Here is a 109,202-nt window from a genome sequence, read left to right as displayed (position 1 = left end):
CATCCTTCCTATAGCGGAGTAACCAGACCTGCTCACAACACTCCAGTTGTGGACTAGCTAATGCTTTATAAACTTGTTATATGACAATCTGGCGCAGATAGACTGGAAGCTGGTTTGTTGGGAACAGAGGTGAGTGTTGGGCTGATTTTGCTCACTCTTACACAAATATTTACTCCTTTCTCTGTGGCACTGAGGCCATGAACTGATCTGGCTGCTGTGCATTTCTGCCCTGCTGGTGTAATGAACTGGGGACCCAGCCTTGGGCCTACTCCAGCTGCCTGGGAGTAGGTCAAACACTCGGTTGGTTTGGAATGCTGTTGACTTGCTTCTATTGTTTGCATGATGTGTTTCTTTTTCTCTCTTTACGCAGTGGTTTTTGAATTTGATTTGAATTTATGTAAATCTTACATCTGACCCACAACATGAGAGAATAAAAGTCTTTTGTGTCATGACTCTGTCGCAATGTACAGACATGTGAATTTATAAGTCTGATGGCTTGTAGAAAGAAGCTGTTCCGTAGCTTGTTGGTCCTGGCTTTAATGTTGTGGTACTGTTTGCCAGACAGAAGCAGCTGAAACAGTTTAAGATTGGGGTGACTGATGTCCCTGATGTCCTTCCAGCCCTTCTTTATGCACCCGTTGCTATAAATGCCCTCAGTGGAAGGAAGTTCACATCCACAGATGTGCTGGGCTGTCCGTACCACTCTCTGCAGTGCCCACCGATCAAGGTTGGTGTAGTTCCCGTACCATGTAGCGATACAGCCAATCAGGATGCTCTCAATGGTGCCCCGGTACAAGGTCTTGAGGATTTGCAGGCTCATGCTGAACTTCTTCAGTCACCTGAGGTGGAAGAGATGCTGTTGTGCTCTTTTTTGCCACAAAGCTGATGTGTACAGTCCGGTGAGATCTTTGGTGATATGTATACTGAGGAACTTGAATCTACTCAGCCTCTCAACTGCAGTCCCATTGATGTTGAACGGGCCGAGCCTCTCTCCATTCCTCCTGTAACCCACAGTCAGCTCTTTTGTTTTTTTTTGGACATTAAGAGAGAGGTTGTTATCCTGGCACCACTGTGTCAGGGTGTCAACCTCTCCTCTGTAGGCTGTCACATCACTACTAGAAATAAGGCCGATCAAAGTTGTGTCATCTGTGAATTTGATCAGCAGATTGGAGCCGTGTGTGGCAGTAAAGTCGTGGGTGTAAAGGGGGTAGAGAAGGGGACTCAGAACACAACCTTAAGGGTACCTATGTTGAGGGGCAGAGGTGAGGGAGTCCATCCTTACCACCTGTTGGCGATCCGATAGGAAGTCCAGGATCTAGCTGCACAGGGCGGGGTGCAGGCCAAGATCTCTGAGCTTCCTGTCAAGTCCGAAGGGAATCATGGTATTGAATCCTGCCCTGTAATCCAGGAACATTCTTCTCCAGGTGAATGAGGACAGTGTGTAGTGCTGTGGCTTTGGCGTCACTAGTAGTCTAGTTCCTTTGGTAGGTGAATTGTAGGAGGTCCAGTGTGGGTGGTAGCATGCAGCAGGTGTCGTCCTTGACCAGCCTCTCAAAGTATTTACTTATAGTTGAGGTGTGTGTGACAGGGCAGCAATCGTTTAGGCATGCTAACTGGTCTTTTGGTCTTTTTTAAATTTGGTTATTTGGCTTTCTTGCTTTGTGGCTTCCCATAAGCAGACAAATTTCAAGGAATATAATTTATACATTCTTTGATAATAAGTGTGCTTTAAATCTTTGAATCCTGCACCTAAGTTTTATTCCATTACTGAGCAATGCAAGCATACCACATGTGACCTTCACCATTCTATTGCAGACTGAGTTGAAGACAGTTCCTTGTGGACTTTATGTGCCTGGTTTAAAAAGAGTATGAGGCCTTTTGGAAACTTTCAGTGGGCTGCAATCATAACAATCTCTCAGGCACTTGGCAGAGGCCAATAAAAAGAAGCAGGGTGTAAGAGGAGCAGCCATTGTTGGGGTGGATGGTGTTAGAGTGTCAGACTTTGTCTCAATAGGCTTAGGTGAGAACAGGCAGAGGCTAGAACTTAAGCTTGAGAAATTAGAAGTATAACAAGTGTAGGCAGGATGGTGGTTCAGGCAGTGGAATGCTTCTTCCGTGAGATGTGGGATTTCAGGGTACCTAGCAATCTCCCTGATGACTACATCCGCAGGCAGTGCATCCAACTACAGCTCCTGACTAACCAGGTCAAGGAACTGGAGCTGGAGCTGGATGCACTGGGGACCATCCTGGGGGCTGAAAACCTCATCGATGAGACAGGCAATTGGGACTGGCACTGAGGTGGTCGCACCTGGAGTGGAGGCTTCAGGTGACTACCAGGAGAAATCAAGGGAGTAAGCAGCCAGTGCAGGGTCCCCCTGTGGCCGTTCCCCTTAGCAACAAGTATGCCCCTTTGGATACTGCTGGGGATGGACGCAGCACCAGAGGCCAGGCCAGTAGCACTGTGGCCGACCCTGAGGCTCAGCAGGGAAGGGAAAACTCAAGCGGAGGAATAGCGGTAGGACACTCGATAGGAGATCCTGCATCTACAAAAGAGAAGACACAATAGTGTGTTGCCTTCCACGTGCTGGGGTCCAGGATGTCTCGGAGTGGCTTCAGAAGATTCTCAAGAGGGAGGGTTATTTTCACGTAAATGTCTGCAAGAAAATGAATCTCAAGTTAGTTTATGGTGACATTTCCTTTCTTGGATAATAAACTTTCTTTGAACTTGTACTTCAAACCTGTGCTATAACTTTTAAGGAACTGTGGAATTCTATCTCAAGGTTCCTCTATTCATCAATACTCCCCCAATGCCCTTCCCTTGGCTGTAGTTTTATATAAAGGAGAGCAATATTAGAAATTGACCCTTTCTGGAATTAGAACAAGTAGCAGCTAGCCAATAAGATGGAGTTTATTTGAAGAAGAACCCAATGCACTGGGTATGACAAATCATGGAGGATGAGAGGTCACTTGGTGTGGAGATTTGAGGGAAGCAGTGATATACTTACACTGTTAGGTGCGCAATGTAAAGTAAATAGGATTTAAATGACATCGAGTAAGTTAAACTCACATAAGGACAAAGTGTCTGGAATGCCTGACAGTTTGAGGTATGATTTGGTGAAAAGAATCTCAGCTAAAGTATGACTGAGTAGCAAAGACAGTTAGGGATATCCATCATCACCCCTCAGTCAAACCTCTGCTGTGGCTGTGCAATCGTTTCATAAGCTAATGAACAGCAAATGACTGAAGAGATATAGTCGTACAGTCAGAGAACACTGCAGCACAGAAACAGGCCCTTAGTCCAATCAAACTATGATTCTGCTTAGTCCCATCAATCTGTACCCAGACTGTCGCCCTCTGTGCTCTCCCCATCCATGTACTCATCCAAATTTACCTTAAATGTTGAAATTGAACCAGCATCCACCACTTCCACTGGCAGCTTATTTCACACTCTCACCACCCTCTGAGGGAAGAAATTTCCCCTCATGTTCATCTGAAACATTTCTCCTTTCACCCTTAAACCATGACTTCTATTTGTAGTCTTGGGCAACCTCCAGAATGGAAACAGCCTGCTACATTTACCCCATCTATACCCCTCATAATTTTGTGTACTTTTATGAAATCTCCCCTCATTCTTTTGCACTTTAGGGAATGAAGTCCTAACCTACTCAGCCTTTCCCTATAACTCAGGTCCTATAGTCCTGCCAACATTTTTGTAAATTTTCTCTGCACTTTTTCAGTCCGATTGATTAGGTGATTAAAACTGCACACAGTACTCCAAATTAGGCTATAACATTGTCTTATACATCTTAAATGTAGCATCCTCTCTCCTGTATTCAATACTTTGACTTATGAAGGCCAATGCGGCAAAATCTTTCTTTATCACCTTAACTTCCTTTGATACCACTTTCGAGGACAGATACTTGCACACCCCCACTGTATCGCGGAGTGCATTGACAGACAACTGGACTCGGGGTGCAGAGGAACGACCAACACCCATGTTACGACAGAAAGAAGAGTTTATGCGTCGGAACTCCAGCCAAACTTCAGGGGCTTCACCGAGTGACACCACCAGACAAATCATTCTTGAAACACGCACAAGAGTCCGCTTTAAATAATCACTGTAGGCCGAAAACCCATGCCAGTCAAATATACCTGACAAGATTCAAGCCAGATGCGTTTTCAGTGGCTCAACCAAGCGACACTGTAAGATGAATCATTCTCAAAACACACACAAGGACTCGGTGATCAGTGCTAATTGAGAGTTTGCTTTAAATAATCACAGTAGGCTGAAAACCCATGCCAGTCAAATAAACCTGACAAGGTTAAGCAGAAATCACACATGATTAATGATTCTAGACAAGACGATAACAGGTGCAAGGCTGGCAGGGCTCGTGGCAGTACTGTATCAGGGCAGCATGGGACAATGATGGTAACCCAAAAAGGTGAACTTTGTCAACAAGCAGCCTCAGATCTATGGCCTTATATTGCTGAACAATACAGCAAGGATTCTCAACAGCAAGAATATGTACTTAAAAAAACAAGCAGGAATATTTTATATACTTCAGATAACTTAGTACCTGGACCATGGAATGATTGCTCTTTATATGATCCCCCAGTAAAGAGAATTTTCTAACTTGAAGCACCAGGTTTATTTTTAGCAACACAGGCAGCATCTATGGAAGTGAATAAATAATCAACACTTCGGTCTGAGACCCTTCTTCAGCATTGAGGAGGAAGGGGGGGGGAGATGTCAAAACCAAAAGTTGGGGAAGGAGGCTAGCCGGAAGGTGATAGGTGAAGCCTGGTCGGTAGGAAAAACAAAGAGCAGGAGAAGGAACCCGTTAAGAGAGGTGAGTGGACCAGAGAAGAAAGGGAAGGAAGAGGTGACCCAGGGTTTATACTTAAAAGTGCAGGCTACTTGAGATAAAAGTACACATTGTCTTCCAGTCTCTTAATCATTAAATGCTTTAGCTGGCTTTGTGCTAATTAATTTAATAGGCCCCACAAACAATAGCGAGTTCATCCTCTTATCTGTTATACATTACAGCATGTTCCCCTTAGGAATGTGCCTACAAATAATTTATGATACTCGTGTCTGTTAAGTGAATGGCATTTCCACATTGGATACTCAGGTCTTCAAGAAACCAGTTTTATGCATTATCTCTTGACCTAAGAACAACAAAGTTCAGAGGTCAAAGTACATGTATTATCAAAGTAAGTATACCGTATATCATAAGCTTCATGTCCTTACAGGCAGCCATAAAACAAAGAAAACCATTAGAACCCGTTAAAAAGAAGACAGTCAAACATCTGATGTTCAGTTAAAAAAACAAATCATGCAAAAACGGATGCTGTTTTCTGGCAACCATGCTCCATGTAGATGTGCTCAATAGTGGAGAGGGCGTTACGCATGATGGACTGCACCATAACCATTACTTTTTGTAGTTTTTCCCATTCAAGGGTGTTGGTTTCCATACCAGGCCATGAAGCAGCCAATCGATATACTCTCCACAGTGCATCTGTAGACGTTTGTCGAAGTTTTAGCTGACGTGCCAAATCCACACAAGCTTCTAAGAAAGTAGGAGTGCTGCTGTTCTTCTTTGCAATGACAGCTACATGCTGGAGCCAGGACAGATCATCTGAAATTATAATGCCAAGGAATTTGAAGTCATTGACTCTCTCCACCTCTGATCCCCTGATGAGGATTGGCTTATGGACCTTCAGTTCCTCCTCCTGTAATCAATAATCAGCCCTTTGGTTTCGCCGACATTGAGTGAAAGGTTGTCGTTGCACTATTCAGCCAGATTCTCGATGTCCCTTTTATACGCTGATTCATCGCCAACTCTGTCTTGGCCCATAACAATGGTGTGATCAGCAAACTTCAATATGGCATCGGAGCTGTGCTTAGCCTCATGGTCATAAGTATAAAACCAGTAGAGCAGGGGGGCTAAACACACAGCCTCGTACACTGGTGCTGATGGAGATTGTGGAGGATAAGTTGTTGCCAATCTGAAATGATAATGTTCTAACATGGCAATCATCTGATAGGTTATTTATCACTGCACGCATAAAGGAGGAACCCAGAACAACACTAATTGCATGGGATTTGTATTAGAGTTAGAAATTAGTTTGGAATAATCCTGGGACGATAGCAGATGCATGAATACAATAATGATTTTAGTGATCAGCATCTCACCTCAACAAAGCTTGAGAGGTCACTAAATCTTCTGCAGCAAAGTTCCATGGTCCTGGAATTCTCAGGCCTGCAAGAGAGAACTCTTAACTACCGACTTCTGAAGGTAGTCTCGGTCGCCCTCCCACCCACCTCCTTCTCCTAATGCACACCATCACCCTTTTGGCATTTATCTCCTTGACCACTATATCTATATCCTTCTCAGGATTTCTGGGATCTGTTTATCTCCCTTGTCATCTCTCTCCTTCATGGCAGCTATACCGTTCACTGCTGACATCTCAGAGAGTTCTCCATGAACAATTGCTCCACTGAGTTGCCTGCAACATTCACCACACTGATCTGCTCCTGGGGGAAAACACATAGGTCCCATTTTACTGTATGATATTTTTGTTTAAAGCAGGATGTGACTTTTGAGGTAGGAAACATCATCTTGCCAACATTGAATGCATCAGTGTTTTAGCATATCAAAGACAGGTAAAATCCACTTTCAAGGCAAAAATGCTTCAGTAAACCCTGTCCTCAGTGTGAACACTGGAAAAATGGTCCAGAGGGTTGGTCGAAGTTACCTTTGAGCAAGAGATGAAGACTTGAGAAGAGCCATTAAACAGAACAAAATGTAGATTTTGGTAAACTGCAATAAAACCAGAAAGTGCTCGGGATCATGAACAAGAGAAAATCTGCAGATGCTGGGAATTCGAACAACACACACAAAATGCTGGTGGAACACAGCAGGCCAGGTAGCATCTATAGGGAGAAGCGCTGTCAACATTTCGGGCCAAGACCCTTCATCAGGACTAACTGAAAGGAAAGATACTAAGAGATTTGAAAGTAGGAGGGGGAGGGGGAAATGCGAAATGATAGGAGAAGACCAGAGGGGGTGGGATGAAGCTAAGAGCTGGAAAGGTGATTGGCGAAAGTGATACAGAGCTGGAGAAGGGAAAGGATCATGGGACGGGAGGCCTAGGGAGAAAGAAAGGGGGAGGGGAGCACCAGAGGGAGATGGAGAACAGGCAGAGTGATGGGCAGAGAGAGAGAGAAAAAAACAAACAACTAAATAAGTCAGGGATGGGGTAAGAAGGGGAGGAGGGGTATTAACGTATGTTAGAGAAGTCAATGTTCATGCCATCAGGTTGGAGGCTACCCAGCCGGTATATAAGGTGTTGTTCCTCCAACCTGAGTGTGGCTTCATCTTGACAGTAGAGGAGGCCATGGATAGACATATCAGAATGGGAATGGGACGTGGAATTAAAATGTGTGGCCACTGGGAGATCCTGCTTTCTCTGGCGGACAGAGCGTAGGTGTTCAGCAAAACAGTCTCCCAGTCTGCGTTGGGTCTCATCAATATATAAAAGGCCACACCGGGAACACCAGACGCAGTATACCACACCAGCCCACTCACAGGTGAAGTGTCGCCTCACCTGGAAGGACTGTCTGGGGCCCTGAATGGTGGTGAGGGAGGAAGTGTAAGGGCAGGTGTAGCACTTGTTCCGCTTACTAGGATAAGTGCCAGGAGGGAGATCGGTGGGAAGGGATGGGGGGGACGAGTGGACAAGGGAGTCATGTAGGGAGTGAACCCTGCAGAAAGCAGAAAGTGGGGGGAGGGAAAGATGTGCTTGGTAGTGGGATCCCGTTGGAGGTGGCGGAAGTTACGGAGAATTATATGTTGGATCCGGAAGCTGGTGGGGTGGTAAGGTGAGGACAAGGGGAACCCTATCCCGAGTGGGGTGGCAGGCGGATGGGGTGAGGGCAGATGTGCAGGAAATGGGAGAGATGCGTTTGAGAGCAGAGTTGATGGTGGAAGAAGGGAAGCCCCTTTGTTTAAAAAAGGAAGACACCTCCTTCGTCCTGGAATGAAAAGCCTCATCCTGAGAACAGATGTGGCGGAGACGGAGGAATTGTGAGAAGGGGATAGCCTTTTTGCAAGAGACAGGGTGGGAAGAGGAATAGTCCTGGTAGCTGTGAGAGTCTGTAGGCTTATAGTAGATATCAGTAGATAAGCCGTCTCCAGAGATGGAGACAGAAAGATCAAGAAAGGGGAGGGACGTGTCGGAAATGGACCAGGTAAGTTTGAGGGCAGGGTGAAAGTTGGAGGCAAAGTTAATGAAGTCAACGAGCTCAGCATGTGTGCAGGAGGCAGTGCCAATGCAGTCATTGATGTAGCAAAGGAAAAGAGGGGGACGGATACCCGTATAGGCTTGGAACATGAACTGTTCCACAAAGCTAACAAAAAGGCAGGCATAACTGGGACCCATGCGGGTGCCCATGGCTACACCCTTGGTTTGGAGGAAGAGGGAGGAGCCAAAGGAGAAATTATTGAGAGTAAGAACTAATTCCGCTAGATGGAGGAGAGTGGTGGTAGAGGGGAATTGGTTAGGTCTGGAATCCAAAAAGAAGCGGAGAGCTTTGAGACATTCCTGGTGGGGGATGGAGGTATATAGGGACTGTACGTCCATGGTGAAAATAAGGCGGTGGGGGCCAGGGAACTTAAAATCATTGAAAAAATTCAAAGCGTGAGAAGTGTCACGAACATTGGTGGGAAGGGATTGAACAAGGGGGGATAAAACAGTGTCAAGGTATGCAGAAATGAGTTCAGTGGGGCAGGAGCAAGCTGAGACAATGGGTCTACCATAAACACAGAATGCTGGAGGAACTCAGCAGGCCAGGCAGCATCTATGGAAAAGAGTACAGTTGACATTTCGGGCTGAGACGTCGACTGTACTCTTTTCCAGAGATGCTGCCTGGCCCGCTGAGTTCCTCCAGCAGTTTGTGTGAAGTGCTCGGGATACTCAGCAATCAGGCAATGTTTGGAGAGAATTAATTGTTTATGACAATGATTGTTAGACACTCATATTACACATCCCTATCTGGCTGTTTCTATTAATAGTGAGCCCTCAGCAGGCCATTTTCAACTGCGAGCCAGAAAGTAAAGAAGACATTAACTGAATTTGATCACAGAATGAAAATCTGTTACATAGTAAATTAAATCCTTCATCATGCGAAATGACCAGTTTAAAATATGAATCAAATCTGTGAGAATATTTAAAATCAGAAGCAAAGGTACATCAGAATCAGAAATTGGAAAAGAGAGCTTAATATTCAAGTGGGAAATAATGGATTGGGAAAATTCAAATTTCTCCCCTAATCACAGAGGAGATTTATTCTACATTTTGTTTTATATTTTTGCTCAAGTTTTCATTAAACCAAGTAGTGTATAGAAGTAATAAATATGAGAGATTCTGCATTTGCTGAAAATCTGAGGTAGCACACACAAAATACTGGAGGAAATCAGACGGTGAGGCAGCATCTATCGAAACGATAAACAGTTGGGCTGAGGTTCTTCTTCAGGGCCAGAAAAGGAAGTGAGAAGATGTCAGAATATAAAGGTGGGGGGAGGAGAGCAAGGGTAGCTAACATGTGATAGGTGAACCCAGGTGGGCGGGAAAGGGAAGGAGCTGGACAGAAAGGAATCTGATAGGAGAGGAGAGTGGATCATAGAAGAAAGGGAAGGGGGAGGAGACTCAGGAGGAGGTGATAGGCAGGAGAGAAGAGGTAAGAGGCCAGAGCGGAAATAGAAGAATGGGGGAGGGGAGGGAAGGAGAAATTGATAGTCGTGCCATCAGGTTGGAGGCACAAGATTGCAAGAGGTTGCTGAGGGACATAGACTCATCTAGAGTCAGAGAGTCAGAGGACACTACATCACAGAAACAGGCCATTCGGCCTATCTAGCCTGTGCTGAACTATTATGCCGCCTACTCCAATCGACCTGCACTTGGACCTTAGCCCTCTATACCCCCACCCCATCTATGTACCTATCCAAATTTCTCTTAAGTGTTAAAATCAAACCTGCAGCCTCCACTTCCGCTGGTTGTTCAGTCCATACAATCACCACTCTCTGATTGAAGATGTACCCCCTACTGTTCCCCTTAAGCATTTCACCCTTCACCCTTAACCTCTAGTTCTAGTTTCACCTAACCTCCTCAATGGAAAAAGCCTGCTTGCATTTACCCTATCTATACCCCTCATAATTCTGTATACCTCTATCAAATCTCCCCTCATTCTCCTATACTTCATGGAATAAAGTCCTAACCTATTCAACCTTTCCCTCCAACGCAAGTCCTCAAGTCCCCACAATACCCTTGTAAAATTTCTCTGCATTCTTTCAATCTTACTGCGTACAATACTGTAAATTTGTCCTCACCAACATCTCCTATATTCAGTACTTTAATTAATGAAGGCCAACATGCCATAAGCTCTCTTTATGCCCCTTTCAAGGAATGATGGGTCTGTATTCCCAGATCCCTTTGTTCTAAAATACTTCTCAGTGCCCTAGCAGACACTGTGTAAGTCCTACCATGATTTGTCCTCCCAAAGTGCACTCCGCTGATCACAGGCCTCCATCAGGAGAAGCAACCATTCATTATCTCCCTCTGGCTTCACCCTCAAAGCCAATTTCTAAACCAATTTACTACCTCATCCCGAATGCCAAGTGACTTAACCTTTTTGACCAATCTCCCGTGCAGGACCTTGTCAAAGGCTTTGCCAATGTCCATGTAGATAACATCCACTGCCTTTCCTTCATTAACCTTCCTGATAATTTCCTTGAAAAACTCTATAAGATTAGTTAGACATAACTTTGTGCATGGTAGGTTATGTCTAACTAATCTTATAGAGTTGTCCATGTATATATCCAGTCCCTCATAATACTTTCCAATAACTTACCCACTACTGATGTCAGATTCCCAGGCCTATAGTTTCTGGCTTATTTTTAAAGCCTTTCTTAAAGAGTGGAGCAACATTAGCTATCCTCTAATCCTCCAGTCCCTCACCCGTTGCCAAGGACATTTTAAATACTTCTGCTCGGGCCCTTGCAATTTCTTCACAAGCCTCCTATAAGGTAAGGAACACATTGTCAGGTCCTGGGAATTTTTGCACTCTAATTTCTCCATTGTAATCATACTATTTAACTAGTTCCATCACAGACACAAACACTCCCACCATTAAGGACCCTCACCATCCAGGACATGCCCTCTTCTCATTACTACCATCGGTGAAGTAGTACAGGAGATTGAACACCTACACTCAACATTTTAAGTATAACTTCTTCCGCTCTGCCATTAGATTTCTGAATGGTCCATGAACCCATGAACACCACCTCATTATTTCTGTAACTTAGACTAATTTTTATATCTTACCCTCCACTGCTGCTGCAAAACAAAAAACTTCACCACATTCGTCAGTGATAATAAACCTGATTTTGACTGTTTTTCATCTTATTATTTCTCCCTGATAAGCACTTGTATTCATTAGTATTCCCTTTCAGGATGACAGTACTAGATTTGTGTGGGTGTCCTGTAAATCTCTGATGATTTGCCACCCTCAACACAGCAGTGCAGAATTGGCAAACTGTGTACACTATTCAATATTAATCCTAATAGACAATACATCTTTATTTCACATGTTTTAAAGATGTTACAAGTAGCATAAAAATAAATATTATACATTTGTATTTTAAGAATTTTGGTGAACCAAATGTATTTAATGGGAGGATGGGAATCAGAACAGTGCATTTAAAGGAAGACCAAGGAAACTGAGCCTTGACAAACGCAATACCAAACCACAGGGAATTCTGAACAATGGGTAGCAGATTATTAGAGAGTGTTACAATAGGGCTCGGCTAGGAATACTTGGCTGCTGAACATATAAATGTTGGTGAAGCTGTGTAAATCCTCTCAGTTTTTGAACAAGGTTGACACGATAGAAGCTTTTTTTAAAACAGTATTCTAATAGTGTTATTTATCCGATAATGTCTGTGTGATCACTGAGTAGTTTGGTGTTTTGAGTAAGGGACATCCTGAGGATTCAACTTTTAAACAAATTCAGACTGTAGCACTGCTTAACTGAAAGGTTGGACTCTACAGACTTTGACCATAGACTCTATCTTTGGAAATAGTAGCTTCTTGCTGCTGGTGTGATAAAGCATGTCTTTAAGTGGAGCTAATAAAATTAGGTCATTAAATTGTGTAAAGAAGTTGAACTTCTTGTGTGAGACAACATGCATACTTCTCATAAGAGGCCATGAGATTAACTTCAAGAAATTCAGTTGGTATAGCACAATCACAGCAAACCATACACAGAGAGTACAATTATTTGGCAGTAACTGAGATAATCCCAGTTACGGAACACTGGAAAATGTATTGGAGCAATGTACCTCCAAAATTCCCATTGATGGTGAATCACTAGGTGAATTGCCAATGCAGCAAAGTGCACTCTGGGGTGGATATATGTTTGATAACTAATTGAGAAGCACTATTCCGAAAATAAGTTTTGAAGGTGTTCTTTTATGTTGCTACTGGATTTTAAAATCCTAAAGCAGCATGCAATGTCCTTGTACTTCTATTGGTGAAAAATCTTGTCCTGGGGATTCACAATTCATGGCAACACGAGAAGTGAAAATAAACAGTCAATGTTTTTCATTTCTTATGGACACATGTTAACAGGCACAAAAGATTTGATAGGTGACCATGTCCCCACTTTCAGAGAAGGTATCAACATATATTATTGAGATTTAATTGTGATAACTTTCCTGTACTATATGAAAAAAATACATAAGCTATCAAATAGAAATTGAGGCAGATAAGCTAAACATTTACAAAAACATTATTCAAAGGCAGAAAAAAATTAAAATTAATACTCTCATTTATGGTGCACTATGAAATAATTTGTTTTTCATTTACCAGTCAACAAAATTGCCATTCTCACAATTGCAGATTTAGAGCTAGACTAAGCCTTTGTACATTCTTTAACTTGTTCACAAACATTTCTCATTCCTATCAGTAAAACGCCAAAACTGCAAAGCACCAGATTAAAGATATCCAAAAGATAAGCAAATGAAACAAAGACAAAGTAGGAAGGGTTTCTCCACCCAGCTGGTTAATAGGTAAAGCACAAACTGGGAGGAGCTTTAAACTCAAAGAATTCTGGGACAACTACTATGGGTTTCTGAATAGCAGCTTCACAGGAAATGTTTTGTATTCAGATTTTGATAGAGTTTAACAAAGTGCATCTTTCACTCTAAGACAGAATGGTAAGTTTTTTTTGGGTATTCTTTTGCCTAGAAATCCCTCATTGTCTCATAGATCTAAGTAGAATGTTATAACCTTTTGAGTTTCTTAGTTGCTTTACCTGCTTGTGCAGGTGGAAAAAATAAGTTCACGCCCAGTTTACAGTGGGGGGAGAGAGCTCACATTTTAAGTCACTGTTTCTGTATCAATTGTTAATATATTGTAATTAAATTAGTTAGAATTAATAGCAGAACTAACATTAATGATTCCCAGGTAAATATACTAAAATCAATTGTACAGGCAGTACTCTAGTATCTTCACCTGATACCTAACTGATCAGGTTTGGTGACATTGTTGAGATTAAAGGAACATGCATTCCTGAATTTATTTCAACAGGTATCGTTACTTGTAAATATAAGAGTACATATAGGCTTTACAATATGTATGAATTTATTCAAAAGTGCTATTGGAGAAAATAGTTCAAAGCTGAGTTTGCATTTTGTTTTTATGTTAGATAATCGCGTGACTCAGCTGCTTTTGCCTTTTAAATACAGAGCACAACCAAAACTGGAAATCTGAAACACAAGCAGAAAATGTGCAGCAGATCCCCTCGCAGCTTTTATTTAGATTTAAAAATTGAAGGGAAAAATCCAGAAACAAAGAAGCCAACAGCAAATATAAGAGTTGGTTCTGCATTAGTTATAGAGTAATTCAGAATGTAATTAATTTCAAACTGATCTAACAACAGTTAAAATTGTTAACCCTTTGAGCACTGGTCATCCATAAAATTTGAGTCGGTATTTTTATATTTACTATTAATTTAGTAGCAACTATACAAACACTATCTCATTGACGTCATGGGCTCAAAACTGAGGCAGACTTCAGATATGTGGCTTTGTGGGCTCATGGGTTGAATGTTCAGCACACTTTTACTTTTACCAAGGAGGTGATTTAATTTGTTTTTAGGGATAGCATGCTTGCTTTTGAATCACAAGGGTGGCATGCTCGCTCGTCTGCAGAATGAGAACTGCTATCGAAGTTGATTCTCAAGTTCAGTACGAAAGGCAGGATGCCATTGTCAGAGCAGTTGTCTTTTAGCTGAGATATTCTTCTGGTTTTTACTCAGTGAATTTCATTTTTAATCTGGAAAGATAATTTTGTTGAGAACGCTCCAGGAACAGCAGCAATGCTGCCAACAAAACTCTTCCTGAAGAAAACTGATAATGGCAAAACCAGCTTAGATGCTAAAGTTTTGATTGTTCTTTGATGCCTTTGCCAGAAACATTTTACAACTATTATAATTAAAACTATTACATATCAAGCAATAAATAAAAGCATTAAAATATGCAATCTTTAGAATCAGATTTATATCACTGACATGTGATTTGAAATTTGTAGTTTTGAGGCAGCAATACAGTACAAAACTTGAAAATCTATAGATTACAAAAATTTTAAGAAGCACAAAAAAAGAGTTAATTTTCATGAGCCATTTAGAAATCTGATGACAAAGGGGAAGAAGTTGTTTCTAAATAGTTGAGTATGAATCTTCAGGCTCCTGTACCACCACCTTGATGGTAGTGATGAGAAGAGAGCATGTCTTGGGTGGTGAAGGTCCTTAATGATGGACGTTACCTACTTGAGGCACCACCTTTGAAAAATGACCTTAATGATGGAGATGGTTGTGCCCATGATGGAGCTGGGTGACTCTATAACCCTCTACAGCCTCTTGTGATTCTGTGTAGTGGAGGCTCTATACTAGGCTGTGATGCAACCAATCAGAATGTTCTCCACCAAATATCCAGCATAGAAATTAGTAAGACATAGCAAAGCTCCTCAAACTCCAATGCAATTATGGAGAAGGCATGCCATTGGCTTGACTTGATTTGATGCGTTGGGCCCACGATAGGCTCTCTGAGAGGTCGATGCCCAGGAGCTTGAAGCTACTTTTCTTTTGCTGACTCCTCAGCGAGGATTGTTGTGTGTTACCCAACTTCCCCTTCATGAAGTCCATAATCAGTCTCTTGATGTTGAGGACAAGGTTGTCACTGCAACACCTGTCAACCAGTCTATCTCATTCCTGTAAGCCTCTCTTTGCCATCTGAGATTCTACCAATAAGTATAGATGGTGTTTGATCTGTGCTTAGCCATACAGATGTGAGTGTTGAGGGAGGAGTAGTATGTTAAGCTTGCATCCTTGAGGCCACTGCCTTACTTTCTTTACACTCATGGCTGTATGGCTAAGCACTGAAAGTTCTGAATGCATTACAGTAAATGTATAACTTGTCTTTTTTATCATTCCATATTGCCCGTAGAAATCTGCATCCAAGCGAGTGGGATTGTGGATCTCACGTGCTTCAAGGATCAGAGCAAATTCTGTGTGTGGAGACCAAAGGTTCAGTGCAGCCAGAAGTTCAGTGGTGGAGCTTAGCCAGTAAGCTCAGGGCCTCTATTAACAAAGGAATGCTAAACTCGCTGGCACAAATGAAATAGATCATCAGCAAAACTCCCAGCTAGCTCCAGCCAATTTCCTCATGTGGAAGTAACAGGACATGGCAAATGTTGCTCCCTCAACTAGTATCACTTCCACAGGTTATATCGCATTAATGTTTGTAGAACATTCATTTTGGGGATCTTGAAATTACAAATAAAACTAGGAAATTCTGGAATACTCAGGGATTGGTGGTGATACAGCATTAACTCTGTTCTAATACTGTCACACCACCAATTCAGTCTTTTTTGCTGCCCACCAGTGGTGGCGGACAGCAGACGTATGAGATTCTGGCTTTCATTAGATGGGGCGTGGAACAAAAGAATACAGCGATTACGGTATAACTTTACAGTAACTGTTTAAACTACAACTGGAATTTTGTTTGCACTTCAGTCACTGCCGAATAAGAAGAACTTAATTGTACTGGAGCGGTTACAGAGGAGATTTATCAGGATTTGCCTGGGTTGGAATTTTTTAGGAGAGACCAAGTTTGTTTACTCTGGATTGGAGGCGACTATGATGGGACCAGAGAGTGGTATATAAAACTATGACATAAATGGGGTGGATACTGAGAAGCCTTTCCCCATAACAGAAATGCCTAAAATCTGGGGGCATACATTTAAGGAAAGGATTTAGAGGGTTAAAAGAGATCTGAGGAAAATTGTCTTTACCCAAACATTCTTGATGCATATGAAGGTGGTGGGGCAGACACTTCTTCAGTATTTAGAAAGTATCTGGATACAACTTGAATTGCAAGGCATAGACTAAGGTTGGTTAAAGGGATTAGGATAAAATGAGTAGTGGTGATCTGCATCGATGCTATGGGCCTAAGGGCCTGTTGCGCTGTATGACTCCAACTCGATGACAATTCTTTAGTTTCCTTCCCTCCAACTGCCAATCTCCACTCTTTTCTGCAACTTAAAATTCATTTGTTTTCCAACTTTTTCAATCTAATGAAAATTCATTAACCTGAAATATTAACTCCACATCTCTCTCCACAGATTATGCTAGGCCTGCTGAGTAATTCTGGCATTTTCTGTTTTTATGCCAGATGTCCAATGTCACAGTTCTCCTTTCTCTGCCTTTTAAAATCCTGAACTTGTGAAACATGCATATAAATAGAAGTCTTTTGATCATGATTAATTAGTCATCCTTTTCCACTACCTTTGAAATATCATCAGGTTTGTAAAAAAAAAAGAAAATTCTCTGTGTGTTACATATTCCAATATGTGAAAAGTATATTTCATTAATTGGAACAACTCCTCACCAATATATTGGAATTGTCCTATTCATGTACACAAAATAAGCCCTTTGATTTTTAACATTCTCCAAAAGAAACATTTAATTTGACTTTTAAAATTTAAATCTGGTATGAAATATCACAGCAGATGGGCCAGAAATGGCTGAAGAAATGTGAGCAAGAGCACTGGCCTAAAATTATTATATTGAAAGCACAGTTGAGTGGAGTAACAGTGATTTATTTTCCCAACGTGTAGTTGTACAATACTGTGCAAAAGTCTTAGATTTGTGTATGTATGTGTGTAATTTTTTTAAAGTTAGGATGCCTAAGACTTTTGAACAGTATTGTAGTAATTTTATGCATTGCATTGCCCCGCACCGTGCTGCTGCAAAAAAATAAACTTTATAATGTATGTGAGTGATGATAAACCTGATTCTGATATGGGTCTCTATTATGGACTGAGAGTGGGAAGAGGGGAGGGAGTGGGAAGCACCAGAGGGACATTCTGTAATGATTAGTAATCCAAATGATCTGGCCTGGTGTCTGAATGAGTCTACAGCTGCACTACACCCTGCCCCTGGCACTCCTTCCCTGCCAGCCCTCTGCGGTGCTCTACCCTTGCCGTTCCCAACATTCTTTGTTATTGCCAGATTTATAAGCTCACTCTCCACTCTATGTTGACAAATACAGTACCTTGCTGAAGTCCTAGGTGCCCTTGCTGTATACATGTGCTTAAAGACTTTTGCACAGTACTGTGTGCTGTGATGTTAGGTGCATTATTGTTTAGCTGTTCAGTCCATATGTTAGTCCTGTTTGATTCATTTGTCCCAAACTTTTTTTTTGGGGGGGGGGGAAAGAGAGAAACTATTTAAAACTAGATGTGAGTCTTAAAATACAAGCTGATTCTGAATATCTCACAAAATGACATCAATTCATGGAAATGACACCAAAAACTCTAGCATTTAATTCACAAACTTCAAGACATTTATGCAATCATCTCTGAAAGTTACAAACATTGTAACCTTTACAAATGTGCATGGAGTCACTGGAGAGGATGTTTTCCCATTTTGTATAAAACTAAAGCATAACCTTTTCTCCCCCTTCACTTATTCAAGGAATTAGAATTTAGAATTTAGAATTTAGAATTTATTTAAATCATACATCATTCCCGCTACACGAGGGAGTAAAAATCTGTGTTATGACTCTACTGCAATGTTCAAACGTGTGAATTTAAAAGTCTAATGGCTTGTAGAAAGAAGCTGTCCCATAGCTATTGGTTCTGGCTTTAACGCTGTGGTTCCATTTGCCAGACCGAAGCAGATGAAGCAGTTTATGGTTGGGGTGACTGTTGTCCCTGACGATCTTCCAGGCCTTTCTGCACCTGTTGCTATAAATGTCCTCAGTGGAGGGAAGTTCACATCCGCAGATGCGCTGGGCTGTCCGTGCCACTCTCTGCAGTGCCCAGCGATCAAAGTTGCTGCAGTTCCTGTACCAGGCGGTGATACAACCAGTCAGAATGTTCTCAGTGGTGCCTCTTTAGAAGGTCTTGAGGATTTGGGGGTCCACGCCAAACTTCTTCAGTCGCCTGAGGTGGAAGAGATGCTGTTGTGCTTTTTTTTGCCACAAAGCTGGTGTGTACAGTCCGGTGAGATTAATGGTGTTGTGTATAACGAGGAACTTGAAACTACTCACCGTCTCAACTGCAGACCCATCCATGTTGATCGGGGTGAGCCTATCTCCATTCCTCCTGTAACCCACAATCAGCTCTTTTGCTTTTTGGACATTGAGGGAGAGGTTGTTATCCTGGCACCCCTGTGTGAGGTAGGGTGTTTCATCACCGCTAGAAAAAAGGCCGATCAAAGTTGTGTCATCTGAAAATTGAACAGTAGATTGGAGCTGTGTGCGGTAGTACAGTTGTGGGGATAAAGGGAGCAGAGGAAGGGCCTCAGAACATTACCCTGGGGGGGGGGGGGGCAGAGGAGAGGGAGCCCATGCTAACCACCTGTCAGCAATCCGATAGAGCTGTACGAGGTGGGGTGCAGGCAGAGTTAACAGTACAAATCCAAGAAGATCCAATGTGATCTTTAATCCTGCACATTTCCAAAATACTAATAAAGGTCTTTTATTCAAGCAATAGTCCTGTTACCATACCAGCATACCAGCTGTTACCTGCATACCAGCTGTATGTTACAGAGCACATTCTAACAGCAGGGCTGTTGATGAATGCCCGTAAGTTGCTTTTTTTTGAACTTTTGGTTTGTTAAGATGTTTGATTGTTATAGGTTGACAGAATTGTGCGTTCTTAGTTTATATAAAACTGACAAGATTAGGAAAATGTCTCAAGTTTTAAATTCTTTAATAAATTGTAGCTAGTGTTGGAATGATAATAGTTGTATATTTGCATCTTCTGCCATCCACACTTTTACTATTCCAAGGTTTTTGCTGATCCTCACTGATTAACAACTTGTGATTAGTCAGAAGTTCATGTTCAATTTTGAAGAATGCGTGTCTCGTGCCAATAACGCAAATTGTTTTATAAAGTGTGGCAAACGCAGTTTAGATCAGGGGTTTCCAACCTGGGATCCACAGACCCCTTGCTTAATGGTATTGAAACACCTGGTTTAGAATATAGAAATATTTTTCTAAGCAAGACTTTGTTTTCCGATTATCTATTAAAAGCAAAATGATCAAATCTTATAAATGTTCCATCAATGAAGTTACATGGTGTAATCAACTCCTGTATATGGTCTCAATGCCCTTGTATTTTAACCTATGTTGTTTAATTGTACAGGAGGAACCCCTTTGATCTGTGCTGACCAGCATACATTTGAAAATACTTTTGTATCCAATTGGTTACATATGGTAACCTGAGATCAAAGCTAAAGTTTAACATTCCAAGCAAGCTCTACTTGCTACATTCCAGCAGTAACAATCTCACTGGGTTTGAAACACTTTGAAACAATCAGAGGCCTCAGCATCCTTTGTTTTAGTATTCACTTTGCATCTCTCCTGGAAAAGATGGGTGGGAGAAGTAGTAAATATTAAATTGTCTCTTGTTTGTCCAGTTCTTTCAGAAGACTTTTAAAAAGACTACTTCTTAAAGAAGTTAATCTGGTGAACTTTTGTCCTCCAGGTTTTGGCAAATCCCATTGTTTTGCCTTGCAGATCTCTGCTCAACATAACACTGCTCCGTGTCCTGTTTTAACTGTGTACATTAATTCTGTTTTGTGGAGGCAAATAACCACTGTGCCAGGCATTTTCCCAGATAGTGAATCATTGACTGGACAGTCGAACAACTACCCGTCTCCTCCTGTAAACGTCATTGTGCACAGCGCATGTAAAAGAAAACTAGTTTTAGGTTATTAATGTCACATGTTAAGAGGACTGGAATATAAAAGCAAGGATGTAATGTTGAGACTTTATAAAGCACTGGTGAGGCCTCATTTGGAGTGCTGTGAGCAGTTTTGGGCCCCTTGTTTTAGAGAGGATGTACTGAAACTGGACAGAGTTCAAAAGAGGTTCACGAAAATGATTCCAGGATTGATTGGCTTGTCATACGAAGAGCATTTGATGGCTCTGGGCCTGTATTCACTGGAACTCCTAGAGAGGAGGCTGGTTCCTGTGATGTACTGGCCGGTGTCCCCAATTCTCTAATGTTTCTTGCGGTCAGAGGAATTGCCATAGCAAGCCAATATGCATCCAGACAGAATGCTTTCAATGGTGCATTAATAAAAATTGATAAAGTCAATGGAGAACATGCTAAGTTTCTTTAACCTCCTGAGGAAGTAGGGGTGTTGGTGAGCTTTCTTAGCTATTACATCAACACAGTTGCACAAGCACAGGCTATTGGTACTTTTCACACCTCGGATATTGACACTCAGGAACTTGAAGATGCTCACTCTTTCCACTTCTAATCCCTCTGTGAGGACTGGTGTGTGTTCCCTTATTCTTACCCTTTCTTACCCTACAATCAGTTCTTTGGTCTTACTGACATTGAATGCAAGATTGTTGCTATGACACTACTCAACAAGCTGTAAATCTCGCTCCTATATGCCCTCTCATCACCATCTGAAATACTGCCAACAATAGTTGCTAGCAAACGTAGATAGCATTTGAGCTGTGCCTAGCCACACAGTCATGGGTGTGGAGAGAGTAGAGCAATGGGCTAAGCACGTATCCTTGAGGTGTGCCGGTGTAGATTGTCAGCGAGCTGGAGATGTTATTTTCTAACCTCACCGATTGTGGTCTTCTGGTTAGGAAGTCAGGAACCCAATTGCAGAGAGAGGTACAGAGGTCCAGGTTCTAGAGCTTTTCAATCAGAAATGTAGGAATGATGGTGTTGAATGCTGAGTGGTAGTCACTAAACAGTAAACTGACATACTGTAGGTACTTGTATTGTCCAGGTGATCGAAGGCCAAGTGAAGAGCCAATGAGATCACATCCATAGTAGACTGATTGTGGCAATAGGCAAATTACAGTGGGTCCAGGTCTTTGCTGAGACAGGAGTTAATTCTAGCCATATCCAAACTCACAATGCGCTTCATCACTGCAGATGGTGAATGCTACTGAATGTTAGTTATCAATAGCTGCACACAAGTTCTTAATATTATTTTGCTTCAAGGAAAAAAAATATATTGTGCAGGCACAATTTTCAATAGCCTGCACATCATTTCATGAATATCTATTGGTCTTCCAGTTTCCTGCATGATAATTAAATACTCGGCACTCTGTTTAAGGTTGAACAATAAAGTAATAGAATCTGAAAGGATCTCAGGATGTGGCCAGGGACACCATCTGGGCCTTAAGTTTTCTGTAGGTTCACCCTCTGGTAGACTAATCTTGCATCTGCGATGGTAACTGTAAATTCAGGTGCACTAGAAACTTTCGGGTGGCACAGAGTGCTTTAATGCTGCTCGATTTTGACCCCTTCACCTTTAACTTTGCCCAAGAACACCATATGGTCCATTGGGTGAATTAAGGAGCCCCCTCAGGTTGAATGTTGGGTGAGTCAGGCACAAGTCACATTTCAGTGAGACAAAACACATGGCATCTCTCTCAGTTCTCTTTGGTAGGTTAGTCTTGTCCTTAGTTCATTAACTAATTCTCAATAAAAATGATTTATTTCATCTCCTTGAACAGTCTGGTTTATGAAAATTTATAAGTTAATGATTTTTAAATATATTTTGTATATGGCTTTGTTTTAAATAAAAATATTTCAAACATAATTACAAGATCTATCTGTGGAGAAAAAACATAAAATACAACAAGACGAAGTGGTGTTAGAAATATAAACTGTATTGTATTACATTTTGTGCATTGTCAACTGTACACTGTATAGTCATTGAATTAGAAGTGTCCTTCAGCAACAAATATCCACTCCATTATTGCATGACCTTAAACTTGGTGCTGAGTATTTAATTATCATGCAGTAAATTAGAAGTCCAACAGATATTCGTGAAATGATGTGCGGGCTATTGCAATATGTGCCTGCGCCACATGTTTTCCGTGATGCAACATAATAACATAATGCAGTAGTAACTTGTGTGTCGCTAATCAGAATCTGAAAGCACTTAATCTGAGTCCAGGCAAAGTCATGTGTGTTGTTGAATAGAAGAGTCTTGCACCATCTAGTGAGCTAGCTGGTGAAAACATTCTTCATAAATTTGGCTGTGGTTTGGAAGAAATTTGGTTCTTTTTCTTTTTGTTGGTCTATGAGATTAAATTGGACAGGCTCTGAAGTTGGCCATAGATTATTGCAGGACAGCACTGGCTCACAGCACCACAGATGTAGATTCAATCCTGATCTCGGGTGTTGTCTTTTTGGACTTTGCACATTTTGCTTTTGATTGTGTGGGCTTCCCCTGGGTGCTGCAGTTTCTTCTGCGTGCCAAAGATGAGTGGCTTGTTATGATAATTATAAAATATAATTTTTTTCCCACAGCATGAAATGAAGATACATTGTCCAAATTTAACTAGGTTAAAAGCTTGTGTGTGTTTTAAATTACCCAATACACCTGTAACCTCATCTCTCCTGCCATCAGATCTCTACATCTTGGATAAAATGACAAGCTGCTGAAAGTTTCCCTGTGTCTGGTTGTTGTCCTTTACTTTCTGGATAATGAAATCTGACTTATTGTCACTACAGGTATTGAGGTATTTGCCAAGCCTAAAATTATTCTTGAATGTATCTTGGATGTGTCATAGTAATACTTGCCGACTCCTATCTCAATTTGCATAAGCCCCCACCAGCAGTGTTGGAACCTAACTCATGATGATGTTAACTATTGAAGCTTGTCTAATCTAATTTTTCTATTGGAAGGCATGTTTTGCTTTGCAATGTGTGATGATATGCTGACTGCCAGAAAACTCCCACCTACCTGATGTTCAACATCCTTAGTAGCATAATATGGAGGATTATGGATTAGTAGTTAAAGATGGATTCCGAGCTTTTATGGTTTCTGATACTTATTCTAGAATTCAACATTTTCCAACATTCTTAATGGAAACTAATTGTACTTGTATCAATGTATTAATTGAAACTAATTTCATGTCAAACTAATATAAAATTCTCTGAAAATGACGAGAAATAATTTTACTAATAACTATATTAAAAAGAAACAATTCTTTCCTTAGGGCAAAAAAATTGTAAGAAGTGGTCCTTGCAAGCTGATTTATCTGGTTCAATCATCCTGATAATCCCTTAATGATTTCCAAAGAAACACTACAGAATTTTCATAGTGCTATTTTTGCCACATAATAATCTGTAATAGGCCAGCTTCCTGAATTTCATTCTTCTAGTAACATTTTCATAAAACCTTAGAAATTAGGTGAATTTTAAAGTAACTGCAGATGCTAGAAATCTGAAATTAAAATTGAAAATGCTAAGAATGTTCAGTAGTTCAGGCAACATCTGTAGAGAGAGAAACTTGTCGAAGACTTTTCATCGGAAGTGTTGAACTATTGCAAAGTCATCAGTCTTGAACGTTAGCTGTGTTTCTGCCTCAAAATATGTTGATTGACCTGCTGAGTATTTCCAGAAATTAATTAAAGATCCCCATTGCAATATTTTTGTGATTTAAAACTTGATTTTATAGTGCTTAGTTCATCAATTGTAGTCTGATCCCCTCAATTGTCATTTCACTTTGTGAGAATCATTGAACTCTGCTTGGTTTGCCAGAATCTTTCTAAATAATAAATTAGCATCTGTAAGGGATATGAATTAATTAACTGATCTCAGAATCAAGCTGGTAGAAAGGTGCATTTCACCTCAGCTGGGAACATTAAGAAATTGAGCAGAGATGTATCAGGTGTGAGGTCTAGTAACTAGACTTGAGATAACAGATTGCAAGACACAGTCCTAGATGTGCAACGGTCTTTTGACAGCCCATGCTCTCATGTCCATATAACTGTCTCAAAATATCTCTCAGCGAGACGTCTTAAAAACAGAAATGAAATGGATGTAAAATATATATTTAAGAATAGATTTAAATAATGCAAGTTTACTAAATGCATCAATATAAATTAGAAACATAGAAAACCTACAGTACAACACAGGCACTTCGGTCCATGATGCTGTGCTGAACATGTACTTGCATGTTGTAAATTAATATAATAAAAATACAAATTTTCTCATTTGATGATGTTGCCTCATTCAAATGAATAGGGTCGCTGTACATCAACATATGGGGGGTAGAGTAGAAAAATAGAGCTGAGGTTGAAGATCAGCCTTAGTCTTGATGAATGTCAGAGTGGACTCAAAGGAACAGATGGCCTGCTTCTCTGAATTCTCATTCTTGTCTTGAGGCTAAAAAATGTGAACAAGTTTATACGGAGAAAATTAACATTTTCTAGAACCCCTTTCTGTGTAAGACAGCAAGTAACAAAAGTTGATGTGAAAACATTTGTCAAAAATAATTGCTTGTGTAGAAAAGTTTGTCACCACATTAATCACATCTAAGTTTGGCGAAGCACTAGAACACATTACACTAAAACTAACAGTAAGCTTGCCTATTATGTAGCTTGAAGTGACCAATTGAGAGTGGCTTAAAATGAGATTCACTTGAGGACCATGAGAAATTTCTCAACATTGTGGGAGTGTGATATTCACTGGTTTGCAGTTTTAGCTCCTCAATGCGTTCCGTACCCGCTGTGTGCCAAAATGACCAACCATATTGCAATGTGTATCACTCTCAGCTGAGTAAACCACATTGATTACTAGCCCCCAGTGATGTTGAACAACAGGTCAAGTTCTCAGCTTCAGAAGAAAGTCTATTTTGTGCTGAGGTCAGCTGCTGATCTCAGGTGCTGTGAGGTGCTGCTCATCAGGAGATGTATATATGTTGAAGCAGAGTGTTCAAGTGACTAGATGAAGGATTCATTGATAGAATTAATACTGAGAGATCTACAAAGCAAATGTGAATGGATGTTAAGTATGTTTTAAATATTTTTCTAGCTGATCATCACGTACCATGATTGTAGTAACAGGAGTTTGCAATGGGGATGATGATTTTGTAGACTCTTTAGAAGTAAGGCTAGTGGTGCTGGTCAGGGATATCAACCTTCTGCTCATTTTGTTCATGCTGGTCTTTAGAGTCTGGCTTCATGGTCTCTTGAGCTCCAGAACGCTCCATAACTCCTAGGAAACAGGCTGTTCACCTTGTTTTGCATGGCATGCAGCATGCAGTTCACATCAACGATTGAACTGCATCTCAAGTGATTTTTAGTTGATTAAGCTACACAAGTAAAGACACCCCTTCTTCCTCAGATACACCTCTCAGTGCTGACAGCTATAAGTATCCTGCAGTTTGGGCTCTGGCAACTTGAAGCATTTGTGGGAGCTGCCAGAAAGGAAAGGAAGTCTCTTTGTGACCTACAATGTGCTGGATATATGGAGGACTGAAATTCTTCAAGGATTTATGTTATTCAAGGGTGCTTTTAGGGGTACAATCTCGGGAAACCGGGAACAGTGGCAAATTGCAATGCTTGATATGCCACTTTCTCTTTACTGAAATTGAAAATGGATAACATCTTCCCTCTTGAGTCAAGAGCCTCGGTTAACCTCTCAGATATACCAAGGCCAACAGGAATGATTCAAAGACCAACATCAACAGAAGAAGTGGTCTAGGCTAAAACCTGTTCTCTGTGATTACAGAATTTGAAAACAGAAAGCTGTGAGTGCAATCCACCCCAGGTAGGTTCAGGTGTTTCAGAAGACCCTCTAGGAATGGGTTCCATGCAGCTGATCATGGTTGCTTCTGCTACAAGATCCCTAAGTCTTTCTTAGTGGCCAGGCTTGCCTACCCCTAAGCCTCCCGTTGTGGAGTGCTGCTGGTGGCATCAGTGCCTATGAAAGAATTCAGCAGTTAAATGCTGAACAGAAGTGCACAATTTGGGAAGCATGCCTCATAGTCAGTTTTCTGGTCAGGTCTTTTGTCAACAGCAGAACTCGCCTCTTAAATGTGTAAAATAAGAACATGGCATGCAGTGGTTCTCCTGAAGCTGTTGCATGCTGGTCATTAGCTGGAATATTGAACATGAGTTAATGTCAGCACAGGTAAAAACGTGTGCATGATAACTGATGCTATGAAGTGCGTGCCTGGTGCTTGAGAAATTTTAGATGTATTAAAATGAATTATCCAACCCTGATTTCACCCTGACATGTTTTACTCTGGGCAACCTCTACCTTAATGCATGTGATCTAATTCCTCAGCAAATGCTGCTTCTGGATTTCTCTATAGCCTTTGGCAGAGCTGATCACGTCATCTCCAAAGCGCCTCTGTCTTTATTCAGCTGTGTGGGATTTGTTAAACCGCACTACCTCTTATTCCTCTCCATCCATCCACAAATTCATTATCCCCGGCCATATTCTCGGTCCCCTAGTCACTAGGTCTTATCACTTACACTAGCATCTGTTTCTGATGTACATGGATGCTTGGTTTAAAAACTTTACTCACTCTACATTTCAAATTCCTCCATGGGTTCTCCTCAGGTTCTGTAATCTCATCTAGTTTTATTGTGCTGCATGAGCTGTAGCTTCTTAATAGTTCCCCATTGCAATTGCTCCACCATTGGCAGTAGATCCTTCAGCTGTCAATGTCCTGGAGTTGGGAATTTGTGAATGCCTTTCCTGTTATTTTCTTCTTAAAATACACTACAAAGGCAAGGCCTGGATAAGTTGAACCTTGGCTGCACTCCCTCACTGGAAAGAAAAACAAAGCAAAGGATATACTTGCAATTAGGGTATGCAGTGAAATTTCACCTGACTGATTACCAAGTTTGTCATGTGAGAATAAATTAAGTAAACGAGTCTAGTCAAATGAGATAATGGTAGATATAGAGTTAAGGTTTCCCTGATTTATATGTTTTGAACCAGTGGTCACTGTCTCAAAACAAAGAGTAGGTAATTTGGGGCCCAAATGAGAAAAGAAAATTCTCCCCCACTTCACATAAAGTGGTTAATCTTTCCAAAGCATTACCACAGAACATGGACCAAATGGATCAATAGATTTTTTTTTAGATATTAATAGAATCAGGAGGTTTGTTGTTACCAGGACACTCATCTTTTGGTTAGAGCTCCAATCACTGCAGTACTGGGCTCTGAATTATATCAGTGAAAATTCTCATCTTCAGCAGATAGATAAAAGAAGAACTTTATTCAATGACAACTTTCGAGTAATTCAATGAAAGTTGTTCTGAAATGTGCATGTTGTTCTAATTTAGAGATATTAAAGACTGGGACAAAATGAAAATTCCTTGTGTATAAATGAAAATTATTGATCTTGGAATTACTGCAAAATATTGTGCATTCAAAAAGCTTTCTTGCAATTTATATTCTCCTTGGGTTTTGGTATTCTGATGGGTTTGCTGGTGAGCTGAATTGAAGGGACTTGGACTGTAAAATTTAGTTATTTGTGTTTTTATGAAACTCTTGGGTAATGAGAAAGAATTTCTGCAAAATTATTTCTAATTCAATCATAACTATAACCTGCATTGTTATTGAGTGAGCTGTAATCAGTCATTATTCTCAATGGAGTTAATTATTTCACTCCAGACGCTGTAATTGTCACCAACACCCACAAAATAAATTGTGCTTCATAAAGAAAGCAAAAGAAGGGAAAGGAATGGAATAAGAGAAGAGTAAATATGGAAGTAAATAGAATATATTTTTAAAATCCTCAGTACCAGAAATCAAATGACATAACTTGTGCTTCATTTCTGAAGGTGGGAGGAGCTTTTACCGTGAAGATTTACGGGAAAGCAGACACTGTCTCCTGAAATGCAAAGCTGTGGTTATCTCTAATCTACAATAAGAATGGTAGATGTACAGCAATTTCATGTTGATTTTAGACACATCTCTTTTATAAAAAAAAACTAATTTAGTCTGAACTTATTTACCACACCTGGAGGGGTGACTTCAATCATAATTGGTCTTTTCAGCTTTCTCTCTTGCCCCCCCCCCCATTTTACTTGTTGACCCTTTTCTTTCTCCCCTTCTGTGTCTGAGCTATAGATGTGTGTATTTCCAAATACTTGGTAAGCAAATTTTATGATCCCATATTGCACAGTTTTCTAAAGCAGTTAATATAGAGCAGCACCTGGAAAGAGACTGAACATTTTAGCAATAGGTATAAGATACTTAAATATTGATGAAATTAATAAATATGTGCATTTGCAGAACTAAATTGCTCAAACGTAGTAAGTATCCAATACAATGCAGTGGAGAAATTTAGTGCAAAATCCCAACTTGTAAAAAATTTCAGTAGCCCGAACTGATATTCTGTACTTCAAATGATCTTTACTATGTAAAAATACTTATTATATCCAGAAACTAGTAGTACTTATATTTGTAAAGTATTTACAAGATCAGTGGTGTTCATTCAGGTCGTCTTGTCTGTGCTGGCCCAAAAAAGAACTATGCAGTCTAATTTAGCTTTCTAGCTCTTGGTGCAGGGTGTGGTGACGAAAGGCAATTTAAATGCATAGCCAAGTAATTTCTAAACATACAGAGTATTTCTGAATGATATGTCAGAGAAAATAAGAGCTTAATAATGCTCCAAGAGATAAACAAACTGCCTCATTCCTCCCCCCCCAATCTTCCCATAAATTATCTCCCATGATATTTGCCATTCATTTAAGGGATTTGTTCATTTTATCTATTATATCAGTGCTCCCCATATTGCTCAAGAATTAAATTATTTTTGAAATTAAGTGCTTTGTTGTACTTATTCTACTAAACACTGTTAGTTCTTATCATTAGCAGAATGATGCTGGTTTTTGTCCCAAGGTAAATTACCAACCGAAGAGTTTTGTTCTCTAATTTGAATAGATTCAGTTTCTGATTTATTAAAGGCTAACATGCATCCAAGCCCATAACCTTCACCATTACTCCTGAATTAAAAGATGTCTTGATGTTAGGGTATCTGTTCTTCCCTATCTCTTCATCAAATTAACTGGGCGATCTTTTGTACACACCTGTGAAAATAACTACCTGAGGTGTGGCATTTCTGCTGAAAGACTGCACCTTGAATAGTGTGAACCTTGTTGTTCAGGTCTTCAAACTGAAGAGTTGAACTAACAACTTTCTGATTTTGAGGTGAGTATGACGCCAGGTTTTGGCTAATTCCTAATTTAAGCAATGCATGTTTCAGAGGCTTCATTTCAAGCTTGATGCCAGTGTAGATTTTATCTAAACATCCAGATTCTATTCTTAAATCTCTTGAGGTCAATTAACACATCAGATCATAGGACCAGTTCTAATTTCAATGGCTTTGTGTTCTATTGTTTTCTGCTTTTGTTTTCCAATATTTGCAAAGTATCATTTTTGCTTATTTATTTTAGTATGTACCCAGTAATAATTTCTTATGTCATACTGGGCTACTCAGCATGAGCTTTCGTACCACATTAATTGTCAGGTGATCTAGAAAGGGTAGGGAAGCACACAGAAGCTGCACTGAATTCTTAAAGATGACTGTTTCTCTTCACAGATGCGTTTTATGCTGCTTTTTAGCCGTCAAGGCAAATTGAGACTCCAGAAGTGGTACACTGTAATGGTTGATAAGGAGAAGAAAAAGATTACAAGGGAACTTGTTCAAATTGTGCTAAGTCGACAAGGCAAAATGTGTAGCTTTGTGGAATGGCGGGATCTCAAAATTATTTATAAAAGGTTTGAATTATATTCTTTATTAATGCATACTTTCTGCAACATTTTTACTTCTAAATGGAATGTAAATTACTGATTGAACTTTTATTGCAGGTTTAGATTCTGGAGTATTATAGTCAGCAACAGCCTAACACTTTAAAAGCAGATGCTTGCTCAGTTGCTGACATCTGCTGTCTCTGTCCCCTGAAACTTACAGTGGTTGATTTTTTTTTAGTATATAAGAAGAATACTTGCATTTTAATTTACTAGCAGTCATTTTTAGTTCAGAACCTCCATTCCACATCAGTTTATAGTTTGACTATTGATTTCAATTTTCATACAATGCACGTAACTCTTATTCAATGTTACTCTATTGCTCTGTGTTACTAGGATTTATGGTTTAATATCACTCTTTCATCTTATTCAGTTAATCCAGAATTAATTGAACCATAGCTTACTCCAGTTGACTGTTACTTTAATTCCTCATCCCACTTCCTGTTCTACCTATTAAATGGTCCCAGAGGTGTGCTTATCAAAAAGCTTCTGGTAACCATGTTCAGCTCTTAGTCTTCACATGTGGCTAAGCTACTAAGACCAGTGGAACCGTTTCAACTGACAGTAGAAGGGGCAAAGGTGGGTTACTGACTCCCGAAAACCAGTTGCTTTGGGCAGATGTGGCTCATCGGCTGTGGTTGGCAGCTCATCTAGGAAAAGGAAATCTCTGATCTCAAACGTCTGCTACCTTGCGGCTATACCCGCTGACGGGGAGGTCTTTGGGTCATTGAGCCAATGCTGATTGGCAATTCCTGGGATGCCACTGGTGCCAAGATGTATTGGTCTCTACCATTCTTTTGGATTCATCAGCTGCATGGAGAGTGTGAACTTGCTGCACGGGCAGCAGCTTGCTTATCATGTTGTATTGCCCTGGCTTGCGTATCACATATGCAGCTGGGACGAAACGTCCATGGTTGACCCCAGCCAACGGAGGGATTCAACTCCTCCTCTGACCTCTTGTGGCCATTTAACCATTTCAGTGAAATCCTCCATTAAGCTCAAAGAACAGCTTCTTCTTGTTTCTGTCTAGCCACTTTACACCCTTGGCATTCCATCAGAATTCTAGTTCTGATGTATGTAACCATCCTGTAAAAATTAACTTGGCTTTTCTGTCTCCACAAATGCTGCCTGACCAGTTGAAATTTTACAGCCAACTTTGTTTTATTATAAAAATCTACCCTATCTTCTACAAATGCTGAGTTACACCGAATGAATTTCCAACATAAAGAGCAGCTGTTCAGTCCAACCAGGCTATGTTAGCACCATAGGTCTGTCTCCAGATCTTATGTCTAGAATTCGTTTGTGCTTCTCTGGTAAATCACCAATATAATTCACATTAGAACTGACAGGAAGTGACTTGGCTGAGCTTTATACAGTCCCCTCCTACTTTAGCATTGTTTCTAATCTCTTAGGAAGTGGATCTGGTCTACCTGCTCTCTGCCTTTAAAAAGTTCAATTAATACTATTAGAGTTGTGAGAGTCATACCCCTTCTGTCCTTGGATATCAACTGCCACACAATATTTATAAACTCAAAGGAAATGAGGATTAGCAGAAGTAGAAAATGACCTGTTGATTGCACAAAATCTCATTGCCATGTTCAAACATTGCCTTTTGCTATATGCTGTTTGCCGTGTCACCTTTGTCTCTGATGGTTCTCACTGCTTGTATTTCCAAAAAAGTGTTGCATGAATTTTTACCTGATAATATTTGAGTAATTTATCTGTCAATACCTTGTTAGAAAAATTCTCCTCTTCAAGTCAAGTTTAATTGTTATTCAACCATACAAGAACACCCATGGATTCTGAGACCAAGGTGCAAAGCCCAGAACCAGCAATCACACACAGCACAAGGTACATATAAACTAGCAAGCACATATTAGATATCAGTAAAATACAGTCGCACAAAAAACATATAATCCAAGATCCCGAGTACATGGATATTGTTGGAGTCTGCAGTCCAACACAATACAGCTTGTGGTTTGCTGAGTGAACACTAGATGGCAGCACTGACTCCAGCTTGGTTGCCATTCCACACTGCCTGCAGTGGAGCACAATGACTCCAACGCCTCTCTTCTGGCTGGCTGTGAACAGGCGACGCTGCGGCTTGAAGCCTAATCCCTGCTGCAACTGAGGTCATGTAGCTCCCCTGCTGGTCCGCCAATAAATCAGTGACTTGGACTTGCAGCATTCCACATTAACAATATCCAACAGAGCCTTGCGATCACAAGAAAAGCAACTAAGATGATCACTTGCTGGTAGACTGCATGCGTCCTTCACGTCCTGAATCCTCTCTGATGTAAGCGGCAGCGTGATTCACACCAACTCCAGCTCCTTCACTTTCTCCACCAATCAGCAACCTGCTGATGGGGTAGACCTGCAGTACTTTAAGTAGGGTCTTGTGATCATAAAAATAGGTTTAAAAAGGACAATAACATCTTTTGTTGGCCCCACAGAAGCCGCTGTGATCTACCAGAAGTTGTATTACATAGAATATACATCAGAGAGGTAGGATTGCGAAGTCTGTAGTCGTGTCACAATGAAATTCGACATTTATTATTGAAAATTATTATTGGTTTTAGATGGAGCATTTTCTGCCTGGAGGTCAGTGATCAGTACTGTTCCACAGCTATCTGTTCTGAAACCCTGCTCTTTGTGATTTTTGTAAATGACTCGGATAAGGAAGTGGAAGGCTGCATTACTATGTTTACAGTTGACACATAGGATGGTGACGTTACTGTGTTGTTGTAGTTGCAACAACATGCTGACAATATGCAGAGCTGCACTGAGAAGTGGCAGATAGAGTCCCACCTAGAAAAGTGTGAAATGATTCATTTTGGAAGGCAAGATACAGGGTTAATAGCAGGATATTTGGAAGTGTGGAGGGACAGAGGAATATTGGGATCCAAATCTAGATCCCTCAAAGTTGCTGCTGGCATTCTTAGAAAGGCATATGGTGTGTTGGTCTTGAAATATTGTGTTTAGTTCTGGTCAACTCATTATCAGAAGAATATGGAAGCTTTAGAGAGGGTGCCCAGGACATTTGCGAGGATGCTGCCTGGATTAGAGAGCATGTCTCATGAGGATAGGTTGAGTGAGCTAGTTTTTTCTCTTTGGAGTGAAGGAGGATATGAGGTAACTTGATAAAGGTGTACAACATCATAAGAAGCATAGATGGAGTAGCCAGCTAGAAACTTTTTCCAAGGGCAAAAATGGCTAATACCAGGGAGAATAATTTGAAGGTGATTTCAGGAAAATGCAGGGACGATATCAAAGGTAGGTTTATTTACATAATGTGATGGATGTGTGGAATACCCTGTCAGTAGTGGTGGTGTGGTCAGATACATTAAGGACATTTTTAGGAGACTCTTAGATGGGCATGTGGATGATAGAAAAATGGAAGGCTATGTAGGAGGAAAGGGTTAGATTAATTTTGACTGATCAAATGTATTATAGAATATCGTGGGCTAAAGACCTGTACTGGGCTGTATGTTTGATGAAACACCAGCATTATTGAAAGGTCTAGAATATATTTCAGTTCTATGTTGCTATATCTTTTGTACATTACTTGTATTTCATTATGTAAATGCTTAATCGTTTTTTCAGATTTCATTAAATTTCCTTAATGTTTGAGAAGTATTTTCCATTTATATTTATTTTTAATTGCATTCAGTGTATAGTTTATTAAACGCTTCAGCCATATGGTATCAGAACAGATTTCAATGGCCTGGTAAAAATAATGTGCTGCGACTTGAGTCTAATGGAACACTGTCAGATATCATCTGAGAATACCATAACCAGAAGGGAAGGTTTTGATTGCATATTGGAAGCGCTGTTGTTACGTATCCCGTAACTGGATCACTTACCAGCAAAGATAGAGAGGTCCGCTGAAGTCTGATGGTACCATTTTCAAATGTTTTTATTTATAAAGGGGCACAAAAGTAAGGTTAATACAAACATTCAGATAACATACGTCGTCAATATTCAATCTAAAGCGCAGGTATAGTAATAATCAATCAGAAATAAGCTCTATCGTTGTCTAGGGGATAATATATTGTCCATTTGGAAATGTAAAAGTCATTCAGAAGTCTGCAGGCTTCAGCCTTTTGGGAACCGCTGTGTTTCCCTTGTTGGAGAGAGAGAGAGAGATTGGTGAGAAAAGGAACACTTGCCCGGGTCCTTACGAAGCAAAGCCGTGGAATCAGGGGAGCAGGCTTTCCTGTTGTTAGTTAAAAGCGGTTTTCCGTGATTCCAGCCACAGACTCCAGATTCGGAATCTAACGCACGTGGCTTCCTTCAGAATGGCTTCCCGCTACGACGGGATCGCTATCGTGTCTCCTTGGTGCGTCTGAAGGGGTCGTCCCCCCCAGACCCTCCTTTATACTTCCTCACGGGATCGCAGGTGTCAATCAGGTTGCAGGTGTCAATCTCTCTCTCAACCAGCCCACTTTGCCCGAGGGCTTTACACGTGGTCTTCATGAGACAATAGTCAAGGTCGCCTTATTCTGCATCCCGGTGGAATGCGGTATTCAGCACGTCTCTCTCTCTCTCCCATTTCCGGTGTCTATTCAGCACGTCTCTCTCTCTCCCATTTCCGGTGTCTATTCAGCACGTCTCTCTCTCTCCCATTTCCTGTGTCTATTCAGCACGTCTCTCTCTCTCCCATTTCCTGTGTCTATTCAGCACGTCTCTCTTCTCTTGGGTCATTGACCCCCCTCCTTCACCAGGGCTCTTGCGATTCTCACAAAGGAGGGGGCTGGTATCATAACACCTCCCTTTCTTAAACGTTTTTTTACCAGCGGTTAAAAACAATGGTACAGAGTCTTACAGGATTTTTTTGAATCTACCACAATACACAAGCTTTTCTTTTCACAGAGTACTACTGTTATACATTCAAGTCAGTAGCTAAACAGTTAATGATCACAGTGTCCCTTTCTTTAATATCTTAACATCGCTACCGTACTAAAATCTTGTAGCATCAGACTTCAATTCAATAACCACCAATTTATTTTTTTTCTTCAGCAACAAAACTAAGGAGGTGTGATCTTAGCTTAGGTGCATCTACAAAAGTTTATGCAAATACTAATCGTTTCGGTCGTTTCACTTCACCGGCAGGTCTCCAAAGGGGCTGACTTTATTATTCACAGGCTTTGGCGCAACCCCGTACAACCTGCTTTGCTGTTTAAAAATGGCATCCCCATTAACCGTCGCCTCTTTTTCGGTGAGTCCCCCCGTGGGGAACTTGAGTAATTTGGCGTGGTGAACTCCCGCCCGTCCCGTTCATCGGGGTCATTTTATCAACACCCCTTGATCATTTCCACCCAATTCTTTAATTTTACCCAGGTGGCTATCCCTTTTGTCAGGACCCTTCAGGCTATTGGTTTTTATTTCGAACTCTTCGTTCAAGTAGCATTTCAAATGCGGCCTCTTCACACCCCACCCTGGCATAACAATAGTGTGGGGGGCCCCGCTATCTTCCGGCTCATTCTGTGAGCGATCTGCCAGGTTTAAGATTTCTTCCTTCGATTTGGGAACTACAGACTTTCCGTTTCCTTCAATAACAATCCTTATCCCCCCATGGTTGAGTTCCACTTTAAGGTTCACCACCCCTTCGTGTACAAACACCTGGGAACCCTCCCTTCCCCCAATTACCAGGGTTAACCCTGTCTTCACTGAGCCCAGTCCATCTAACCCACAGGGACTGCATTCCTTTTCAACTGAATCAAATACCTCAGACTTTTCCTGAGCTCCATTACTAGGTTCAGTACCACGTGCATCCACATCTTGGACACACTCAAACGGGACATCTGCCTCTTCCAGGCTTTCAATACCCGTACCCTTTTCAAATTCTAAATTCCCCTGATCCTCCCAGTTCCTCTCTGGGCAACTCCCTTCCGGAGTAAACTCAACCCCATGGGCTGAAATAACCTCGTCTGCCAACCCAGCAGACCTCTCCAAGGTAATGGCATCCTTTTCATCTAGGACTGCCTTCATCTCATTATCGGGAACACCTTGACAACTCTCAACTTCTTCAAACAGGGCTGCCACCCCGACAGATCATCCATGTCCAACTCTGGACCTTTTAACAGCTTTTTCCGTTTCTCATCTTTATTTCCTACCTCTAGGACCTTTCTCTTCGCTAAGGGAAGATCAAGCTCCTCTTCCTTAACCCCTTTCACTTTACTACTCTTCGGTTTACCACCCTCAGAACCCTCATGGTACAGGGTCGGTAGGACCGTCTCGGCCAAATCAATACTGGCCAGATTTAAACTGCTCGCTTTCTCAGCTGCCTTTCTCGACAGGCTGCGAATGCTGTGGTACAGACTGGAGATGCGAGGGGCGGGGCTGCAATCCTCACAGGCTGTTTGAGCTGTGTCACCCTTGTCCAAACCTGCCCCCCGGCTAAATCATTTCCGAGGAGGACGTCCGCGTCAGTTCTCGGGAATTCTGATGGCACCCCTATTTCGACTGGTCCAGATACCAGCTCACAATCCATAATTACCTGATGTAGGGGCACCATTTCTATTCTTGTACCTATCCCCTTCACGGCGACCATTCCCCTTCTCTGACCGAAATCTAGTATCTCATGGCGGATCAACGACAGCTCCGCCCCGGTGTCTCGCCAGATTCGGACGGGAATGGGTGGGTCTCCCCCCTTCACGGACACGGTTCCGGGTGACAGCCAAGTCTCTGACCCTTCTCGTACTCTGTCTACCCGGGGCTCTCTCGTCGATTTACTGATTACCACGGCACACCCGGTAGGGACCGCTGCTTTCCCTTTTTCTGGCTCCTTTCTCAGAGCAAAGCACCTAGAGGCAATATGTCCTCCCTTCCCACAATTAAAACAGGTCAAGCCCGGAAATCTCGGGCCGCCTGGCCTTTCCCCCTCAACCTTACCACTAGCTCCCGGCGGGACCTCTGCCTCAGCCGGCGGACTTTCCCTACCGTTCTGACGGTCTCTCGGGTAACCTTTTGGCGAGGAAAACTTTATCCTGTGGGCTAGGGCATATTCATCTGCGAACCTAGCAATTTCTGAGATGGACTTATTCGCCTTCTCATTCAAATACATCCGGATCTCTTCCGGAACACACCCTTTTAATTTCTCAATCAGAAATAACTCCCTGATACGCCCATAATCCCCGTCCACCTGTTCCACGGTGCACCAATGGTCCAAGAGCACACCCTTTTCATAGGCTAGCTCGGTATACGTTTGATTCCACCCTTTCCGTAAATTTCTGAACCTTTGTCTATACGCTTCAGGTACTAGCTCGTAACTCCGGAGAATGGCCTCCTTTACTTTGGCATAATTCTCCGCTTCCCCTTCCTCGACGGCCAAGGCCGCATATGCTCGTTGTGCCTTCCCCTTTAACACACTTTGTAACAACGCCACCCACTGCTCTTTGGGCCACTTTTGATTTACTGCCACCTTTTCAAAAAGCAAGAACTAACTATCAACATCCGACTCTTCGAATGGAGGTACTACCTTCAACTCCCGACTAACATTAAACCTCTCGTCTTGATCTAACCCTAGATCTCTTCGCTCTTTCTTTAACTTCTCCATCTCCAAGTCATGTTCCCTCTGTTCTCGTCTCTCCTCATACTCTCTTTGCTTTTCGGCTCGTTCCCTCTCGTTCTCGGCTCGTTCCCTCTCGTTCTCGGCTACTTCTAGCTCTTTTAGCTGAATTTCATGCTGTCTTTGCTTTTCAGCTTGGTCCTGCTCTTTTTCCACCTCTAACCCCTTTAGTTGGAGCTCCTGCTCCCTTTCTTTCTCTCTCTCAGCCCGTTCTTTCTCTCTCTCAGCCGCTTCCAGCTGCTTTATTTTAAATTCATGTTCCAACTTTAATTTCTCCAACTCTAGCTGATCCATCCCACTCGCTGGTACTTTTTCAGGGATATTTTCCAAGACCTCAGCTTCGAACACTTTCTTCCCAATGTAATACCGAGTTATGGCCCCTCGCACCTCCCGCTTTTTCATGGACGACCTCACTTCTGCGAGATCCAATCCCTTCGCCAAATTTAGCAAGTCTGATTTGGTGGCCACCTCTAGCGCCTCCACAGTTGGGTTTTTCATAAATTCATCCACGTCCATCTTTGCTGGTTTCCCGTCTGGCTACCTGCGTACCAGATCCAATTTTTTTTTTTTTTTTTTTTTTAACTTACAAACCCAATTCACTGCCCTCCCAATTTGGTTTCAAATCTTGAGACGAGGCCCCACGTTGTTACGTATCCTGTAACTGGATCACTTACCAGCAAAGATAGAGAGGTCCGCTGAAGTCTGAGGGTACCATTTTCAAACGTTTTTATTTATAAAGGGGCACAAAAGTAAGGTTAATACAAACATTCAGATAACATACGTCGTCAATATTCAATCTAAAGCGCAGGTATAGTAATAATCAATCAGAAATAAGCTCTATCGTTGTCTAGGGGATAATATATTGTCCATTTGGAAATATAAAAGTCATTCAGAAGTCTGCAGGCTTCAGCCTTTTGGGAACCGCTGGGTTTCCCTTGTTGGAGAGAGAGAGAGAGAGAGATTGGTGAGAAAAGGAACACTTGCCCGGGTCCTTACGAAGCAAAGCCGTGGAATCAGGGGAGCAGGCTTCCCTGTTGTTAGTTAAAAGCGGTTTTCCGTGATTCCAGCCACAGACTCCAGATTCAGAATCTAACGCACGTGGCTTCCTTCAGAATGGCTTCCCGCTACTACGGGATCGCTATCGTGTCTCCTTGGTGCGTCTGAAGGGGTTGTCCCCCCCAGACCCTCCTTTATACTTCCTCACGGGATCGCAGGTGTCAATCAGGTTGCAGGTGTCAATCTCTCTCTCAACCAGCCCACTTTGCCCGAGGGCTTTACACGTGGTCTTCATGAGACAATAGTCAAGGTCGCCTTATTCTGCATCCCGGTGGAACGCGGTATTCAGCACGTCTCTCTCTCTCCCATTTCCGGTGTCTATTCAGCACGTCTCTTTCTCTCCCATTTCCGGTGTCTATTCAGCACGTCTCTCTCTCTCCCATTTCCTGTGTCTATTCAGCACGTCTCTCTCTCTCCCATTTCCTGTGTCTATTCAGCACGTCTCTCTCTCTCGTGGGTCATTGACCCCCCCCCCTCACTAGGGCTCTTGCGATTCTCACAAAGGAGGGGGCTGGTATCATAACACTGTGATTTGAAGAATAAGACTTTTGTCTTGAGTGGAAATATGGAAAGTCCTCTTGTTGATGATTTCTTGACCAAGGACTTTCTCAGAAGAAAGATAACTGATATCAAACCAGTTTACAGACTTGTTGGACTGCATTTGTGACCTTCTTTTCAATGAGAGTGGTTATTCTTTGGGAAATTTTAGTGTTAACTTCCTGCTAGGACTTTAATTTGCTGAAGGCCTGTAAAGGGAAGCCAGTTTATAATCTGCAGAGTGGAGCCTGATGCTGGTCATGATGTAACACAGGTTAATCATAGTGCAGGATCCCAACACAGTTCTGACATGGGGCACGCACTGCAAATGTTCCCAGTTTCTGAGTGATCAGATTTTTGCTCAGATATCTCACTATTTTTCTCTCTTTGCACTATACTGCTGCCACAAAACAACAAATTTTACAATATATGCAACACACCAGAACTATTTTCACATTTTACCATCTCATTTTCTAAATTTAAAATATTGAGCTAGGATTTTTTTGAGCGAATTGACAAAACATTGTTCATCGTGTCAAATCAAAATGAAATTCCAAAACCTGTTAAATTTACTAAAATTCAAAAAACCAGAATTGAGGCTGAAAAATGTAGTCATCCCCTTTGTAATTACTGGGTTAACCTCCCTCTTACCTTATCGCCTCATCTAATCTGTTGATATAGAAAATTGGAGGATCATCTTTTTTCAATGAATTCTTAAAAATAAATGCCGCCTCTTTCTGTAAGGTCCAACAGTATGGTAGATTTTCAACAGATCGGACCAAAATGAAGACAGAAGAGCATTCAAGACAAGTCAGGGAAATGATAATGGAGAAGCACGAATCTGGGGAAGGGTACATGACCATCTCAAAGGTACTGAACATACCTCGGAGCTGAGTGCAGTGCATCTAGGAAAAGGTGGAAAGGTATGAAACCACAGCCACATTGCCTTAGTCAGGCCACCCCTCTAAACTTTAGTTGCCAGAGAAGTACGGCACTTGTGAGAGCTGCTGTGATGCCAACAGTCACTCTGGGGGAGCTGCAGAAGTCAATGGCTGCAACTGGAGATGAAGCTCATGGCTCCACAATCTCTAAGGCCTTGCACTGAAAGGGAGATTATGGAGGAGTGGCAAGGAAGAAGCCCAGGCTTAAAAAAAGCACATCCTTGCCTGTAAGGACTTTACAAAGCAACACTTAGAAGATGCTGTAAACATGTGGAAGAAGGTTTGGTGGTTGGATGAGACTAAAGTGGAACCTTTTGGCCTCAAGTGGAATGTGTGGTGTAAATCTAATGTTGCGCATCAGCCAGGTAACACTATTGCTGCTGTGAAGTATGGTGGAGGTAGCATCATGGTATGGGGATGCTTTTCAACAGCAGGGACTGGAAATCTCAGGATTTATGGGAAGATGAAGGCTGTTAGATAACAGAGAGATCCTGGATAAAAACCTGCTAGCCTCTACCAGAAAGCTTACGTTGGAGAGGAAGTTCATCTTTCAGCAGGACAATGACCTCAACACACTGCCAATAGCTTCAAATGAAGAAAATTGATGCCCTTGAGTGGCAGAGTCCTGAACCCAACACAATCGAACATCTCTGACGTGACCTCATGATTGCTGTCCACCTCTGCTCCCCACAAACCTGGCACAGCTTGAACAATTTTGCAAGGAGGAATGGACAAATCTTGTTTCATCATGTTGTGCAAAGCTAATAAAGACTTTTCCAAAAAGACTTCTGACTGTAATAGCTGAGAGAGGTGGTTCAAAATCAGAATAAGGTTTATTATCACCAGCATGTGTTGTGAAATTTGTTAACCTAGCAGCAGCAGTTCAATGCCATACATAAGATAGTAGAAAAAAATAAAATAATAATAATAAGTAAATCAATTACAGTATACATATAGAGAACAAATTAAAAATCATGGAAAAAAAAGAAATAATATATATTTTAAAAAGTGAGGTAGTGTTCACGGTTTCAATGACCATTTAGGAATTGGATGGTAAAGGGGAAGAAGCTGTTCCTGAATCGATGAGTGTGTGACTTCAGGCTTCTGTACCTCCTATCTGATGGTAACAGTGAGAAAAGGGCATGCCCTGGGTGCTGAGGGTCCTTAATAATGGACGCTGTCTTTCTGAGACAGTGCTCCCTAAAGATGTCCTGGGTACTTTGTAGGCTAGTACCCAAGATGGAGCTGACTAGATTTACAACCCTCTGCAGCTTCTTTCAGTCCTGTGCAGTAGCCCTCCCATACCAGACAGTGATGCAGCCTGTCAGAATGCTCTCCACGGTACATATATAGATGTTTTTGAGTATTTTTGTTGACATACCAAATCTCTTCAAACTCCTAATGAAGTGTAGTTGCTGTCTTGCGTTCTTTATAGCTGCATCAATATGTTGGGACCAGGTTAGGTCTTCAGTGATCTTGCCACCCAGGAACTTGAAACTGCTCACACTCACCACTTCTGATCCCTCTATGAGGATTGGTGTGCGTTCCTTCATCTTACCCTTCCTGAGGTCTACAATCGGCTCTTTCATCTTACTGATGTTGAGTGCAATATTGTTACTGCGACGCCACTCCACTAGTTGACATATCTCACTCCTGTACGCCCTTTCATCTCCATCTGAGATTCTACCAACGATGGTTGTACCATCAGCAAATTTATAGATGGTATTTGAGCTATCCCTAGCCCCACAATCATGTGTATGTAGAGAGTAGAGCAGTGGGCTAAGCACACACCCCCAAGGTGCACCAGTGTTGATCATCAGCGAGGAGGAGATCTTATCACCAATCCCCACAGATTGTGGTCTTCCAGTTAGAAAGTTGACGATCCATTTAAAGAGGGCGGTACAGAAGCCCAGGTTCTGCAACTTCTCAATCAGGATTGTGGGAATGATGGTATTAAATGCTGAGCTATAATCGATGAACAGCATCCTGACATAGGTGTTTGGGTTGTCCAGGTGGTTTAAAGCCCTGTGAAGAGCCATTGAGATTGCATCTGTTGTTGACCTATTGTGGCAATAGGCAAATTGCAATGGGTCCAGGTCCTTGCTGAGGCAGGAGTTCAGTCTAGTCATGATCAATCTCTCAAAGCATTTCATCACTGTAGATGTGAGTGCTACCAGGTGATAATCATTAAGCCAACTCACATTATTCTTCTTAGGCACTGGCATGATTATTGCCTTTTTGAAGCAAGTGGGAGGGAACGTCCGCCCGTAGCAGTGAGAGGTTGTTAATCATAAGGTGGAACAATTTGATTCATACTGGGGAAAAATGGATTAACTACCTAACACCTCATAGGCCTGATTTTATTCTCACAAGTCAATGAATACGTTGTAAAAAAAAGATCACTCCCTACTTTGTACATAGTCTTCTTATTTCAATTGTTCTTTCTCTCCTCTACTTTCTATAAGTGTATACCTCAGATAATTATTATGTGGAGATTTGTGATGAATATGATTATATGATATATATGTACAGTATCTGAAATGCATCTTATGGAAATGTTTGATGATAAACTTCAATTAAAAAATAAATTACAAAAAAGAAAATGTCTTTGAATACTCCTGGGAGTTGGTTGGCATCAGCCTTTGAGTCAGAGATCACAGGGTCATCAGGTGCAGCAGGGATCTTCACAGCTGTAGTTGTGTTCTCCCTTTCAAAGCATGCACAGAAGGTGTTGAGTTCATCTGGTAGTGAAGCATCGCTGCCTTTCATGCTATTGGGTTTCGCTTTGTAGGAAGTAATGTCTTGCAGACCCTACCAGAGTTGTTGTGCATCCGATGTCGCTTCCAACCTCGTTCAAAATTGTCTCTTTGCCCTTGAAATAGCCCTCTGCTAATCATGCCTGGTTTTCTGGTACAGGCCTGGGTCACCAGACTTGAATGCCACAGATCTAGCCTTCAGCAGACAATGTAAAGGTTGGGAATCCCTGGTTTACAGGGATATTGTCCAAACACAGGCTAATGGGACTAACTGAGACGGGTATCTTGGTCCTTGGGGATCAGTTGGGCCAAAGAGCTTGTTTCCATGTTGTTCAATTTTATGAATCTTGGGCATCAACTAAAGGTAGTTTTGGTTGTGAGATCAGGCACCCTTGCTCCAGAAACATCACTACAGGAATTCCTCCGGGAATGTCCAACTATCTTGAGCTGCTTCATCAAAGACCTTCCTTCCACCAGAAGTTGAGAAGCAGTGATGTTTGTTGACAATTGCACAACATACAGTGCTGTTCATAACTCTTGAGAAACTTAGTTTCTCAGTTGAAGTTAAACAGAACTATCATATATTTGTTTTGCATAAATGATTCATTAATCTGCCAGAGTTGTAAATCCCATGTCACCTGCAACCTCATTTGAAATTGTCTCTTTATCCTTGGATTAGCCCTGGTTCATCCACGGCTTTTGGTTTGGGAAAGTACAGTAAGTCTTTGTAGGCACACACTCATCCACAAAGGTTTTAATGAAGTCGGTAACAACTGCAGCATACTCATTCAGGTTCGAATATGAATCCCTGAATACAGTCCAGCCCACCGAGTCAAAGCAGTCCTGTAGGCGCTCCTCTGCTTCCCTTGTCCATACCCTCTTGGTCCTCACTACTGGTGCTGCAGTCTTCAGTCTCTGCCTATACTCAGAGAGTAGAAGTGCAACCAGGTGATCAGACTTCCCGAAGTGAGGTCGTGGAATAGCATGGTAGGCATTCTTGATGGTGGTGTAATAGTGGTCCAATGTGTTGTTTCCTCTGGTACTGCAAGTGATTTGTTGATGGTAATTGCTTAGTGATTTTTTTTTTCCAGTCTGGCCTGGTTAAAATCCCCCAAATCGATGGTGAAGGCGTTAGGGTCCGCTGTTTGGTGCATGTTAATCCCATTGCTCAGATCATCTAAAGCCTGATTGCCATTGGTCTGAGGTGTAATGTATAACGCTACCAAAATGATTCTGGAAAACTCCCATGGTAGGTAAAGAGGATGGCACTTAACTGCTAGAGATTCCAGGTCTGGTGAGCAGAATTGGGACAGCACTGATGTATTTGTGCACCAATAAGAGTTGATCATGAGGCATACTCTTCCACCTAAGTACTGAGCAAAGGGGGATGGATCCTTTTGAAATGTTGACATTTTGAATTTTTTGTTTTTTCATGGTTCACAATTTTCCCTGTTTCGGGGCTCTGGGGTTGGGGGGAGAAAAAGAAGCATGTGATTCACAAATGAAAATTCTCAGTTAAATTGATCAAAATTCATGATTTTAATACTCAATTATGTTTTTAAAAAAAGGATTGGCAGCTGATTACATTTACAAGACGCTATATCAGTAATGATAAACCTGGTTATGAAGCAAGGGCAGAAATACTCAGGAACAAGAGAATTGCTGGTAACTCTCACAGCCAGTATGTCAGCATTGTGACAGTGAACGGAATGACATGGAGACACTGAAGCTGGTCATGTAGAAGTCTTTATTTCAGACAAGCAGGCATCATACCAGAGAAACTCTTGGAAGAAGAGGTCTCCTGACCTAATAATACATCACACTAAGGCAGGACCATAGAGCTGATTGTGGACTATAGAATGAGTAAGACGGTATCTGTAAAAATGTGTTTTTGGCAGTGCAAATTTATTTGACAATTGGTCAAATGAAGCAAGAGATCCTGAGATAAACAGGTCCCAAAAACACTTAATACCTAGTTCATCCCAATCTTTAAAGACTTTATCAGTCATGGAAGGGATAAAAAAAAATTAAGGAGAATGGGAGATGATAATAAAAAATTCGCTAAACCAAAAAATTTTCTAAATTGAGACCAGATCCTTAAAGTTTGCTTAACAATTATGTTATCTGTTGTTTTATTTGCTGAAAATGAAGCGTATGATCCAAGAAGAGAGACAATAGAGGAATTTTTTACAGAATTAACTTCTAAGGAGACGCATGATGGGCAATCTTTACGATAAATATAATAGGACCAGAAAGTAATATTCCTTATATTGGCAGCCCAATAGTAAAACCTAAAATTGGGTAGGGCTAATCCACCCATCTCTTTATTTCTTTGTAAGTAAACTTTACTTAAATGAGCTTGTTTATTATTCCAAATATAAGGGGTTAAAATTGAATCTAAAGAATCAAAGTACGTCTTAGGAATAAAAATAGGTAAGGCCTGAAAAAGATATAAAAAATTTAGGAAGAATCTTCATTTTAATCAAATTAATTCGGCCAATTAGGATTAAAGAAAGAGGGGACCATTTAGAAAGCGTCTTTTTCACATAATTCAATAAGGGGTTTAAGTTTTCTTTAAATAAATTCTTGAAGTTTTTAGTAATTGTTACACCTAGATATGTAAATTGACTTGTAACAACTTTGAACGGAAATTTGGCATTTTTACAGATACCTTCAAATTAGAGATTTTCTACATTTCCAATTAGCTACTTTTCCTATAGGTCCTGATAAAAATTTACTGGACGATCTTTTAAATTTAAAACCTTTTGTTAATGGTTCTATTACTGGTATCTATAACTTGTTGATTGATTCTAGACAAGATTTTATAGATAAAATAAAAAAAGCTTGGGAGGATGACCTAAATTGTCAGATTTCTGATGATAGATGGAATAAAATTCTTAAACGGGTTAATAAATCATCTTTCTGTGCTCCTCATTCTCTTCTACAATTTAAAGTGTTTCATAGAGCTTACATTTCTAAACAGAAGCTCTCCAGTTTTTACCCAAATGTTTCTCCACTTTGTAATAAATGCAACTCTGCTGATGCCTCTTTAATTCATATATTTTGGTTTTGCCCTACAATTGAAAAGTTTTGGCGGGAAGTATTTCATACCTTCTCTCAACTTTTTAGGGTCCAATTTGACCCAAATCCCCTTACTGCCTTGTTTAGTATTATTGAAAATGAAGATATAACTTTAAATACTCCTAATCTACAGGTTTTAGTTTTTACCTCTCTTTTAGCAAGAAGAGCAATCTTGCTTAAATGGAAGGAGTCTACCCCTCCTACACATCTTCAATGGCTACGTGATATTATGTCTTATTTAAATTTAGAAAAGATCCGCTGCTCAGTCTTAAATTCGAAACAACCTTTTGATGATATTTGGGGACCTTTCCTAAATTACTTTTCCAATTTATAAAGTTTAACAGTGCACAGACTTTTATGTATATTTTTATCTTCTCTTCTTAAGTGAATATGTTTTTTTTTCTAATTATCCATTGTCATCCATCAGCTTTTTTCTTTGGTAGTTGGTAGGGGGTTGACTTTTTTTTATATAAAAAATTTCTTTTATGATGTATGACCTATCTTTAAATTTTTGATTACAGAGTGGTATACCTTTATGTGTTATGCTATAACATTTTGATCAATTTTATCACAATATATGAATGTACACAAGTTATGTTGAGATGTATCTATGTGTTGCACTCTGTAAATCTTGTTTTTTTTCTTCTGAATAAAAATATTGTAAAAAGGAAGAAAGAATGAGTAAGACAAAAGCACACAAATCAGTCCTCCAGGGGATCAGAAATGAAGAGAGTGAGCAATTTCAAGTTTCTGGGAGTCAATATCTCTGAAGACCTAACTTGGACTCAATGTATTGATGCAGCTGTAAAGAAGGCAATCTAGTGGTTATATTTCATTAGGGGTTTGTCACCTAAAACACTCAAACTTCTATAAATGTATCATGGAGAGCATTCTGTCTTAGAAACACTGTCTGGTATGGGGTGGGGGGGGGGGGGTGGTAGGCTACTGCACAAGATTGAAGTATGTTGCAGAAACTTGTAAAATTAATCAGCTCCATCATGGATGGGTCTTATCCTCCATAGTTTCCAAGACATTTTCAAGGTGCGGTGGTATAGGAAGACAGTGTCTGTCATCAAGGATCCCCACCACCCAGGACATATCTTCTTATTGTTTCTGTCAGGAAGGAGGTATAGAAGCCTGAAGGCACACATCTAGTGATTCAGGAACAGCTTCTTCCCCTCTGCCATCCAGTTTCCAAATGGGCATTGAACCCATGAACAGTACCTCATAAAAACACAAAATGCTGGCAGAACTCAGCAGGCCAGACAGCATCTATGGGAGGAGGTAGTGACAACGTTTCGGGCCGAAACCCTTCATCAACAGTACCTCATTACATTGTCTCTTTTTTTGCACTACGTACTTTAACATAACTATTTCTCTGTCTTCTTAGTGGCATTCATGCATATGCAGACATCACAGATGAATGGGTGTTTCCTAGTTTGCAAGCAATCCCAGTCTGCAGTTCCAGGAATACCAATGTTCTGAGCTGCATTTTAAACACTATCTATGGTCCACATTCAGATCTGAAGACTGATTGCTATTGAAGTTAATATTTCCTATATTGCATAACTCAAGAATATGCCCTAATCTACTCTCCCCATAAATATTCCTTATACATTAACCCTCTGCAACCCCCCCATACCACAATTTTGCTAGTTAGATATCTGTGATGATTTCCTGACTTTGTTTTGATGCTAAACTCAGATTCTAGTGGTCAAATGCCTGCACCCGGCAACAGGTAACTTTAGGAATTTGCCTACTGAACCTGTGCAGGTTAGACCTGATGCAGATTCATCCTCAAGGTAAATGGTTAGGAGGTACAGGGATAAGTTTCACGTAAGTTATATTTTAATTGATGTAGTATATGTTTCTAGTGTTGAAAATGGAATTGCAATCAATGTATAAGTTGCTGAAATGTCTAAGGAATTGTTAAATTGTTTAGCAGCTTCACAGGAACCATGATCTGCCCTTGTAAAACTATTTCTTTGGGTAGGGCTTCTTTGATTTCACCACCTGGGGCTGTGTATGAGCAAAGGGAATGAAACATAGAAAACCTACAGCACAATACAGGCCCTTCAGCCCACAAAGTTGTGCCGAATATGTCCCTGCCTTAGAAATTACTAGGCTTACCTATAGCCCTCTATTTTACTAACCTCCATGTACCTATCTAAAAGCCTCTTAAAAGACCCTATCGTATCTGCCTCCACCACCATTGCCGGCAGCCCATTCCATGCACTCACCACTCTGAGTAAAAAAAAACTTACCCCTGACAACTCCTCTGTACCTGCTCCGCAGCACATTAAACCTGTGTCCTCTTGTGACAACCATTTCAGCCCTGGGGAAAAAGCCTCTGACTATCCACACGATCAATGCCTCTCATCATCTTGTACACCTCTATCAGGTCACCCCTCATCCTCCGACGCTCCAAGGAGAAAAGGCCGAGTTCACTCAACCTATTCTCATAAGGCATGCTCCCCATTCCAGGCAACATCCTTGTAAATCTCCTCTGCACCCTTTCTATGGTTTCCACATCCTTCCTCTAGTGAGGCAACCAGAACTGAGCACAGTACTCCAAGTGGGGTCTAACTAGGGTCCTATATAGTTGCAGTATTACTTCTCGGCTCCTAAATTCAATTCCATGATTGATGAAGGCCAATACACCATACGGCTTCTTAAACACAGAGTCAACCTGCACAGCTGCTTTGAGCGTCCTATGGACTTGGACCCCAAGATCCCTCTGATCCTCCACACTGCCAAAAGTCTTACCATTAATACTATATTCTACCATCATATCTGACCTATCAAAATGAACCACTTCACACTTATCTGGGTTGAACTCCATCTGCCACTTCTCAGCCCAGTTTTGCATCTGATCAATGTCCTGCTGTAACCTCTGACAGCCCTCCACACTATCCACAACACCTCCAACCTTTGTGTCATCGGCAAACTTACTAACCCATCCCTCCACTTCCTCATACAGGTCATTTATAAAAATCACGAAGAGTAGGGGTCCCAGAATAGATCCCTGAGGCACACCACTGGTCACTGACCTCCAAGCAGAATATGACCCGTCTACAACCACTCTTTGCCTACTGTGGGCAAGCCAGTTCTAGATCCACAAAGCAATGTCCCCTTGGATCCCATGCCTCCTTACTTTCTCAATAAGCCTTGCATGAGGTACCTTATCAAATGACTTGCTGAAATCCATATACACTACATCTACTGCTCTTCCTTCATCAATGTGTTTAATTAGATCCTCAAAAAATTCAATCAGGCTTGTAAGGCACAACCTGCCCTTTACAAAGTCATGCTGACTACTCCTAATCATATTATACCTCTCCAAATGTTCATAAATCCTGCCTTCTCCATCAACTTACCAACCACTGAGGTAAGACTCACTGGTCTATAATTTCTTGGGCTATCTCTACTCGCTTTCTTGAATAAAGGAACAACATCCGCAACCCTCCAATCCTTGGGAACCTCTCCTGTCCCCGTTGATGATGCAAAGATCATTGCCAGAGGGCCAGCAATCTCTTATCTCACTTCCCACAGTAGCCTGGGGTACATTTCGTCTGGTCCCGGCGACTTATCCAACTTGATGCTTTCCAAAAGCTCCAGCACATCCTCTTTCTTAGTATCTACATGCTCAAGCTTTTCAGTCTGCTGCAAATCATCACTACAATCACCAAGATCCTTTTCCATAGTGAATACTGAAGTAAAGTATTCATTAAGTACTTCTGCTATTTCCTCTGGTTCCATACGCACTATCCCACTCTCACATTTGATAAAGTCCTATTCTTTCATGTCTTATCCTCTTGCTCTTCACATACTTGTAGAATGCCTTGGGGTTTTCCTTAATCCTGCCCACCAAGGCCTTCTCATGGCCCCTTCTGGTTCTCCTAATTTCCTCCTTAAGCTCCTTCCTAGTAGCCTTATAATCTTCTAGATCTCTAACATTACCTAGCTCTCTGAACCTTTTGTAAGCTTTTCTTTTCTTGACTAGATTTACTACTGCCTTTGTACACCACGTTAGCTGTACCCTACCATAACTTCCCTGTTTCATTGAAAAGTACCTATACAGAACTCTACACAAATATCCCCTGAATATTTGCTACATTTTTTCCGTACTTTTCCCTGAGAACATCTGTTTCCAATTTAGGCCTCCAGTTTCCTGCCTGATAGCCTCATAATTCCCCTTACTCCAATTAAACGCTTTTCTAACTTGTCTGTTCCTATCTCTCTCCAATGCTATTGTAAAGGAGATATAATTATGATCACTATCTCCAAAATGCTCTCCCACTGAGAGATCTGACACCGACCAGGTTCATTTCCCAATACCAAATCAAGTACAGCCTCTCTTCTTGTACTGTGTCAAGAAGCCTTCCTGAACACACCTAACAAACTCCACCCCATCTAAACTCTTCGCTCTAGGGAGATGCCAATCGATATTTGGGAAATTAAAATCTCCCATCATGACAACTCTGTTATTATTACACCTTTGCAGGATCTGTTTCCCTATCTGCTCCTCAATATCCCTGTTACTATTGGGCAGCCTATAAAAAACACCCAGTAAAGTTATTGACCCCTTCCTGTTGCTAACCTCCACCACCCACAGAGACTCCGTAGACAATCCCTTCATGGTGTCCACCGTTTCTGCAGCTGTGACACTCTCTGATCAACAGTGCCACACCCCCACCTCTTTTACCTCCCTTTCTGTCATTTGTGAAACATCTAAAACCTGGCACTTGAAGTAGCCATTCCTGTCCCTGAGCCATCCAAGCCTCTGTAATGGCCATCACATCATATCTCCAAGTACTGATCCATGCTCTAAGCTCATCCACTTTGTTCACAACACTCCTCGCATTAAAATAGACACTTCTCAAGCCTTCAATCTGAGCGTGTCCCTTCTCTATCTCCTGCCTATCCTCCCTCTTGCACTGTCTACAAGCTTTCTCTATTTGTGAACTAACTTCTACTTCCTAGTCTCTTTAGTTTGGTTCCCACCCCCCCAACAATTCTAGTTTAAACTCTTCCCAGTAGCCTTAGCAAACCTTCCCACTAGGATATTGGTCCCCCTGGGATTCAAGTGCAACCTGTCCTTTTTGTACAGGTCACACCTGCCCCAAAAGAAGTCACAATGATCCAGAAATCAGAATCCTTTCCCCCTGCTCCAATCCCTCAGCCACGCATTTATCCTCCACCTCATCCTATTCCTATTCTCACTGTCACGGGGCACAGGCAGTAATCCCAGGATTTCTACCTTTGCCGTCCTGTTTTTTAACTTCCTTTCTAACTCCCTGTAGTCTTTTTTCAGGACCTCTTCCCTTTCCCTACCTATATCCCTACCTATATGTACCACGACCTCTGGCTGTTCTCCCTCCCACTGCAGGAATGAGCTGAACAATCTCTCATTGACCGCCTTTGTAAGCAGCTGGCTCTGTCTAACAGCAGATTCCAGGGCATTTTGGCACATCAAATTCTAATCATAGCTTCTTCAGTTCTTTAGACACAATGATTACTATCTTTTAAAACAGAGTTTAAATAACTTCCTGATATGTAATGGGTATTATTTTTATAGGCAAATTTTGTAACTCAGTTAAATAAAGTTGTGCTGGATGGGTTTTTCTCATTTGTGGTAGGGTATTTCAGAGGACTATTCTGAATTGTGGGATAATGCTGCTATTTTTCTTTATGAATGTAAGGACTCTAATTCACTGATAATAATGTTCCCAAATAGGAAAATCAACTACTCATTCCAAGATCTCTAAAATGATGTGACTTGCACAACTGAAGCATAATGGTAGTGTACCAATCGTTTTACGGTGCCAGTGATCACCGATTTATAGTTCAGTTCCTGCTGCTGCCTGTAGCTATTTTTACGTTCTCCCCACGATGAATGGGTTTCCTCCTGTTGCTCCGGTTTCTGTCCACGTTCCAAAGGCGTACAGTTAGGGTAACTGAGTGGCAACATTAGAGGGCTGTCCAGTACAATCCTTGCTGATTTTTGATTTTACTCAAATAATATAGTTCACTCTCTGTTAATGTTTAGGTGTACACGTGCAAATAAAATTAACTTGCTTTTTTGTGAACATTGCCAAGCTAATGTGTCTAAACTGATGATCACTTTGATGCTGAATATGAATCCATATTTTCTTTCTGTACCCTAGGTTTGCCAGCTTGTATTTTTGTTGTGCAGTAGAGGAACAAGATAATGAACTTCTGACTCTGGAAATCATCCATCGTTATGTGGAATTGCTGGATAAGTATTTTGGCAATGTGCGTTTTCTGTGGTAAATGCATTTAGACTTCCAGTAATTGAGTTTTCCCAGCATTCTCTTTTATTTCAAATTTATTTATTTAGAGATGTAGCACAGAACAGGCCCTCTGGCCCAATAGGCTGCACCTACCAGCAACCCACCTATATAACACTAGGCTAATCACAGGACATGTTGGCACATGGCCATGTGGTTAAGGTGTTTGTCCAGTGATCTGAAGGTCACTAGTTTGAGCACTGGTGCCAAGCTGTATGGGTCCTAATGCCCCTCCCTTGGACAACATCGGTGGCGTGGAGAGGGGAGACTTGCAGCTTAGACAACTGTCGGTCTTCCATAAAAGAAAACCTTGCCCAGGCTTGTGCCCTGGAAACTTTCAAAGGCACAAATCCATCGTCTAGTGAGACTAACGGAGGCCTACCTACTACTGCAATCACAGGACAATTTAAAACAACCTATTAACCAGTACATCTTTGGACTGTCAGAGGAAACTGGAGCACCAGCAAATTTCGAAAACTGCTCTGTGCTATATTTGACATTTCCAGTATTTTCCCCACTCCTGTCTAGAATCATTTCCCCGTCTTCACACCTCCACTAAACACTATCAGCTGCAATTTACAAGACTTCGCTTTTCCCCTCATCTATGTAGTTCATATGCTCTGGTTTCCACACTATCACAAACATTTCTATTGTCCTCTTCCTTCACTCCATCTATAAATATGCTTATTTCCCTAACTGCCTCACTTCTGATGAAAGATCATTGACTTGATTTGTTGCACTCTACACAGATGCTGCTGACTGATTGCTGAGTACTTTCAGCATTTTCTGTTTTTAATTTAGATTTTCAGAAATAAGTTAGTTGTTTAATTTACTACTTTACAATATCGAGGCTTTCTTCCCCTGTGTATTTTGAATGTGATTTCTGCTTAAGTGAAGGGCATGCATGCTGTGGAGTAGAAAACTTCACTTTTAGTTCTCTAAAGCTCATTTTGTTCTGTTTGTAGAAACTATTATAGCATGAGCTTCAAAGATCACACGGTCTGACCAGTGTGATAGTTTCACAGCAGCTAGGAAGAGCTGTACAACATTGAAACAAATGTATATCGATGATGGAAATTGAAAATATTAGTAGAGCTCAGCAGGTCAGGGAGTGTTTATGGAGAAGGAACTAGAACTGACACATTGGGTCAGTTGCCTTTCTACAGCCTTGGAAGCTTTAGGGAAGGTGCAGAGGAGATTTATCAGGATGCTCCCCGGATTAGAGAAAATGTCTTATGAGAAAAGGTTGAGTGAGCTTTGGCCTTTCTCCCTGGGGTGAGAGAAGATGACAGGTGACATGATGGTGGTCTATAAGGTTACGAAAGGTATACATAGAGTGTATAGCCATCACCTTTTTCCCAGGTGGCATGCATTTAAGGTGAATGGTGAAATGTTTAGGGGAGATGTCTGATGTAACAATTTTTTTTTACAGAAATGCACTGCAGAGGGTGGTGGTGGAGACTGATACGTTAGGGACATTTACAGATTCTTAGGCACATGGAAGTAAGAAAAATGCAGTGTTATGTACTAGGTAGGAGGGTACAACATTATGGGATGAACTGTGTTGCACTGTTCTATGAAACTGGAAAAATTCTGTATCTTTTAATCTGCAAATAAGAGAGGAGGTGGAGAAAGGTTCTCTGAAGGGATAAAGGGATTTCAGAAGAAAGACATGTTGTTGCTATCTAAAGAAGGGGTAGTGAATGGCTATTGCTGATAACAGAATGTATGGAGAAGTTCAGTCTTCAGGGACTTGAATGAGCAGAGTTGAGGTTAAAAAGCAAACAAGCAGTGTTAGCACTTTGAGATGTGGAACACAGCAGCAATTCAAAATTTGAAATAAAAGATTGCTGGAAATACTCAACTATGGAGAGAGAAAATCTGAGTTATTGTTACAGGTTGACTACTTTGGATCAGAAATGGCCATTTCTGACACAGACAGGAATATACAGTTATCTGAAATTATTAAAATTAACATCAAATTTTAAAGACTGCTCAGACTGAAGATAAAGAGGTGTCTTCTGTCTGCAAGAGTGACTTGGAGCTTCCATTTGGCTCTCACTTTGATTGTCCAACACACTCCCACTCTGACCTTTGCCCTTGACCGCCTACACTGTTCCAACAAAGCCCAATATAAGCTCAAGAAACAATGCTCTGACATCCAGCCAAGAACGATGTAACCCCTTAATACTGAATTCCAGATAATTAATCATTCCTCTGTGTCAAAACTACCCATTTCTGAAGTAATGTTGCAGAGATTGAAAAACCAAGTGCAGGTAGGTAGTTTGGTTTATTGCTCTTCACCTGATGTTTTCAAACATAACTTTCTAAAATCTATTTTGCCTGCTTTTTTTTTTAACTGAATCTGAATATCAGATACATTTATAAGCAGTTTAAAAGATCCTTAGATAGCAATTAATTGTCAAGTGGCCAAGTGCAAGTGGGCAGCTTAGGAATAGGATGCCCATTTGTCACTTGTGTAATAGTCAGTCATACAATATCAAGGCCTGGAGGGCATTTGGATCTATGGGGGTACAAAGAAGTAAATTTTCAGTGGGGTTAGTATAGGGCCAGAACACAAGGAATAGGCAGGACTGAGCATGAACCAGACTGCTGTTTATAATATGTTATATGTTAGTTGTGTCCATTCTCACCCAAGTTCTAGAGGGGAAACTTCAGAATCAAATTCATTAACTTATCACATGTACGTAGAAACAGACAGTGAAATGCATCATTTTCTTTAACAACCAACACAAATATAGGATGTGGGGGCAGCCTGCAAGTATCCCGGCACACTCTGGTACCAACATAGCATGCCCACTCACGAACACAACCAGCAACAACATCTGCAAAACAAGCCCCTTTCTTCCCTCCCACTCGTCCATATAGACACACAATCTCCCAACCCCAGGGCAGGCCTCCGGGCCTCCAGTCTCCAGGCTTTGGCCATTGGGCTTCAACTCATAATCAGTGTTCAGGCTTCGGTCTTCAGTATCAACCCACAGACTAGCCAATGATGGGACCCCAAACTCCAATCCCGGACTCCAGGATTGCCGACTCACCAGCCTCCTCACGTGGACATCTGATCCCGTGACCCACCAACCTGAGACAGCCAGATATCCATGAATATCCTTTGACATGCATCCGCATTGCTGACCATTGAGCACAGAGCAGAGGCGTGGACTCTGGATGTCCTTTGTCGCCTGTCCACGTCGTTTATCTTCAAATGCAGAGCAGAGGCCTACACTCTGACCTGACCTCTAACTCCTCCACCTGCTTGTCCCTAATCTCTACTCTGACCTCAACTCCCCACATTCTTGCCTCTAAACCACAATCTCTGACCTCTAACTCTCCTTTCATCCATGGGGAGATGTGTTTGATGTTCTTGTTGCTTTTTGTGCAGGGGAGGTGGGGGTCATAGTTTTCTTTGAATGGCTTCCATGGCTTTCTTTGTTTTGTGGCTGTCTGCAGATGATGAATCTCAGAGTTACACATTGCATACATACTGTACTTTGATAATGTACATTGACTTTTGATAACATCTCTACAAACTTCAGAAATAACTATGAGCATTTTAACTTAACGTTTATCGTACAGAAACACTGGAAGCCACTGTTTAAAAATAGAAAAAAATCACGGTAATCAGGCAAAATCAACATGGTGTTTTCAAAAGGAAATGAGGCATTGGTGAGCCCAGATCTGGATTTCTGTGTACAGTATTGATATCTATATTTAAGGGTTATTAATATTTTGGAAATAATTTGGAAAGTTATTGGACTAATACTTGGAATAGGTGGTTTGTGAGGTAATATTGGACAGGTTAAACTTGTATTTATTGTAGACATTAGAGACTGCGGATGCTGGAATCTGAAGCAACAACCTGCTTGAATAACTCCGCCTTCAAGCAGTATCTGTTGGGGCGGAGGGTGAGGAGCAGAAGGAATTGTTGACATTTCAGATCAAAATCCTACATCTGGAGGGGAGAACCTGACTGAAACATAAGATCTAGAGATGCCTTGACAAGGTTGATGTGAAGAGGCTGGTGCCCTCTTGTGGGGGAATCGAGAACAGGTTTGCCCATCTGAGCCAGAGGTGAGGCAAAATTTCTTTTTGGGTTTTTGGGACTCTCTTTCTCAAAGGGCAATGGACTCAGTCTTTGAGTAATTTTAAGACAGAGGAAAACATCTGATAAGCAAGTGAGTGAAAAGTTACTATAGGAAGATGGGAATACAGAAGTGAGATCACAGCCATGGTGGGGCAGGTTCAGAAAGGGCAAGAAGCCTACTCCATGCTCCCAGTTTGTACAGTTGTCAGAAGCTTTAGGGTTCAATTCCCCCTTCAGCGTCTTGGGCACAAAACCTTTAATGGCCTGAGCTCTGATGCAGCTCTTAATCTGGTAATCAATGAAAGTCTTATCTGCCCTTCCAAGTAGGCAAAAATTTTTTGAATTTCTGATTATTTTTAAGAAGAGATGTTTTCATTGACTTGGCCAATACATGCCTCAATGAAGATCTTCTAAATCAAATTTTGTAGAAAATGTCACCTTGATCTTCAAGATTTTGACTTGTACATGTTGGATATTGCACTTCCTGAATTAACACACAAGCCACACATCAATAAGTAATTAATTAAGTAAATGGGCGTTTCAGGTGTTTCAAAAGGTATTGTGTGAATACAACTCTTTCATCTCAAAATGAACTTAAACATAAGATAAATGTTTAATTTGTCCTAGTCATTCAAAGATTTGAGGATATGGTACACAGCATTAACACTAATTCCATAGATCTGTAGTATCTAGAGAGATTCTCACTTAAATACACAATTCATAATTTGAATAAAGATATAGTTGTAATACTGATCAGGTCAGATATTATCTGAATTTAGGTCTAGCACATTTTCACAATTATGAGTATTATGAGTATTTTTAGGATCCTCTGTTTCTGTTTTAAATTTCCAGTATTTGCACTTGTGTGTTTTTCAATATAATTTGATTAATTTTATGGATCATATGTCAATGTCATAATTTCTGTACAACTGATTGAAGTAGTTCCTGTGGATTTTGGAAATCTGGTTGGATTTTTCCAGGTTTGTGAACTAGACATCATCTTTAATTTTGAGAAGGCCCTCTTCATACTGGATGAATTTCTAATCGGAGGGGAGTTGCAGGACACCTCAAAGCACAGTATACCCAAAGCAGTGGAGGAGGCGGATATGTTGCAAGAGGTAAGGCAAAAAAAAAACAACAACTGAGTATTTGCTGTCATAAAGGCAACAATTAATATACCATAAGGTTTGGATTTGAGGTTTTGTGGAAGTTGCAGCAAGGCAAGGCTTAGCAATAATGTCCAGGCAAGGATACATTGCAGATAGAGTTCAGACAGCCCAGGCAAGGAAGGTATTTAAAGAGCATAGCTTCCTTTTGCACAGCAGGTAACCAGGGCTATTCAGTCTTACTGAGACAAGATAAGAACGTAACGGAAGGAAGCAAAGGTCACACATGCCAACTAAGGGAGAATTACTTTACTAACTCAAAAATATCATCAGTGAGTTTGCAGTTTTCATTGGCTTTTAGCACCTGTATTGCCAATGGTGGATGATCTTGCAAGTAAGGCAGTCAAACATACACAATCTTTACCAATTGGTCAATACCTGTAACTACTGGTTAATTCTGCACAAAAACAGCATTTCGTTGAATTCAGAACAGTGTGGTGAGAGGGGCTATGCTGTTCTTCTTGTGCACAAGTAAAGGATGATTAAGGAATGAGTGTGAGTTTTCAGAGCCCAGTTCATTGGCAACAACAGTTTGAATTCTGAATATTCGTCGTTAAGGTGCAAGAAAGCGGTTTCTTCATTAGAACGTTCATGAAATGGGTAACTTGTGCCATTTTGTATTCTAATATATCCAACCTTCTGGTTTTGTGCATCTTCTGTAAACTTTATAGGAAACTGGGTCCCAAGTTAGACTCGTTGATGGAAGTCCCGCATAATTTCTGCAGCAGTTATATATTAAATGACAGCACAATTCCTTTACAACATTCCTTTGGTTTTCATAGAACAGCAGCAAGTGGAACCTCATTTATGTCAGTCTCTCAAATATGTTCTATCCTCAGAAAACCCAACCTTCCACTTCAATCACCAACCCTCCTGCCCCACCCGTCATTGTACTTGCTATGTTTTGTAACTCCAGAAACTAATTGAAAGGAAAAAATGTGAGCTGGGATAATGGTCTACTTAGTATTTCTTTTTTTTGGGGGGGAGGCACTTGCACATGGCGTGGTGGCGTAATGATGTATTGTACACCATTCACATACTTCTTACATATAACTTATAATGAATTATAGAAGGGGATCTGACAGCTCTGGATACTTGACTCTGTTCTCCTCAACTGATCAACGTGTTGTCTCCAGAAGACATCTGATGCAATCTCCACTGTGTAGGAGAGTGGTCCAGTACTGTCCTTAATCTTTCCAATACCCAATTTTGACCATCTCTGTAGTTCATTGCAAGGACTGCTTGTCCAGGAGAGAAACTTTGGACCTCCTTGTTTGAGGAGCTCTCAATGTGCCTCCGTGTTTGTCCTACCTACTCCTGCTGAGACTGGGTTGAGGAGATCCAAGCATGAGCGCAAAGGGCAACCCAGGAACAGCATAGTCGGTGATTGTTGGTTGTGGAGTGTGCTGCAGTTGCAATATGCAAGGAAGAAATTGGTAGTTTCTGATTCTGTGTAGTGTGTTCTGCTGACATTACTCACAGTGTGTTCTTTAGATTCTGGATAAATATTTCAACAAAGCCATTTGTAACTGGGTGGGATGGTGTAGATGTAATATGTCTTATTCCATTCATTTCCAGGAATGACTAAAACTGTTCTGTAACAAACTCTGATCCATTGTCACTGGCTAAGTGTTCTGGAACACCAGTCCTTGAGAAGAAGCTTCTTGACACATCAACAGCGTGTAGGGCTGTAGTGGAGGCTATTGGAAACACTTCTGGCCACTTTGTAGCTGCATCCACTATTACTAAGAAATTTGTGCCCATGAATGGTCCAGCAAAATCCACATGAATCCTCTGTGCAATGCAGGCCATCCCCAGGATGGAGGGGTTCTGCTCTCGGCATCTTCTGGAGCTTGAAGCCAATGCTTTCATTTTGACCATGACTAGATGATCTGCATATAGCTCTTCCAACACTTCAGCACGCAGCTTGGATGTTGCAACAACTCTCAATACCCACATAAGGCAACCCCCACCAAGGATAAGTTCGCCCTAATGCTGGTAAAAGTGGGGGTGTGGAAAGTTCTTCTGCATATTCCAGCCAATAAGAGTTGACAGGAAGACCTGAGATAGTGTGTGTGGTCTTTCCTGGTTTCCCATTGGATCACCTCTGCCTTAATAAGGACATTTTTGATTTGCATTAGGGAGAATAATCAAGAGGAGTGTTCTCTTTTGTTAATTTTTAGGTATTTCATTTTCTAAGGGTAAACTGAACAAATCAGCATTTCCATGATTAGTTTCTCTATTGACTTTGATCTTGTACTTGTGTCCTCCAAGAAATAGAGCCCATCTCTGCATTTGTGCTGATGCTGTTAGTGGAATATGCTTCAGAGGATGGAAAATGGACACCAGTAGTTGGTGATCAGTAATGAGGTTAAACTCTCTCCCATACTGGGACTGGTTAAAACATTTTACAACCCCAAATCAGACTCAACGCCTCTCTATCAATCTGTGTGTAATTTTTCTCTTCAGTGGTAAGGGAACATGATGCAAAGGCTATGGGTGTTCCCTTCCATCATTTGTGACATAACTGCACCTGTACCATAAGGCAAAGTGTCACAAGCAAGCCTCTGGACGATGTGGATCATAATGTGTGAGTACAGTGTCTGATGTCATCATTTACTTTTCCTTTTGGAAAACCACCTCACAATGCTTTGTCCGTTTCTTTCTGATCATATTAGTAAGTTCAAGGGGTGGACTACAATAGCCAGGTTTGGCAGGAAACTGACAAATCCTAAACAAGGACTACAACTGTGACACATCCTTTGGCTTTGGAGTTTCCACCACTTTTTGAATTTTCTCAGCACACTTGTATAAATCATGTGCATCAGTGGTGTGACCACAATAAGTGATGCTTAGATTTTAAAAATCACACTTGTTGCATTGTGCTCTGAGCCCAGAATCTTATCTTTTTAACACAGTCTTGCGGTTTTGGAGATGTTCCTTGTCAAGCTCCCTGGTAACAATGATGTTATCCAGATAACACTGAGTGCCTGGGCTGCCTTGCAGTACCTGATCCATAGCTTTCTGCCCGAATGCAGGTGCAGATGCTACTCCAAAAAAAATAAGCCTATCTTAGCAATAATGCACCTTTTGGGTGTTAGTAGTGAGAAACACTTGAGACTCCTCTTCCATCTCCATCTATAGTTAGGCCTCGGCTGCCCAGTTTACCTCTAGAAAGGGTTGCAAAAATGTCCTCTATCCAGGGCAGAGGGCATTGATGGATCTATCCTTCTTGGCAACTGGGACCATTGGCATTACACATTGGCTCCACTCAACCTTGGAAAGAATTCCTTCAGCTTCCATGCGACCTAGCTCGCTGGCTGCTTTATTAGGGATTGTATATGGATCTAGACAGGCTTTGTATAACTTGGGTGTGGCATTTTCATTAACACTATCTTACCCTTATGTTTGAGATTTCCAATGTCATCCTTGAACACTGCTGTGGCATCATCCAGTACCTTTCTTGTTTGGCTTTCAGTTGACACCTTTCCAGGGGATGTGGCATGGAAATGGTGGATGGATCTTCAATCAAGTTATATTTGCCTCAGCCAATACAAAGCTGGCCCTCCTGTTTTCACCACATACAAGCCCAATGTGGCTTGTTGGTTGTTGTATTTCACTGTTATGAATGTCATTCCCACAGGAGTTATCTTTTCTCTGATGTAAGTTGTTAGTTTGTATATCTGTAAGCTTCAGTTTCAGTATCTTTGAAATGTCATCCAAACTCATTTTGTGCAACGACTGAAACAACTGGACTGGTGTTCCATTCCATTTTAATTAATTTGCTGTTTACTTTTGTCATAAGCCATATTGCTTGTTTCCTGTTAGTTCTCACATTGTAATTCTCATATCTAGTCAGTCCAGTGTCATACTCATCATTATCAGCTTTTTTCATCAACAGTATGCAGATTATTTCTCTTTTTGAAATTGCAACTTGACTTCATCTTTTTCTCTTCCCTGTGCAGTTCATTTATTTTTCTCTGGCTAACACACTCTTTGTATGCATCCTACTTTGCTGCATTTTCTGCAAGTTTTGCCTTTAAACCTGTATTGAGCCCCTGCCACAATGGTAACTCAATCAGGCAGGTTTTGGATTAAACATTGCAAATTTGTTCATGCACACATTCACTCCTGACTGCAACTCAGTTGCATCTCTGGCTGCTGTTTCCATCGATACAGTTCTTTCAACTGCTACTTTAAATGAGTGGTGTGCTTTAGTCGGGTGCCATTTTTTTGAATTATTTTTGTCAGATTTCACTAACTAAATGATCGGTCAGTGCATCATTAAATCCATCACTGAACTGACAAGGTTCAGACAATTTCTTCAATTCAGCCATGTGGGCTGAAATGGACTCCCCTTCCTTTTGATTCTGCTAATGAAACCTAAAGTGTTTTGCATTCAACAGTGGTTTCAGCTCTGAATTACGTTTACAATATCAGCGACACTCATTTCAGCTGGTTTAGTTGGAGCAGTTAAACTTCTAAGCAAGCTGTTTGCTTTTTCCACCCATTGCACTCAGAAACACTGGCACTCATTTTCCATTGGCTATTTCATTTGCATCAAAGTACTGCTCAATTCATTCAGTATATGTCATCCAGTTATCTGTTGTGCAATCCAACATGTCCATATTTTTGATATAGCCAGTCATTTCTACTTTTTTTTAAATTTAGTATAATCACCTGGTACTCCCTGCTTGGGAATCTATGGCCAAACTTGTTGCTTGTTAATTTTGTCCATTTTCTGCCTTTTTAAAAACTCGTATGTCTTTCTCCCCTTCCAAAGAAAAACATGCTGCACTTTAAAAAAAACTCTAATATCTCTCTTTCCCCTTCTGACAAAATGTGTGCTGTGCTTCAACAGGTAGGCAGTAGTCTTGGGTTTGTTTTAAGACTTTCTCTTCACCACTGTTATATTTTGTAACTCCAGAAACTAATCAAAAGAAAAACACAGGAATATGGATAATATTCTACTTAGATTTACCTTTCCTTTTTGTTCATGAGGCACTCACATTTGATGTTGTGGCCTAAAGAAAATATCATTCACAAACTTGTACATATAACCCATAGTAAATTATGAAAACAAAGAATAATTAATCAAACTGTGTTTATAATATTACTCAAATATTACTTAAATATTAAAGGCACTACAGTAATCACCATGTTAATCATTCTCAGGATCCAATTTTCTGACTCTGTAGAACCTGCAGTCTATCAGACCCAAAATTCTAACCCAGAAGCTTTTAGTTGGCCATCCAGAATACTGTGCTGATCGCCGATATGACCCATCCTCAACCCTGAGCCAGAATGTCAATCATATTATTCTCGGCTGTATACAGTCCTGGCATTCTCATCTCCAAATACAGACAAGGGATTTAGGATATTATAATTGCAGTTAATTGATCTAATTGCTGGGTAAAGTTGCTGAGTCTTTGATATTTAAAGAATCAGAATCTGGTTTAATATCACTGGGACATATCGTGAAATGTGTTGTTTTGCACAACAACTATAAATTACAATAAGAAAATATTTAAAAAATCTATCAAATAAGTAGTGCAAAATGAGAGGGGGGAAAATACTGGAATAGCATTTATAGGTTTATTATCCATTCACAAATCTGATGGTAGAGGGGAAGAAGCTGTTCCTGAAATGTTGAGTGTCTGTCTTTAGGCTCCTGTATCTCCTCCTTGATGGTAGCAATGAAAAGGCGACATGTCCTGGGTGATGGGGTCTTTAAAGATGGATGCTGCCTTTTTTTTTGAGGCATTACCCTTTAATGGTGTCCTGGATGCTGGGGAGGCTAGTGCCCATGATGGAGCTGGCTGAGCATGCAACTTTCTGCAGCTTTTACAGATCCTGTGCAGTGGCCCCTCCATTCCAGATGGTGATGTAACCAGTTAGATTCGTACATCTGTAGAAATTTACAAGTGTCTTCTGTGACGTACAAGTTCTCCTCAAACTCGTAATGAAATATAGTTGTTTCTATGCCACCTTTGTAGTTGTGTCAATATGTTGGGCTCAGGGTAGATCCTCAGTGATGCTGTCACCCAGGAATGTGAAACTGCTCACCCTTTCCTCTTCTGATCCCTTGATGAGGACCGGGGAGTGTTCCCTTGACTTGCCCTTCCTGAAGTCCACAATCAATTCCTTGGCCTTTCTGACATTTGAGTGTACAGCTGTTGTTGTGACACCACTTAACCAGCTGATCTATCTCACTCCTGTACACCACCTTATTGCCACCTGAAATAGTTGTGTCATTGGCAAATTTATACGTAGATGGTGTTTGGATTGTGCCTAGCCACACAAATGAGAGCATGGAGAGAATAGAGCACTGGGCTAAGCATGCATTTTTGTCCTCAGGTGTTGATTGTCAGTGAGGATGAAAGTGGGTTAAGATAAAAGTAAACATATAATGTGATTTAAAAAAAAATATATCAATTCAGCTTGCCGTATATTTAATTAAATATTAGACATGTAAATATTAAGAGCTTGGCACTAAAGGAACTAGCATCATAAAGAAAGGTACAAGATAAAATAATTGAAGTGACATTGGTGGAAACTGAGCAACTGGTGAGAATCTAAATTTTTAAATGCAGATCAAGTCCAAGAAGTGTTGTTTCCGAGTCTAAGTAGCAGCACAAATAATATTATTTATGGCCAGACACTACAGTCCCAATTATCCACAGTCTATATCATGCTTCACATAATGTAGATACCTACATTTGCAAGAATTCCATCAGCTAGGGGAACTTGTGCTTTGACTTTTCAATCTTGAACAGCAACTGTTCACACAGCCGGGCATCCAAGAAGCAGGCTTCTCTGGTCCTCTGGGTAGCATGGACACAGTGGGTGTCTCAACTGTACAATGGTAGAGGAAGAATGCAAAAGAGATGGTGGGTTAACTAATTAGTAGTTAGATATGTAACTAAGGATTTCAGTGTTATTTGCTTTGTTATAGTCCTGGTGCCAGGACAGAGTCAGTCACTGAGTGCCACATAGTTTCTGTGTGGGTTAGGAACAGTGATCATGACCAATATTTGTACCTATGATTGTCAATAGTAAGGGTGTCAGACCATCAAAATAAGTAAAGTTTCTAGGCACTAAAGATGCTGATGATTCCAAGTGTATGTTCCTAAGAAAAAATCCTAATCAACTGTAAAAAAAAGTTGTTATTTTTATTGAAAGTATTTAATTGTGAAACATTATTGAGCTTTGCTTAGCTAAATGTACTGATTTTAATTATACACTTTGCTGCAGAATCACTTGATTTAAGGATAATTGATTAAATTCCAGACTTTAATTTGTAAGTCATGTTGTATCACTTTCAGATGAATAAAGCAAGATCTTGGAGTGCGGTGTTACCCATGAGTTTGAGATTACAATTTTCATGAGAAACATCAGCATTGAGTTGTGTGAACTAATACTGTAGTATGTTTGTTACAGACTATGGAAGAATATTTGGCAAAACCAACATTTTGACTTGGAATTTAGAAGGCCTGAAAGATGGACTCCTAATTTATGAAATGTATACATGGATTATTGTGCATTTACAATGGTCTAAAATTTAGAAGAATATATTTTGCTATTGCTTCACTTTATGGAAAAAATGTACAATGTCAACAAAAAAGAAGTTAGCAAGTTGGCACTATGCAATGTTCAGGCATATTTCTTTTTTTAAAAATTCATTGTTATTTGTGTGCTTCTTGTTTCAAGTTTTCCATTATTAATGAGCAGGAGGTATGTTGCTTCATTGCATTTAAAACAAAATTCATTCCTACAAATCTTCAACTAGTATAGATGGATGCTACCAAATTATTTTTAATTATAATTAAAATAAAAATGATCAACCCTGTAATTTAACAAATTTTGGTATAATATTTTAATCTAATGGCTTGTTGAAAATTATTACCTCCAAGTCAATTTTTATCCTGTGAGACTATCCTGCAAAATGAGAGACCTGTTGTTTTAATATGTTATAGCTTGCCTGAAACCAGCTAACTGTACTTCAAAATAACCGATTTTAAAAGATGCAGGTTATTTGAGCTGATGAAAGTACCCAAATTTGAGTGAGACATAAATATATTTGTAGTGACCTACTACACATTATACATTCTAGATCATATATGGGAAAGGTTTCAATGTAGCACTCCTGTCAACAAATCTGGTCAAACCCCACTCCAGCATTAACACAAAATGATACCTCCATAAAACACAGATATAAAAACTGCCTAAGTCAGAGATGCCCCTTCAAACTATGGATCCATCTGTTGCAAACTAACAAAAAAACTACAACACTGTCAAAAAGCTTTTTTCTTAGCAAATTTGTAATTAAATATAACCAGAACTGTCTGAGATGCTAATCCCTTCTAAACTCATTGGAGATTCATTGGAGACTACTGTTGGAAAACCAGTGTAAAATCCTTGACAGATATCTGAATTGTACCTACTACTCAATAGGGGATTTTTTTTTAAATATTGTAAGCATTTTGGCTCTTTGCCTATGGAATTTAAATGTGAGGCTGATGTTCACCAATACAATCCAAAATCTGTTGGTAGTACAAAACAAGGTTATCTCTTTCACAAACTTGTGTACATACCTGGTACATGTGATAAATTCCACTGTTTTATTTATTGTTTGGTAATTTAGTAATCTGGAAGATTGTCATGTGCTTATTTGTGCCCTATGGTTTTTCAGTAAAATTGGATTCTGTATGTGCTCTTTTATTATGCTGTTGTGCAGCTCCATATTAATTATAGATATATTTAACGTTAATGTATTTTTTTAACATTTTTAAGATTAACCTGACAAATACTACTTCAGCAAAATATTATTTCAACAAGTAAGCAGTTATGTGCATCCTTCCACTAATTTCTCAGGTGTTTTTGTTAAGAAGCTTAGGTAGTTCAATCATGAACTAGAAAATGTACTTGAAGCCATATTTTAAAATTTGAAGAATTTAACAAATCTGTTGTGAACAACAGAACTGCAACTGAAAACTTAGATACAGAAATGGAAATAAAATTGTCTTAATCCTGCTGAATGGTATACTATCAATCTTTTTTTAAACCATGTTTTATCTGAGCTCTGTTTAAGTGAACTAAAATAATCTTTTAGATTACGATTAGCTTTATTTAACATTCAAATTTATAGTGAAATGTGCGGGTTTGCATCATAACGGTGGTTTGTGTTGTAAGATGTGTTTCAGGGTGGCAGCATTCATGATCTTGCCTCAGAATGTTGCCACTCCATCAAGGCATCGTTGCTCATGGCTTGGCACCTACCCCTGAGCTGCCAGAAGCTGCCCTGAAAGGCTTTCTCCAGGAAGTCAACAGCCTTCCACTCACCATCCACAGCCAATGAGGGAGCATGAAAACAGACACAGTAATGCACTAAGGTCGAACTGGTAATTCTTTCATATTTTTTAGCAGTTGACATAGTTTGCTGAATCAAGTTAATTTGGGTTTGGCCAGTGACTGCCTCACATCTTCATACTCCCCTTTCCCTGCCCCATTGCTCCATCTGTTTAATTTCCTTTCTCCTCTTTGAATTCCTCATTTTATCATTCACCTGTTGCAATCTCCCAACTGCACCCGCCCCCCACCCCGAGCTCCCCCACCTGGCGCTATCCACCTGTTATCTTGCATCCCTCCTCTGTCACCCATCATTTCAGAATCCTTTCTTGCCATTCCTCTCTGTGCTGGCCATCTCAACTCTCTGCCCTCAGTCCTGGTGCTGGGGTCCAACCCAAAATGTCAGCAGTCTCTTTCCTCCCACCATGTTGTTTGATTTGCTGAATTCCTCCAGCATCCAGATTGTGTGTTGCTCCAAGTTCAAAAATCTGCATTCACTTGTGTCTCCATTAAACTACTAGCCATTGGCAGAGGTTGTAGTTATAATGTGGCTTGAGCAAGTGTCATAGGTCAGTGACGGTGGTCTAGCTGGAAGATGCAATTTGGTTCCCTTCCCTCCTGGTCTTTCATGTTATAGCAGATTGGTCTACTTTCTTTGCCCTTTGCTCATTTCCCTTAGCACTTGCCCTCAAAGAGGAATGCTGTTAAATCAGACATGTCTATGGCGACCTGGCAATGCTAAAGACTTCAACTCAGCAAAAACTCCCCAGTTTCTGGTACACAACCCACTGAATATTATATAAGTCTGGAAGCAACCCTGTCTACCCCAATGAAATCAATCACCAACTAACCTGTAATTAAATGATTTTCCTTTTGAATATCATTGGAGGAGTTCCATCCACAAAAGTGATTCCGCAGTTGCTTGAAATCTTTAGCAACACACAAGCTAGAGGATCTCAGCAAGCCAGACAACATCTATAGAGGGGAATAAACAGTCAATGTTTTGGCACGAACATCGGCTGTTTATTCCCCTCTATAAATGTTGCCTGACTTCAAGTTCCTCCTGCATTTTTGCTGGAAGGAGGTCTTTCCTGTGGTCGCAGACGTGTTCAGCTGCATGAGGTTACAATTACAGCACGGAAACAGGCCATCTCGGCCCTTCTAGTCCGTGCCGAACGCTTACTCTCAGCTAGTCCCACTGACCCGCACTCAGCCCACAATGTAGCAACGGTATAGTTTGGGTTCGGTTTTGCAGTGCTAAATCAAATAAGCAATTGAAGACAGCTGCTGCGGCTTGTTCATTAAACATACCTTTGTTTACAGCAAAATTTGTGCACTCCTTCCAAAACGGCGACTGGACACAACATTCTAACGTTTACCCATTTAGGTCAATTGGCACCCCAAACAGGAAAGGAAGGGTTTCACACAACCGCACTGTGCACTACTTGATAAATCTAGCTTTGTTTAAATCTACTTTCTCGTTCTAACTTAAGGTGAAGGAAGATTGAACTGAATGCTCCTCTGTAACTTGTCTTATTTCTCGCTCTCTGGTTACATCTTGGCATTCGGCTTAGAACATTTCAATCACCCGATGTTGCAGTCCCCCGGACCCACTCTAGACTCACTCTCACCTGCTCCTTCGTTTTCCTCGAGGTCTTATTTATTTCATTTATTAGTTATATTTAGAGATATAGCATGGTAACAGGACATTCCGTCCCAATAAGCTGGCATCACCCAATTCCACCCTTATGGCCGATTAACCTACCAACCGCATGTCTTTGGAATGTGAGAAAAATCACCCGTTCACAGCCTCCTCACAGTTAGCGGCGGGAATCGAACCCTTCTTCTATAATAGGATTATGCTCACCGCTACGCTACCATGCCGCCGCCACCCCATTTCCTTTCTCCATTTCTGTCTTGACCCCGATACATCTCTCTTGAGGCTGTTTGGTGGCTTACCGTTCCAGAATTTAAGGGAAAATAAAGGAGCAAACTATGTAACTTGCAGAGCTCCAGATTCACGATCACATCAGACCTGATTTCCTTTGCATCGATCAAGGCTGTCCTGGGTAGTCTCCACCCAGTTGGTTCCACTTTTACGTTTATGGAATTCACCACCTTCGGCAACATGGCGGTCTGTGAAAAGCCACCGACAGCACTCAGAACTGAATTCCTTCTTGTCGTCAGCCTTTAGGTCCAGCCTAGTGGGCGAGGGGTCTGAAGAATCTGGCGCACCCTTAGTTCGCTGTATATCCCCTACCCCACTCACTGGCATATTCGTGTCATTATATCGTTTGGAATGTGTTTTATAATTCGAATAAATATTGGACAAATTAATAAAACATTTAGCTCCCAAAGTCTGTTCCACGACATAGCGAAATCCTGGCTGCTCTGTAACCTACCACTGAATCCTTTGCCCCCTATTACTGATGCCTTTGACTAACTAATGATCTGTCACTGAGTTCAAAACAAATGCTCTTTTGCTATAAACTTCGTGTGTTATGAAAACTGTGTTCAAAAATAATTCTTCCATAGAAAAGGCTGCTTTAAACGCTGACCTGTGGCATATGAGACAACGTAATTCATACGTTACATTCTAACCGATGTGTGTTTCTAGATTTTATAACATAAAATGTCATGCACGTAGGAAAGCGAGTCTCAGTTTTGCTTTAGAGCAACGAAGGAGTGGGGCGAAAGCCAGCGGCAGGTTTGGTAATTTAAATTATACACCAATACAGAGCAGTACGTGCAAAATGTACAAGAATTAAAGCTGCTTTATTTTCTTAATGCCACTTTATTTTCTTCTCAGCTTTTCACAGAAATCATAGACAATAACGAGTTCATTTTGATTAATTGGAAATAAAATACTTTTATTAAATAAAATCAATCACGGACGTGTTGCTACCAAGGCTTAACCATGCATGATGGGGATAGTTTCAGCCAAGAACAAGTATGTCAACATGACTTCTAAAACTGCCTCATCATGAAAAGTAATAAGTAATTTTAACAACCAAAAAAAAATTACCGTGAAGCCCGTGACAACGACCTATTCTCCACAAGAAGTTGGTTATGTCATTGTCCATGGATCTTTACGATAGAAATCTTAACTGCGTATGTATTTAATCTTATCACAATCTGACATTTTTCTGTTTACAAATTATTCTCTTCGTTAATACAGCTCATGACCCAGGATTTCTCTGTTTGGTTCCTTCACGGCACGATCCAAGTCGCTATTCTGTTGATTTAATAGTTCCTTTAACTTGAGAATCACAGCCGCAGCATCTTCAGCTTTCTGTTGCCTTCGAGGGGCGTGGTGACCGTTCTCCGTAAAACTCGGAAGGCCGTTTATGACCGACATAACCTCGCCAGCTTCCTGGGGGCTGATACCGCGCAGCAACTCTTTGACGGGATTTTGATAGATGTCTGCCTCCGCTTGTTCATCAGCCGATGAAGGCATTCTAACCCGCGGGCTGCCAGCTGCATTCAGCAGATCGGGGTACTTGACCAGCAGCCTCTCCAGGTACCTGGCGAGTTCGTCGTCGTCGATGTCGACGGCTCGGTCGTCCGTTTCTTGGTCCAAGCCTTTGCCGTTCCGCAACGAATCCGGAATGCGATACCCTTGATAATTCGGGAATGGGACATAGAGTGCGGACGGACGGTTTGTCAGCTGATCTGCTTTACGGAAATACTCAGGCTTCTCGTACATCCTATCACCCGTCCCCAGGATGTTCAGGATGTCCTCTGCGGTGAGATCTTCATCCTCGTTGTTTTGAGCGAAGCTGTTGTAACCTTCTCTGAATCTTTTGCTTTCCCGACGCGCGTCCATTTCCGAGCTCTCGCGAAGGCTGTCCGGGAACTCAGGGTCGATCTCCGCCAGGGAGGGTCTGGGCGCTTGTTTCTTTTCTTCCGCGTCCTTTAGCATTTTGAGAATGTCATCCGGTGGTATTTGAAGTCTGCCGGACAGTTCAACAAACTGGTTCAGGAGACCTGGCTCAATTTCATCTTCCGATGCCTTAATCACCTTTTCACTTCCTACGTTCTTGTCTTCGCCTGCATTCCTAACGGTCATTTCGGGCTGCCTTTCGTACATTCTGTCCTGCAGCTGTTTATAATACTGTAGCATCAAGTCCATCGCGGCGTCTGCCTTCTCGCCTCCACCATCTTTCTCCCTTGTCACTTTCTCTCGGGAATCGGGATGATCCAAGTCGACCTCATCCTCAGTGGGCAAAGACTTCTTAATATTATAAGCTGCTCCCTCCGGCTCTGCGTTGGTATCCGTTTCCTCATCCTGAAACTGTGTCTCTTTATGGCGGTGCCTGTTCTTCATTTCTATTGAATTCCAGTCTTCTCCGTCCGCCACGTCTTCATAAGCAAAATCACTGGCCCGGGAAATATCATCCTCCTCTTCCTTACGAAAATGCTCTTCCTCTAATCTTTCCCGTTCCTTGTGCGGGGCTGTGTATTTGCCCAGTTCGCGGAAGGCGGACTCCAGGGTCGCAAGGCTTTGTGGTGTGTACTGCTCTTCTACTATTTCATTGGTGCGTTTATAGGGATTGACATTGTAGCCGCCCTCCGGAAAGGCAATATGGTGTTTCCTTGACAGTCTGTCATTTATATCACGTGCAAATAATTCATCATCGTCGCCTTGTTGGTTACCTCCATCCTCCATTGCATCCTCCTCCTGGTTATGATACCGAGCTCCTGCTCTGTACGGCTTGCCGCTCGCCCTGGATTCGCCTTCTGCTTGCATCATAGCTTGCAGTAAAAGCCTGGCCCACTCAGCCCTGCCTTCGTCCGAGGATTCCCTGGTGTTGTCCAGCTGTTGATCCTCTTGATCGTTTCCCTCCAACTTTTTAAAGAGTGGTTCTTGAAATTGACGGAATGCTCCATTCACTTCATTGTCTGGCACCGGCACGCCTTCGTTATTTTGCCGTAAATTCTCGATGAATTCCAGGGCTTTAATCATATTGGGATCAGGATAGTTGTATGCGTTTTCTTTATACGCGCTCGGTTCATATCTGTATGGTCCTAACGACGCCGCGTGAAAAGTATCGGAGTAAAACAGAATGGCGAGGGTTAACATGATTTCGCATGTAAAGGTCTTAATCATCGCCATCTTTACGGTTGTTCACAGCTGGAAGAAATAAACAAAAAAAAAACAATTACAACTAAATTTTACATTTTAATTTGGGAGATCAAGCACAAAGGTATAGATAAAGATATCAGCGCAACTAACTCCTTCACTCTCGATATTTATGATATCATTCATTAAGTATCCCAGGATTTGCCAGTGCATTATCCTCTCCATCTCATTTGTAAATGTTTTATGAAGAAGAAATGACCGAAGCCCCATTGCAATTATTTTTAGTCGCAATTTCACGAGTTTTTCCTCAGTTTGCCAATAACCCCATTAATCGCGCTGTCCTGAATGCATTTGAGAAAATGGATACACTCTATTAAAGTTTTTGCACGACATTTGCTATCTGCTTTGTGCTAATTCTATTTATGTAAACGCCAATCCCAGAGCTTTCGGGTCCGCCTGGTCTGGAAATGCTGCAGTATGTGTTGCCACGGTAACATGCAATTTATTTATGTGATACCACTGGAAACCAGAGAGGATTTTTAATGCAGAACAATCATAATGATGTCAAGGCAATTACTGAAATTAGATTATTATGTTAAAGCATGTCAATTCTAATCTAGTTTTCCTTGCACTTCACTCTGTTCACCGTAAAACCTTACTTAATCAACTTCGATTCAGAGGTGTCGGTCCCCGCCGTCTGTTAGTTAACTGGAGTTCTTCAGGAAAATGCTTAAAATAAAGCAAAAATAGTTCAATTTAGTTTGTGAATACAGAAACGTTACATATTTTACCCGTGAATCCGGCATCCAATAAAATTTGAGGAGCGCAACAGGTTGTTATTAACGAGCCAAGCGTTTATAAAGGATGAGCAGGCTGTAACCGGATTATATATCCTTCATCAGTACATTTGATTCCTTAAATACGATGTAAAACTTGCCTGCGATTTAATATGAAGCCGGTTCGAGCGAGAACATCTTTCGCAATAGAGTGTGTCTGGAGCAAGTTGGGTTGAAATTTCCAGCACCAGGACAGCTCCCTGTTTATAAAGCAGCCCCGCGACAAGCCATAAACCACCTGACCCTGCGTCACCCAACTCTGACGCCAGTCAAGTCTTATCACGGAATGCAATCAGAAATGAGAGATTTTAAAAAACTGCAGCCGTCACCCTGGGGCGACCACAGTGAGGAGGGATAACGGCAAGTATGTTCCCGCAAAATATACACGAAAAGCAGCAGAAAATAGAAAAAAAAATAGACAAATTAAACCCTACCTTATGTTGCACAAAGCTGAACGGACCTATTCGCGGCTTACTGGAATTACTACAAAGTTAGTGCATTTATTATGTAAAATCCGAAAAAAACACCGAAACACCGAAATTGAAGAAATTTCAATTTATTTACGTGCTCCACGATCCACCATCGATTGCTTTTCGTTTTCCGAGTTATAATTTCTCATTTTTAACCGAAGTAGTCAGAAATTGGCGTCGGGGATACTGAAATAATGCTACGAATCGAAACAAAATCGAGTAGTCGAGTGAACTGGTGGCGGTATGATTGGGCGCTTCAACAGCTTTTTCAGTCTTCATATATTTCCAGCCATCTCGACTGTCGGGTCGAGTGCCACTCAGCTCCATGCTGGGGAATCTGGACCATGGTGATGCTTGATCGATTTTGGGTTCAAGGATCGCAACATAGGCAAAGCAGGATTATAGAGAGCAAGTTAATAAAGACTGCCTTTAGTTTACGATGCTCTGGAAAAGCCGGCAAAGGCAGCTTCCTCGCTGACCGCCAGCGCAGCCTTGGCAGATACAGAATGAGCTATGAGTGCAGGTTGCCACAAACAGGGCTAGAAGTATCAAGCCTTATATCTAAACCCAGTACAACAAATGAACTCATTATGCGAGGAAAGATAAATGCATGGTAAAACTTACCTTCTTGTGTTTACTATCCTTACATTGAACTATTCCTCAAACCAGCTAATTGTATTCTTACGCACATTGTTCCTAACCTGGCTTTCTCATTCGCCCACCTGTCTATCAATACTATTGAATCTTGTCTTCATGAAATATAGTCTTGCGGCTACATCATCATTGAACAAGTGCTCGTCAATCACCAGTTCAACATTTCCGTACGCACTCACACAAAAGCTTCTTCTCTTGAAAAAAGCAGACACAATATATAGTGATAGAGTGGGTAATCTACTAGACTTGATGTAGAGATCTGGTCCACTGACGTGACTTGGTATTTATGCAAGTGGAGAATTCCCAGTCTGGTAATTTGATGTATATGGAGTAAAAGCTGAGTAAAAGTAAATAGTGACAGTGAAAGTAGTCAAAAAATATCTTTTTGACCAATGTCATTCACGTTGAAATCTCCCATTCAGACAGAATTTGGTGATGTGAGATTCTAGACCAGGAGCTCAATCTTTTTTATGCCATGGAACGATATCATTAAGCAAGTGGTCCATGGACCCCCGATTGGGAATCCCTGCTCTAGACCCACTAACGTGTTAGATTTTGGCCATTTCAAAGAACAGTTATCCTTGGAAATGACTGGTTAATGGACAGTGACACACAATAATAAAATAAAATGCCACATCAGGAGTAAAAAGGGTAGCTATAGTGCCCTCCACAAGTAAGGTTAGTAGGAGCAAAGATAAATGGGAGGGGTGATTCCTGCGAGGAGAGCAAACCAGCAAATTCTAGCATTGTGAGTAGACAAGATAGGAAAGCTAGAGAAAAAAAAACTAAGATATAGAATCACATGCACATTGTTGGTTTGCTGGTGATTCTGTGGAAATCCACAAGCCAACTCCACTACAAAATTGACACCTTCTAGACTCTGGCAGTGGGCATAGGAGCAGGGAAGGTCATAATCTGAGGTGCATCTAACTCTTGCTCTACTCCTGGTTTCAACATTGAGCACAGTATTGGTTAATTTGTAATGTTCTGGGCTGAGGATACTCATCATTTCTGACCTCCAGCTGTATTCTGGCCATTGTTGGCACATCTAGTGTAGTCCCATTCATTTACAGGGGATTGCTAATCTTTACTCAAACATCAAGGGGAGGAAATGTATTTTTATTTTACCAAAATTAATACATCATATTTCTATAAGTTATTTTATTTATTTTATTGATGCTGTTTTTTACATGTATTTACATGTGTTTTCTAATGTTTCTAGATCTTTCTGATGATCAGAAGCATTCAGAAACAGCAGGAAATGGTTTTCTGACAAATGAGCTATCAGTAATCATGTCCGAGTGCTGAAGCCATAGTTATACCCAGTTGGCTATAAAGGGCAAGTCACATCATTCACATATTCAAATCCATGCTCCTGAAATAGTCACTCTATTCCAAACTCTCTCATAGGAAGAGATTTCCAGAAGAGTGGAGAGAAAGATCCAAGGATATGCTCAAAGCCAACTTTAAAAAATACAACATGCTACTGATTACTGAGTCTTTGGCCAATGATTGCCCAAGGGGATGGAACACTAAGAATGGCACAACAAGTTCAAATCTATGCATAGTGAAAACACTGAAGGATGATGGGGGATTTCTTTGAAACCTACCACATAAGCAGGGGTGGCTAACCTTTTACATTCCATGTGTCCATTTTTTCACACACGAGTTCAGATGAGATTTTTTAATGCATTATTTCTATATTAACATATTTTTACAAGAAATGAATGGGGGTACAAGAGTTGTGTGGCACATTTGAACTTGTGAGTGAAAAAATTGATGCATGGAATGTAAAAGGTTGGCCACCCCTAACATATAGAAAGGCCTGGATATAGTAGATATGGAGAGATGTTTTCAATAGTGGGACAATCTCAGACCAGAGTTTCAGCATAGAAGAATATCTCTTTAAGACAGAGATGAGGAGGAATTTCTTCAGCCAGAGGTTGATGAATCTGTGGAATTCACTGCCAGAGATGACTGTGGCGGTTAAGTCGGTGGGTATATTTAAAGCAGACGTTGATAATTTCTTGATTAGTAAGGGTGTCAAAGAGTACAGGGAGAGGGAACGAGATTGGGGTTAAGGGAAAAATAAATCAGTCAAGATCAAATGGAAGAATAGTTTTGATGGGCCAAATGGCTCTTTCCTGCTTCAATATCTTATGGAGTTGTATTGTTATTAATACTATGCAACATCAAGTGAAGGCACCTTTGATACTACACAGCAGTAGGCCAGGCCCAGCTTCTAGTTTTCAGTAACACATGGATGAAATTGTGCTTATGTTGCGATGAACTTTGAAATTTCGGAGCCTGAAGTTTCATAAGTGCCTATAGTCAGGGATACTTTATGTGTCACCACAAGCCTGCATAATAAACCCTGAGTCACATTACAAAGTGGAAACACCTGTTTAGTTAATTTAAGTTGTATAAATAGCCCTGCAATATAAATTTAGTGGTTTCAGTAATGCAGCTGGTCTGGATCAATGTTAATGCAAGCCTCTGTGCTCATATATGTAATGTCATAATTATTTCATCATTCAAACTTGCAGAATGGCCTTGCTTTAATTTTAATTGTTACTTTACAAGGTAATAAAGGGAAGTAGAGAATATGTTATTTAAGATAATGATATAATAATATCATTATTGTCCTGAAGAAGGGTTTCGACCCGAAACATCAACAGTGCTTCTCCCTATAGATGCTGCCTGACCTACTGCGTTCTACCAGCATTTTGTGTGTGTTGATATAATAATAGCTTCAGTCCTGTAGTTTATGAAGATGAATTCCAAACATTCTTGGTCAAATTGGGGAAATGGTGTACCGCCGCTGTTATAAGTAGCAAAATTATAAGTCATTATGACCTATAATTGTGTTACATTTAATAGAGGAATTCACCATTTTTCCAATCCATCTAATAATTGCCAAATTATTCTTAATTGTGATGTTTCTGTCAATAAGTAATAGAATGCTTTTTGGGTATGAAATCATAATGCTTCAAGCATGATTCCTATTGATGAAACCCCAACTGGATGATAATGTATTGGATTGAATATAGAATATTTTCCACTAAACTAGAAATTATTAAGGTTTTCAAAGCAAGTGTAAAACCTGCTGGAACTGACATTAGTTGTACATATTTACCTATCTTGTCCTGCAGGCAAACAAAGAAATAAATCTTACTACATGTTTACTTTAATTTGTATCCTAGCAATGCTAAACGGAATAGATGCATCACCGGCATTTATCATCACTATTGATTTTTGGAGAGATAGAGTGATTAACTGTTTGATCAAAACAGGCATGTGTGAAACCGGCCATTACAACAATGCTTATTATCTGTTTCTGACCAGCAGCAAAGCCACTCATGCTTTGGCAAGCTAGTGTGAAAAAGATCATGAATCCTCATCTGAGGCAGAGAGTAGAACAATAAAAATTTAAGCAGAATAACCTGTAGAGCTCAGAGTTACAAATAAGCAGTAGACTGAAAACCCCTCCTTAAGAAACCACAAGTAATTTACCCTCGTGATGTGTATATGGAAGTACTGTAATTTGAACTTTAAGACTACTAGGTGAGTTAGCCAGAACATTCTCAAATAAAACATAACAAATACTGTACAGAGACGGTTTCTGATAATAGAAAGTAGGCCAGGGTAACCTATGCACCATCGTGAAAATGGTTTTATAACTTGCAAGTATTTCATAGTCATACACTGAAATGTGTTAAACTGTTTTCTAGGTTATTAAGAGTTTCTCACAAGAGTTCCACAGAGGTTGCAATATGTTATAATTTAATGTGGCTGGAGTCCTTGTGGATGAATTAAACACATTTAAAGGCTTGAATGAAATACTTTTAACTTAATCTAAGCTCTTGGCATGACATGTTTATTATCCGAGTTCTACAAGGATGCCAAGGAATATGGCCAGAGGACCTCAGGACCTCTGTCACTGTGGCTTGGTGCCAGTTAGACTTGGTCAATGAGAATTTGAGACCAGTAGATGTCATAATCAGTAGAATTAATCCATTATTGTACCATATGTTCATGATTAACTCCACATACCCAGTTCACACAAATTCTGATAAAAGGTCACCAATCTCCATCTAATAATGCTTTTTATCCATGCCCAATATTTACTACCATTTTTTTTTCTTGTTTCATAAGCTTGGATTTAAAAAAATATAATGGCCGAATGAATAGTTTGGGAATAAGAAATGCTACTGGTCATAAAAAAAGAATAATATTAAGACAGAATTTGTTGCATATACTGTAGATATAGCACACTTAATGTCTTAAAAGAATTATACCAAGTCCTGATAACATTTACAAATTTGAAATACAAGTGCAGTATTCTGTAGCCACTGGGAAACACATACTTCTGAACAACTGTCTTAACAAAGTACGTGGTATTGCTATGTTACTAAGCCTGGAAGCCTGAGGAACACTGATGGCAAATGATCCCCATGCATAGTGCTGGTTACGATTCACTTCCTCACACTCCCCATTTGCAGCAGATTGTCCTTTTTGTCATCAGGGTGACGTAGAAAAGCAAGCAGTACCCTGGCAGAAAGCCCAGAAATGGAAGGTCACATGGTGATCACAAAATATATAAACATGTTTCAATTAAAAATATTGTTGAAAGTCTGAAAACATATTAGCATATATTTTTTATAGACATAACACTAAAACAATTGGGCTATTTCTTAATTAAACAACAATTTTGCTGCAGATCAGTTTGATGTTAAAAACATAATGTGGCACAAGATTGGTATCCAGTGGTTCGTAAGCAGCGGGTAAGCTAAAGTTCTGGTTTAGAACAAATCAGAAGGAGAGAATACTAGGGTAATAAAAAGCACATTATTTTTGATATTCTATATACCTCAGCTATCCTCTTGGGGCACCATGGTAACAGAGGTTAGTGTGACACTATTACAGTTGGGGGCGTTGGAGTTCAGATTTGAATTCTGGCTCTGTCTGTAAGGACTCTCTATGTGTCCTCCCTGTGGAATACGTGAGCATTCTCCAGATGCTCCAGTTTCCTCCTGAGGTCCAGAGAAGTATCAGGTAGGTTAATTGGTTATTGTAAATTGTCTTATGACTGGGTTTGTCCGGGGTTGCTGGTATGGCTTGGCACAAGGGCAGGAAAGGCGTACTCTCTACTGCATCGCTAAATAAATAAATAAACAAACAAACAAACAAATCTCTCACTGATATGAGGAATATGGTTTAAACATCAAAATGAAAGAAATGTAATGAATATACACTCAGTGGCCACTTTATTAGGTATCTCCTGTACCATCAAATGAAACAACATTGCTTTGGCCAAGCTGCCCAACACACTACATATGAAGTAATATTACCACAAATAAAGTAAAAAGGTGCATTTGCAACACAAGTTAAAAAGTAAATAGTATAACACTACTGATTCTTCATAACTTGATGAAACCTGGGTGGTGGCAAGGAGTTCAGTAGGCTTTAGACCCGGGAGATGAACATTCTAACAGTTCTTGGTCTAATGCTATGGTACCTTCTACCTGAGGGTAGGGGGTGAAAGAGATTGTTGAAAGGATGGGAGGGATGATCAACAATGCTAAGGGCCCTGCAAATGCAGTGCTCCTGATAAATACCCCTGATGGGTGGAAGAGAGACCCCAGTGATCCTCTCAGCAGGTCTCACAATCCTCTGTATTCCACTGTTGTGTCATCAGCAAACTTAATGGTTCAGTTTGAACTGGATCTAGCAGTGCAGCCATGCATCAGCAGCAGGCTGAGCATGTAGCTTGGCGAGCGCCAGAGCTCAGCGTGATGGAGCTAGAGATGATTCTGTGGACTTCCTGTCAAGAAGTCCAGGATCCAGTTACAGAGAGAGATGTTGAGACTCAAGGATAACAGTTCACTCACCATGTTCTGTGGGATGATTGTATTAAGCTCCAAGCTGAAGTCAATAAACAGCATCCTGGCATATGAGACACCATTTTCCAGGTGGGACGGGACAAAGTGGAGTGCAGAAGCTATGGCACCATTAGTGGACCAATTTGAATGATAAGCAAAATGGAAAGGGTTCAATGTAGCAGGAAGATGGATTTAATTTGATGCATAACCAGCCACTCAAAGTACTTCATTATTGTTGAGGTAAGTGCCACTGGACAGTAGTCGTTGAAGCAGGTTACTGTTGCCTTCTTGGGCTCTGGGATGATGGTTGCCGCCTTAAAAGCCTGAGGGGCCAGTGGACTGTACCAGAGAGATATTGAAGGTATGTGTTAGCTCTCTGTTAAACTGAGCTGCATCATCCCTCAGCACCTGACCAGGTATGTTATCAGGCCCAGTGGCTTTAGTTGGGTTGACCCTGGATAGGGTCTTTTTTACATCATTGTGGCCAGACAAAGTGCCTGTTTCTTGGGGGTGAAGGTGGGGGAGGGCCTTTCTTGTCGGCATATCATATTGTGCATCAAGTCCAGTGTAAAAGACATCCAGGCTATCAGGAAGAGTAGCGTCAATGTCATTGGCGTGCAGGGTGGGCTTGTAGTCCATTATGGATTGAATGCTCTGTCACACACATCTCATGTTCTCTGGTGTCACAGAAATGGCTGCATATTCTCTGTGAATAATACTGGTTTGTCTTCCAGATGGTGCAGGAAAGCACAGCTCTTACTGTCCTGAGGGCCGACTTGTGAAGATCTGTCATCCACAGCCTCTGATCTTCTCTCCCATAGATGTGTTTAACAATGGTGACTTCTTTCAGTATCCGGTCACGGATATTGCATATTCATCACCGTTAATCTGATGGTCATTGGAGCTGCCTCCCTGAACATGTTCCAGTCCGTGTCTTCAAACAGTCCCACAATGCTAAACTTGCTCCTTCTGGCCAGGTCTTGAACTGTTTGACATGTTTAATCAGTGGATCAGTGGGCGGTATGCAGGAATTAGTATAACAAATAAGTGGTCAGAAAATTCAACGTGAGGGTGGGGAGCAGCTTTGTGTGCATCAAGGATGTTGGTATAAATCAGGTCTGATGTGTTCTCGCCTCTGGTATCATGCTGATAGAATTTAGGCAGGACTGTTTTTAAGTTAGCAGGTCGATGTCACCAGCAATAATAAAGAAACCATTGGGGGGGTGTGGTTTACAGATCACTGATGACGTTATAGAGCTCATGCAGCCCTCCCTCAGCCTGAGCATGGGGGTGGGGTGGTGAGTTGTAAACAGCCAAGATCACAACAGCGCTGAACTCTCTCAGTAAATAGAAGGGCCTGCCCTTCATCCTTAAGAACCCTACCACAGACGAACAGTGGGTCATCACATCTGAAGCGTTCACACACCAGTTCTTACTAATATAGATACGTATACCTCCACCTCAGGTCTCACCAGAGATTGTGGGAATTCTATAGACCGGAAAAGAGATGAAATCCGCGAGCTGGGTGGCCTTTTCAGGGGTGGTGTCCTGGAGCCACGTTCCCATCAGGATCAGCACACAGCTGGCCTTCATCTTATGCTGATTCAGATCTTACGCAGGTAGTCTCGTTTGTTTTCTGGTGGTCGAATGTTGAAAAGCAGAACCAATGGGAGAGCTGCCCTGCTGCGTTTTACCTTTAGTCTCACAGGAATACCAGCACACCTCCTGTGCTTTGGTTTCCTTATGCATCACTTCAGTCGCCATCTCCCCTGGGTGGCTGTAGCAGGCAATAGAATCGTGTGCAATTAATCTGCTATTCAATAACTAGTTTGTGAGGTAGCCCTGCAGTCCTTCATGTTCTTAATATTCAGCAGTGTCTCGCGATTATAACAAAGGTGTAAAGGATGAACAATTACACTGTTAGTTGGAGCCGGCGTGCCGCCATCTTGAGCTTTGGTGAAGGTGTACCTAATAAAGTGGCTACTGAGCATATAATGATTGCCAAAACAGAAAATACTCTGAAATCCCAGCAACCACTCATTATCTGTGTCAGGATGCTGGAACAGGGACCCAATTGCAAATCAAGTGCAGACCATACTGAGATATTTATTGAGTAACAAATCCCAAGGTGCAAACAAAATTGGCATCAAAGTTCAGGCAGAGATCAGACCATCCAGAGAAATCCAAAAACCAGAATCGGGAAAACTCACTGGCACAATCTGGTGAAAACACAGGACTGAAATACACTGAGCAATAAACAGAGAGGCAGATGATAGGTGGAGCACAATGAGGCACAGGTGGCAGCTATACAGGTAATAATAAGAAACAGGTGAGAGACGGAGTGCTCAGTGATACAGGGGCCGGAGTAGAACAGGAGTGGGACAGGAGCACATGGGGCATGGAAACAAACAAGAGAACATGGCAATACAAAACCACAGACTGACAGCTGGGGGAAAATGCAAAGAGATAGAGTTCAGCTGGAGGTTGCTGACAGTTTCTCTCCCCACCATCTCCCGGCAGGTGGAGCTGAGTGTTGTCAACGAAAGTCCCTGATGAGAGAGGTGTCCAGGGTGTTATGGGTGGGGACCCAGCACCTCTCAGGACCATAGCCCTCCCAGTCCACAAGGTACTGGAGGCCACAGCCCCAGCGACAAACGTCCAGCAGTCGAAGCACCGTGAAGGCCTCTGATCAATCACTGATCCATGGGGACAGAACACAGGGAGTGGCTCATGAAAGGCTTGATGCAGAACACATGGAAGGTGGGATGAATGCGTCGGAGAGTGGAGGGGATCTTGAGATGGATGGCAGCAGGGCTGATGACTTTACCAATGGGAAAGGGGCCAATGAAGCAGGGGTGGGTGAGCTTGCGGGAAACTACCTTGAGGGGCAGGCCTCGGGCTGAAGCCACACACACTGTCCCTGACGGTAACATGGGGCCTTGGAGCGATGGTGGTCAGCTTGATGCTTGATCCTAGCTGAGGCATGGAGACGGGTAGAGCGAGTGCGACTCCACGTCTGCTGACAATGGCGGATGAATGCCTCGCCAGATGGAATGCCAACCTACTCCTTCTGGGCAGGAAACAGTGGAGGTTTGTATGTCCAATCCTTATACACTTCAATTCCCCATCAAGAAGGCCTCAAAGCCCTCTGCTACTTTCTGGACAATAGACCTCACCAGTTCTCCAACACCACCACACTCCTCAGGTTGGCGGAACTGGTCCTCACAGTTAATAACTTCTCTTTCTGCTCTTCCCACTTTCTTCAGACCAAGGGTGTAGCTATGGGCACCTGCATGCTATGCCTGCCTCTTCGTGGGTTAAGTGGAACAGTCTATGCTCCAAATCTATACTGGTACTGCTTCCCAACTTTTCCTTCGATACATTGATGACTACATTGGTGCTGCTTCCTGCACCCATGCTAAGCTCATCAATTTCATCGACTTTGCCTCTAACTTTCACCCAGCCCTCAAATTCACTTGGTCCATCTCAGACACTTCTCTCCCCTTTCTCGATCTCTCGGTCTCCATCTCTGGAGATAGAATGTCCACTGGCATCTTCTATAAATCCACTGACTCCCATAACTACCTTGATTATACCTCTTCCCACCTTGCCAAATGTAAAAATGCTATTCCCTATTCCCAGTTCCTCCGTCTCTGCCGCATCTGCTCCAAGGATGAGGCTTTCCGTTCGAGGACATCCCAAATGTCCTCTTTCTTTAAGAATCATGGTTTCCCTTCTGCCATCATCAATGATGCCCTCACCCGCATCTCCTCCATTTCCCGCACTTCGGCCCTCACCCCATCCTCCTGTCACCACAACATACATGGCCTCCTCTACTGCCATGATGAGGCCAAACTCAGGTTGGAGGAGCAACACCTCATATACCATCTGGGTAGTCTCCAGCCCCTTGGTATGAACATCGAATTCTCCAACTTCCGGTAATTCCCTCCCTCTCCCTTCCCCCATCCCACTTTCACTCTGCCTCCTCTTCTAGCTGCCTATCAGCATTCTCATGATTCTGCCATCTTCTACTACCCATAGTGCTTTCTCCTTACATTCCTTCTTCACCTTTCCTGCCTATCTCCTCCCTGCTTCCCCTCCCCTACCCCTTGATCTTTCCACTGATTGTTTTTTCACCTGGCACATTCCACCCTTCCCCCACCTTCTTTATAGGGCCCCTGCCCCCTCCTTCTTCAGTCCTGACAAAGGGTCTCGGCCCGAAACGTTGACTGCTCCTTTCAACGGATGCTGCCCGACCTGCTGAGTTCATCCAGCTTGTTTGTACGTGTTTATTTGACTACAGCATCTGCAGCATACTTTGTGTTAACAGTGGAGATTGGTAGCCAAGGCAGCACTCGAAGGGGTACAGACTGGTGGATGAGTACAGGTGAGAGTTTATGGCCTACTCGGCCCAGGGTATCTATTGACTCCATGTGGAGGGGTGCTGGGAGATCAGACACCGCAATACTAGCTGTTGGCTGGCCCGCTCGGTCTGCGCTCTCTGTGGGTGGAATTTGAAGATAGACTCAGATGTGCCCAGAAGATTACAGAATGCCTCTAAAAGTTGGATGTGAATTGAGGGCCCCTGTCTGACAACATCTACAGGTAAACTATGTAATTTGAAAACATGCAGTATTAGTAATTTGGCTGTTTCTTTGGTAGAGGGGAGTTTAGGTAAAGGAATAAAGTGTAGAAACTTGGAGAAATGATCAACTACTGTGAGAATGGTGGTGTTACCATCTGATGGGGGAAGACTAGTGACATAGTTCAGGGCAATGTGGGACCAGGGTCTCTTGGGGATAGACAGGGGTTGTAACTGACCAGTGGGTGACTGGTTAGAATTCTTGCCTTGAGCACAGACCGAACAGGCATGAGACAAGTTGTGGATATCATCTCCCACGGAGGGCCACCAGAACTACTGACTGATGAAGGCCTGAGTACGCTTGGTTCCAGGGTGACAGGATAACCGGGAAGAATGACCCAACTACAATACCTGTGAGTGGACAGAGCTGGGAACATAAACACAGTTAGTTGGGCATTGACTAGGGGCTGCCTCGCACTATTAAGCAGCTTGCACCATGGCTTCAATGTCCCATTGCACTGCACCCACGAGACAGTGAACAGGGAGGATGACATTGGGGACATCTCAGAGGAGGGAAATCTTTGGGAGAGGGTGTCAGGTTTTCCATTCTTGGAACTGGGGTGGAAAGACAGTAAAATTGAATCTTGAGAAAAACAGGGACCAACGAGCTTGATGGGAGTTGAGATGCTTGGCCGTATGAATATATTCCAGATTCTTGTGATCAGTCCAGACTAAGAATGGCATCTTTGCTCCCTCAGGCCAATACCTCCACTCCTCCAGAGCTAGCTTCTCAGCCAGCAGCTCCCGGTTTCCAACATCGTAATTCCGCTCCATGGGAGTGAGGCGATGAGAGAAGGCGGCACAGGGGTGTACCTTCCCATCCTTGGCCGAGCACTGAGAGAGAACAGCTCCTACACCAATGTCAGACACATCCACCTCCACAATGAACTGCTGGTCGGTGTCGGGTTGAATCAGGATGGGGGCAGAGGTGAAACATTCTTTCAGGTCAGAGAATGCTTTTTCAGCAGCAGGACACCAGGAGAACCTGACAGCCGATGAGGTAAGAGCAGTGAGTGGTGCAGCCGGTGTACTGTAGTTTCTGATGAAGTGGCGATAGAAGTTAGTGAAGCCCAAAAAGCATTGCAACTCCCGATGAGTCAAAGGTTGGGGCCATTCGACCACCATCTTGACCTTCTGTTGGTCCATCTGAATGGAACCGCCTGAAATTGCATACCCCAGGAAGGAGACTGTATTGCAATGAAACTCACATTTCTCAGCCTTCGCAAAGAGCTGATTCTCCAGAAGGCGCTGGAGAACTCTGCGGACGTGGCCTGTATGTTCAGCAAGGGACTTAGAAAAAAATCAAAATGTCGTCGAGATACACAAAAACAAATTGGTTCAGCATGTCCCTGAGAACGTCATTTACCAGGGCTTGGTAGACTGCGGGGGTATTGGTGAGACCAAATGGCATGACCAGATACTTGTAATAGTCTGAGGTGGTGTTGAAAGCCGTCTTCCACTCATCCCCTTTGCAGATGCGGACAAGATGGTAGCTGTTATGGAGATCAAGCTTGGTGAAAACTGAGGCTCCTTGTAGTAGTTCAAATGCCGAGTTCATGAGCAGAAGAGGGTAATGGGTCTTAACTGTGACTTCACTCAGTCCACAGTAAAAACTGGCACCAGCGGGGGAGGGAGACAGTCGGATGATGCCTGCAGTCAGGACTCTTGAATGTACTTACTCATGACTTCAGTTTCAGTTATGGACAGGGAAAACAGGCAGCCCCTTGGGGAGATGTGCCAGGCAAGAGGTCGATGGCACAATCATATGGACGATGAGGCAACAGGGAAGAAGCCCAGGACTTACTGAACACAGCCTTGAGGTCCATGTATTCAGGAGGGATGGCACTGAGGTCCGGAAATTCCTCGGGGGGATCTGGGCTTGGAAACAAGGGGATCTGAGCATAGAAGAGGCAGTGGGAGTGACAGAATGGGCTCCAGCCTACAATCTTGCGACTGAGCCAGTCAATGTGGGTGTTGTGTTTAACTCACCATGGATGGCCCAGGACAATGGGTGCTTGAGGAGAGCCAATAACATAAAGGGTTAACTGTTCATGATGGTTGCTGAATAAACTAAGACACACTGGGGCCATGCCATGGGTGGTGTTAGCCAGTCTCTGACCATTCAAGGCATTGGCCATTAATAGTGAGTGAAGAGCAGATGTGGGTAATCCCCATTGGGCAGCCAAGCCGGAATTGACAAAACACCCCTCCGCACCAGAATCGACCAAGGCGGAGACTGCTCGCCGTTGGATGCCCCACTCCAGAGAAGCAGGTATGAAAGAGAGTGATGTCAAGGAGGACTGGACATGGGTCACACTCACCAGTACTCCTCGTCCTACTGGTGGGTGCTTGGCTTTTACTGTGTTTGTGGAGATGAAGTGACCTGGTTGGCCACAGTACAGACAGGAACGGGTGCTGATTCTCCTTTGGCAGGCAGGTTTAGTCAACATGCATAGTCTTGGGCTCTGGAATGGAAATTGTAGAGGGGGGGAAATGGCAGGGCAAGATAGACTGATGAGGAGCTTGGAACTCACTCAGTGCCCAGGGACCCTCTGGAACCCCTCCCTCTGCGCCACTGCTGAATGCGAACATGAATACGGATGGCCAAATCCACCAGGGCTTCAAAGGTGGCAGGAAGGTCCAGGGTGACCAGCTCATCTTTGAGGTCTTCGGAGAGGCCATTCAGGAAGGTGTCGTACTGTGCCTCTGAGTTCCAGCCGCTAGAGGTGGCTAGGGTCCGGAACTCTATGTTGTAATCCAACACAGATCTGCACCCCTGGTGCATGTGCAGCATTTCACAGGCAGCCTCTCTCCCATGTTTGGAGAGATCAAACACTTTACTCATCTCCTCAGAAAATAACTGAAAACTGATGCAGACAGCTCCCAGACGGCTGTTCCCTATTCTCTTACCTGACCGGACAGTTGGGTGATTACGTAAGCTACCTTGACTTGATCAGTCGGAAATGTTGTTGGCTGTAATTCAAAAATGAGGGGGCACTGGGAAAGAAAAGAGTGGCAGGTACCGGTCTCACCCGAGTACTTTTCTGGAGGAAGCAGATGGGGCTCTTGGACCGGAGAAGCATGCGAGGACACAGAGGGAGCACTGGGACAGCTGGAGTGACTGAGTTTGTGCCCCAAGATTGGCTGCTTTGGCAGAAAGCAACTCCACTGCCCTGAACACAGAGTCCAGCTGGTTCTGATGTCTCCCCAGCATCACTCCCTGTTCTAGGGCAGCTCTCAGACAATCAAGGTCTGTTGGATCCATTCTGGCCAGATTGTACTGTCAGGACGCTGGAGCAGGGACCCAACCACAGACCAAGTACTGTGCATACTGTGATATTTATTAAGTAACAAATCCTCAGGCGCAAACAAAGTCGGCGTCAAGGTTCAGGCAGAGATCAAAACATCCAGAGAAATCCACAAACCAGAATCAGGAAAACTTACTGGCACAATCAAGTGAAAACACTGGACAAAAATACACTGAACAATAAACAGACAGGCAGCTAATAGATGGAGCACAATGATACACAGGTGGCAACAATACAGGTAATAATAGGAAACAGGTGAGGGTAGAGTACTCAGTGATACAGGGGCAGGGACAGGAGCACATGGGGCATGAAAACAAACAAGAGAACATGGCAATACAAAAAACACAGCATGCCAGCTAGGGGGAAAACACACAAAGAGACAGAGTTCAGCTGGAGGTACTGAAAATCTGTAAGAAGAAGAAAGCAAGTCAGTGTTTTGGGTAGAACATTTCAAAATGATGAAACCAAGTTTCTTCCCAACTGTTGAAAAAAGGAAGGTGACAATGGGCAAAAGGTACTAGTTAATTATATCACCCTATGGAAGAAAGAACTATAAGGAACAAATGTTTCCTTCTAAAACTTTCAAGTCACTTCTTCTGTAATGTATTACAGGTGAACAGAATTTAAAAGTGAAGAGAAGATGGGAGAAGTAGAAGGGAAATGAAAGAGCACAGGAAGTAAGATTACCTTTGAGCTTGAGAAAATGGTTGAACTTCATAGTGATTGGCAGGAGATAAAAGGAAGCATAATATAATAAACCAATGAAACAGAAACTGTGGAAAATCAGGTGAAAATTGCAAGGACAGAACTGAAAGTATGAAAAGGTTGATAACTGACTGTTTAGACATAGGGTTAAGTTGTGTAAGATGTTTCATCAAGGATTTCACAGTCAGACGTAACAAGGTCTAATAGATTCCTTTAACTTAGGGTAGCTCCCTATGATGCCTGCCTGGCCTGCTGTGTTCCACCAGCATTTTGTGTGTGTTGTAGTTCCCTATGTGAACAGAGATGGAAATGAGAAAATCGGAGATGACAAGATCAGAGAAAATTTAATTAAAGTGAGTAAGGGATCATGAATAGCATAAGAAATATGAGAAAGAGTAGGAATAGGTCAAACAGCCTTTCAACTTTGCTCCGCCTTTCATTTAGATCAAGCTGATTAAATATTGGCATGAACATTGCTTTCCTGCTCCCTCCTCAAATCTCTTGACTCTCTTGTAATTCAGTTGTTTGTCATTCTCCAACATGAATATATTCAATGATTTGCTGCCATAGTTCCCTGAAGTAGAGTGTTTCAAAGAACCTCAGTCTTCTGTGAGAGAAATTCCTTCTCATCTCCAGTGTTGCTGACCCTTACCTTGGTCAGGTATTTAGGCTGGGTAAATAACCACACAATTCATAATTCAAAATGCTCACTTAATTGTATCAACATAATCATACACTGGACAACTGAATGCTGTTGTGCATCCTGTACCAGTACTCACCCAGACTATGACTCCAATATATAACATTGAAATAGGGGATCTCTTGTTGATCAAATGATTTATCCTTCTTCTCCTTGCCTCTGGCATGGAGTCTTCCTTGCAATAGTCTCTGGAGTTTTCACTCAATACATCTGGAATCCTTCATTGCTATGATATTTCCTTAAGTACCATTATACTTCAATTCCATTGGTTCTGCCTTATCTGGCTAGTTTTTTGTCCATTTTTCATTGGCATTGTCCAAGGCATCATCTCATTATGTTTCTCTCAAATAAGGATATGAGTGTCGTCACTGCCTTGATTTTAGCTAAATCATGCCATTTCAAACTAGATACACCCAGTTCAAGTCAAACATTAGACTCAGGTTACTGAAAATTGGAGCTCAAGTTTAATTGTCATTCAATAATACACATGAATACAGCCAAATGATGCAGTATTCCTCCGGGGCCAAGGTGCAAAATGCAATCATACACAGCACAAGTTACATATAGCACATATAAGATAGCAAGTGAAAACACAGTCACGCAAAAATATAATAGCATAGCCCAAGTCCCTGAGTGACATGTCCTGTGGATTGATGGTGCATGGAATGTAGTCAGGAAGAACAAGTCTGCAGCAGTCCAATCATCATACGCTAAAAAACCTGCAGCTTCAGATGAGTGCAATCCAGCTGTCCTTCTGCTGAGTGAAACTGGAGGCCAGCACCCAACCCAGCATTGTTGCCGAGTCACACCGCCTCTGGCATCTCCTCCCCAGGTGACCCTGCAGCATGAGGCCCTGGTCTGTGCTAAAACTGAGGCCATGAAGCTACCCTGCCAATGAATCAGTGAACTGAACTTGCAGGATTCCACATTGCCAATGTCTAAGAAGGTCTAGTGATCACAATAGAAAAGTCGAAGACAATCACACGCACCGCCTCTGCACACTGCTTCTGACACCACCTTCTCTGGGTTGTTGAAGCAGACTGCTACACCCTGTGCAACAATTCAATTCCACCACTATCGAGTAGTGGGGTAGACCTACAGTACTTGATGTTCTTGACAGACAGCAGTGTCTTGCAATTGTAAAAATGATGTAAAGGATGAACAATTACACCTTTGGCTGAACGTAGAGAGGCAGTTGCATCCAAGTGTACCACCATCTACCGGAAGATCAGCGATATAGTCATCTTAGTTTCAACTTCATTTCAGTGACACAGACCATTGTAAGGCATTGATCCTTCTACCTTATCAAATAACATCCCACTAATTACTTCTTATCTGGAAATGATCTCTGATTTAGCTGATTATCGATGGAGATGTCAACCTTCGATTTATTTAATCCAGCAAGAGTTAGTTCAGAAAAGCCGTTTACAAGTTGGTGATTTCAAGAACAGTCTCACAAATAGTGGCCTCCATTTCTTCCACTGCATGGCACCAACTAAGTCATTTGTTTTGTCTATTTCCACTGTAGAGTTCTCTCTAACGGGAAAGTCCCAATGAGGAAGTCAAGAATCCAATTGCAGAGGAAGCTACAGGTTTTGAATCTTATTGATAAATACTGAGTGCTAAGTTGTAATTGATAAACAGCAGCCTTACATAGGTCTTACTGTTGTCCAGGTGGTCCAAAGCCCAGTGGAGAGATTGTGTGAATGCATCTGCTGTAGACCTATTATGGCAGTATGCAAATTGCAGTGTGTTCAGGTCCTTGCTGAGTTAAATCTCTAGCAAATTTCTACAGATATACCGTGGAGTGTATCTGTACTGGCTGTATCACTACCTGGTATGGAAGTGATGCACAGGATGGTTAGAGGCTTCGGGGGTCGTAGACTCAGCCAGATCCATCATGAGCATGAACCTCCCCACCACCGAGGACATCTCAAAGGGCAGCGCCTCAAGAAGACAGTATCCATCATTAAGGATCTTCACCATCTGGGGACATTACCACAATCAGTGAGGAGGTACAGGTACAAGGGCCTGAAGACCCATGCTAAGTGTTTCAGGGACAGCTTCTTCCCCTCAACCATCAGAATACTAAACAGTCCATGAACACTACCTCACTATATTGCCTTTGCATTATTTTAAATTTTTTGTTGTATATTATAATAACTTGTTAGGCTAACACTGTAATGCCACAAAACAACAAATTTCATGACTAATGTCAGTGACAATAAACCTTGTTCTGTTTCTGGTTCAGTTTTACATATTTTTAATTCCTATGTGGCCAACAGCTTAAGTAAGTGACTCATAACTATGCCCTCTTGTTTACGTACCCTCACTAAAGGAAATGTCCTTTAATCATCCACGTCATCAATACCTTCAGGATATTCAAATTTGCAATGGATCATCTTTCATTTCTCTGAACGTCAGAGAGCTGCATCTGTTCAATCTTCTGATTTTTTTTCCCTCTCAGGAATCAAAGTGGTGAATCCTCTCTGCATCACATCCATTGCATGTACACGGTTCCTGTGCGGCCCACTGTGGCCACACATCTTCAGTGATGAGTTTGATGCTGAGCTGGTGTACTGCCAGTGCAGAGACTCAACTTCCTCCTGTGATTGTACAGGTTTCCTGCACATCCCAAAGACATTCAGGCTGGTAAGATAATTGGCCAATGTAAAATTAACTCTAATAGAGATGGGTGGCAAGTGGAGTATGTAAGGGAGAGTAGATTACAGTGAAATAAGGAGGGAATGAAAGGCATTGATTTTATGGGCATTTTTTCTCTTTCTGTATCTATTAGTACATGGCCAAGTGGTTAAGGCGTCGGTCTAGTGACCTGAAGGTCGCTAGTTCGAGACTTAGCTGAGGCAGCGTGTTGTGTCACTTAACCACACATTGCTCTGCGACAATACCGGTGCTAAGCTGTATGGGTCATAATGCCCTTCCCTTGGACAACATCGCTGGCGTGGAGAGGGGAAGAGGGGAGACTTGCAGCATGGGCAACAGCAGTTCTTCCATACAACCTTGCCCAGGCCTCAGTCATCATCAAAAATCAATGGACAGCCGAAGAAGAAGAAGTACATAGCTAATGCACTATGAATGGATCCAGAGTTAGTGCTATGTTCTTTGTATGACATGTAGGAACCCTGGGAGACCAGTTTCCTTGATAATTACATCTGCGCAAAATGCCACAAACTGTAGCTCCTTAAAGACTATGTTGAGGATCTGGACCTGAAGCTAGATGACCTTCAGCACATACGGGAGAATGAGGAGGTGATAGATCGGAGCTACAGGGAGGGAGTCATCCCTAAGTTGAAGATGACAGGTACCTGTGTGACACTCAGGTGAGGGAAAGGGAATAGGTAGCCAGTGCAGAGAACTCCTGTGCCTGCTTTACTCAATAATATATATGCTGCTATGTATACTGTTGGGGTGAGGGGGCGGTGGAAATGCCTACCAAGGAGAAACCTCAACAAACAGGTCTCTGGCTCTCTGCCTCAGAAGGGAAGGGGGGAGAAGAGGAGGGCAGTAGTGGTAGGGGATTTTAGTTAGAGGAGCAGGCAAGAGATTCTGTGGACATGAAAAAGATACCTGGATAGTATTTTGCCTCCCAGTTACCAGGGTCAGAGATATCTCAGATCAGGTCCACAGCATTCTAAAGAGGGAGGGTGAGCAGCCAGAAGTCATGGTACATATTGGTATGAATGACATAGGTAGGAAAAGGCAGGAGGTCCTGAAGAGAGAATATAGGGAGTTGGGTAGAAAGCTGAAAAGCCGGACCTTCAGGGTAGTAATCATTGGATTGCTGACTGTGCCATGTGCCAGTGAGGGTAAGTTAGCAGGTTAGAGGATGAGTTAGCAGGTGAATGCATGGCTGAGGAATTGGTGCAGGGGTGGAGTTTCAGATTTCTGGATCAATTGGATCTCTTCTGGTGAAGGTATGACCTGCAGAAAAAGGAAGGGATGAATTGAAGTGTAACATGTGGGGAAAATTAAATCAGACGATGAATACAGGACTGAAGGTGTTATGTTTGAATGCACCGAGTATATGGAATAAGGCAGATGATCTTGTAGCACAATTAGAGATTGCCAGGTACAACGTTATGTGCACCATTGCATGTGGCTGTAAGAAAATCATAGCTGGGAGCTTAACCTCCATGGACGCACATTGTGTTTAGAAGAGAGGCAGGTAGGCAGAGGGGTTGGGGTGGTTTCGTTGGTAAAAGATTGAAATCAAATCCTTTGAAAGAGATGATATAGGATTGGAAGATGTAGAATCCTTGTGGAAAAAGTTAAGAAACTGCAAGGGTCAGAAGACCCTAATGTCAATTAAATGCTGGATTCCAAGTAGTAGCCAAGAAGTGGTATACAAATTACAATGGGAGATAGGAAAGGCTTGTAAAAAGAAATGTTATGATCATCATAGTAGATCTCAATATGCAGATAAATTTAGAGAATCAGGTAGGTGCTTGATCCAAAGAGAATGAGTTTGTGGAATGCCAATGAGATGGCTATTCAGAGCAGCTTGTGGTTGAGACCACTGAGGGAAAGGCAACTCCGTAATCTAATGAATCAGATTTTATTGGGGAGCTTAAGATAAAGGAACCTCAAAGAGCCAGTGATCATAATATAATAGGATTCACCCTGCATTTTCAGAGGGAGAAGCTAGTGAGATGTATCAGTATTACATTAGAGTGGAGGGAATTACAGAGCCATGAGAGGGGAGCTAGCCAAAGTTGATTGAAGGGGGACACTAGCAGGGTTGATGGCAGAACAGCAATGGCTGGGATTTCTGGGGGCAAATCAGAAGGCACAAGATAGATACATACCAAAGATGAAGGACTACTTTATTCTAAAGGGAAGATGAGGCAAACATGGCAGACAGGAAGTCAAAGACAGCATAAAAGCGAAAGAGAGGGCATATAATATGTCCAAAATTAATGGAAAGTTCAAGGATTGGGAAGCTTTTGAAAACCAACAGAAGGTAACCAAAAAGCCATAAGGAGAGAAAAGATGAAATATGAAGGTAAAAGTTTTTTCAAATATATGAGGAGTTAAAGGGAGCTAAGAGTAAATATCAGACCACTGGAAAATAACATTGGAGAGCTAGTAAATGGGAACAAAAGAAATGGCAGACGAACTTAATAAGTACTTAAGTCCATCTTCAATGTAGAAGACACCAGCTGTATGCCAGAAATTTGAGAGTGTCATGGGACAGAAGTGAGCATTGATGCTATTACTAAGGAGAAGGCGTATGGGAAGCTGAAAGGTCTGAAGTTACTTGGACCAGATGGTCTACTTTCCAGGGTCCTGAAAGAGGTAGCTGAAGAGATTGTGGAGGCATTAGTAATGATTTTCAACAGTCACTAGATTCTGGAATAGTTCCAAAGGATGGGAAAATCGCAAATGTCACTCCACTCTTTAAGAAGGGAGGAGGGTCGAAGAAATGAAATTATAGGCCATTTAACCTGACATCAGTGGCTGGGAGGATATTGTAGTCCATTATTAAGGATGAGGTTTTGAGGTACTTAGAGTCATAGAGTCATTGAAAAGTACAGAACTGAAACAGGCCCTTTAGCCCATCTATTCCATGCCAAACCACTTTACCTGCTTAGTTCCATCGACCTGCATGGGGACCGTAGTCTTGTCTGCCCTCCCATCCATGCACCAATCCAAACTTCTCTTAAACATTGAAATTGAGCTCACATGCATTACTTATGCTGGCAGATCATTCCACACTCTCACAACCCTCTGAGTGAAGAAGTTTCTCTTCATGTTTTCCTTAAATATTTCACCTTTCATCCTTAACCCATGACCTCTAGTTGTAGCCCACCGAACCTCAGTGGAGAAAGCCTGCTGGCATTTACCCTATCTATACCCCTCATAATTTTGTACATGTCTATCAAATCTCCTTGCAATCTTCTATGTTCCAAGGAATAAAGTCTTAACTTATTCAATCTTTCCTCAGGCCCTCCAGCCCTGGCAATGTCATTCTAAATTTTCTCTGCACTCTTTCAACCTTATTTACATCTTTCTTGTGAGTAAGTGACCAAAGCTGCACACAATACTCCAAATTAGGCCTCATCAACATCTTGTACAACTTCAACAAAACATCCCTTCTCCTGTACTCAAAACTTTGACTTATGAAGGCCAATGTGCCAAAAGCTTGATTTACGAGCCTATCTACCTGTGACACCGCTTTCAATGAATTATGGACCTGTATTCCCAGATCCTTTTGTTCTACTGCACTCCTCAGTGCCGTACTGTTCACTGTGTAAGACCTTCCCTGATTGGTCCTACCGAAGTGCAACACCTCACACTTGTCTGCATCAAATTCCATCGGTTTTCAGCCCAATTTTCTACAAGTTTAGAGCCCGCTGCAAGCTCTCAGCGTCTTCCTCACTGTCTAGCACAGCCCCCACTCTTGGTGTCATCCACAAATTTGCAGATCCAGTTAACTGCATTATTATCCAGATTATTGATATAGATGACAAACAACAATATACCCACCACCAGTCCCTATGGCACTCCAGTAGCCACAGGCCTCCGGTCAGGAAACCGGTTTGTTCTCGGTGTCGGATGTGGGAGATTCTGGAGTCTCCGAGCCTCCCGGACGTCCACATCTGCGCCAGGTGCGCCGAACTGCAGCTCCTGAGGGACCGAATTAGGGAACTGGAGCTGCAGCTCGATGACCTTCGCCTGGTCAGGGAGAGTGAGGAGGTGACAGAGAGGAGTTACAGGCAGGTGGTCACTCCGGGGCCACGGGAGGCAGATAGGTGGGTCACGGTCAGGAAGGGGAAGGGGCAGGTACTAGAGAGTACCCCAGTGGCTGTACCCCTTGACAATAAGTACTCATGTTTGAGTACTGTTGGGGGGGACAGCCTACCTGGAGGAAGTGACAGTGGCCAGGCCTCCGGCACAGAGGACGGCCCTGTAGCTCAGAAGGGTAGGGATAGAAGAAAGAGGACCATAGTAATAGGGGACTCGATAGTCAGGGGTTCAGACAGGCGGTTCTGTGGAGGTGATCGGGAGTCCCGGATGGTAGTTTGCCTCCCTGGTGCCAGGGTCCGGGACGTTTCTGATCGCGTCCAAGATATCCTGAAGTGGGAGGGTGAGGAGCCAGAGGTCGTGGTACATGTAGGTACCAATGACATAGGTAGGAAAGGGGAAGAGGTCCTGAAACGAGAGTATAGGGAGTTAGGAAGGCAGTTAAGAAGAAGGACCGCAAAGGTAGTAATCTCGGGATTACTGCCTGTGCCACGCGACAGTGAGAGTAGGAATGGAATTAGGTGGAGGATGAATGCGTGGTTGAGGGATTGGAGCAGGGGGCAGGGATTCAAGTTTCTGGATCATTGGGACCTCTTCTGGGGCAGGCGTGACCTGTTCAAGAAGGACGGGTTACACTTGAATCCTGGGGGGACCAATATCCTAGCGGGGAGGTTTGCTAGGGCTACGGGGCAGACTTTAAACTAGTAAGATGGGGGGGCGGAAATCAATTTGAGGAAACTATGGGAGAGGAGGTTAGTTCACCAGTAGAGCAAGTAAGTAGACCGTGTGTGAGGGAGGACAGGCAGGTGATGGAGGAGGGATGCGCTCAGCCCGAAGTTGTAGGGGAGAAGAAAGAAAAGGATAATAGATTTGAATGCATTGCTAGGGATGAAAAGAGAGGAGGAGGTGGAGAGTATCTTAAATGTATCTATTTTAATGCTAGGAGCATTGTAAGAAAGGTGGATGAGCTTAAAGTGTGGATTGATACCTGGAATTATGATGTTGTAGCTATTAGTGAAACATGGTTGCAGGAAGGGTGTGATTGGCAACTAAATATTCCTGGATTTAGTTGCTTCAGGTGTGATAGAGTAGGAGGGGCCAGAGGAGGAGGTGTTGCATTGCTTGTCCGAGAAAATCTTATGGCGGTGCTTTGGAAGGATAGATTACAGAGCTCCTCTAGGGAGACTATTTGGGTGGAATTGAGGAATGGGAAAGGTGTAGTAACACTGATAGGAGTGTATTATAGGCCACCTAATGGGGAGCGTGAGTTGGAAGAGCAAATGTGTAAGGAGATAGCAGATATTTGTAGTAAACACAAGGTGGTGATTGTGGGAGATTTTAATTTTCCACACATAGATTGGGAAGCTCATTCTGTAAAAGGGCTGGATGGTTTAGAGTTTGTGAAATGTGTGCAGGATAGCTTTTTGCAACAATACATAGAAGTACCGACTAGAGATGGGGCAGTGTTGGATCTCCTGTTAGGGAATGCGATAGGTCAGCTGACAGATGTATGTGTTGGGGAGCACTTCGGGTCCAGTGATCACAATAGCATTAGCTTCAATATAATTATGGAGAAGGACAGGACTGGACCTAGAGTTGAGATTTTTGATTGGAGAAAGGCTAACTTTGAGGAGATGCGCAGGGATTTAGAGAGAGTGGAATGGGTCAAGTTGTTTTATGGGAAGGATGTAATAGAGAAATGGAGGTCATTTAAGGGTGAAATTATGAGGGTACAGAATCTTTATGTTCCTGTTCGGTTGAAAGGAAAGGTTAAAGGTTTGAAAGCGCCATGGTTTTCAAGGGATATTAGAAACTTGGTTCGAAAAAAGAGGGATGTCTACAATAGATATAGGCAGCATGGAGTAAAGGAATTGCTCGAGGAATATAAAGAATGTAAAAGGAAACTTAAGAAAGAGATTAGAAAAGCTAAAAGAAGTTAAGAGTTTGGTTTGGCAAATAAGGTGGAAGTAAATCCGAAAGGCTTCTACAGTTATATTAAAAGCAAGAGGATAGTGAGGGATAAAATTGGTCCTTTAGAGAATCAGGGTGGTCAGCTATGTGTGGAGCCGAGGGAGATGGGAGAGATTTTGAACGATTTCTTCTCTTCGGTATTCACTAAGGAGAAGGATATTGAATGGTGTAAGGTGTGGGAAACAAGTAAGGAAGTTATGGAACCTATGACAATTAAAGAGGTGGAAGTACTGGCGCTTTTAAGAAATTTAAAAGTGGATAAATCTCCGGGTCCTGACCGGATATTCCCCAGGACCTTGAGGGAAGTTTGTGTAGAGATAGCAGGAGCTCTGACGGAGATCTTTCAGATGTCATTAGAAACAGGGATTGTGCCGGAGGATTGGCGTATTGCTCATGTGGTTCCATTGTTTAAAAAGGGTTCTAGAAGTAAGCCTGGCAATTATAGACCTGTCAGTTTGACATCAGTGGTGGGTAAATTAATGGAAAGTATTCTTAGAGATAGTATTTATAATTATCTGGATAGACAGGATCTGATTAGGAGTAGCCAGCATGGATTTGTGCGTGGAAGGTCATGTTTGACAAACCTTATTGAATTTTTTGAAGTAGTTACGAGGAATGTTGACGAGGGTAAGGCAGTGGATGTAGTCTATATGGACTTCAGCAAGGCCTTTGACAAAGTTCCACATGGAAGGTTAGTTAAGAAGGTTCAGTCGTTAGGTATTAATGCTGGAGTAATAAAATGGATTCAACAGTGGCTAGATGGGAGATGCCAGAGAGTAGTGGTGGATAATTGTTTATCGGGATGGAGGCCGGTGACTAGCGGGGTGCCTCAGGGATCTGTTTTGGGCCCAATGTTGTTTGTAATATACATAAATGATCTGGATGATGGGGTGGTAAATTGGATTAGTAAGTATGCTGATGATACTAAGGTAGGAGGTGTTGTGGATAATGAGGTGGGTTTTCAAAGCTTGCAGGGAGATTTATGCTGGTTAGAAGAATGGGCTGAACGTTGGCAGATGGAGTTTAATGCTGAGAAGTGTGAGGTTCTACATTTTGGCAGGAATAATCCAAATAGAACATACAGGGTAAATGGTAGGGCATTGAGGAATGCAGTGGAACAGAGAGATCTAGGAATAACAGTGCATAGTTCCCTGAAGGTGGAGTCTCATGTAGATAGGGTGGTGAAGAAGGCTTTTGGAACGCTGGCCTTTATAAATCAGAGCATTGAGTACAGAAGTTGGGATGTAATGTTAAAATTGTACAAGGCATTGGTAAGGCCAAATTTGGAATATTGTGTACAGTTCTGGTCACCGAATTATAGGAAAGATATCAATAAATTAGAGAGAGTGCAGAGACGATTTACTAGGATGTTACCAGGGTTTCAGCACTTAAGTTACAGAGAAAGGTTGAACAAGTTAGGTCTCTATTCATTGGAGCGTAGAAGGTTGAGGGGGGATTTGATCGAGGTATTTAAAATGTTGAGAGGGATAGATAGAGTTGACGTGAATAGGCTGTTTCCATTGAGAGTAGGGGAGATTCAAACGAGAGGACATGATTTGAGAGTTAGGGGGCAAAAGTTTAAGGGAAACACGAGGGGGTATTTCTTTACTCAGAGAGTGATAGCTGTGTGGAATGAGCTTCCTGTAGAAGTAGTAGAGGCCAGTTCAGTTGTGTCATTTAAGGTAAAATTGGATAGGTATATGGATAGGAAAGGAGTGGAGGGTTATGGGCTGAGTGCGGGTAGGTGGGACTAGGTGAGATTAAGAGTTCGGCACGGACTAGGAGGGCCGGAATGGCCTGTTTCCGTGCTGTGATTGTTATATGGTTATATGGTTATATATCTACTATCAATCTCTGACTTCTCCCACAAAGCCTTTGTCTAGTCCAATTTACTACCTCATCTTGAATGCCAAGTCTATTGTAAACCCATGGACTCTCACAGCTACCTGGACTATACCTGTTCCCATTCTACTACCTGTAAAAATGCCATCTGCTCCTCTCAATTCCTCCGTCTCCGCCAAATTTGCTCTTTGGATGAGGCTTTTCATGCTAAAATAAAGGAGATGTCCTTCTTCAAAGAAAGGGGGTCCCCTTCCTCCATCATCAACGCTGCCCTCAATAACATCTCTTCTATTTCACACACATCTGCTCTTACCCCATTGTCCCGCCACACTACCTGGTATAGGGTTCCTCTTGTCCTCACCTACCACCCCACCAGTGTCGGCGTCCAGCTCATATTTCTCTGCAACTTCCGTCATCTCCAACAGGATCCCTCCCCCTCCCCCCTCTTCCTGCTCTCCGCAAGGATCACTCCATATGCAACTTCCTTGTCCGTTCATCCCTCCCCACTGATCTCCCTCCTGGCACTAATTCTTGCAAGTGCTACACATGCCCCTGCACCTCCTCCCTTACTACCACTTAGGGCCCCAAACAGTCCTTCCAGGTGGGGTGGACCTTCACCTGTGAGTCTGTTGGAGTCAAACAGTGTGTCTGATGCTCCCAGTGTGACCTCCTGTATATCGGCGAGACCTGTTGCAGATTAGGAGACTGTTCCACCAAGCATCTACTCTCCATCTGCCAGAAGAAGTGGGATCTCCCAGTGGCCACCCATTTCAATTCCACTTCCCATTTCCATTCTGATATGTCAATCCATGGCCTCTCTACTGTCATGACGGGGCCACACTCAGGTTGGAGGAACAACACCTTTTATTCTGTCTGGTTAACCTCCAGCCTGATGACATGAACATCAATTTCTCAGACTTCTGGTAATACCCTCCCACTTTACCATTCCCCATCCCCTTTTCTTTCTCTCACCTTATCTCCTTGCCAACCCATCACCTCCCGATGGTGCGCTTTCCCCTTTTTCTTCCTTCCATGTCCTTCTGTTCTCTTCTATTGGACTCTCCATCTCCAGGCCTGTATCTCTTTGCCTAACCAACTTCCCACCTCTTTACTTCATCCGTCCCCCTCCCTGTTTCACCTCTCACCTTGTGTTTCTCTTTCCCCTTCCCCATCTTTTAAATCTACATTTCAGCTTTTTTTTTCTCTCCAGTCCTGCCAAAGGGCTTCAGCTTGAAATGTCAACTGTACTTTCTTCTGTAGATGCTGAGCTCCCCCAGCATTTAGTGTGTGCTGCTTGGATTTCCAGCATTTGCAAATTTTCTTTTGTTTGGGAAAATAGCCTAATCCTGCTCCTATGTCTTATGGTCTTATAAAATTGCCTCCCCTATATACTGCTATAAAGGCCAACATTCCTAAATCCTCGCTGTACCTGTCTGCTAACTTTGTACTAAAACTTTTAGATTCCTGTGCACTGCTATTGTTTGTAGTCTCCCTTCATTTAAATAATACTTTGGTTTTTCATTCCATGATAGGTAATCTGATGTTTTCCCATATCATGTTTCATTCCTTGGCACTGCATAGAAGCTTAGCAGGATTCTTAGTAGTGTGAAGGAACAGAGGGATCTTGAGGTCAAGAGCCATAGCTTCCTCAAAGTTTCCAAAGTTGATTGGAGAACAAGTCTTATGAGGAAAAGTTGATGAGCTGAGGCTTTAGGAACTAAGGAGGATGAGAGGCCACATGATAGAGATGTATAAAACTATGAGAGGCATAAACAGAGGGGAGAGCCAAGGTCTTTTTCTCAGAGCAGTAATGACCAACAGCAGAGAACAATAGTTTAAGGTGTAGAGGAAATTTTGGGTAGTTTTATTTTAATACAGAGTAGTAGGTGCCTGGAAAGCACAGTCAGGAGTAATGGTAGAGACTATTGCTGCTGTATATCTAATATTTGAGTATTAATGTAAGAATCTGTTGTTTGATTAAGCAGTCTTTGTTGTTTACATATGTCATTACAGGTTATATGTAGACGTATGTGAATAGCATACATTATTATGCCACCACATTATGAGAGCATGGCTCACTACAAGTAAAAAAGAACTAAATGTATATGAGTTACCCTTATGTTTTGGAGATATAAAAATATAACTGTGGCAATGAGTACATTTTAAAATGAACCCGAGACAACTACCTATCTGTTAAAGCGCTGCAAGATGTTTGAGTTTTAGAAATAAAGCACAGCACACTTTTTTCACAATAGGAGAGAAATGGTCAAGTAAAATATAAGCACAGTATATGTCTTTTTGCAAGAGGGGGAGAGACAGTTGAGTTAAAAAATGGCAGAAAACAGACAAAATCCATGGGTTCATAAGCAGGGAAATCTGTGTGATAACTGTAATAAATTTTAAAAAAGCAGAAATGGCTGGTGACATTGGAAAAATACACACGTTGAATTGCATAAAAGATATCTGGATCATGTATACTGAGTGAATTGAGCAGTATTTTGATGCAAATGAAATAACCAATGGGAAATGAGTGTCGGGTTTGCTGAGTGTAATTGGCAGAGAGCAAGTCAGATATATCAATATCACAGTGGAGTAAAGGGAATTACAGAGGCATGATCGGAAAAGAACACTGGCATGGATGACAGAAAAGCAGGCAGATTAGGGGAACAGGCAAAGAAGTGGCAGATGGAATAAAATGTTGGCATACACTTTGTATGGCCATACACTTTGATAGAAGAAATAAAAGAGTTGATGATTTTCTAAGTGGAGAGAAAATACAAAAAACTGAGGTGCAAAGGGATTTGGGAGTCCTTGTGCAGGACTCCCTAAAGGTTAATTTACACGTTGAGTCTGTGGTGAGGAAGACAAATGCGTTGTTAGCATTTGTTTCAAGAAGACTAGAATATATAGCAAGGATGTAATGTTGAGACTTTATAAAGTACTCGTGAGGCCTCACTTGGAGTATTGTGAGCAATATTGGGCCCCTTATCTTAGAAAGGATGTGTTGAAACTGGAGAGGGTTCAAAGGAGGTTCATGAAAATCATTCCAGGATTGAGTGGCTTGTCATATGAAGAGCGTTTGATGACTCTGAGCTTGTATTTGCTGGAATTCAGAAGAATGAGGGGTGACCTCATTGAAACCTAACAAATTGTGAAAGTCTTTAACAGAGTGGATATGGAGAGAACATCTCCTGTGGTGGGAGAGGACACAGGAATCCTTTCAGAACAGAGAAGAGGAAGAATTTCTTTAACCAGAGAGTGGTGAAGCTGTGAAGTTCTTTGCCACAGGCAGTTATGGAGGCCAAATCCTTATGTATATATAAGGCAGAGGTTGATAGATTTTTGATTGGTCAGGGATATGGGGAGAAGGCAGGAGATTTGGGCTGAGAGGTAAATGATGAAACAGTAGAGCCCACTCAATGGACCAAATGGCCAAATTCTGCTCCTATATCTTATGGTCTTATACAGTTTGCTTATAAGTTTAACTGGTATAACCAAACCAACCAAAATGAGCTTTGCTGATATAATACAGATACATCTAGAACCAAAACCATTGTTGATTGCAGAACACTTTAGGTTTCATAAGTGGAATAAAAAAGCAGGGGAATCCATTTCAGTTTACGTGGCTGAATTGAAGAAATTGTCTGAGCTTTGCCAGTTCAGTAACGGGCTTAATGATACAATGAGAGATTGTTTCATTTGTGGAATCTTACAAGAAAGCATTCAAAAATAGCTCCTAACTGAAGCACAACCTACAGTTAAAAGAACAGTTGAAATCACCGTATCAAGGGAAACAGCAGACAGAGATTCAATTCAGTTGCAGTAGGAATGAAAGTGAGTGTGTCTGTTAGGATCTCTGGTGACTTTAAGGTCACCATCAACCCAGTGCTGAATGTAGATCAGTACACTCTACCCAGAAGAAAAATTCAAAGTGTTTCTCACCATAAACACTCACAAAGGGCTTTATTACTATAATCAGCTTATTTTTGGAGTAGCATCTGCACCTGCACTTTGGCAGAAAGCTATGGACCAGGTGCAGCCAGGCTGGCCAGGAATGCAGTGTTATCTGGATGACATCTTTGTTACTGCAATGGATGACAAGGAACATCCCTAAAACATAAGATAGTGTAAGAAAGGCTTGAAGATTATGGGCTCAGAGCATGACACGACAAGTGTGAATTCTTTAAAGCAAGCAACACATACTGTGGTCACGCATTGAATCACAAGGAATACACAAGTGTGCTGAGAAATTTCAGGCAGTGGTGGATGCCTCTAGGCCAATGGACATGTCACAGTCACAGTCTTTTTCAGGTTTTGTCATTTATTATAAAAAGTTCCTGCCAAAATTGATGGCTATGTTCACCCCTTGAACTTACTACAGATTGGGAAGAAATGGCAATGGACAAAACAGTGTGAGGTGGCTTTCCAAATGGCAAAGACAATTGTGATGTCTAATACAGTGCTCACACATTATGATCCACATCGTCCAGTGAAGCTTGCCTGTCAAGCCGCACTTTATGGTATAGGTGTAGTCATGTCACGTGTCATGTGTGATGGAAAAGTACGGCCCAAAGTCTTTGCATCACGTTCCATTACTGATGCAGAGAAAAATTCTGATAGATTGACAGAGAGGCCTGGAGTTTAGTTTGGGGTGCAAAGCATTTCAATGGGTACTTGTGTGGGAGAGCGTTTACTGTCATTATTTGATCATCCACCACTGGTGTCCAATTTCAATCCACAGAAAGATGTTCCTCCAACAACAGCAGCACAAATGCAGAGACTGTCTCAGTTTCTTGGAAAACACTATTACAAGATCGAATTGAAGAGGATGGCTAATCATGGAAATGCTGATGGATTGTCTTGTTTACCCTTGGAAAAGGAAATACCTGAAAAATTTACAAAAGAAGACATTCCCCTAGATGCATTCCCCAAATGAAAATCTATTACTGCTGAGATGATCCAAAGGGAAACCAGAAAAGACCCGACACAGTCTCAGGTCTACATGGCAACCCAAAATGCCAGGAATGTGCAACAAAAACCCAGTTTCTCCACATATACCAGTGCCAGGATGAACTTGCACTTGACGGTGTTTGCCTTAAGTGGGGATTGAGAGTTACTGTACCATCCAAACTTAGAGTTAAAGTGCTCTAGGTGCAGTCAAAATGAAAGCATTGGCTCAATATTTTTTTATGGTGGCCTGTAATAGATCAGCAGATCAAGCAGCTTGCTGTTCACACTTTAGGATACCAACACGTACAGAAGAAAAGTGTCCAGATCTATCAGAACCACTTCCTGCAGTCCCAGAGTCAAATCCTACAACCACCACGAAAAAGGCACCAGTACCTGAGATTGTTTCACATTCACAAGTCTCATGAAAAGTCTCAGTTTCAATTGGTTTTATATTTTGAAGTTATAAAACATAACAGATGTATGCTTTTCAATAACCTTTTTTTGGAGTTGCTTGGAATGTTCTTTTGACTTCATGGTGTAGTTTTTGCCAGGATATTGACTCAACAGCAGTTGGTCCTTCCAGATACAGGTGCATTTTTACTGGAATCAATTCAAACACCTTGACTCTCCATTTGGAGATGTGGAGGTGATCTCCATTTAACTAATTATGTGACTTCTAAAACCATTTAGCTGCACCAGTGATGATTTGGTGTATCATATCAAAGTGTGTGTGGGGGGGGGGGGGAAATACTTATGCAATCAATTATTTTGTGTTTTATATTTTTAATTATTTTAGATCACTTTGTAGAGATCTGTTTTCACTTTGACATGAAAGAGCCCTTTTCTGTTGATGTGTCAAAAAAACCCAAATTAAATCCACTATGATTCCATGTTGTGAAACAGTAAAACATGAAACTTTCTGAGGGGGATGGGTGAATACTTTTTAAAGTCACTGTTTATATCTATAGATGACTAGAGAGTAATACGCTATATCCGAGTTGAGCTGCATTCTGTATTGAGTTGTAGTTTACAGCTTAGCAGGGAGGAGTGTTGTGTATTTAATATTTAATTAATATTGAAGAGTATTGTAAATATATAGTGTGATTAAGCATTCCTTGTTGTTTACATAATTCATTAAGGGTTACATGTAAAAGTACATGAATGGTATATGTCATTACATCATTACAACATAACAGCGCGCCTCACCAAAAGTACCGTAGATTCCGGACTACAGAGCGCACCTGATTAAAAGCCGCTGGCTCTAATTTTAGAAAGAAAATCAATTTTTTACTTGTACAGGCCGCACCGGATTTTCGGCCGCACCGGATTTTCGGCCGCAGGTGTCCCACGTTGTAATATGAGATATTTACACAGAAAGATATTACACGTGAGGATTTTTTAACTTTTAATTAAATCCATATGGTAACATAAACAAATACATATTGCAAATGCTTTTTTTCGAACCGTGCCTGTAACGCGGCTACTTTTAAATATACGTTGCGTATACTTTTTTACTGAACAACATTCCAATATCTCCTAATGACTGGTAAAAAATATATATACTGCAGCCTACCAGGAAAAGTTATTGATCGCCTTTAACTTAAAAGCAGCGTTCGCTCAGATCTAATGCCGCTCCGCCGCTCGCCCCCGCCTTCCCGTTTATCGCAAACCGGTATCCCACAAGACGCGGCGAAACCGGGTGTGACGTCATAGCATCCCGCGATGTAGTACAGAAAACAATAGCATCCCGCGATGTAGTACAGAAAACAAATATAGTTAAAACACTTCTAACTTTAACTAGAAAATGAATTACTAAGCGAAAATATTATAAACTAAATAACTGTCATAAAGGCAGCACAATGCTTTTCTTCGAGTGTTTTCCATGTTGATGAGGGTGAGTACAAATGACTGATTTACAATAATTTAATTGTGAAAGTGCGCTTGATTTATCGTACAATTTCATTGGACCTCTGTGAACTACTCATCAATTTTATTGGTCTACTGTTACGAGGCAAAATGTTTTTGGCGGCATGAAAAAAACCATGCATTAGCCGCACCGTATTAAAGGCCGCAGAGTTCAAAGCTGTTCAAAATGTGGGAAAAAAGTAGCGGCTTATAATCCGACATCTACGGTAATTAAAACTAAATGTACATGTGTTCTCATTGGCTCCGTGTTTTTCTTTCAATTGGTTTTTAAATTTTGAAGTTATAAAACATAACAGATACAATAGGGACATTTAAGATACTCCTAGATGGGCACATGGATGAGAAAAAAATGGAGTGTTATGGGATTGTATGAGAGAGGAATTAGATTGATTCATGAATTAGGTTCATATAAGTTGGTACAACATTGTGAGCTGAATGGCTTATTATGTTCAATGTCCTAAATCCCTTTGCAGCCTCAAACTATCCTTCTCACAACTTGGTAATTCACTTTATTTCTATGATTAGCAGATGTAGCCACAGTACATTCAATTTCTTCATCAAAACCATTAATATCAATTGCAAGTAATTGAGGTATCAGCACTGATTGTGGTGACATCCAGCTTGTTTCAGGCTCCTATCCAATTCTACATCCAAGACAGAGCTGTCAGCTTGAGCTCTGTCAAAAACCCTGATTTGTCTGCCAAAACATAGAAATCCTTTGTTTGAAACTGCCTCTGGATTGCATGGATGCTGTAATTTCATTCACCGCCGTGTTGAACTGACTCCATGACCTATAGACTCACTTTCAAGGGCTCTACTACTTAGTACTTATTATTTATTTTATTATTATTTGCATGATTTGTTTTCTTTTGCATATTGGTTGTTTGTCAGTCTTTGTTATTTATACCTTTAATAATTCAATTGTATTTCTTTATTTTCTTTGTAAGTGTCTGTAAGAAAACAAATCTCAAAGTAGTATATGGTGGCATACAATTTACGTTCTATGATAATAAATTTACTTTCAACTTTGAACTTTGGACCTGGTCCAATCTTGTTCTTCACTTTGTGTGCTTTGCAGTGTTGCAGTATTTGAAGGAAAGTATGTAAGGGACATTTAGAGAAATTTAATGCCTTGAATTTTGCTGCATTCATTTCAGACCAAAATGACCACTGTTTGCACTGTGCAATGGCTCTAAAGCAAGCCATCTGTGGTGACAATGAGTTTCCAGATCAACGGGAGTGGTGAGCTACATATACCTGTCTGGACCCGCCCCCCCCTTGCTGACTGCTCCTGTGGCTCCTCCCACAGACCCCTGTACAAAGGCGATTGGAGGCCCTGCTCCTCCCTCAGTCTCCAGGATGTTGTGTGGTGGTCTCTTGCTGCTGACAATGCTTTCTTCCAGCTAATAAAAGCCTATCTCGCCTCACGTCTCCGAGAGTTATTGATGGTGCATCAACGGGTAAAACTTAGAGTGGAATAGAGAAGCAACATTTACCTTTAACTCCCACTTCCAGACCTACTAATGAAGTGTAGCACATAAACAGTGTATCTTTTAAGTTCTATCCATGTTTTAGACCTTTATAACCATTTTCATTATCTAGTTTAGGCAAGAAAACTGTATATTTTGCAGTTGAAGCAATCAATGAATTCAACAGTGGTTTTATGGGGTAATTTTTAATCAAGGAAGTTACAGGCCTAAGATATAAATAAAAGTAAATAAAAGATGATCAAACAATTTTTCATTTCTAGTGCCAAGATTTTTTTGCTTGTGCTACAGAAAACAGTAAATTGTTTTCGAATAACACTGGGGAGAAAAACACAGTAGATTTCAATTTCAGCAGCCACCTCACTTTAACTTACCACACTGCACTAACAATGGAATAATTTTGTATAAATTGTTTCCTCTTTCCCTTCCCTTCAGAAGTCAATAAGGAGAGAGAAGAAGAAAGCCTTGGGCTCTGCTTTCCAATGTTCTGAATATAAATGTGATGAGGAGACTGTTCTGCATTTAATATATCAGAAATATTTGAGTAATATTGTAAATATATTGTTTGATTAAGCATTCTTTGTTGTTTATATAATGCATTGTGGGTTATATAAAAGTACGTAAATGGCATATGTCATCATGCTGCCACATCATGCGTGCTTGCGTCATCCCCCTGGTTTAAGTAAAAACGAATATACACCAATCATCTCCTGACTCCCTTGTCTTTGTTTCAATTAGTTTTTATGTTTTGGAGTTAGTGCTCAGATTGTAAGGTTCATTTAAGTTATGATTGTTTGGCATAATTTCAATTTTACTTTAATTTGAACCCTTATTTTCTTCTTTACACCAACGCACACAATAACTTTGTTTAAAATTCCATTTTTTTCTACTCTGACTTTTGATTAAACTTATTTTTGATGTTTACCTTGCATTTCT

The 109,202-nt window shown here is 41.7% G+C and overlaps 2 protein-coding genes across 3 annotated transcripts; one reads left to right on the top strand and one right to left on the bottom strand.

Moving 5' to 3' along the window:
* Positions 1-13,169: 13,169 nt before the first annotated feature.
* Positions 13,170-66,735, top strand: LOC140725468 (AP-1 complex subunit sigma-3-like). Its single transcript, XM_073040960.1, has 5 exons — positions 13,170-13,277; positions 29,966-30,144; positions 52,283-52,391; positions 57,512-57,649; positions 65,138-66,735. Exons 1-5 carry the CDS (start codon positions 13,275-13,277, stop codon positions 65,171-65,173), a joined length of 465 nt encoding a protein of 154 aa, XP_072897061.1. The 5' UTR covers positions 13,170-13,274; the 3' UTR covers positions 65,174-66,735.
* Positions 66,736-69,819: 3,084 nt separating this feature from the next.
* LOC140725467 (secretogranin-2-like) lies at positions 69,820-73,823 on the bottom strand. Of its 2 annotated transcripts, none has more exons than XM_073040959.1 (3): positions 73,529-73,823; positions 72,788-72,857; positions 69,820-72,179 (listed from the first exon to the last, which is right to left on the bottom strand). In XM_073040959.1, exon 3 carries the CDS (start codon positions 72,159-72,161, stop codon positions 70,215-70,217), a length of 1,947 nt encoding a protein of 648 aa, XP_072897060.1. In that variant the 5' UTR covers positions 72,162-72,179; positions 72,788-72,857; positions 73,529-73,823; the 3' UTR covers positions 69,820-70,214. The 2 variants fall into 2 exon arrangements, with proteins under 2 accessions (XP_072897060.1, XP_072897059.1); XM_073040958.1 differs by lacking the exon at positions 73,529-73,823 and adding an exon at positions 73,066-73,210.
* Between the last annotated feature and the right edge of the window lie 35,379 nt (positions 73,824-109,202).

Source organism: Hemitrygon akajei, chromosome 3 (genome assembly GCF_048418815.1).
Source record: "Hemitrygon akajei chromosome 3, sHemAka1.3, whole genome shotgun sequence".
NCBI classification, from domain to species: Eukaryota; Metazoa; Chordata; class Chondrichthyes; order Myliobatiformes; family Dasyatidae; genus Hemitrygon; species Hemitrygon akajei.
The sequence above is the reverse complement of the archived record's forward strand: the minus strand, read 5'-3'. Positions and strand labels throughout refer to the sequence as shown.

Bases quoted from the DNA above. Each gene is read 5' to 3' on its own strand.
- LOC140725468 (XM_073040960.1), top strand. The intron at 30,145-52,282 runs GTTTGAATTATA...TCTGTACCCTAG, and splicing joins CTCAAAATTATTTATAAAAG to GTTTGCCAGCTTGTATTTTT. The intron at 57,650-65,137 runs GTAAGGCAAAAA...TGTTTGTTACAG, and splicing joins AGGCGGATATGTTGCAAGAG to ACTATGGAAGAATATTTGGC.
- LOC140725467 (XM_073040959.1), bottom strand. From the start codon at position 72,161: ATGGCGATGATTAAGACCTTTACATGCGAAATCATGTTAACCCTCGCC.